A 111,211-nucleotide genomic window follows, 5' to 3' on the forward strand; every position below is an offset into this window, starting at 1 on the left:
TATATATATATATAATACATACACTTCCTAAAACAAAAGAATTGACAAATTAAATCAGTAAGAAAATTTATTAAGAGGCATCAAGGTTACCCTTCAGAAATGAGGGAGAAATAGTGTATTTCCTTGACTAACCAAAATTGTGGGAGCTCAGCACCACAGGACCAGCCCTGCAAGAAAATCTCAAGGAAGTCCTTCTTCTGGACTCGGAATAATTAGGATCACTACCTTGGCCACACAAAAAAGAGCAAAACTTGCCATTAAAACAAAAATGTCAATGAGAAAGAAAGAAGCTAAATAATACCACCTCAAATTTCCAACTAACACTAAAGAAGAGAAATAAAAAAAGAAGCAATGATAAAAAATACTTAAAATATCTAAACAAAAAGCAGTTAAATGATAGGAGTGAAACAATAACTGTCAATAACCGCCCTAAATGCAAATGAATTAAACTCCCCGTTCAAAAGACACAGACTGACTGATTCGATTAAAAAGGTAGACCCAAGAATATGCTGTCTTCAGGAGACCCAACTCACCTGTAAAAACACACCGAATAAAAGTGAAGGGATGGAAAATACATACAATGCAAATGGAAACCAAAAATGAGGTGGAGTAGCTATTCTTATATTGGATAAAATAGACCTTAAACCAAAAAACATAAAACATAAAAAGAGACAAAGAAGGCCACTGTATAATGATAAAGGGATCTATCCAGCTAGAATACATAACAATTATAAATACATATGCACCCAATACTGGAGCACCCATATATATAAAGCAAACACTCTTAAACCTAAAGAGAGAAATGGGACTTAAAACATTAACAGTGGGTGACCTGAACACCCCTCTCTCAGTATAGGACAGATCTTCCAGGCAACAAATCAACAAAGAGACACGGGGTTTAATCTACACCTTAGACTGATTGGACTTTGCAGATATATGCAGAACAACTAAAGAATATACTTTCCTCTCATCATCACATGGGACATTCTCCAGGATAAACACATATAAGGTCTCAAATCTAGTCTCAGCAAAGTTTAAAAAATTGAAATCATTCCAAGTATCTTTTCAGACAACTATGGACTAACTGGAATTTAATAACAGGAAAAATCCTGGAAGCTATATGAATGAATGGAAACTAAACAATAGGCTCTGAAAGATCTATGGGTCCAAGAAGAAATTAAATACAAAATCCAAAAATTTCTTGAAACTAATAAAAATAAAGACACATCAAACCAAACCTCGGGCATACTGCAAAAGCAGTACTAAGAGGGAAGTTTATTGCCAAAAATGCTCATATCAAAAGAATGGAAATACATCAAATAAATGACCTAACACTATGCCTCAAAGAGCTAGAAAAACAACCACAATCTAATTCTAAAGGTAGTACTTGGAAAGAAATAATTAAGATCAGAGCCGAAGTAAATGAAATAGAAACCACAGAAAATGATAAAAAAAAGATCAGTGAAACAAAAAGTTGGTTTTTTGAGAAGAAAAATAAAGTAGACAAACCATTAGCTAGGTTAACAAAAAAAAAGAAGAAGATAGACCCAAATAACAAATGCAACTGATACCAAAGAAATACAAAGAATCATTAGACAATATTATAAACAACTGTGTGACAACAAATATGAAAATCTGGCAGTTATGGATAAACTTCTGGATACACACAAACTACCCAGACTGATCCAAGAAGAGATAGAAAACCTGAAAAGACCAATAAGAAGCACCACGATTGAAGTGGTAATAATCAATCTTCCTACAAAGAAAAGACTAGGTCTGGATGGCTTTACAGCTGAATTCTATCAAATCTCTAAAGATGAATTAATACTAATTCTCTTCAAAGTATTCTAAAAAATTGAAGAAGACATTCTCCCCCAAAATTGAGAAGCCATTCTCCCAAACTCATTCTATGAGGCCTACATAACTCTGATACCAAAACCAGATAAAGACATAACAAAAAAAGAAAATTACAGGCCAATATCCTTGATGAATATAGATACAAAAATCATCAACAAAATATGAACAATCAGAATACAGCAACACATTGAAAAAATTATACACCATGATCAAGTGGGATTCATCCCAAGGATGCAAGGATGGTTCAATATACAAAAGTCAATAAATGTGATACATCGCATCAACAAAATCAAGGACAAACACCACATGATTATCTCAATAGATGCTGAAAAAGAATTTGATAAAATTCAACATCAAATTCATGATTAAAACTCTCAACAAATTAGGTATAGAAGGAAGGTATCTCAACACAATAAAAGCCATCCACAGTAAGCCCACGGCCAGTATCATTTTGAATTGGGAAACTGAAGGCTTTTCCCTTAAGTACAGGAAAAAGACAAGGATGCCCACTCTTACCATTTCTATGTAACATAATACTGGAGGTACTAGCCCGATCAATCAAGGAAGAGAAAGAAATAAAGGGCAACCAGATTGGAAAAGATGAGGCAAACAGTCCCTATTTGCAGATGTTGTGATACTATATATAGAAATAACTAAAGACTGTATCCAAAACTCCTAGAGCTGTTTAATAATTTCAGTACTGTTGCAGGATACAAAATAAATGCCCTCAAATCAGTTGCATTTATATTATCCAGTAATAAGCTAACAGAAAGAGAAATCAAGATAGTAAGCCCATTTACAACAGCCGCCAAAAAAAAGAAAATACCCAGGAATCAATTTAACCAAGGAGGTGAAAGGTCTCTACAGTGAGAACTACAAACCACTACTGAAAGTAGTTAAAGAAGATACAAAAAGATGGAAAGATATTTCATCATCTTGGATTGGAAGAATTAACATTGTGAAAATGTCTATACTCACTAAGGCTATTTATAGATTCAATGCGAACGCCATCAAAATACCAATGGCATTCACACAGAAATGGAGAAAACAATCTTAACATTCATAAGGAACAAAAAAAGACCCCAAAGAGCCAAAGCAACCCTGAACAACAATAAAAAAGCTGGAGGCATAGCACTACTTGACTTCAAATCATACTACAAAACTATAGTAACCAAAACAGCATGTCATTGGCATAAAAATTAACACTAGGACTCATGGAGCAAAATAGAGAGCCCAGAAAGCATTCCCTCAGGCTTACAGCCATCTGATTTTTTACAAGGCAACTAAAGCATACATTTGGGAAATGACTGCCTCTTCAATAAGTGGTGCTGGGAAAATTGGATATTCATATGCAGAAGAATTTTAACTTGACATGCGCTTCTCACAATATACTAAAATCAACTCAATATGGATTAAAGACCTATGTATAAGACCTGAAACTATAATATTACTAAGGGAAAGTGTACGTGAAACACATCAAGAACTAGGTCTGGGCACAGCCTTTATGAACAGGAGCCTGAAAGTATAAGCAACAAGAGAAAAAAATAAACAAATGGGAGTATATCAAACTAAAAAGCTTCTGCACAGCAGAGGAAACAATCAAAATTTTGTCAGTGAAATGACAATCTACAGAGTGGGAAAAACTTTTTGCTAACTGTGCATCCAACAGGGGATTAATATCCAGAATATAAAAGGAACTCAAGCAATTACACAGTAATAATAATAATAATAATAATAATAATAATAATAACCCATTTAAAAACTAAGCAAAGCAGCTATATAGACATTTTTCAAAGGAAGACATACAAATGGCCACCAAGTACATGAAGAAATGTTCAACATCACTAGTCATCAGGGAAATGCAAATTCAAAGCACATTGAGATATCACCTCACCCCAGTTAGACTTGCTATAATCAAAAAGACAGAGAATAACAAATGCTGGCAAGGATGTGGAGAGAAAGGAACTCTCCTACATGGTTAGTGGAACTGTAAATTAGTACAACCACTGTGGAAAACAGTATGGAGAATTCTCAAACAGCTACAGATAAATCTTCCATATAATCCAGCAATCCCACTTCTTGGTATATTCCCAAAGGAATAGATATCCTCATTTTGAAATGATACTGGCTCTCCCAAGTTCATCACAGCTCTGTTTACAACAGCCAAGATATGAAACCAACCTAAATGTCCATTGATGGATGACTGGATATGGAAACTGTGGTTACGTACACCATGGAATACTACTCTACCCTAAAAAATAATGAAATTCTGACATTCTCAGCAACAAGGATGAGCTTATAGAAACTTATGCTGAGTGAAATAAGCAAAGCACAGAGGAATATATACCACATGTAGTCACTCATAAGTGGGAGCTAAGAGAGAAAGAAGGTAGGAAAGACCATAGTAGTTCATTGGACTTATAGAGGGAGAAAGCATAACTAGGGATACAAAGTGGAATGGGGAAAGTGGGATAGAGAGGGTGGTCAGGGATAATTGGGTGGGGGACATGGGAAATAATCTCAACTTGTGGTAATTGGCATGCTGTCAGTATGGATATTGCCATCACGTCTTGGGCACAATGGTGACAGTCAGCTTTGTACGCCATGAATATTCATAAACAATATTTAAAAATAGGATACATATATATCAAATAAATTTTATTACCTAGACACATTGTGACAGAAAGAATTTGTAGCAATAATATAAATCAAATACACAAACACACTCACTGACGTTTTGGCAGAAAAAAGTTATTGACTTCAATATCACAAAGATAGGGATTATAAAAAATCAATAGTGTATCGTCTAACAGATTTTCAGTGAAAAATATAGGGATCAAAGAAATTACTTATCACTCATGCTGGCTTCCAGGTGTGAAAGCAAAAGATAGATTACTAGATGTTCAAAGACTCAGAAAAGTTTTTATCTGAGGGCTCATGTTGAAATATGTATTAAAGACTTATTCTATTTAGCTAATAAGTAAATTATACTAGCAATTCAAAGATGGAGAAATCATTCTGTAAAACATGCACTGATTCTCTTTTATCTAAATTGAATCTGCACCTCATGAATTACCAAGCAATCTTTGTAGTCACGTGTGTGCAGTCCAAGCTGACTTGAGCTGTGTGGTGCCTCCATGTTCTCCTCCGTCTCCTCTCCAGTATCATCACACAAAGTGTATCTCTGAGGGACTATTCCCTACTTACGACCTGTGTGAAATTTACTACCACCTTTGTTTATCAATTAAAACAATGACTGGTAATGTTCTATACTAATACTTAGTTATTACTAAATATGACATATTTGGCACACCATGCCAAAATACATACTAAATCAATTTATTTTTTACTACTTCAAAATACTTTCATAAAGAAACACAACGGTAAGTTTTATATCCAAGGATGCTGAATAACGAAGGTATACAACTTTAAAACACTTATTTAGTGACCTAAATTACTATCTTTATTTATATTTATATTTATATCTATATCTATATTTATATCTATATTTCTATTAGTATTTATATATAAATGACAAAGATTAATAAAAACACCCATTCTCATCTTACAACATCCAGCAAAATAAACTAATTAAAGAAACTCTAATTTTAAAAAAATATTTTTATAATTAATTATAAAATTATAATTTTATGCTGCATGAATTTGAGAAATATTAGTTTCACATACTTTTAATAATAATCCCAAGATTATTAGTTGTTATCAGTCATTATTTCAGATAAATCTGTACGTGGCTGGTTGGTGGTGCTGGTGGTAGTTGGGGGTGTGCAGCAGAGACCATGACGCAAAGACAACATTCAGTGCAAACAGACGCCTGGCAAACAACGGATTAAAGCACTTTTTACAAAAAGTTAATCTGCTTCATATAGTAATGGGTGAGGAATGCTAAGTGTAAACAAACCTGCATAATCTATTCTCCATTTAAGATCGGAATTTTCATCATATTCCTCTTACTCCATTAGGATTTATGTTCAAATTCTTCCGAATGGCAAATAAGTGCTGTTGAAGTTTCTGCTGGAAATTCCAGGTAAGAAATTTGAAAACCTGCGAGAGTCAATACATAACGTACACTTGGATTTATTTTATATTTTAATCTAAAAGAAAAACCAATCATTATAAGAGTGTGGGTTAACTTTTAGTTTGCTTCATTGCTTGCCCTTGAAAAAAGTTTTTAGTTCTATTTTAAAATAATTTAGGGTTTCTTTCTCTCCAGAGTCTATACTTCAGAATAATTTTTTTTTACAATCAATTTTATTTTAATATAATCTAAACACATACCCTTTTAAAAATACCAAGAGAAATTTAGGTTCAAGAGTTGATGCTATTGCATTTGGATAAAGTTGGCACATTCTTGCTACTAGCATAGCACAGAAATCACCACCAAGGAAACCTAATACATTCAAATAGATGTTGTGGTGTTTGGCTCACAGCTTGATAGCTCTCAGAATTAATCTGAAGTTGTCAATGTTTGTTACTAGAAGTAAAATTTCATCGGTTACCCTATAACTGTTAAGACTTCTCATGCATCTTATGTCTAAATTTTTAAGCAGACTGTCACCTCACCCATAAAGATTCACACAGAATAATTTTATAGACGCTGAGGGAACTGAATTATAGAGCAGCAAACTGAGAGCTCCGTCTAAGTGTGAGCTTACTGGCCTCTTTAAAATTTGATCTTATACCTGTAGTTCCTACTAGAGGAGCGTTAATGTGTTTCTTCATTAGGTGACACATAAAATAACAAATTTGAAGATTTATACTGATAGTAATGAAGTGTGCAAAGACAGGATGATTCTCAGGAGCGACCATTATGGTCTGTAGGATAACGTGTACTTAAGTGGATAAAAGATGTCATTCCTTGGTGGATATTTTATTTTCTTAATATTGTGTAATTCCTTTTTTAATATTTACATATTTTAAAATTATATAATTTAAACATATCAAATAAGTCTTCTGCAAAGTCAAATGTTTTTGGTAGGAAAAGGAAACAAAGTATCTAAAGAAAATCCTATTGTAAAAGGAATAAACAACTTTGTTAAAGTAGATAGCATGCTTGCTCACTTTGTGTGAAATTAAGCAAAGTATATTTTATTGTCATTGTTTATCATAAAGATATTTGAATATGCTAGATTTGTTTCAAACATTTCTGCTTTTTTCTGAACTCACTAGATTTCACATATACATTAATCATATATTTAGCGATAGCCTCAAAAATTTTTCGGAAAGAGCAGACTAACTTTTTAGTCATCTTAAGGTCAGAATTATTAAAGTCACAAGTTCAGACCCTCGTTTTTGGGCAAAAATTTATTTTACAACATCTTTCAGTCTTTATTGTCAATATGATTTATTCATTTCATTTTCTATTAAATTCAAAGACACAAATCAATCTAAAGTTTACCTTCAACAGTTTGAGGAATCTCTTAATACTGTTCACATTTCTGAAATGTTTCAAAAAAGATCAAAATTTATTTGTGGCATGACACTGTTCACCTTTGTGTACACTACTCATCCCATATGTCCAGGTACACCATACTTCTGAGATGTGTATCAAATATCAGATATCTCTCTTGAAACCTTTTATATCCTTTGCTTCCCCTAACAAGCTGAAAGAAATCTCTACTCTACAGTAGTACTCTGAAAACATCTTACCTGTGCCATTTTATTTGAAGGCACTTGCCACTTTCTCTGGGTAGGAAAAGGATTACATGAGAAAGACAATAAATTTGAAATGTCTTTTACTTCAGTAACTGTACTCATGGCTTAAACATAAATTTTTAATTTAACATATTTATCTTATATGTTAGATGTATTATTATATAATATTTTGTTCTATTTATTGTATAGGCATTCATTTTTTGTATATTAATGAATATGATTATGCTGTTATTTTATACTATTACTGTATACTCACAAAAAACTCTTAAGTTGTTTTTAATTTTGTTAAAGTTATGTATACACTTTTCTTATCTTCCACTGATAGACAATGAAATAAATGTAAGAAATATCTCTTTTTATCTTCCACCTCCTAGGAAGTGCTGTGCCTAGTAGGTACCCAATAAAAACATACTAGCTAAATAAAACACTACATTGTAATTGTCAACAACTGGATCTGATTCCATGATAGTAATTAAATGAATGAAATGATAACAGCAAATCATGACCAATTGTCCATCCTAGTGGATCATGACAACTATTTTAAAGTTTCCTGCCAAACTGGGAAGGCACCAGAAGGCACAAATTTTGCGCTCTCTCTGTAGAGAGCTTTGAATTAAAACCCATCCACAGGAATTTAAGACCACTCTGCTAAACTTTGAACAGTATTTTGTACAAGTAACTTTTTTAATGAAACTATTGATATACTATTGATTATATTTGGTAATAGGAGAGCTCAGAAGAGAAATTTTTAAGGCACTGCTAAAGGTATAGAATTTATAATTTTAAGAGCTTTATTAACAAAAAAACCCCTGTCATCTCTGCTTATTCACAGACACATGCATAGGCATGCACGATTTTCATACAGAACATCTGCTTGTATCACTTGATCCTGTATTACCTAATGTCTGCTGCACAATTTTATATTGTGTCAACCTGTTTTGGGCAGTCTGTGGTTTACGTCAGTCCCTTACAGTGGATAAGGGATAAGATGAACTCTACTGGGGTAATCTATCCTAGTGGTTAATATAGTAGGCTCTGGGGGGCAGAGATCCTTAAGATTGCCACCACAAGTTTCTTTATCATTTTGCTGTATGTACTTGGCAAGTTACTCAACTTCTTTATGCAGTGGTTCCTTCTTCTTTGATGTGGAAATAAATTGGAGTACCTACCTAAATGGATATTTTTAAAATGAGAAAAAAATGAGATCAACACATGTATAACTCTTTGCACGCCCCAGGACTTAATATATGCTATCAAACATCAAAGACTAAGTCTAGATGTAAAGTAGCTGTTATTCACACAGGATAGCTGGCTTTTGAGAAGCACATTTGGTAGAAGTAGGCTTGAATTAGCAGTTCTCTTCAAATAGCCCGTATTCACTAATAACATTATCCATAATCTCTTGTATATATTACTTATAAATATTTTCTTCATTTATTTGTAACATTTTTTCAGTGATTAACATTTTCTTAAACATATTATTAAAGTAGTAATAAATATTACACTTACTATATATGTTTGTACTTTACATGTTTATTACATGTTTATTATCACATGTTTATTATCACATGTTTATTATTACATGTTTATTACATGTTTATTTTATTACATGTTTATTGCATGTTTATTTTATTACATGTTTATTACATGTTTATTATTATGTTTATTACATGTTTATTATTACATTCTTTGTAATAATCTGATTTATAAATAGCTATTATAGTAGTTTAATTGTTGCTAATAGAATTATTTAAATATGTTCAATATTAAAAAAAAAACCCATAGAATTAGCATACTAACATTGCTGAGGGAGTTTTGGTCCTACATGAGATTTCAGTAACTAGGCCTGAGTGTAGAGTTGAGATATACAATGGCTTCAAGCAATTTAATGGTGAACAATTATGAGACACAGAGAAAGGATTGAAGGATCAAGTTCAAAGGGAGGATTAGAGAGCAGAAATCATAACCAAAAATAAAGCAACAGTTGGGGACATAAGACGCATTACACCTAAACCTACAATAACTGTAAAATATGGAGCTACTATGACTAATATCGTTTGGCAAAGAGAAGGCTCTTAAGGGTTTCAATGGTTTGCAACAAAACTGAGAAATATTTTTGCCTTTCCTTTTTGTTTAGACAGCAGAGAACTCTTTCACATCTCATCATCTTCTGCATCAAGCCACATCATGTTAGACAACATTCTCATATTGTCTCTTCAGATAAGCCTCCTAAGGACCACTCTTGGTGGGAATGTTCTAATTTGGCCAATGGAAGGTAGTCATTGGCTGAATATTAAGATAATTATTGATGAGCTCATTGAAAAAGAGCATAATGTGACTGTGCTAGTTGCATCTGGTGCACTTTTCATTACACCGACCTCTAACTCATCTCTGACATTTGAAATATATAAGGTGTCCTTTGGCAAAGAAATAATAGAAGGAGTGATCAGGAACTTTGTTTTGACATGGCTGGAAAATAGACCATCTCCTTCAACCATTTGGAGATTCTATCAGGAGATGGCCATAGTCATCAAGGACTTCCACATGGTGTCTAGAGAGATCTGTGATGGTGTTCTTGAAAACCAAAAGCTGATGGAAAAGTTGAAGAAAAGTAAGTTTGAGGTCCTGTTATCAGATCCAGTATTTCCTTGTGGTGATATAGTAGCTTTAAAACTGGGAATTCCATTCATGTACTCATTGAGGTTTTCTCCAGCCTCAACAGTGGAAAAGCACTGTAGTAAAGTACCATACCTTCCTTCCTACGTTCCTGCTATTTTGTCAGAACTCACCGATCAGATGACTTTCTCTGACAGAATCAGAAATTTCATCTCCTACCATCTGCAGGACTACATGTTTGAAACTCTTTGGAAATCATGGGATTCCTACTACAGTAAGGCTTTAGGTATGTAATAATGTGTGTTTTATTTGGATTTGAACAAACAGAACTTTTTGTCACCTCTTTAATTCCCTACATTTATTTTTTTTAGTTCTGTGTATTGATTGAGATACTATCTGCTACTATCACTTGATAGCAGGAAATAACATAAATAACATACTTCAAAACTAAAGTGTGCCAATTACTAATTTTATGAACTTGAAAATACCAACTAAGTTTTTTTATGCTTAAAACATAGTTATAAATGCTTTAGTTTTAAAATAGGACTGGATCTTATTTAGTTATTACATCACAAGTAGAAATTTCCGAGAAATTTCAGTGTTTTATGGAGAAAGCTGGAAGAGGTTAAACTTTCTGTAAGCCCATTATCACTACAGATATATGTGTGTGTATGTTTAAGAACATACATGTATATGAATAATCTCTGATCACTGCTTAATAAAGATTAATGCTAAGAAGTAAACAAAAATACTGTAAGGCATTATCACCTTTACTTGTAAGGCATGAATTTAAAAGAAAACACTGCCATTGTTCAGGAAAATTTATTGATGTTAAGCTTATTTGAACTGCTTATGGGTGATACAGTGTTTACTTGATGGATAGAAATATAACCAGTGTTTATTAGCATCAAAAAATCTATATTGGTCATGTTGATATGTTTATGCACATATTAGTCTAAAATTCAAGTTGGCTTTGTCCATTTCTCATGTTTCTAAATTTTATTTTTTATTCTTCTCTAATTGTAGACTTTCTACTGTTTACTAGATGTTCTCTTAGGAAGGGTACCATAAAGACTAAGATGAAGTCCCTGGCTTCGAGGATTTCACAGACAAGCAGAGACATCAGACATGAAAAGGAATATTTATAATGTGAATTATGTGAGTAAAGGAAATATGTACAAAGTTCAGATATAGTGTAGAGGAGAAAGGCACGTGTGATCGGGAGAAAGAGGCATTCTGCAAAACTTCAGAGTTGACGTGATGCATAAGCAAATTTTTAAACAGTGAATACAAGTTTTTCTGCAAAGTAAGTGTGGAAAAGGAAGCAGTGTGCCCAAAGATGAAGACTTGAAATAGTTCAGGTGTGCTGGATTTTACTGATGATTTAGTGTCCTGAAGGGTGAAGTGTAAGGTTGGGAGGCATGGAAAAGGACAACAAAAAACTGTGGTGATGTCAGGATTGGAAGAACGAATAAATTAATTCAGTATATATTTTCAAGGTCTCTTGTATCTTAGGCTAAGAACTTTGGTTTTTATCTAACAATCAATTGAGAACCATTTAAAGTGATATATTATGACTAGATTTCCATTTTATATAAGATAACTGGATGGACGTGGTGGTAGACTGGAGCCAGGTGATATTAGGCTACTCCATGACTCCAGGCAAACTGTTGTAAGAGCATGTACTAGGGAAGCAGCTAATAAATGGAGAAAAATAATGCAGTGTGAGAACACATAGAAACACAATTAGGAGAGCAGGCTCTTGATACACAATTTCTGCTTACCAGTTTGCAGCCATGGAAAAGTAATTCAATTTCCTTGTGCCTGCATTTCATTCATTCCATCTGTAATAGGGCTGTTAAGAGGACTAACTTAAGAAATGAAAGGATTATAGAAGAGTGTCTGGGAGATAGCAACCATTAAACTAGTGTTAGCTGTTTATCAGGCGAAATTAATAGAAGATGATGGCTGTTCGGTGAGGAGTGTTAAGAGGGATGAGGGTTTACTGATTTCGGTATATCATTAATGGCACAGTCACCTGATATAGTAAATATGGGAGAGAGAAAACTGGGACATGGGAATAATGCATTTAATTTTGAACATGTATGTGAAGTGTTTTTAGGAAGATTTGGTACAGAAGTCCAGTAAAATATAAGAGGGATTGTCATAGGTTAGAGATTTAAGTTTCATCCCCATAAGGTTGATATGTAAATAATTTTGTCTCTCTGAAAGTAACATCATTTCCTTGTCTTCTATTTTCCTATTACATGCAGGTTTCTTGCTAGGTTTCTGCTTTCATACATAACATTCTCGATACTTACAACAATCAAATGATTTAAAGTAAAGCTATGCACTTACATATTGTAAACATGATTATCCTCCCAGGTTTATTTCACAGCACATAGTTAAAGCTCATACTTTGTACTTAGTCATAGATGCTATGTATTCAATGTTTTACTTTGATTTCATGATAAACTCCACAAGTACAGACCTAAATCCAGAGATAATCAGATAGAGGTGAACTGTTTGTCATTCCTGGCAAGTTGTATTATTCCAATTGCTATTAAGGTTTGAGGCTTTAACCTTTCATCATTACTATCAACAAATTCATGTGTGCTTTCACTTATTTTAATAAAATACTAAAGTCAAGATTGAAAGAATATTCAAAGAATTGATTATTGTTGTACACATACTGAAGAGATCGCAATGTCTTCTAAGCAGTTTGTAAAGTCTAGAAATGATTACTAACTAATGACTGAAAATCCTAAATGCCATTAAAAATAATTTAAAGATGATAAAATGTAGTGTGCAAAATAGCGGGCTGAATGAATGCTGAAAAGAGAAAATTTGAGGTTCCTACGTAGTGATAACTACTGACAAATGGGCTTCTTTTCTATAAACCTGTCTTCTAAAATAATTGTAAAATTGATCTCTGTTAATCAAAATAAGTACAAGTAGGTTAGTGTGTGGATGAGGGTACGATATACTAAAGGTGGATACGTATGACAAAAAACTGGTGAGCCAATTGTAACTAACACTGATAGGGAACGTCATCATCTCTTCTGGGTATATTAACTAGATGGCTCAAAATTCAAAAACAGATGTTTATCTCCTGGGATATAAAGGAAGACCAACTCGTTCTGTGAGTCAGAAAAAACAAGCATGGTTACAAAGACTATAGATAAACCAGCAGACGTCCTGTGAAGACAGAAATGAAGAAAGAAGTGAACATCATATGGCTAAAACTGGATCTTAACAAAAATGAAGAGAAAGAAGAAGAAATGGAAATTTTGTGAAGCAATGAAACTGTCAAGATGGCAAAAACTCCTTCATGTTCTCATGAATGTAGTAAAAGTGACATCTGAATACATGCAGCATCACCATTAGAGTATGAGCAGAATGTACATGGAGAATTCCTTGGTCACAATATATATTAACATTTGTATCCCATCCCTTCCATTTTTATCAACTACTCATTTTCATCCTTGGAATTATAATTCTCATGATTATGATGCTCCTGATTCATATGTGTGAGGTTATCTGCCAATTTACCTTCCCAAGGTGTCAGTCTCAGAATTACATGCTCCAGTGTATTTTGCCTGTAAGTTAATACTCATAATAAAAGCACACTGTTCTAGTTTTAAGATATGATACTAATCTTTCTTAACAATTTGTTCATGGGAACATAACAGAGATTTATAAAGATGTTCTTACACTCCGATTTTGATATATCATATTTCTAATCAAATTACACTCTTCTGACTTGGAATGACTGTTTAAGTTTGTCTTTACAAAAACACAATATTCTTGTTGATTCCAGGGACATGAACACTCATATTCAAAAAACCAGGTAAGAAGGAAAAGTTCTGACATGATGGAGTAACTCGGTTTTTTGCAAGACGTTGTAGATATAGAAATATACATGAGAAAGATAAATGGTACTAAATTATAAAAATGACTCTTTTCCAATTTGTAATTTGAATTGATCTTCTATTTTTGCTCCAATCAAAGGCATTGTAACAAATCCATGTCCACTCAGGTTTCAAATTATTTACCTGAGTAAATAATAGAACAACTTTCCTGAAGATTACTTCTCTGCAATGGATTGCAATAAGAACCCCAGAGTGAGTCCTTAATCTCTGCTGATTGCTAGGAATTGGATATTACGATGTCGAAATTATTTATTTTATTTCAGATTATGGGTATTTGCAGACTCACGGATATCATAATGGCAATAGCAGTTAGCATTTATCAATCTCTTCCAATGCATTAGACAATGGGATAAGTTCTTTACATATATTCTGTCACTTAATCCTTGAAATAAATTTGTTGTAGCTCATTGCAAAGAAAAAGCTATTATCACGCGAGAATATTGAGGCTTGGGAATATCAAGCACGTTAAAATAAAATCATACAGCTACTAGTTTAAAAAAAGAGTATTTAAATAAAATCTTTCTCACAACAAGCTTCTATGTCGTATTTCCTACTTCTAGACATTTTTTTCTCTCCTTTTTAAATTGCCTGTGGAAATCTATCAATTATTCAGCATATTTTAGATTTACACTTTCTTGGGTATTTTTCTTCCTTCCAATGTATTTAGCTTTTGAAATCTGCAATTCTATTTGATGCCTATTTTTAACTTGCTGAAAGAAGTTTAATTGGGCCATGTAATTACTAGGTGATTTACTGTTCCTTAAGGCATAGGTCCCTACATGATTGTTGTCAGGTGGCTTGTCTGAGGACATCTTTCTCACTCTAAGAGAGCTTCATCAGCAATCTTTAACTGAAAGTAAGAAAAGGCTTCTGCAGATTTCAAATATGTGTGTTTAAAATTAAGCCAGGTAAATTTTATTTCTATTTTTATAATAACAACAAAAATGTAGCATTTTTATTACTGTAAAGATATTTATAATTCATTAACATTACATATTGTTACCAACAGGTTTCCCATTTAACCACTATAAAAATAAGCAGGCTTTCTTGTGAAAAATCTTTATGTATTAGATTTATATAAACTTATAATATGACATTATTGTATGTGAATGATTAGGTGAATAATCTCTGACAACTAAGGTCATCTATAATAACAATGTACGATCTTTCATATATATTATATTAAGTGGGAAAAACAGCAGATCCTCAAAAAGAATGACCTTAATATTCAGATCTTTGCATGAACTAGATACTCACTGAGCATGAGAAATTAATGTAAATAAAGTGCTAGAAATGAAATACCTTTGAGTGTGTATATGTCCATGGTGCTTAATTTCCAGTAGTAATTTTAAAGGAGAAAAAAATGTATTGGAGACCTTTCCTTTCTTTTTTCTCTTTCTTCCTAATCTTTTTTTTCTTCTTCCCTCTTTCCTTTACTTTCTTCCTCCATTTTCGAAAGTTTAAATTAATCTTTCAAAAACCCTCTCGTAGCATTCCCTTTTCCACAACAACTCATAAACCAGATGGCAGCCACAGGCATGACATCCAAGTTGAAATTGGCTGTGGGTCATTCAAAATTCCCAGGGATAGCTATCATTCTATCTGTTTTGCTGAAATTCATGAAAGGATTATTTGAATAAAAGGGAATGGAAGTTATCATTTTTATGAGAAGGATCTTGAGTTTTATATGTATTTCTTAAAGTAAATTAGTTGTGAACTTTGGTACTCAATATATTATTACTAACAGATCATGTGTGATGTGCCATAAGAGGCAGTGTGACTGACTCTTGCAGGGGAGCTCTCAGTGCTGGGGAATCCTGCACCAAAGCCCTGGTACCTCAGTCTGCCATCGTAGGAGGAAGGGAAGAGAGGAGATCAAGATGATGAGATCTGATTAATTTGAACATTTTAAAAGTAATATTCGTTCTCTGTGATATCATATACAGCTAACATGTACTGAGCACAGATGCTGTTCTGTATAATTTTACATGCATTATTTCACTCAGTCTTCACAGCTGTAGGAAGGAGGTGCCAATGTTCTCACCATTTTGAAAATGAGGAGGCTGAGTGACCCGCCAGAGGTTATGATCTAGAAAGTGGTGAATCATTTGATGTCAGACTTGAGCTAAAAAGAAAGCTCTAGGACATACTCAGTATCTATAGAACAAAACACAGGAAAAAATGAAAGTACTTCTTATTTCAAACTTTCAAAGAATTAATTAAATAACAATCAAGGAACTCAAACTAAACTGAAACACTTAATCAGGTGAAAATTTTAAGGTTAGTAAGAAGTTGCTCATTCATGTTTCTAAAACAGTATGAAGGCTTGTTTCCAGGCTTCTATGGCCTCTAGGATACAAAGAAAAGAGAATGAGCACAGTTAAATTCTAATATGAGAGAAAATAAAAAAAAGTCAGCACAGTTAAATCCTAGCCATCCAGTGCAAGGCTCAGGGAGCGCACAGGAAGAGGAGACCTTCAGTCAAGGGCATGACTATGGGGGAAATAAAAAATTAAGGAAGAGCTTTCATACAAAAATGTTCTTTTAAGGATTTTCAAATTAATAAAATTATACACACTTTATTGTTCTTCATTAAATTAGATAATTATTTTCTTGCCCCACAGAGATCATTTAATAATGGCAAAGTGACCCTTTGAAATTCCATTTTTAAAAAAATTTCAGGTAATCCAGGGGTGCCTACATGCATTTGAGATTATGAGATATATTTTGATAAGCTATTAATTAAGTTCTATCATAATGATCCTTAGTGAGTAATCTTTATTATATTTTACTTACATGGACTTCAATAATTGCATAAATTTAAATATTTTGTGGAGAAAGTTTTGTTTATATCTCATATGATGGTGTACTTTCTCTCTTTTTCTTTAGAAGTACATCACAGCAACAGATTTCTTTATAAATATTAAAAAATCTCTTAAGTAGGCCAATTTTAATGGCCATCAAGATTCTTCCCATTCTTCTCTGGCTGTTTTGTTTCAAAATCTAATTAACGAAAAGGTGCTGATATTATATCCAAATTGAGGCTGACTCCTGAGAGAACACAAATGCATTAATTCTGAAAGCATCACTTCTCTCTCCCCTCTTTCCCTTTCTCTGTCTTCTTTGTCCTTTTGTTACTCATGGCCCTGAAATTACACAATCCAAGGACAACCTAGTGTGAAGAGAAGGACCACCACTCAATTGCCATTCTTAATTTCTGGTTTCTATCCTTTAGCTCACTTTATTTTTTCTTGTTTTTCTTTTTAATAGCAGGTTCCAGTGATTTTTAAAATCACATCATTTTATAGTTGCTCTTGTTCAATTTGAGAGTCACTAAGAATTGCAACTGATAGCATTATGTCCATGTCTGGCCAGTTGTTCTGTCGCTAGCCCACTGATTTACTGATCAATCTTTTGGTAAATTCGTTAAGCCACCAACATCACTACACCCCTGCTCTGAATCAAGCAGTTTGTGACATAGTTCTGCAGATATTTTGCTAACCCACAAAGTATTATAACAAATCCGTGTCATTACCTCTCATGTACATTTGAGAAAACTGAGGCTGAGAGGGTCTAATTAATTCCCCAGGGTCACAAATCTTCAAAAAGAAGTTTTTGAATCTTGAGCCATTGAACTCCAGTGTCCACCTAACTGTATCTACTACATGGTTTTGAGTAAAATAGTCTGTGTTTCCATGTCCTGTCTCCTTGATTTGTGTATAAAAATGTTATATGGAAGAAAGTGAAAAATTCCTTGTAACAAGGGGATAGGAGACAATCATCAATTTGCTTTGTCCGAGAATAAAACTACCCTCTATGTGTAGTGATTTACCTAAAACATCTTGGAATGTTTGAGTAAACTTTCTCTAAATGAAGGATTAAAATTTTTATTTTTTAATTTTTCTTTTTAATATGAGCCATAGGGAAGTGGTAATAATGTTGGTCCAGCAATGGGTCAGATGTTATGACTATAGTCCCAAATATATTACTTTGTCATATGCTTTTGTATATGAAACTGATCTTTGGTTTTGTTATTCGTGAAATGGAGGAAATAACTTCTTCCAAACAAGATTGTGAAAAGGACTGAATAAGACAATGCATGGGAAAATAGCTTATAATGAAGACATCTGACTTGAAAGTGCTATAAGTTTTGACAAAGTGACTTTCATAGTAAAAGAATTTTATTTTTCTTTTAACCTTATTTTGGGAATGATATATTGAAGAGATTTTATAAATCATAGTTATTATCAAAGAGCATGGAGATTCTAGGCTTATAACTTCCCTGCTTCTTTTTCTTTACAATAGGACCAGATTTCATTTCTGTTGTTGCCATAATCATGTTAATGCATGGAAGAATTAGAATTATATTTTTTTCCTTTTTATCTACATGTGAATAAGTGTAAGCATCACATTAAATATTATTTTATGTGGAAAAAAAAATCTACCCAAATCAACTTTGAAGGTTTCTTTTCATCTTAAAGGGTCTACAGTAGAATGATTTCCTTAGAGGATATTACCATGCCTAAGAAGTTTGTCAAGCTTCTGATTGTTCATTTGGCTCTGACTGAAATTGTTCTAAGTGGGAATGTGCTAATTTGGCCTACAGATGGTAGCCATTGGTTAAATATTAAGATCATTCTAGAAGAGTTGATTCAAAGAAATCACAATGTGACAGTACTGGCTTCATCAGCAACTCTATTCATCAACTCCAATTTTGATTCTCCTGTGAATTTTGAAACGATACCTGTTTCCTACAAGAAGAGCAATATAGATTCCTTAATTGCACATATGATAATGCTGTGGATAGATCATAGACCAACTCCTCTCACACTATGGACTTTCTACAAAGAACTAGGAAAACTTCTAGATACTTTCTTTTGAATTAATATACAAATCTGCAATGGTGTATTAAACAACTCCAAGTTAATGGCAAAACTTCAGAAAGGAGATTTTGCTGTGTTGGTAGCAGACCCAGTAACAATCTGTGGTGATCTAGTTGCTCTGAAGTTAGGAATTCCATTTATATACACGTTGAGGTTCTCTCCAGCCTCAACAGTGGAGAGACACTGTGGGAAAATCCCAGCACCAGCTTCCTATGTTCCTGCAGCCTTGTCAGAGCTCACTGACCAGATGACCTTTGGTGAAAGGGTTAAAAATACAATATCTTATCCTCTGCAAGACTATATATTTCAGTCCTACTGGGGAGAATGGAATTCATACTACAGCAAAATTCTAGGTAAGTCTCTACAATTTTCTCTTATTAATGACTCCAGATACCTTATTTATTCTTATTCATACCTCTTCTTCAAAATGTTTCCACTGCATATGCCAAGCTGTAGTAAATGTACTTACTACATCTCTGTACAATCCCTTGGTTATTCTCTTTGGATAAATTCCTAAAAACTGAAATGGTGGTATGAATATGTATGCTATTGTCTCAATGCAAATAATCTCATGTCTATTTAGAAATAGCTTTTCAATATGTAAATCAATCTTCAAAAAAATGAAACTACCTTTACTAGAATAAATTATAACATTGCCCCCAAATACCCTGGCAAATATTTGAGATGATACATGATTTACTTTCCATCCTTTGTTCATCGTTTTTGTTTTTTTTTTCTTTTTTACACTTTGTTATGTTTTGTTTAAGAATTGCAATGCTATACTTGAAAAGATGTGCTTCCACGTTTGCTTTGACTGGGACATACATAGCCACGACTGGAATATGGTCTCTGGAGGTCCCCGTTCCTTTTTTCGAATATTTTCACTTCCACCTTTGAGGACTACTCTGGAAGTGGGGCCCCTAAAACCTGTAGGTTCTTATTGGGATTTCTAACCTTCAGAGAGGCCATCCATGGTCCTGAGGCAGCTGGTTCTGACAAGGAGCCCCACCATCCTAAACCACTGAACGGTGCCTGAGCTGGAAGCGTCCCCAGCTTTTTTCTTTTTCTTTTCTTTTTTTTTTTTTCGGTCTGGAGAAAACTTTAAAAACATTGAGTTAGGCTTTAGAAACCCTGAGTTTATACCCTACCCTCACTCTTTCTCTATCTTTAGGCTTCTCTGGGTGCTTGGGCTAGCACTGCCTCTCAACTTAATTTCTCTGTATCCTTTGGCAAGCCTCAAGTTTCCTTGCCTTGAAGAGTCCTATTGAGGATCAAACAAAATAATGCAAATTGTCAAGATTATTTCTGGTTGGTTGTTCTTATTAGTTCTCTTTCTGACTCTTGTGAGCCTGTCTTCCTTTACTTTTCTATTTTCTTCTTTCCCAAATGATTTTTCCTTCAGATCTGTCAGTAATACCCAGGGGCATTCATTCATAGCTGGAATTAACAGTTGGTGCTATGAATGATACTTTCTCACAGAAGTAGAGAGCAGAATGTTGTCCTTTTACAGGCATTTTGGCTTCCCTCCCTCCCTCTGTTCCTTCCTTCCTGCTTTCTTTGTGAAAACCAAGTATTTATTTAGCACCAACCCAATGCCTGCGACTTTTCTAGGTACTAGGAATATAACAATTAGTAAAACAGATAAAAATCTGTATTCCATTCCTATTCTAATAACAGGAGACAATGAATAAAGTAAGTACATAAAATATATAGGATGTTGGACTGTGATTTATGCTATATAGAAAAAGAAGAATAGATAGTTCTGATAAATAGAGTGGAGTTTCAAATTTAAATGGAGTAGCCAGGAAGTTCTCGAATGAAAGGGTGACATTTGAACAGAGACCTGAGTGAAGTGAGGGTGAGATGCAATAAGATTCATGGAGGAAAAGTGTTTCAGGAATAAGCAAGAAAAAAGGCAATCACCTATGGCAAGTTATAGGTACAGAAATACACTTACTCTAACTTGAACTTAATCTAACTTTTTACAAGTACAATTTGTATATGTACATTTTTCTTTTCGTGATGTTGAAAATGTCTTCATCCAATTTTCCATCCGTTAAACTTTAAAAATTCTTCACAGAGTTGGTCTAGAGGGAAGATATTGAAAATACCACACATATAAATAAGCCACATGCAAGGTAATAAAAATTGGCTTATGTCTTTGAAGATATGGTAATTTGAAAATTCGTAATAAAAATCTGTGTTTTTTACTTTTTTTAAAATAAAGAAAATATACTTTTTATATAATAAAGAATGTAATTGTCTTTATATAGTAGTATTTTTTAAAAATTTTTTTCTGGATTTCAAATTTTATGTGCCTCAGAAACACTTTTTGCTTTAAATTTAGATGTTATTCACATGAGTGTTTCTTAAGACATTTGAAATGTTCTCTGTAATAATTATCACTGTTTATATATGTACTACATATTGATTACTGCAAGTTCTGAATGAAATAACAGTCTTTATTCCTTAAATAAAGGCATTACAAACTGTAAGATGGTAAAGGATCTTGGAAAGCATATGAAGTTCTGGGTGCAGATTTTGCAGGCTGTGTGATCTCAGATAAGTAACTTACACTCATTAAGTCACTGTGTTTCCTCCTCTATAAAATGACGTTAATAATTTCAAAGTACTCTCTAGAAAAATTGTATGACACAATTTGTATAAGTATGCCATGTCAATTATAAAATAATTATACTTATATTTAATTACTCAGGAATTCTGAAAACTACTCAGGCACTCTGCAATGGCAAAGCCCTGATTACAATATCACGAGGCTCTATAAGTAGAAAATAGTCAGTAATTATCTACAAAAAATAAATGGTCTCTGGCATGTACTAAATTATCCTTCTCAATGGAAGGCATGAATAATTACATAATATGTAAAAAAGCCTTTGTAAAACAGAACGTTCCCAACCTCTCATCTTTACAGGATAAAACTCTAGTTTCAGAAATCCTACCTTTTGAGAAATTAAATAGATTATTTACTTAAATCCTTTATGCTTCTCATGTTACTAAATGTATTTGAACAACAAACAACTACCTTGAATATTTTATTTCAAATTCAATTATTCTGTCAAAAAAATTGGTAAAATCCAATTTGTCTTTTGTGTGCAAATACATTCTTAGAAAATTAGCAACACCTGGTTAGTGTAAATTGATACTGAAAGAAGGCAGATACCTAGTATTTTATATTATTATGTTTGAACACAGGAGATTTAATAACATTACATTTCTGTGGAGTTTCCATTTCAATGGTTCTTATTCACTTCTGTGTGGGAAAAAAAGACAAAAAATAACATGTCAAGCTGTGGTAAAGAAAAACCCCAAATTTCTTAAAGGAGATAGAAGTAAGTAGCAAGGACATATCTAACTGAACTTGTCAGAAAGCCAGTTTTCTATATCAGTGAGATATTAAATCTTACAGGACAAGTGAATAAAAATAATCACTATTTTAACATATGCTTCTAGCCTCTAATGGAACAGGAATATCAGGAAATAAGAAAATCATTACTACTCATATCCAGAAGTAAATCTATTAATGCATCTTGCTGATGCCAAGCGTTATGCATGACACCTTCAATTGCACTGAGCCTAGTCTATCCCGCAACTTCTGAGAGACCTGCTACACAGCGTATAGTGGTTCCCACATGTGTAGGACCAGCCTGTGCTGCAGCTATAGAAAGATTAGGGCCTTGAACACTGCAGTGAAAATGTTTAAAAAGGTAAGGGAACTGGATGGCTCCATTTTGCCTGTGTCTTTTGGGTTTGCAGTCTTTCTCCATCCTCCCCAGTGTAGTGCAGATCGGGAAAGTAGAAAGCCCAATACTAATCAATACACCACATGGCCAGTGTTGTAGTCTGCTTTTAACTGTTAGTACCATATTGGTCTGCTATCCTGCTGATAATGTTTTAAATGGATTCCTAGAACTAGCATTACCTTTTCCCAGCCCATGGAAACAAACAAACAAACAAACTTAACATTCCCCCTCTATCCAGCTTGTCTGAACTAAACTAGATTAACTAAACTAGATTTAATTTGTATTTTTTTTTAAAACTATGGTTCCATTTCTGGGCCCTGTGTTTTGTTTATTGGTTTTCTCTGTACCCCACCCCGATCCTAATTACTATTCCCAGCTTGCCACCCTTTCCCTGGGTGGGAAGAAATGAGAAAACTTCTGTAGTCAGTACTGTGGGATTTTTAAATTTTTTGTAACCTTTCTTTTGAAGGGAAACATAAATCATAAATTTTCATCTCAGTGAAGTTTCACAAAGTGAACCCCACCACCTAGCAAGAAGTACCCACATCAAGAAACAAAACCTTATTACAACCCATAGCTCCTCCTCTTTCTTTATTTCAGTCCCTATAACCCATGGGAAAATCACTTTCTTGACTTCTGGTACCATATTGTTTAAATGAATCACACATTACATACTTTTTTGTATTTTGTTTCTTTTGTTTAATATCCATGTTTTTGATATTTGTTCCCAGTTGTTGCATGTAGGTTTTTATTTATTAATTCTCATAGCTATACAGATTCTAGTGAATTAATGCATCCTATTTTATTTATCTTTCCTACTGTTGATAGATGTTTAGGCTGTCTCAATTCTGGCTATTTATTATAAGAACTGCTATGAACATTCTTGTACATGTCTTTTGGTGAACGTATGTATGGGAGTGGAATTGTTTGGTCAAAGACTATGCATGTGTTTAGCTTCAGTAGATACCACTACAATTCACTTTCTCAAGAGCTTGTACCAACCAATAATCCCATGTAACACATCAGTCTCTGGGATCGTTTTCTAACAAGGCCACTACCCAGACCTTTTCAGACACTTATCAGGCTAAATAACTCCTACCACTTAATTTTCATTTTTCATTATTTACCTTCATTTTTCTTTTGTTAGATTTTTAATGCATCCTCTAATCATTTTAAATGTAAATGTAACATGACTGATTATTCTGTCACCCATTTTCAGTTTGTTATCCATCAAGAATCTCTGGTTTAGTTTTCTTTTCAGTGATTTTGCAGCTCATGTTCTTGCTTATTGTACCATCTTTACTGTTAGTCTGTTAAACAGCTACTCTTACTAAACACTTGCTTGGTACCAACACCTTCGCTAGGTATAATGCAGATATTATTGCTAATCCACACACAAAAAAACTGGAATGATCATTATCTATCTTTTATACATGAGGCATCAGAAACTCAGAATGATTCAGTAATATTGATAAGCTTACAAAATATCTATTGAACAAAATAAGAAACTAAGTATATTTAATTTACTGCGGAAAGAAATATATAGGACCCAGAAATAAGCTACTCTATATCTCTAAGGATTTTGGTTAAAGAAGTGATAGATAGGAAAGAGAAAGAAACATTAGAAAACCAGCCATGTAATAATTTCCTTTATCAGGAAAAAAATAATTGTTGCCTCTCATTTGGAGTACTTCCCTCTATAAGCTGGTTTTCCTCATTCAACAACTTGAAAGTTTTGAAAAATTTGTGAAGTTCTCTAAGTTTTTCGAAGGCAAGTTCTTACTTATGAAAAGATCAGATATTCCTTTGAATTTGATTATTAAATATTTATTTGTTATTTTTGTCAAATGGGCTCAAATATCTTTAAGTATATTGTGTATTGTCTTCGCATATTCAGAGACCGATAATTTCTTTATTTTGATTGACTCTTGCAAATTAACCCCTAGATATATTTATCACCCTTTAGATATTTTAGAAAAGAGGACAGAAGTGGAAGATAAGTTAGTCGGCGGTTCTAGAAATGAACAGAATGATTACATTTGTAGTACATTCTTAGGCATTACATAGCTACTAAATCTTCCCCTTATATCAATATTGTGAAATTTCAGTTTGTATGAACAATATGAAAACTACATATTGGAGGTGATGAAGATACAGAAAAAACTCACTTTATTAAATATATGTCACATGTATTCAAGTTTATATGGCCCAATCAATCTAAACTGGGACAGAAGTGCTTTTTGTCCTCTTTAGCCTTTGTCCTTTTTAATTTAACATTTCATTACATTAAACATTTGGCACTATTTATTTTTACCAATAACTATCTGTAATTCCACACTTACAAAATTTCAATATTTTAGTTTACTCGGTTACTTGCTTCTGATATGATTTTGTTCAAGTGATTTAAATCTATTCTATATTAATTTATCATATGTACAATGATAGGTTTGGTTCAAGACTTATTTCAGAGTTACATTTCTACTCTATCACTAGTTAGAACTTATTCAGAACACTCATTTTTAAAGCTTTTTTATTTTTTATTTTTGGTAAGGGAATATTTTTTTCTCCATCAGTTTTATTAAGATACAATTAAGAAATAATAATTTCATATATTTACAGTGTACGGCATGATATTTTGATATACGTATAATTGTAAAGTAATTATCATATCCATCACCTCATACAGTTAGCATTTTTCATGATAATACATTTAATATCTATTTTCTTAGCAATTTCCATGTATATAATGAATTACTAACTGTAGCCACCAGTCTGTGCAATAAATTTCTATAACTTATTTATCCTGTCTTCTTGAAACTTTGAACCCTTTAACAAATGTGTGCCCACTTCCCCCTCATTTTTAATTTTTATTGGAAACAAAAATATAGCATATTTTTCTCAATAAACTTTATTTTCTTTGTAAAATTGATCAAGTATAGCAAATATGTCAAAATTTCATGTTCGTGACAATTTTGTCTGAGGATGAAATTTCATACATTTAATAATATGAAAAAGTTCTATTCATAAAGTACATAATATGTATTATTGCTTTTTACTAGACCTTATAATCATTTTAATATCCTTTGGTCATCACATGATAGAGAAAAAAAGCCACTTGGATATCATGAATTCATTATATTTACAGTAAGTTAAATATGTTTATTCAAATTCTTGGTGGCCAAATTTACTGTAGTATTATTTCTATACTACATGAAGTCTAAGTGTAATATGTTCTGTGGTTACTACTACAGGAATTATTTCTGAATATTACAGTATTTGGGTTACACTTGATAGTGGGATAACTATGAAAATACTGAAGAAGCACTGCTTCAATTCTTTCTCAATTCTTACCCTTTCTTCTAAAATACTGGTTCCTCTGATTATTGTAGAACTGAGATTTACAAAATTTGATGACAATATGAGAGATGGGTGGGATTGTGCCCCACACAAGGTCCTGCCTTTCCAAATTCATTTGACTTAATAACTACCATCATTTAATTTGTATTTTATTCTATGCATTTTATTTGTTCTTGGCAAGTCATACTTATTGATCTTCTAATTACAGTATTTTTCAACTAAATATGAAATTACCTTATAAATAGAAAGGAGCCACAAACATACAAAAGAAGAAAAAGTCAAGAAAAAATAAACTTACTTCAGGTAACTCCTTGAAAAGCAAGTCTGTGGAAATTGTCCATGTTTGAAATACATCATTAGATGACAAACAATTTGGTATCTATTTGCATAATTCCTCTTATACCATTACATGAGAATCTTTTTCCATCTTTCCCCATTCATCCACTTTATCCATTTCTTTATCAGCAGAACACTATAAAAAGGATGAATTAAGTAACTTGTGTCTGAGCTCGAGTCCTTATTCTTCTGCTCATCAATATTTGCCCATAAGAGGCATTGGGTTCTTGCTTATCATCTCAATAACTCTGACCCTGACCCTCACTATGGACTTAGCCAAGCCTCATTTTCTTCATCAATGGAATCGGTCGATTCTGATTGAAATCAAATGCCACACAACAAATTGTGAAGTACGAAACAAGTTGATTGATATCTTCAAACATTTTTTCCTCTACTTCTTTCACTCTGTTTTCCTCCTTTTTAAGTATTCTTAATGTCAGACTTGACATGGCTCAAAACATTGCCTAAGATGACATATACATGACTGTTTTCCAGACAGGTTGTCTTTCATTACTAGTTCACATCAGTGTACATTTTTTATGCCTTTTTTGTACACATACCCAGACATGCATAAAAACAGATAGGTGAATAATAACTAACTTAATAAATGAAAATATTGGGCTTCTTCAAGTTGAATGCTACTTAGTCTCAGAGTTGGAAAGCAAAGAAAGTGGATGGTTTTGGAAAAGATATGAGACATTCTGAAAACCTTGTTTAAATTCCACTTGCTAACTCTGTCATCTTGGGCCAAGATTAGCAACATACTTGAAGAAGACGAGTTTTCTTCTCTTTGAATTGGAAATTCCAGGGGGTGGCCAGTTAGCTCAGTTGGTTCAAGTATAGTGCTAATAACACCAGGGTTCAGGGTTTGATATCTGTTCCAGCCAGCCAAAAAATAAAAAGAAAGAAATGGGAATCCTAATATCCCGCTAATGTTCTTCTTAGAGTTAAATGATAGTATATGCATGAATATACTATGTCAACTCTAAGTGGTAAACATACATTAAATATTGTTTATGCAACATTACCCAATATGGTCATGTTTTTGGTAGCTAGTCATTAAGTAACATATAATAATTAAATAGCTTTTGAGCATACTAAATCTTTGCTGTAACATTTGCAGCAATCTATGTTTTAACAAAGGCTTTATTAAAGTAGGAGAATTACCAGCATCTGAGCTGCAGAAAAATTTCATCTGCTTTTAGAAATTCCACTCTCCAAAATAGAGCATCTTAAATCATTTAAGCACTTTATTTTAATAAATATCTCTAAACAACCAAAAGGATAAATCTTTATCCTTTTCTATCATACAAAGGTATAATGTCAAGAAGAATTTGAGGAAAACTCACTCAATATTTGTTTGCAAATATATTCAATTATATTTATAATATAAAATGCACTAATGACTACAAACTGAATTTGGAACAGAAAAAGAAACTATGTTTTATATGATTTTCTCTAAATAAAGGAGATTTATCATTAAGAATAATTGCCAGTATATATTTCATTAACTGTAGCTATGTGAGGGAATAAATGGACCAGAAAAAAACTGGAAAAGTTGAAGAACAGCAAGAGAAACATTTAATGTCTAAATAGATGAATACGATATATGGAGAGATAAAACAAAAAGAAAGCCTTACTTTTAAATATTTTTGTACAGAGAGAATGCAACCCAATCCTGATGTGTAGCCCAGTTGGTTGATGGTTTCCTGCTTTCACCCTGCTTCTTACAGCTCATTCATAGAAGTTATATCCTCCCCCCTTTCCTGTTCCTCCCAAGTTCTGCATAGATGTTCTGTGATAAATCTACCCTCACACTGTATCCTGATGGTTCCTGATGAAGCAAGTGCTTTAACTTTTCCGTGTATGAAACTGGCTTAGATTTACTGCACCTCTGGATTGGGAATCGATTTCTATCCCCTTTTCCTGGACCCTTTGGTTCATTTCTCTCATCCCCAAGTCTGCCCAACTCCTTCCCACTCTCTGCTTTGTGATCTGCTGTGTCCACTCTCTGAGTGTTCTCTCATCCAACCTGCCTGAGGATACTGCTGTGGCGCCCTTTTAACTTGGCACAATTTTTTTGTAAGTGAATATTTTGGGGCAAATACTGTCTGTGTTGTTACCGTGGGTATGTGTTCTTGAGTTTGTGGACTTTGCCTGACCTCGTACAGGACTACATCCTCAGGGAAGGGCATAGAAGTCTTGAATGTTCTTGGCCACTTCTGCTTGTTTACATTGCATAGAAAGTTAAAAATAATCTTAACTAGTTCCTGAGGAAGAAAATAGCAATTGCTATTTTTATTGAGACACAAGTAAATCAGAATATTAACTTAAGCTGATATTTTCATTAAGTCCCCATTTCAAGAATATATTATTTCTTTTTACTTAAAACATTTTTTTTGTATGTCTTCTAGGGTGCTAACCAGTGTCTCATATGGGTTTTGCCTATTTGTTGTTATATTTTTGCCTGCTGATTTAATTTTTTTAGCTGTTAACATTATATACGGGTTATATCTTCATTTTCTCTTCTTTTGGTCATTGTATACATATGAGAGGACTTTGAAGAGTTCATGAAAAGATTCATGTTATGTTTCAATTCCACTTTTCCATGAACTTTCAAAAGTATCCTCATGCATCCTAAATATCACTCAAATTTAATTTCTTATTCTGCCATTTGTCTATATTCTCTTGTGCTATGCAGTATTTTTTCAGGCCCACATTCATATGAACTGCTGTTAGAGATAGATTATAATGCCCTTTCTAATTCTTATGTCACTGGTCACCTTCTCTTGTCTAATTTTATTTCTTATCATTCTGAAGACATATTTAATAATAGTGAAGATAGTTGCCTTCGTCTCTTATTTTAAATTTAGCTAAAATTATTCCAAAATATTCATAAATTTACTTGCTCATTTATGACCCATGTTAAGAAAACAACAATGAATTCCTAATTATATAGTACTTTTGCTATAAATCAAAATTAAGCATCAAATTCTATCAACTGGTCTTTTTTCCACCTATGTCAATAATTACATGATTTTCTAATTAGCTTTAACAGATGAATTATATGAATAAATTTCCTATTATTGAATCATTCATGAGGTGATTTTATAATCATGTTTTTGTACATTGCTAATATTTTGCTAAATATATGAAGGAGTGGATAGAAAAAAAAATAAATCATATTCCATTTTTGTGCAATCTTTTAAGGTTTCTAAAGCCATACCATAGACATTTTATGAAAAGAATGTTAAAGTTTTTCTTCTTTTTTCACACTTGTAACACTTTAAAAGCTTTGTTATTACCTGATCTTTTCAGGTTTGGTATAATTTTCTACAAAATATTTTGGGCTGTAGAATTCATTGCAGGAAAGTCTTTCACAATTTTTATTCTTCCTAAAACTTAGAAACTTTCTCTTTCTACTTGTGTTAATTTTGGTTAATTTTATATAGAGTAGATAGATAGAAGATGGATCAATCATAAAATGTTATTCATCTTTAAGTTGTCAAATATATTTTCTTAGAATTTTGTGTAATAGCTTTATTTATGTGTTTTCTTTATATCTACTCTCTTTACATGGTTATTTTTGTAGTTGTTTATTACTGTGGATTTTTCTGCTTTCCCTGTATCTATGTCTATATGTAGACATTCCACACACTTACTCTGGCTTTGCTATTTATTTTGATTTGGGCAATGCGACTTTAGTGAATGTAATACATGTAACCTCTTTTAACTCTGGAAACCTATGTTGGTGATTAAAGATATATACTGGATGGTGAGAGACACATAGCCCCATGATATAAACCATAAAGATATGAGCTAGGCAACAGCAAAACATGCAAGTGGCCTCTAGGAAAAGCATAGCCTCCTGCTGACAAATATTCTCATGAATATGAGCAAGACCAGTGCAGAGAGCTCTGCCTAGCCTGAAAGAGAATCGTGAGTGGAATCATGAGTTAAATAGGAAGTTGTTTTAAAACAATAAGGATTTGGGTAGTTTTTCGTGCAGTAATGGAAAACTGATGAAAGGACTTGTAGCATTGAATTACTCAATTTGATAAATCCTGTTACTCTACTTTGCTTTCACTTCCTATAGATACTCTCTTTTCTACCCTTCAGTATCCAGTGGTGTGCTATAAGTCTGTAACAATCAGTTCTCCGTGCTAAAAGGAAAAAAAAAATTACAGAATTTGCCACCTTCACTTGTATAAACCCCCCCTCACGACTTACTAAAAGCTATTGAAATAGTTTGATCCATGTATTAAAGTTTAATAGTGCAACATTAGAATGATCCTATTTATAAATTAGAAAATAATTTCCCCAGTTTGGGACAAAATTTTACTAGACCTTTAAATGCAGGCACCTCAGTAACATGAAAAATTAATTTTGAGTTTTGTAAAATTACAAGTTATGCTTCCCTTATGATAGCAACTCAAATCATTTTGTAATTTGTTTATATTTGTATCAGAAATTTGCTCTAAATGTGATTGTCTTTGAATTTACAGATCAAATATTCATTCAAATAAGCAACAAGGTATATATGGTCCATTTCTTAAATCTCTTATGAAAACAAGGACAAAAATATAAATCAGATAGGTGAAAATTTTTAGGAATAAAGGAAAACCAATGACTATAATGTGGTATATTTTGGATTTATATTAATAGTGCAACTCACATGTTTTCTCATTAATAATATTATTTTAGAGTCTGTTTCCTGATATTTTGTCTCTTTTACCTATAAAAGTGCTAATTAAAAATAGTGCATAATGGTATACTTGTCTTGAATTAGAAATTGAATTTAACCAATCATCTGTTTTTCCCATCTGTTATCCCAGCCCCAGTGGAGTCTAGTAGCATGTCAATTCTCTTCAACCCCATCCCCAAATGTCCTGGGGCAGTGGTTACACTTATTTTCATTTCCAGGTCCTCAGTATCTGAAACCTTCAATATGGTCAGCAAGAGGATTAGTGGAAACCATCAATGTCCATATCCACACTCTTTCTTTCCCCTTGCTTGGCAGGTTGGGATACACAAAAATCTGACTATTTTGAGGTTATAGCCTCTCATCTTATAATCCTCTGCTTTTCCTAGGAAGCTTTTACTTATGCCTTATAACACATTCACGGTTTTAAAATAGGAATCTTATTTCCTCAAGCTCTCTCAACCAGTCCCCTCACACCATATCCTGAGCATCTTCTAACTGCTTGGTGCCATGATATGTGTGTTCAACATATATTGCCATAATCAATTAATTCTTTTAAACTACCCTACAAAACACATGAAATTATTCTTATTCACAGAATACTAAATAAATTTCTCCTTATTTCCTGTATATTCCTTTAAAATACTTTATAACTTTTTGACGCAACAAACACTTCCTTTTTTTTTTTTTTTTTTTGTCTTTTTCGTGACCGGCACTCAGCCAGTGAGTGCACCAGCTATTCCTATATAGGACCGCGGCGGGAACGTCGCCGCACTCCCAGCGCCGCACTCTCCCGAGTGCACCACGGGCTCAGCCCAAACACTTCTTTTTCTACAATGCCATATAGCCTCTCCAATTTTGCTTCACTCAGGACAATCTGGGACACGCATAGAGACAAAATTTTTCATTCAAAAAAATATTTTACTGAACCCTCCAAACTCAACTTTTTTTGCATTTTTCTAGATATTTACTAATGATCCTTCCAAATTCAGCCAGTTAAATACGTATCAACCTTTAACTTCCACTCAATTTCTTTTTTCTGTACTAAGCTTTATATTTTTCTTGTCTGTAAATTTTTGTTGATTTAACCATCATATCATTTTTCAAAATAGTTTTATTAATTCTGTTATATTTTGGAACATAGAAAAGTCCTTAACCTATTTCTCAGTATCAGTGTCTAGACTGTCAATTTGCGGACAGCCTACTTTCTTGTTGTGTAATCTTCAGTTTGGTATTAAAATCTATGATGACTTCAACTCTCCACTGATGCATTTTTCTAAGCATTTAGATTATTACTAATTTTCACAATATATCATCAAAATATTATCATTAACTCCATTTTTATGAGTGATGAGAGCTGGGAAAAACTTAGGAACTCTCTTATTGACAAACGTCATTTTGTGCAATATGTGAATGTAGATTTATTGACCTACAAAGTTCACCTATATAACTTCGCTAAAAACATGATAGTGATCTCTGTGGTTCTATGAATAACTCAAGCCCTAGCTCTCTGCTTTTAGAAAAAGAAGTCAATAGAAAGTCAAAAGAAAATAATTTGGTGTTCAGACAGGTAACACTAATTTACTTTTTCAGAATAAGAAAGTAGTGTGTTTACAAAAGGGAACAGTAAAGAAAGTTATGCCAATGTTCTCTGTATGAGAGAATTGAGGCATCTCCACCACTTAGTCATGTATTCTTTAATAAATACCACAGTGTAATAATTTTTGCATGTGTATATGCATATATAATATATACGTAATTGATATATAATGCAATTGTGTGTGTGCATGTCTGTGGAAGAATCAGTTCACAAGGAATTTCTCCAGCTATAGGATGGCACTGGTGGTTTTGTCTTCAGGATTTAATGCTATGTCACTAATAAAATAAACTATTTGAGATGTATAATTTGTATGTGTCCTTCACAACTTGCCTATAATCAATGGTTTTAGTTTTGTGACTAGTTTGTTGAAAATATGTCTCATTTTAATTTGCATTTCTCTGGGGTTTTCTTAAGAAGCTTATTTCATAATTTCCTGTTTATAACTCTTTTCTACTTTGAAGAGCATCAATATTCATACTGATTTGTAGGAGCTAAGAGTAGAACCTGTAAATATCATAAAATCTGCAAAACTCTAATAAGGTATTCACAAGTAGGAGAGGGCACAGTAACAGTTCAAGAAAACCATGCCTTGCAGTGCAGGAGAAATGACAAAGGATACTTTGGCATAGTCAGGATAAGACTATAACAAGGAAGAAGTGGAAATTGAAACTCACAGGGAGTGAAGATGACCTGCTGCATATCTGAAGAGAGGAAAATTGCCTAAGGGCCCTGCTCCATGTGGTCCACTGAACCCGCCTCACGAATATCAGTAGAAAAAAATATATACTGTGGCCAACTGCAGATGGAGCTACTGCTGTTCGTAAATTCTCTTTCAAACAAAGAGAAAAACAGATGTTTACAAGAATACAGTCTCTTGAAAGTTCTAACTCATTAGGCTGGATTCGAGCTATAATAATTTTAACATACAATCTTCAATATCTACATACGTTCACATTTAAATCTAAGAAATAAATTCAAATAAAATAATTTTCATGCTGTATTTTGGAATTTTTAGTATACTTGTATATTTAGTATTAAGGGAAAAATATTTTACATAAATTTCTATTGAAATCATAATATACATTTTGTTTTACTAAATTTTCCATAATGTTTTACTTATTATTCTCTGAATGTCTGATTCCAAAATTATCATTTTAGTGGTACATATAGTATATAGTATTCCAAAATTAATATGTTAGTATATGTACCATTAAAATATTAATTTTGTAATTAGACATTCATAGAATAATAAGTAAAATACTACGGAAAATTTAGTAAAACAAAATATATATGTAGAGCTAGGGCTAGGGCTCACAGACTCCTTGAGGCTGTTGTACGGAGTGGGTCACAAACCCTCCACACGCAGGTCCACAAGCTAGGCCATAGGAAAAGGTTCTGGGAGCTGTGGGTGAAGAATCAACAGGCTTTATTCAGCGCTAGGAGCAGCCACCCTAGTGGCTTCCCGGAGAGTCTCTTAAAGCTTCTTGCATCAGAGCCCTTAGTCCGTTTTACTGGAATCCATAACCCAAAACACCTCCAGCAGTGGCTGCAGCCCAGAGTAGAAGGGGTCAGAAGGGAAAGGTGGAAGCTCAACATTCCTGCTGGCCCCGCCCACACCAGATCCTTGGTAAGATTCTGAACATCTGAGGGGTGCTGGCCATTTTTCTATTATTTCCCAGCAGCCCCCCTCCCATTCCCTCTCCCCTCCCCTTTTCCACCTCTAGTTTTCTAAAAGTTCAGCATATTTCTGTGATCGTTTGTTTCTTTCTTTCTCTCTGTCTCTCTTTATTGTCCATTTGTTTTTTTTATGGATTCGGCTCCCAGTTATGAGTGAGAACATGTGGTATTTCCCTTCTGTACCTGGGTTGTTTCACTTAGTATAATTTTTTCAAGGCTCATGCATGTTGTCGCAAATGGTAGAATTTCATTCTTTTGTATGGCTGAGTAGTATTCCGTTGTGTATATAGACAAGATGTGGAGAAAGAGGAACCCTCCTGCACTGTTGATGGGACTGTAAATTAGTACACCCATTATGGAGAACAGTATGGAGGTGCCATTGGGATTTCGACATGGATTCGTTGAATTTTAGATCATTTTGGATCGTGTAAACATTTTAACATCTTAAAACAGATTAAAACTGAAACCTAAGACCTAAAACCATGAAAAACGTAAAAAGAAACATAGGAAAAATGCTTCTTGACATTGGCCTTAGCAATTACTTCTTAGATAAGATACCAAAAGCACATGCACCAAAAGTAAAAATAGACAAGTGGGATTATGTCAAACTAAAAACGTCTGCATAGCAAAGGAAACAATCAACAAAATGAAAAGGCAACCTATGGAATGGGAAAAATATTGCCAACCATATATCTGACAATGGGTTAATGTACCAAAATAAAAGCAACTCCTACAACTAAATAATATAATAATAATGATAACAACAATGACAACACAATTACAAAAATGGGCCAAGGCAATAACTAGACATTTCCCCAAAGAAAACATACAAATGGCCAAAGGTACATGAGAAGGTGCTCAACTAATCATCAGGGAAATGAAAATCAAAACCACAAAGAGCTCTCACCTCATATCTGTTAGGGTTGCTACTATCAAAAAAGCAAAGATAATGTGCAAAGGATGTAGAGTAAAAGGGACACTTATACATTGTTGGGGTGGTTGTTAATTGGTGCAGCCACTATGGAAAACCCTATGTAGGTTCCTCAGAAAATTAAAAATAAAACTACCTTTTTAGCCAGCAATCCCTCTTCTGGGTATGTATCCAAAGAATTTGAAAGTGAGGTCTTGAAAAGATAGGTTTACAATCATGTTCATTGCATCATTAGTCACAATAGGCAAGACATGAGAGTAACTTAAATGTCCATCCATGGGTGAATGTGTAAAGATGTGTGGTATATACTTAAATGGAATATTATTCAGACTTAAAAAAAAGGAAATCCTGGATTGCAACAACATGAATGAACCTGGAGGACATTATGCAAAGTGAAATAAGCCAGGCACAAAAGGAGAAATGCTGCATGATACCACTTATATAATAAATCTAAAATAGTCAAACTCATGGAAGCAGAGAGAGGAATGGTGTTTGCCAGGAGCTGAGGAAAAGGGAAAACAGGGAGAGATTAGTCAAAGGGCACAAAGTTTCAATTATAAAAGTTTGAGAAATCCCAGATGTCTACCAGACAGAATAGTGCCTGTAGTTAACAATCCTGTACTGTGCACTTAAAAATTTGCTGAAAGAGTAGATCTTATGTGAAGTGTTCTCATCACTTACACAAATAATAAAAATAACAGTAATAATAGGGCAGGAGAAAAGAGGTGATGGATAGATTTATGGCACAGATTGTGGTGATGGTTTCATGGGTGAATAGTTACCTTCAAGCTCATCAAGTTGTAAACATTAAATATGTGTAGCATTTTGTAAGCTCGTCATACCTCAAAAAGGTGGTTTTAAAAAATTGCAGGTTAGTTTTTCCAAACGCTTTTTTATCCATTAATAAAATTTTAGTGTCTTTTCTCTCCTTTTTCTTTTAACCTGCTAATATTATATATGCCATTTATAAATTTCTTATTAAGCCTTCCTTACACCCTTGAGTTAATTTCAATTTGGTACTATTTTAAGTTTTCTTGTTCATCATTGATTCCTTTTTGCTCATATTTTTTTAGAAATACTTACTTTTGTACTCATGAGTGATTATGGACCTTGAATTTGTTTCTCCTTTAGCCATTTCTGATAACGTTGTATTGGCCTTAAGAGTCTTTCTTTTTCCTTCCTTCCTTCCTTCATTCCTTTTGTAGCCTATGAATAAAAGAAAGGTTTAATGTTTTAAATTTTGCTAGAATATGTGTTTAAAATTATACGGGTCTACTAATATCTTTGGACAAATGTGTCTTCAACCACTGTCTTAATGCTGTTGAGAGACAAATTTAGAAGACAAATAATATGCTCTGGTTAGTAAATTTGTGTTTTACAGGTCTATGGGCATATTATTCTGAAACTATTTCGTGTGTTTACTAAAATTAATGAAGTAAGTAAACATGGAGTGTGACACAGTTTTCTCAGTGTTGAAGAAAGGATTTAGAAATAGAGAATAAATATGTTTGTCAGTATACACAAATATATTTCCTAACATTGTCCAATAAGAAGGCCTAGAACCCAAGAGTAATAAACACACCGAACATACACATCTTGAGTTTTATATATCATTTTCTTATTTATTAATTGGGAGGTTTGGGTGAAAGAACATAACCATAGGGCTTAGCTGTGCAGTCTGGTTGCATGAAAAAGGAGCAAGCTTGTATGTGGGGAAGAAGAGTTGAGCTAGGAGGCACCAAGTAGGCAAAAAGAAGAACTAGACTCAAAGACATGTTAGTTTACTCTACATGTCTCTTAAACATTCATCATACTTCCTTTCCAGAGTTATTTTCTGAGAATTTAATTCTAAATAAGAACTTCAGATTTTTCTTCTGGGTTGCTTTTCTTTCTATAGCTGTGTCTAACTACTCTTTAACCTATCCACTGATTTTTGAACTTCATTTGCTGAATTTTTTATTTCTAGAATCGTATTTGGTTCTTATGAAATTTTTATTAGTCTTTTTAATCTCTTGCTCTTTGTTCATATTTTCATGTTTCACTAATATACCTTTAAACATAGCACACTAAATCATTTTATATTTCATTTCAAGTAATGCTAATATTTGAAATCATCATGTTAATGTTTCTAGTCTCTGTTGCTTTTGCTAGTTCTCAGACATGAAATCATCTTCTGGTATCAAGAGGTTCTGATTTACCTTGAAATTTGACCTGTAGTCATTAAGAGTTACTTATAACCTTAGAATTTCATGTGTGGAAATATTTTAAAACTAGGGACAAAGTCTTTACAAAGAGGCTTTTCTAGCTTCTATTTGAATTGGACCTACACATGAGGGATGACTGTTCTAATTATTCTCAGGAAACATATTTTTCATCCACACTGTTCCAAGTGAAGACAGGCAGTCTTTGCTGTAAATGTCTGTGTTATAGAATTCATTTGCAGGAGGGAGGGTGGATCTTGGGATTCCGGGATAATGTAAATGTGCATGTGGAGTGTGTATGTGTATGGTGGGGGGATTTGGGCTAGCATTTAGGCTTTCCTGCTTTCCCACCTCTTTGTATCCTTCAAAGGAACAGCTCAAATTCTAGTAAAAGATTGTACTTCAGAATTCCTGTTTTTGCTTTGCTTTGGTAGTCTGCTGATTTTTATTTTCATGCTAAAGAAAAATGAGTTTTGAAAAAGTAATTTTATGCTTTATCAAGGATTTTAATTGTTTCAGTTTACCATAAGTGAAAATATGCCTATGCTTTTTAATTTATGAAAATAAATTCTACTACATAATCTGAACAAACTCTTCATTTTCTCAGATAATAAAATAATTTAGCAATATTTCCCTAAATAAACATATATTTCAAGACCAATTTCTGAGCTATGTTATGTAGCTTAGCTCTCTGTCTTTCTTTAAAGTGTTCTATAGCATATAGTGAAACTTATCACCTCACTTATCTACCTTATGTGTGTAGACAAATTTATTAATTGTTTTTCCTTTTCTTATCACTTTTAAGTTATTTATTCTGTATAAAAGAAATTTTATCCTCTAAGCTTATAACAAATTACCTCTATTTTCTTAGAGTACTTTTACGGCCCTGTTTGTTTGTTTGTTTGTTTGTTTGTTTGTTTGTTTGTTTGTTTTGGCCCTGCTATCTACCAGGTACCACCAGAAATTATGCAAAATCAATTATGCAGCATTCTTTCATGCCAGCTTTACCTTTGCATCTTCCAAACAAACCTACTGTGGATCTTCTTTTTAGAAAAACAGAAATAGTCTCAAGGACAAAGAGTTTGAAATGTCCATAATTGGTCTTTTTTCTCAAAATGTTGTGATTAAATGTAACCCTTAATGTAGTTTATGTCACACTTCATAGAACACATACACATCAATATTCTCTTTTTGTTTTAAATGTGACTTTTCAACCTGCTGAAATACCCATTCTTAAAGACTTAGCTAAAGCATTATGTTGTTGTTTCTTTTCTCCACCAAGCAACCTCCTTCATGGGCTTTGCCCCTCCTCAGTTAATTCCTCCCTTCCAAGACCCATCTTTCTTATGTTTGTAGAATAAATGTTGGTTAACAGATTTAACTTCTGCAATAATCTGCGAACTCATTTGAAATTGGAACTACATCACAGTTGTCTCTTTATACCCTGTGCGTAGTATAGAAACTGGCATATACCAAGTGCACAGGGTATGAAGGTATGAAATAACATACCAATGGATTCCAAGAGAAATTGGAATTGCATTGAAATATGGATGGATGCATGGACACAGAATCTATTATTTCTAAATTTTACCTCTCTTCTGAGATTGACATATTCACACTCCCAATAGATACCTTCACAGACACATCCAATTATTAATCCACACACTGCAGGTCCAAAAATTTCATCATAGCCACTTCTACTTTTGTGTTTTATGTCTTTGCTAGAGTCATTATCATACTCTGGCCCCTCAAAGTACAAACTGAGATTTCCTTTTTTTTAACTGCTGGTCACCTCTCACTTCTCATCAGTCATATGAACTCTCATTGTATGCTTTTTATCTATAAGCCAACATTGTATTCTCCTTGTCATATTCATCGAATTTTCCCAATATAAATTTAACTTATCTCACTATTTATGTTCTCTGTTCTCTACAAATTAAAGCCCATTTAGATGCCTGAGTAGTTTTATTAAAGGACACATATGATCTTCTCCTGAACTTGATTTGAGAACCTGAGTGAGCATCTTTTTTGGAGATTAAAATTGACCCAATAGCAGAGCATTCAAGGTCCTCGAAAGTCTCCTGTTTTAACCAATATTTTACTTTTCTACTCTGTTCCTGTGTCACCCTGAACTCCATACATAGCAAACTAACTATAACTGTGTGCTATAATTTTCGCATGATGATATTTTATCTTAAGTTTTTCCACTCATCTTGAGTAGACAACCTCTGCCGAATTGAAATGCCTGCTCAACTGAAATGCCTGCTCCATTACAGAAGCTTTTTCTAATTCCTTTCACATAGGAGTGACAGCATCTTCTTCTAGGGTCCTGAAGTAGTGTAACTTCTGTTAATAGTATATTCTGCCTTTTATTATATGACAAACGTGTCTTATCAACATACGAGTATGTAACCAGCCTTAGGCAAGACCTACATCTTTATGTTTCCACAAATGATCAATCTTCATGTTCCACAAGATATACCATACTATTTACTGGACTTTCTTAAATAAGTTCTTCTATTATATTTAAGAATTATCAATATAAAAATATAAAATTTTCTGTATTTTAATATATTTAAAAGAGTTCTTAGAATACTGGAATGAATTCCTCCCAAATATTTAAATAGTTCTTATCTCCTTTTGAACAAATTTTATATAGCACTGTGCCCAGCCAACAACAGTGACAAAGTTCTCTGCACATAAAGGTCAATTCCTATCACTGGAAATTAATATTTAACTTCTGTGTCTAAATTGCCACTCCAACTCTGTGCCCAGCACGCACTCTACCTCCGCCAAGCATATGTGAGGGAGCTGCTGTCATGGTGTCTGAGAAGTGGGCTTCTGCACTCCTGCTGCTGCAGCTCTGCTGTGCTGGCTGTGGACTCTGTGGGAAGGTCCTGGTGTGGCCCTCTGACATGAGCCACTGGTTTAATGTTGAGAACATTCTCAAGGAACTCACAGACAGAGGCCATGAGGTGACAGTGTTGACTCCTTCACCCACTTTCCTCATTGACCACAGCAAACCTCCTGCACTGAACTTCGAGGTGGTCTCTGTCACATACGATAAAAACAGCATTTTGAATGTATTGAATGAATTTTTAGAAGTAGCTGTTATTGTCATGCCAACATTATCACCCTGGGAATCAGCAATAAAACTTGAAGAATTCTTTCTTTGAATAACTGAAATTAATAGAATTCTCTGTGAGAATATTGTCTACAATCAGTCACTGATGAGGAAGCTCCAGGAAAGCAACTATGATGTAATGCTTATAGACCCTATGTTTGTTGGTGGAGAACTGGTGGCTGAATTTCTTGCAGTCCCTTTTGTGTACACACTAAGGATCTCTATTGGCAACACTATAGAGAAATACTGTGGGCAACTTCCAACTCCACCTCCCTATGTGCCTGTTGCCTTGGGGGAAATAGAAGACAGAATGACCTTCATGGGAAGAGTGAAAAATGTAATGCTCGACTTTTGTTTTTTTTTAAATTTCTGGCTCCAGCAATTTGACTTTCATTTTTGGGATCAGTTTTACAGTGGAGCATTAGGTAAGAGACTCTGATTTCCATACAATCTAGTTATCAAAAGACAGTTTTTTTAAAATTAGAGAAAAATGAAAGGAATACATTTTCAGAACTTCAATTTTCACATAAAACTCTACAAGTGATAGTAATGAACTATTTATCAATAACTAATTGGGGAGGCAAAATCAGAAATCTCTTGACATGATTACTCTTTCTATACAATTATCAAACTGTTTTGTAAGATACCTTGATAATTAATAGATTGTTATTAAAACAAACAAAATGACACACATAAATAATCGTCAAATCAATGGGAGATGTATTTTTTGTCAGACATAGGTTGTCTCAAATATATTCAGTATGCTGAGTTTTCATATTTGAGGAAGTTTAACCTATTACTGGGAAAGAGAGTATAATGTTTGTCATAAAAGTAAGAAAATTTCCTTCTTGCCTGATGCCAGTAATAAATTGAAATGTGAGCTATATTAACCATGGGATTATAATTCTTATATGATTTACTTTTCCTGGAGTTTACCCCACAGATTTTTGAGAATCAGATTATGACTCTCAATTTTGTACCATTCTCTTGTTGGACAAGGGTAACTGCCAATATTGCATTTCTGATAACTTTGAGATGAAATTTCACTGAGTCCTATGTGAATGTTTTCATTATGGCTGTCCATATAGGAAAGTTTCTTAGGATGTTTTATACTTTAGGGAGTGTTATACAGAAGCTGAAGAATTCAGTAGAAAGCTGAATAAGTGGTTTTTTAAAAATTTTTTTATTTTTAAGGTTTAAGAGAGTAGATTTTTTACTTTACTGATTATAATTATTCTACCTATTTTTTAATTCCTTGCTATTTCTGCTAATTTGTTCTTTTGCTTTTTTAATTGAATCATAATTGATTACACATATTTTTAGGATTCAGTGTTAACATATGTGGATCAGAATTACCGGGGCTTTCAAGATGGCGGTGGCTACGGCGGTTGGCGTGGAGTAGCTGAGGTGGAAAAGGCGGCCACTGGACCTCAGGCAGCCGGGAAACTTGTGGACCTTCCTCTCGCCATCTCTTAAGGGAGGACCGCTGCTGCTGGCCGGTCATGGGGGCTGACCGCCACTTTGCCCCTGGCAGGAGAGGCTGCTGCAATAACAGGCAACAGCTTTGAAGTGTGGAGCAGGAAAAGAACTGTTTCTTAGCTGCAAAAGCGAGTCTCTAAACAGGGAACACGGCGCCAGGGCTGCTGCAGATGCAGACAGGATACTGGAGTCCGGGGCCACGCTGAAGGCGGCCAGCTGCCCTATTCAGGATTCAAGGTTTCAGGCTGGCATTAAAGAAGATTCCTGGGGGCCAAGCCCGTGGCGCACTCGGGAGAGTGCGGAGCTGGGAGCGCGGTAACGGTTCCGCCGCGGGTTCGGATCCTATATAGGAATGGCCGGTGCACTCACTGGCTGAGTGCCGGTCATGAAAAAGACAAAAAAAAAAGAAGATTTCTGGGAGTGCCCGAGCCACGCCGCGACTGAACAGCCCGAGGCGGCAGCGGCCGAGAACGGGGAAGGCGACAAACCAGAGGCAGAGAGTGAGCGCCTGACCTGGCACAGCCCTGTGAGTGACCCCTGGCCCAGCCCTGCTCGGGGGGCTGACGCCCACCTGGCTTCCGCCTGCATCACCGGGTCACTCACCGCCACGGGGCTGCCTCCATTTTCCCAGGTGCTGGCAGCTCCAGCCAGGCTCGGCTCAGCTCCTCACTGAGCCTTCCCACTTGCTTGCCCCAGCACGGGGCTTCCCAGGGCCTGTGGGCCGGCCTCCCCTCCCACTCCCTCTGTGGTTCTCTGGCGGGGCTGGTGGCGTGGGGTGTCCCCGGCCAGTGTTGGGAGGGCAAGGAAGTACGGGCAGGATGACTGTCACTCCACCACACCCTGGACTCCGGCCCCTGGTAAACTTCCTGTAACTGGGAGGCAGATACCATCTCTGCGGCCACCAGCTTGGAAAAACGCCTAACCAATTTCTGGTTGGGTATAGTGTAGTAAGAGAGTTCCCATGTCCACTTGAACTTGCCGGAGAGCAGGCTGCAGGCAGGTGCTAGACTCGGTCCATGCCGGGGGGAAACAAAGGTGAACAAGTCCCGAGAAAGATCTACACAGTGCTACAAAGGCACACAGAGTGACCGGTCATCCGTGCCTACCAGAAACCTGGTAGACTTCCTGGGCGAGGCAGTGCCGAGCAGGGTCTTGAAGGCCCAGTTGATAGAGGAGGGTTGCAGAAGACGTGTCCCAGCCCAGCACTGTGCGCACAGAGTGGGGAGACATGCAGCCAGGGAGGTGGAGACTCAACAGAAACCACACACCCTGTGGGGTCTCCACTGCACAATCCAACAGCCTGGGCCAGAGCACACGGAACAGGGAGAAGTCCTGCACAGGAAGTGAAAGCTCAACAGAGATCACACGCCCTGTGGTACGTGATCCAGCAGCCCAGCAGAGTCCAAGCTGACCAGAAAGGTGGCTCCCCAGAGAGGCCCAAGACCCAAGGCAACCATAAACACAAGGCACTAGAGGTGAACTGAGCAGTCACGGAGGGAGCCATACGAAATTGGCAACAACAGCAACATCTTAGTTAGTCAATAGTCTCAACCTGGTGGACTGTGAAAGCCCCTGCCACAATGAATAAACATCAAAAAAAAGATACAAGAAATACAAAAAATTAAGAAAGTACACCACCAAAAGTTAATAAATCTCAAATTATAGATCTATAGAACAAGAAGCCCTTGAAATGACTGACAAGGAATTTCGAGTGATAATTCTAAGGAAACTGAATGAGATACAAGAAAACTCAGCTAGACATCATGATGAAATGAGGAAAAGTATACAGGATCTGAAAGAGGAAATGTACAAGGAAATCAATGTCCTGAAAAAAAATGTAGCAGAACTTGCTGAACTGAAGAAGTTATTCAGCAAAATAAAAAACACAATGGAGAGTTTAACCAGCAGGCTTGTCGAACTTGAAGAGAGAACCTCTGAACTTGAAGATGGGCTGTTTGAAATAACACAAGCAGACAAAAAGAAAGAAAAAAGAATCAAAGACATTGAAGAAAATCTGAGAGAGATATCAGACAACCTTAAGCGCTCAAGTATCCAAGTCATGGGTATTCCAGAAGGGGAGGAAAATGGAGATTCCATTGAAAACATATTCAACAAAGTAGTGGCAGAAAACTTCCCAGGTATAGGAAAAATCACAGATCTTCAGATCCAGGAAGCTCAACGATCTCCAAACGTATTCAACCCAAAAAGGCCTTCTCCAAGACATGTTATAGTCAAATTGGGAAAAACTCAGAGACAAAGAGAGAATCTTAAAAGCTGCAAGAGAGAAGCATCAAATCACCTATAAGGGAGCCCCAATCAGTCTCACATCAGACTTTTCATCACAAACCCTAAAAGCTAGAAAGGAATGGGATGATATTTTCAAAATACTAAAAGACAAAGATTGCCAGCCAAGAATACTCTACCCTGAAAGGCTATCCTTCCGAAATGAAGGGCAAATAGTATATTTCTCAGACAAACAAAAACTGCGGGCGTTCACTACCACATGACCACCCTTACAAGAAATCCTCAAGGGAGTACTGGGTTTGGTTCCTGAAAAATAACTACCACTGTCATAAATACCAAAGAAAAATCAAAACCCACTAGTACAATAAAAATGGCATTCATGAAGAGAAAACAAGCAAACAAAAACGCTGTCTACAACCTAAGGAACCAACAAACACAGAAACCAAACAGTAAATCAGAAAGCAAGGAACAAAAGACACCTAAGACAACTAAACAACTAATGAAATGCTAGGAATAAATCAACACCTTTCAATAACAACTCTTAATGTAAAAGGCTTAAATTCCCCAATCAAAAGACACAGACTGGCTGACTGGATCAAAAAGGAGGACCCAACTATATGCTGCCTACAAGAGACCCACCTCACCCATAAAGATTCACACAGACTAAGAGTGAAAGGATGGAAAAAGATTTACCATGCAAACAGAAAAGAAAAACGAGCTGGAGTAGCTATTCTTATATCTGACAAAATAGACTTTAAACTAAAAACCATCAAAAGAGACAATGAGGGACACTACTTAATGATAAAAGGACTGATCCATCAAGAAGACATAACAATCATAAATATGTACGCACCCAATGTTGGAGCAGCCAGATTTATAAAACAAACTCTATTAGACCTAAAGAAGGAAATAGACACTAATACCATAATAGCAGGGGACCTGAACACCCCACTGTCAATATTAGACAGATCATCTAGGCAAAGAATCAGTAGAGAAACACAAGATCTAAACAAGACTCTAGACCAATTGGAATTGGCAGATATCTACAGAACATTCCACCCAACAACCTCAGAATATATATTCATTCTTCTCATCAGCACATGGATCATTCTCCAGGACAGATCACATATTAGGTCACAAATCAAGTCTCAATAAATTCACAAAAATTGGAATTATCCCATGTATTTTCTCAGACCACAATGGATTAAAACTAGAAATTAATAACAAACGAAACTCCGGAAACTATACAAACACATGGAAATTAAACAGCATTCTACTTAATGACATATGGGTCCAAGAAGAAATCAAGCAGGAAATCAAAAAGTTTATTGAAACTAATGAAAACAATGATACATCATACCAAAACCTGTGGGATACTGCAAAAGCAGTATTGAGGGGGAAATTTATTGCATTAAATGCTCACTTCAGAAGAATGGAAAGATGGCAAGTGAACAACCTAACACTTCACCTTAAAGAACTAGAAAAACAAGAACAATCCAAACCTAAAGTTAGCAGACGGAAAGAAATCATTAAGATCAGAGCAGAACTGAATGAAATTGAAAACCAAAAAGAAATTCAAAAGATCAATGAATCAAAAAGTTGGTTTTTTGAAAAGATACATAAAATTGACAAACCATTAGCATGGCTAACAAAAAAAAAGAAGAGAGAAGACTCAAATAAAAAAATTAGAAATGAAAAAGGCGATATTACAACTGATTCATCTGAAATACAAGGAATCATTCGAGACTACTAAAAACAACTATACACCAACAAGTTTGAAAATCTGGAGGAAATGGATAAATTTCTGGACACACACAAGCTCCCAAAACTGAACCATGAAGACGTAGAAAATTTGAACAGGCCAATAACAATAAAGGAGATTGAAGCTGTTATCAGAAGGCTCCCAACAAAGAAAAGCCCAGGACCAGATGGATTCACAGCAGAATTTTACCAAACATTCAAAGAGGAATTGACACCGATTCTTTACAAACTATTCCAAAAGTTTGAAACGGATGCACATCTCCGAAACTCATTCTATGAAGCAAACATCATCCTGATACCAAAACCAGGTAAAGATATAACCAAAAAAGAAAACTACAGGCCAATATCCTTGATGAATGTAGATGCAAAAATCCTCACTAAAATACTAGCAAACAGAATACAGCAACACATACGTAAAATTATTCATCACGATCAAGTGGGATTCATCCCAGGGATGCAAGGTTGGTTCAACATACGCAAATCAATAAATGTGATACACCATATTAATAAACTCAAACACAAGGACCATATGATCATCTCTATAGATGCTGAAAAAGCATTTGATAAAGTTCAGCACTCATTCATGACAAGGACCCTCTATAAGTTAGGTATAGAGGGAAAGTATCTAAACATAATTAGAGCCATATATGACAAACCCACTGCCAATATCATCCTGAATGGGGAAAAGCTGAAAGCTTTTCCTTTAAGAACAGGAACTAGACAAGGATGCCCACTCTCACCACTCCTATTCAACATAGTGTTGGAAGTATTAGCCAGAGCAATCAGAGAAGAGAAGGAAATAAAGGGCATCCAGATTGGAAAAGATGAAGACAAACTGTCCCTGTTTGCAGATGACATGATCCTATATATCGAACAGCCTAAAACCTCTACAAAAAAACTCTTGGAATTGATAAATGATTTCAGCACAGTAGCAGGATACAAAATCAACACACGAACAGTAGTGAACATGCAGAATGAGAAATCAAGAAAGCCTGCCCATTTACAATAGCCACCATAAAAATAAAATACTTAGGAATTGAGTTAACCAAGGAGGTGAGAAATCTCTATAATGAGAACTACATACCACTGCTGAGAGAAATTAGAGAGGATACAAGAAGATGGAAAGATATCCCATGCTCTTGGATTGGAAGAATCAACATAGTGAAAATGTCCATACTACCCAAAGTGATATACAAATTCAATGCAATCCCCATCAAAATTCCAAAGACATTTTTCTCAGAAATGGAAAAAACTATCCAGACATTTATATGGAATAATAAAAGACCACGCATAGCCAAAGCAATGCTGAGCAAAAAAATAAAGCTGGAGGCATAACACTACCTGACTTTAAGCTATGGTACAAAGCTATAATAACCAAAACAGTATGGTACTGGCATAAAAACAGACACACTGACCAATGGAATAGAATAGAGAATCCAGAAATCAACCCACACACTTACTGCCAGCTGATCTTTGACAAAGGCACCAAGCCTATTCACTGGGGAAGGGGCTGCCTCTTCAGCAAATGGTGCTGGGAGAACTGGATATCCATATGCAGGAGAATGAAACTAGATCCATACCTCTCACCGTATACTAAAATCAACTCAAAATGGATTAAGGATTTAAATATACACCCTGAGACAATAAAACTTCTTAAAGAAAACATAGGAGAAACACTTCAGGAAATAGGACCAGGCACAGACTTCATGAATACGACCCCAAAAGCACGGGCAACCAAAGGAAAAATAAACAAATGGGATTATATCAAACTAAAAAGCTTCTGCACAGCAAAAGAAACAATTAACAGAGTTAAAAGACAACCAACAGAGTGGGAGAAAATATTTGCAATATATACATCTGACAAAGGATTAATATCCAGAATATATAAGGAACTCAAACAACTTTACAAGAAGAAAACAAGAAACCCAATTAAAAAATGGGCAAAAGAGCTAAGTAGGCATTTCTCTAAGGAAGATATACAAATGGCCAACAGACTTCTGAAAAAATGCTCAACATCACTCAGCATCCGGGAAATGCAAATCAAAACCACACTGAGATACCATCTAACCCCAGTTAGGATGGCTAAAATCCAAAAGACCCTGAACGATAAATGCTGGCGAGGTTGCAGAGAAAAAGGAACTCTCATACATTGTTGGTGGGACTGCAAAATGGTGCAGCCTCTATGGAAAATGGTATGGAGGTTCCTCAAACAATCGCAGATAGATCTACCGTACAACCCAGCTATCCCACTTTTGGGATTATACCCAGAGGAATGGAAATCATCAAGTCAAAGGTATACCTGTTCCCCAATGTTCATCGCAGCACTCTTTACAATAGCCAAGAGTTGGAACCAGCCCAAATGTCCATCATCAGATGAGTGGATACGGAAAATGTGGTACATCTACACAATGGAATACTACTCAGCTATAAAAACGAGTGAAATACTGCCATTTGCAACAACATGGATGGACCTTGAGAGAATTATATTAAGTGAAACAAGTCATGCACAGAAAGAGAAATACCACATGTTCTCACTTATTGGTGGGAGCTAAAAATTAATATATAAATTCACACACACACACACACACACACACACACACAAAAGAAAAAAACGGGGGGGGGGAGAAGATATAACAACCACAATTACTTGAAGTTGATAGGACAAGCAAACAGAAAGGACATTGTTGGGGGGAGGGGGGAGGGAGGAGGGAGGGAGGTTTTGGTGATGGGGAGCAATAATCAGCCACAATGTATATCGACAAAATAAAATTTTAAAATATAAATAAATAAAAAACGTTTATGGATCACATCAATATTACTAGCATGAATATTGTTGCAAATTCTACTTATTCTTTATGCCCCTCGACCAATCTCTCCCTATCTCCCTCTCTCTCTCTTCTCTCACCATTGATAACCCTAGATTTCTTCTCTCCTTCTGAAAGAGTAATGGTTTATCCATTGATTTCTTGCCTAGATGATCTGTCCAATGCTGAGAGGTGTGTTCATGTCCCTCAATATTATCAGAGAAGATGCTTCTTCTGTCACTCTGAAGTGGGCTTTGTGGAGAGAGATATCCTCTTCTTTTCTTTGGTCTCTGCTGGTGACTCTCCTTGTGTCAATGCACTCCAGTGGCTGGTGGACCATCTGCTTGGTGGCTGTGGCATCTAGCCAATTTCATAGCAGCCATGGTTATTTTGGTGGCTTTGGTGGGCCACCCACATTGAGGTGATGTATTTGGCATGCTCCTTGGTGCAGGCAGTGTGCCTGGTTGTGGGGGTGTCCAGTCCCTGTCTCTATGCCCTGGGCCCCTGGTGGGCCCCGAGTCACTGGTGGTGTGCCTGGGCTGGAACTCATTTTTTGTTCTTTGCTTACTTCTAAAACTGGGGAATTTCCTGTGGGGACCAGTACTTGAGCTGTGTGGCTGAGCTCAATTGCTGGTTGCTGCTATTTCCAAAGGCTTATTGTGCAGCCCAGGGTTTAATGGTTGACCTTATAGGTACTTCTTGCTCTCCAGAGACCCGGTGCACCTGGGTTGTGTAGAAACTCTGATCTGGGCCTGAGTTTTTTCATCTAACTGCACCCCATGCAATTCCGCATTCCTGACCAGTCTCTTCTGAATGGTCTGGCACTTATTGGGCTGGCAGATTGGCTGTCCTTGCTGTGTCCCAGTGTTTTCCCAGTGGGCCAGTCTCACCCACTGCCTGTGCTCCAAACACTTTCCATGGGATGGGCCCTGCACTTGCCCCTGCAGTGACTCACTGGCCTCTGAATGGCTCCCCTTTTTCAGCTGTTCTGGCTCCTCCTTCCTTCATGGGTCCCCGGGAACCCTATTAGTGATCTTTCTGTCCTGGAGGGCCACCAAGGCTCTCTTCTCCCCTGCTGCTACCAAGCAACTCCATCTGAAGGGCACAGCTGCGGCTTCTGCCTGCTCCTGTTCCATGCACTCAGCAGCTCCAGGCTTAAAATGGCTGCAACCTGAAATACTCTGAGTAGTTTTTTCATTCTCTCATCATGGTTTCTCCTGCTTTTATGCACTCTGTAGGTCTCTCCTCCACTTCCTCTGAGCTCCAGCGACTCCAGCTTGACTGTTGTTACATTTTTTTCTGTGGTTTTGCTTTGTAATTATATACAGCTTTCATCTGAATCTGAGAGTTGAAAGCAGCTTCCACTTGAACTATTTTTGAGAATCATAAGGGAACATGAACTAACACACAAAATATGACATTGTGTATTAAAAATATTAGTTAACTCCCTTGATTGTATTAATTTGCTAGGGATGCTATAACTAAATACCATAGACTGGGTGGCTTAAATAACAAAAATTTATTTTAGCACAATTCTGGAGGCCAGAAGTCCAAGATTAAGTGTTGCCAGGGCTGGTTTCTCTTGTAGCTTCTCTTCTGGGCTTGCAGATAGCCACCTTCTTGTGTCCTCACATTGGACTTTTCTCTGCACATGTGCATCCCTGGTTTCTCTTCCTCTTCTTGGAAGGACACCAGTCATATTGAGTTAGGCCCCCTCCCCGAACTCATTTATCCTTAATCACCTCTAAAGGCTAGCCTAACTCCAAATATAGTCAAGCATCAACATATGAATTTGGGCCGAACACAATTCAGGCCATAATACTAATTTTCTAATAGATATGTTGTTTCATAGAACTAATGTTAAGGAGCCCAGTTTAAAAATTCTTAGCTTTAGATGTGATTTTGAATTTACACTGCATTGATTTCACAGTAAATATTTTAACAACCCTTAAGCACTGTCTTACAGTGTGCTAGGCAGGAAGTGTGTTAGACTCTTTAGATTTAAGGTAAATATGACCAGGATCTTGGCTCTATTCTACCTTCAGAGACAAATGGAAGCGCTAGAACAATAAACATCTCATTGTGAAGCTTTGGTATAACAGGGTTATGAAAAAAGTCTTCTGGGAACACACAAGAGCAAGAGGAAACAGAAATGTTATAAGACAATAATGGGGAAAAAGTATTTTCCACTCCTCAGCATGTATACTGAGAGTGACCCTCATTTTCATACAGCCTGGTCTCTTTTCTGATAGCAAAGATTTGGAACTACTACTGCTTTTATGAAAAAATTTGAACATCTGTTCATTTTCTCCATAATTCATTCATTCTGGCTTAAGACCTGTCTTTTCATCCTAATCTCCCATTGTATGTCAGTGTTTAACACCATATGTTTGCTACCTCTTGTTTCCTAATTTTCACCTTTCTTCTCCTGCCTAATCTTGGTATTTTAACTAGACTGAGCTTAAATGTGATCCTGTCTATATAGAAGTTCACTGTTAATGTGTATAAGATCTAAGGGGATCTTTAATTCATAGGTAATGAGTGATGCTATAATACATCAAAATCAGAATGCAAAATAACTTGAGTAAACATTCTTTTTTCAAACTACTGTATAACTAAGTTAAGAAATAGATTTCTGTCAGTATCCTAGAAACACTCTTTTCCCAGTGGAAATTATAAGCCTGACTTTGGTTTCAACATTCTCTTGAAAATTTTATAGATCTACCACCTATGTGTTATTTCTCAATATTTTATTGTTTAGATATTGAATTGTATACAAATACATGGGAAGACTTGCTATTTAGGATCAGCACAAATTGGGGGATACAATCATGTATTTCATTTTTTTAAAAAGCTCTAAGGTTAGTATTCCATCATGTGCCTATGACACTCTGTCAATTGATAATTGGCTATTTACAGTTTTTTGTATAATTCTGTGAACATTCTGGTATATTGTTACTGTTCAATAAGAGCAATAGTATAAATAGGAGATAAATTATATATATTTCCTCTTACTAGGTAATTTCAGATTTGTCTCAAGAGAGATGATACAAATTTATACTTCTACCAGCAAGGTGTGATATTTCCCATTGTTCCAAAGACTTACTCAACTTATTGAATGACTTTTATTAACAGTTGTATTAAGATATAACTTATGTGCTATAAAATGCATACATTTTAAGTGTACAAATCAATGATTTTTAGCATAATTGCAAAGTTATACTATTACCATATTCTAATTTTATAACCCCTGAAAGAAATGATTGTTTTAAATTTTGTCAGTTGGATAGGTCTGAAATTATATACTAGGCTTGATTTGGATCTCCCTGATTATGACTGAGGTTGGTTGAAAAACTTGTCATATTATTGTGGGCTATTTCAATTTTTTAAGAAAATATCCTGACTTTTGTCCATTTTTTCTAATTTGTTTTTGTTTTTTTTTAATTAATGAATTAAGAAAACCCCATACACCTTCTAGATAAGCCTTTATCAGTTTAAAGATATTTTCCCACAGTTTTCTTATTCTCTTTTAATACCATATAATGATTTTTAGTTTTTAAATTTAATGGAGGTGGATAAATTAACCATTTCTTTTGCAATTTTTTTATTATGTCCTAGAGGAAATCCTTTCCTGCCATGAAATAAAAAAAAAAAAGCAATAAAACAAAAAAACAAATCATTGTTTTACATTATCTTTTATAGATTCTATGGATTTGCTTCTGCTTTGAAGATTTTAATCTATTTAAAATTATATTTTGTGGTGTTTTGTAGGGTGAGCTCAATTTCTTTCTTTTAACTTTTCTTCCATTATCTTTCTTCTTTTTTCCTTCTTTCCTGACTCACTCACTCTCAACCTTTCTCTTTCTTTTCTTTCTTCCTCCTTTTGCACAGGGATAAGTAGTTGTCCCATCCCTGTATATGAAGCCTCCCTCTTTTTCCAACATGTCTGCAATTCTTGCTTTGTTATTCAGAGAAAATATGTGTAGAACCTGCCAACTTCATATCATCCATCATCATTTTTCTGGTCCAAGTTATCATTTCTCACCTAGAGTGAAACAATTGACTCTGCAAAATAAGTTACATTTAAAAACAAATAGCAAAATACCGTATTATAAATGTGCAAAATATATTTCTCTCTAATGTAACTATCCACAGGAAGAAATTAAGACCTGATCACTAAATCATCCAGGTATTAAGATACTGTCTTATTGCCCTTGCATCCCTTATGATGCTGCTCTAGCACATATAGTTGAGCAAGGTTACCTGAATACTGGCTTGAGGGAAGTTGAAGAAGAAATGGAAAATACACATTTTATTTTGTTTTTACTGATCCAAAAATTGTACATGTAAATTTTCTCATACGCCATCAGAACGAACTTAGTACCTCGGAAGCCTAGAAAAGTTGTCTGTAGATATCAACCTACTTAACAAGACTTACCTGTAAGAGACTGGTAACTGCCACCCACTAAATTCCACTCCCATCTACCCCACCTTCAGTGAAACATTTGCCCATAAATTCAAGCTACTCCAAGAATTTTTTGAATTAAAAGCCATTTCATTATACTCATCATGCAGCTTAAAAATACTAAGTTCAATTAATAAAAATATTTATTTGGCAGCTCTAATTTATAATCTATTTGCTGATTATACTCATACATATTTTATATAATTATCCACTGCATAATTTAAAGAAAATAATTAAAGGTTAATTCTAATCAGTATTTTTATTTCATAATTCCTCAGTATAATATTTAAAAGTCTGATGAACTTATTTACCAACTTTTGTTTACATTTGTTCAATTTCATTCTCTTTAATTTTCATCAGCTTTGTATTTGTTACTGTGTATCATTGCTTTATATGTAGAATTTTAGTGAATGCTTTCAGCCTGGTCATTCTTCAAATGTGAACTAAAATTCACACACATCAAATTAACCTAGGGAATTAGTAATCAATGTAAGAGGTAGCACTTGTGGAATAAGGTAAGTAGAGAACATAAACATATTGATGTGGAAGATGTGAGGTGGGGGGTCTCATCCAGTTTCTGGTATTCAACCTGAGTGTCCTTGAGCAATGCTTCTTAGTTACCAAATTAAGGCACTGGGCTATTGATCTTCATACATATATTTAAAAACTGCTAAGTGATGACTCTAAAAAGAAGCTATCCTTTTAATGTAAGCATTTATCACAATAGATTTCCCTCGTAGAACTGCTTTTGCAGCATCCCTCAGGTTTTGGTATGATGTGTCTTTATATTCATTAGTTTTGAGAAATTTTTTGATTTCCTTTTCATTTTTTTCTTAAACTCGTGTGTTATTCACAAGCATGTTGCTTAATTTCCATGTGTTTGCATAGTTCCCACTTCCAGAGTTTCACTTGCTATCATTTTCTAGTTTAAATCTGTTGTGGTCTGAGAAGATACTTGAAATGATTCAATTTTTAAAAATTTGTTGAGGCTTGCTTTGTGACCTAACTTGTTGTCTATCCTGCAGAATGTTCATGTACTGATGAGAAGAATGAATATTCTATGGTTGTTGGGTAAAATGTTCTGTAGATTCAGTTGTTCAACCAAGTCCAGTTGTTCTAAAGTGTAGTTTAAATTCTTGGCTTCTCTGTTGATTTGTTGCCTACATGATATGTCCATTGCAGAGAGAGGGGTGTTCAGGTCCCTAACTATTATCATATTTGGGTCTATCTCTTTTCTTGGGTCTAATAGAGTTTGCTTTATATATCTGGGTGCACCAACGTTGGGCACTTATATAATTTTTATGTCTTTCTGCTGTATAAATCCATTTATCATAATGTAGTGGCTTTCTTTATTCTTTTTCAAGTTTTTGGATTAAAGTCTATTTTATCCAATATAAGAATAGGTACTCCTGCACATTTTTGACTTCAGTTTGTGTAGTATATCTTTTTCTAACCCTCACTCAGTCTGTGTGTGTCTTTACAGTTGAGGTGAGTCTGTTGTACACAGTATACAGTTGCATCTAGTTTTTTAATCCAATCAGCCAGTCTGTGTCTTTTGAGTGGGGAATTTAATCCATTACATTTGAGGTTTTGCTGAAAGTAAATCCATTTACAATTAGGGTTTTATATTGTTTACTTCTGGCATATTATTGATTTTCATTTGGATGTTTTAAATAGTTTCTGTTTCTTTCTTTCCCTTTTATTGTTTGTAAATTTTCACCTTTATATCCTGGATAGTTTTGCTCAGTTTATTGTGTCATTTAACTGCATCTTCTTGATCTCATCAAGTTTCCTAAATAATTTTACTCAGAATTCCTTTTAAGTCATTTAAAGTGTATCTTGCTCTATGGGTTCTGGTACTTGAGAGTTATTGTATTACCTTGGTGGAATCTTTTTTTTTTTTTTTTTTTTGTATCAAAAGAATAGAGTGCAAGGGATGCAAAGATTCTTCAACATATGCAAGTCAATAAATGTGATACTCCACATCTACAAAATCAAAGACAAAACCAATATGATTATCTCAATAGATGCAGAAAAAGCATTTGACAAAATTCAGCATCCTTTCATAATAAAGACTTCAGCAAAGTAAGTATGGAAGGAAAGTATCTCGACACAATAAAAGCTGTATATGGCAGACCCACTGCCATTATCATCCTGATAGTAAGAGTGAATAAGATGGGGATGCCCACTCTCACCACTCCTTTTTATCGTAGTATGGAAGTACTATCCAGAGCAATCAAGCAATAGAAAGAAATGAAGGGCATCCAGATAAGAAAAGACAAAGTCAAATTATTCTTCTTTGTAGATAACTTATTCCTATATAGAAAAAAGCCTGAAAACTCTACAAAAAACTTCTTGGAGTTGATAAATGGTTTCAGTAAAGTTGTGGGACACAAACTCAACACAGGAAAATAAGTAGCATTTTCATACTCCAACAATGAGCTAGCACAAAAAGAAATCAAGAAAGCTAGCCCATTTACAATAGTCACCAAAAAATAAATGACCTAGGTATATATTTAACCATGAAGGTGAAAGAGCTCTACAAAGAGAAATACAAATCATGTAAAAGAAATTAAAGAGGAAACAAAAGGATGGAAAGACATTCCATGCTGTTGTATTGGAGAGTTAATATTGTGAAGATATCCTTACTACCCAAAGCAATCTACAGATTCAATGCAATCCCTCTCAAAATACCAGTGACATTCTTAATGGAAATAGAAAAAAAAAAAAACAATGCTAACATTCACCTGGAATGACAAAAGACCCCAAAAAGCCAAAGTAATCTTGTGTAAAAAAAAAATAAATAAATAAAGCTGTAGGCTTAACACTACTTAACTTCAAATTATACTACACAACTGTAGAAACAAAAACAGCATGGTGCTAGATAAAAACAGACACTCAGACCAATGCAACACACTAGAGAACCCAGAAATCAGACCCCAAATTTATACCAACTGATCTTTGACAAGGCACCAAGAATATACATTGGGGAAAAGATGACCTCTTCAGTAAATGGTGCTGGGGAAACTGGACATCCATATGTAGAAGAATGAAGCTAGATCTTTACCTCTCGCCATATACCAAAATCAACTCAAAATGGATTAAAGACTTAAGTATAAAACATGACACTATAAAACTTCCAAAAAAAACTGTAGGGGAAACACTCAGGATGTAGGAATGGGCAAAAACTATGAATATGACCCCAAAAGTCAGGCGACAAAAGGAAATATAAACAAATGGGATTATATCAAACTAAATAGCTTCTGCACAGCAAAAGAAACAGTTAACAGAGTGAATAAGCAACCTACAGAGTGGGAGAAAATATTTGCAAAGAATTCATTCTACAAAGATTAATATTCAGAACATACAGGATCCCAAAGAAATACACAGTGGAAAAACAGCCCAATTAAAAATTGGGCAAAGTAGTTGAGTAGACATTTCTCAAAGGAAGATATACAAATGTCCAACAGACACATGAAAATATTCTCAACATCACTCACCATCAGGGAAATGAAAATCAAAGCCACTTTCAGATATCATCTCACTACAGTTAGACTGGCTGTTATCAAAAAGACAAAAAATAACTAAAGCTGATGAAGATGTGGAGAAAGGGACTCTTCCTACACTATTGGTGGGACTGTAAATTGATGCAGCTATTAAAGGAAACTGTATGGAGGAGGTTCCTCAAACACATACAGATAGAACACATACAGATATGAACACATACAGATAGAACACATACAAATATGATCCAGAAATTCCACTGCTGGAATACATCCAAAGGAATGGAAATTATCATGTCAAAGGGATGCCTGCACCCCGTGTTTATCACAGCTCTATTTGCAATAGCCATGAGTTGAAACTGACCTAAGTGTCCATTGATGGACAACTGGATAAGGAAAACGTGCTATATATACATAATGGAATACTACTCTCCCATAGAAAAGAATGAAATACTGCCATTCACAGCAACATAGATGAACTTAGAGAAAATCAGGTTAAGTGAAATAAGTCAGGCAAAGAAAGAGAAATACCATGTCTTCACTATGAAATAAACAAATAAATAAAATGAAAGAAAGCTACAACAATCACAATAATATGCTGAGCTTTCCAAAGGTAAGAACAGAATTGAGGTTACCAGAGGTGGGAAATGGTGGTGATGGTGGTGTGTGTGTGTATGGGGGTGGGGTAATAAAGGAATTGATAAAGGGATACAAAAAATAATTGCATTGTATAATGTCGAATATAGTATTTATCCTGATTTGAGCATAACATATTGCACTTAGGTATTGATAATTTAACTCATCAAAAACATTGAACACCATGAACAAGTGGGATTCCACACAGATATGTACAATCAGCTATGTTACAATACATACATAAATAAATAAATAAAGTTAAAAAAATAAAGTAAAAACAGGCTATTCATGCAGGGGTATATGTTATCACCAATGTAGATTAGAATTCTTAATAGGAAAGGATTCTTATCAGAGTTTTTATTTCCTTAGCTGCAGAACATGTTTTCTAAGTGTATAAGTGATAGACTTGTTCATTTGCAAATAAATACTTGTTCTTCTCAACCAAACTCCTAAAATTAACTTAGGATCTGTCTCTTTCAAAAAACATTATTTAAAGGTAATGCTAAAATAAGTGTGTGATATTGTTGATACATACATGTGCATCTCACACTCCAAATAAGGGTATAAATTACTCAGGGAATTTGTACTGAGAAAATAATGGCAAAACAATTTTAAGAGATAGATTTTATGCAGAAAAGAAAGATGGATTGAGCTTGGTAAGGTTCTTCAGCAATCTGTGTGAATCAGAGACTGTAACAAGACAGAGATATATTCTTGACTTGAAACTGGAAAACTATTGAGAGGTGACTGTTTGCTGATATGGTGGGGCTAATCTATCATTTGCTATTTAACTGGAGAGAAAAAAATTAGTATTAAATTCTTCAGAAGTTTGAGCTGTAGTTAAATTCCTGGTTGTTTACACTTACATATAACTTTTCTTTTATTGTCCCCAAATCCTCTCTCCCTCCCTCATTTCCCACATCCCATTCTTCTTTCTTTTCTTTCCTTCCTTCCTACGTTCCTTTTTTCTTCCTTCATTATTCCTTTAACTTCCTCTTTCTTTTAACATATAGTCATGATAAATATTCTGAAAGACCTAAATTATTTTTTCCTTCATAGCTTATCAGGAAATTAGTGATACATTTGTTTTTTGTTTTTGTTTTTGTTTTTGTTTCTCAGCAAACATGTACGCCAATTCCCTTCACCCAAATTTCTTCATTTTCTTTAGGAAGATCCACTACATTATGTGACACTATGGGGAAAGCAGAAATTTGGCTAATTCGAACATACTGGGATTTTGAATTTCCTTGTCCATAGTTACCTAATTTTGAATTTGTTGGAGGACTGCACTGTAAACCTGTCATAAAAAAAAGAGACTCAAATGTTGTATTGGTTCTTTATGAACTTGATGTCAGATTTTTTTTTTTTTGAAGTGAAAAAGAAAATTGTATACCATATTCCAAAGTCTTCAAAGAAGAGATATGGAGTACCAGAAATGTTGCACATAAAAAGTATAGAGAAGCAAAAGAGAGTAATAGAAAAACATGGTAAGAATGTTATATTTAACTCCTCAATAGTGAGGAGAGAGACAATCATTAATTTGGTTTGTATACAGATGAGCATAATTTCCTTAGAAGGTTGCAGGTTAAATGGTATTTCCGGGAGAGTTCTTAATTTCTATTTAAGGTAAGAGGTATATTTCAGTTAAAGTTTTTATTTCTGGATTCTGAATATGCTTTTCTTACCAGTCAATTTACAGCTTCAGGCAAGCTTTACTGAGTGATGTTATTACAAGAGAAAATGTACCAATACGTAAATAAAATTACAGAAAGAAATTTAACATATCCATGACTCACTAGATAATGTTCGATGCCACACTTGTATTTCACCGCCCAATTCCACTTTTCACACACATATATAATTTCATAAAAGCATTCAAACATGTTTTTCAAGAGTGGGGAATTATTCAATTTCACACTTATCTCTTGATGTAGATTTTGGGCAACATAAATACCACTCACATGTTATATGTCTGATGAAAGAATTATGCCAATCAGTGGATACACAGAATGAAAATGCAATGGAAGACTGTCAAATCAATAATCCAAAGTGCATATATGTGTGTGCATGTGTATGTGTGTGTTTTATTTTATTCAGTCGACATCTATCCAGTAGGTAGGTCAAAATGATGAAACACCGATTCCTGTGACTTCGGAGAGATTCTTCTGACATTAACGAAGCTGAAAATAACAGTCTATTTTTATTTAAGACATATTCTTACCATAACAAATTTACTAGCCATTGTGGAGAAATATAGTAATTCCAAGGCAACTACAAATAATTGCACAGGAAATGCACTGCACATCTCCAGAAAGCATCCTTCACATACGTTATTATGTGAAAGGCCTCAATTCCAGCATGTTCAGTGCCCAATTTGTAAAATTGTAAGTGATAACCCAGTGTATTAGTCCATTTCTGTTGCTTATAACAAAATATCTAGAACTGGGTAATTTGTAAGAAAATGGCATTTATGACTTACTTTTTCAGAGTCTTGGAAGTTCAAAATCCAGGGAACACATCTGGTGAGGGACTTCTTTGTTGGTGGCTTTATATCAATGCAGGGATCTCACATGGCAGAAAATAGCAGAGCCAGAGAAAGAGACAGCTCTTCATGGGCTCTCCTTTAAAGCCGTCAGAACCATGCCATTACCACCATTAAACCATCAGCTTAATCATCTCTTCAAGGCCCCACCTTTCAATTACCATAATAGGATTTCCCACTCAACAGTTATAGTGGAGATTAAGTTTGGGGGAGACACTCAATCCAAGGCACCCAGAAAATTTTATTTGCAGAGGAATTTATGTTTTACTTCTGCTCTGGTGCTCAAATTAAGGCCATACAGATAGTGGAACACTCATGTGGGAGTTTATACATCAGGAAGGCAGAGAAGCACAGTCTCATAAATGTCATTATGAATATAGCAGGAGATTTACTTCTAAAACATGTTATTATATATCACGTTTCTAACAAATTTCCCTTTAGCCCTATTAATTAGGGAAGGCATAAACTTGAGAAAATGAATCTAAATGCTTGTCTAACAGAAACAGATGGATCAATTTACTAATAATTTATTGGATGTAACTGGCATGCTAATAATTTTTAAAGCCTAGCTCTGGACCCTTTCTTGGGTTATTTTCACAAGTTTGCAAAACACTCTGCTGTTTTGTAAAATTAAGCCTTCAGAGTGACAATTCTATCTGCCATGAGAAGTGCTGTGCTGTATTGCCCATTCATTTCCATGATGGTTTGGTTCCATGTTTGTACTTGTAATCACTGATTATATATTTAAGTCATAACTTTCAGAAATATGTTTTCTCTTATAGAGACCAGATGGCTCTACATGTGAGAAGACAGACCAGTTTAACAATGTCTCTGACACTTCTCATGACTTTTTCTATTTAGAAGTGTAGGTGAACTTTATTTTCCTGTGATGCTGCACCTTTGTGACAGAGAGAATATTTCATCTGCAGGAAATGGAAGACTTTGTCCAGAGCTCAGGTGAAGATGGTGTGGTGTTTTCTCTGGGGTCTATGGTCAAAAACCTCACAGAAGAAAAGGCTAATCTCATTGCTTCAGCCCTTGCCCAGATTCCACAGAAGGTCAGTACAACCTCCGATCTTGGTGGGCAGCTGTTCCACAGTGGGGAAGGAGTATGCCTATTGGTGTCTTTCCAGATGAACATTGAAACTCATTATACCATAAGCATAACTGTCACCAGCTTTAAATATAAAATTGTAAAATATGAAAACGGTGCATTTAGGCACATTTGGTCATTTGAATGCTGTGCCTTGGCATTACCATAGAAACAAATGTTTTTTTGTAGTCATGTATTTTTAATATAATAGAGATGAAAATGCTATACCCACACTAACCTTTTAGTATTTGAGATGTTTTGGCCTGCACTGTCCACTCTCAAAAATTCTGAGATGTCTGAGCTTCAAGGTCCAGGAAGAGAAAACATTTACACAGAGCAGAGAGAAATCATGCTAAAAAATATACTCCAAATGTCTTGGCTTTATTAAAGTGTTGTTGGTTTAAGAATAGAAGCCTAGAATCACTTAGTCTTTCTAAATGAAATATTTTGCAATTAGAAACAATTGAAATTCTAATATTACTGTTAAAACAATATGCATTTTCTAGTTGGTGACATTCAATTAACAACTTTTTTTATCACTAAAATTCTATATTTTAACTCTTTATATACTTCTTTTAATGAAATATCCTGGGATTATTTATATTTATATATTGATTAAAGTACATAAAACTCTATAAAGGTAAATATACTAATTGGATATGTTAAAAACTTGGATTTTTATTTTAAGCTTGTCTGTTAAAAAGTTTGCCAACTCTTAGTATTTAATCTAAAATTTTTCTTACCCCCCCAAAAAAATGTAAAAAATGGTTAAAATATTAAAATACTTCAGGGAAAAATAGAATGTAGGCATACCCCTTACCTAATCTTCCCTCAAAAAAATAAAAGAAAAGAAGAAAGGAAGCAGGAAAGGAGCAAAGGAATAAAAGAGAGAGGAAAAGTAAGAAAGAAATTAGGAAGGAAAGAAGGAAGTAGCAGTGGGAATAAATAGATAACCATTCATCCAAAAACCAGACCACAAAATCTAAAGCTAATTATCTTTTTGAAAAACACTACATTTGAAACATGACAGCTAGGATGTCTGAATAACATTACATAAGTAAATTTATGTAATATTCACGTGTGCCTTAAAGAGTTTTAATTTCTATATTCTCATTGATAAAACTAGTCCTATATTTCTTCTATTTCTTATAGTCTCACTCCTAAAATATTTTCACTGATAAATATCAAAATAATAATACTATATATTTTTATTTTTAAAAAATATTAATTAATTTTTAATCGACATATATTGATTGTAGATATTTATGAGTTTCAATACATCTATACAATGTATGATGATTAAATCAGGATAATTAGCATATCTGTCACTGCAAAAATTTATAATTTCTTTTCCATGAGAACGTTTGAGCTCCTCTCTTCTAGCCAACTGGGAACAACTTATTTTTAATTATAGATGCCTAGACCTGCTATAGACAACTGCAGCTTATCTGTCCTATTTAGATGAGATTTAGTATCTGTTAACCAACCCCTCCCTATTCCTATCCCTCCTTCCCAGCCTCTAGTAACCACAATTCTACTCTCTACTCCTATAAACTCAACTTTTCTTTCTTTTGCTCCCACATGTGCGTGAGATCATGTGGTATTTATCTTTCTGTGCCTAACTTATTTCACTTAACATAATGCCTTTCAGGCTCATCCATGTTGCCACAAATGACAGAATTCTATTCTATTTTATAGCTGAGTAGTATTCTATTGTCTATATATACCACATTTTCTTTATTCATTCATCTGTTGATGGACACCATATCTTAGCTGTTGTGAATAGTGTTGCAATAAACATATCCCTTCAGTGTTCTAATATCCTTTCCTGTGGATAAATACCCAGCAGTGGTGTTGAAGGATCATATCATAGTTCTGTTGTTTGTTTTTTAAGAAACATTCATACAGTTTTCTATAATTAGGTTACTAAATTACATTCCTAACAACAGTGTAAAGCAGTTCCCTTTTCTCCACATCCTCACCAGCATTAGTTATTTTTTGTCTGTTGATAATAGCCATTCTAACTGGAGTTAGATGATGTCCTGCTGTGGTTTTGATTTGCAATTCCCTGATAATGGGTGATATTGAACTTTTTTTTTTTTCATATAACCTGTTGTCCACTTGTATGTCTTCTTTTGATAAATGTCTATTAAGGTCATTAGCCCATTTTTAAATAGGACTTATTTTATTCTATTTTATTTTATTGCTGTTGAGTTGTTTAAATTCCTCATATATTCTAGATATTAATCTCTTGTCAGATGAATAGTTTACAACCATTTTTTCTCATTCGGCCAGTTGTCACTTTGCTGGGTGATTATTTTCCTTTGCTGTGGAGAAGCTTTGATTTTGATGTATCCTATTTATCTATGTTTGGTTTTGTTGCCTATACTTTACAAGGCTTCTCCATAAAACGTTTGCCCAGACCAGTGTCTTGGAGTGTTTTACCTACGTTTACATCTAGTTTTATAGTTTGAGGTCTTACATTTAAGTCTTTAATCCATTTTGAGTTGATTTTGCTATATGGTGGATAGATATATGTCTAGTTTCTCTTCTGGGTATGGATATCCAGTTCTCCCAGCACCATTTATGAAAGAGGTTATCTTTTCCCTGATATACATTCTTGGCATCTTTGTCAAAAACCAGTTGGCTAGAGATACCTGGATTTATTTCTTGGTTCTCTATTCTGTTCCATTGGTCCATGTGTCTGTTTTGATGTCAATACCATGCTGTTTTGATTACCATAATTTGTAGTATATTTTGAAGTCAGGTAGTGTAATGCCTCCAGCTTTGTTCATTTTGATGAGGATTGGTTTGGTTATTTAGGATCTTTTGTGGTTTCTTATGAATTAATACTTTTTTTCTTCTATTTCTGTGAAGAATGTCTTTGCTGCTCTGTGAAGGATTGTATTGAATCTGTAGATTGCTTAGAGTATTGTGGTCATTTTGACAGTATTAAAATTTCCAATCTATGAAACATGGATATCTTTCCTTTTTGCGTGTGTCTTCTTTAATTTCTTTTGTCAATGCTTTGTAGTTTTTATTGCAGAGATTGTTCATCTCATTGGTTAAATTTATTCCTAGGTATTTTAACTTTCTTGAAGGTGTTGTAAATGGGATTGCTTTTGTGATTTTTTTCCCACCTATTCATTATTAGTGTATAGAAACACTACCAATTTTTACTAATTGAATTTTTATCCTGGAACTTTACTGAGTTCATTAAAGTTCTAAGAGTTTTTTGGTGGAGTCTTTAGGTTTTTCTCATATAAGATCATGTCATCTGCAAATAGGAAAAATTTGACTTTCTCTCTTTTCATTTGTATGCCCTTTCTTTCTTTCTCTTGCCTAATTTCCCTGGCTAGAATTTCCAGCACTATAATAAATAGGAGTGGGCATCACTTTCAAGTTCTCATTCTCAGAGGAAAAGCTTTCAACTTTTCCCCTTTCAGTATGGTGTTAGCTGTGGATTTGGCATATATGGCCTCTATTATGTTGAGATACATTTCTTCTATATCTAATTTGTCGAGATTTTTTCATTCTGAAGCAATGTCGAATTTTATCAAATGCTTTTTCTGCATCTACTGAGATAATCATATGGTGTTTTGTCTTTCATTTTGTGGATGGAATGTATTACCATGACAAGAATGTTCAATGATGAACTGTCCTTGCATCCCTGGGATAAATCCCACTTGATCATGGTCTTTAATCTTTTTGATGTGCTGTTGACCTTGTAATAGACTATTAGTGCAAACCTTTCAAAGAGGTATGTGTAAACAGTTTTATCTCAGTGTTGGCAAGCTACCCCTGTGTACCCCCTATCAAGTATTACCTAAGGTAGGGTGGCTATGTGACTTCCATTTAATTCTACAGCCTTAAGATACCCTCATTGTGTGTCTTTACCTGCAAAATTAAAGCCTGATCTTCACAGGCTTTATGGAAATATGAAGGAAAAAAAACATACATATTAGGAGCAAATACTCGGTTCTATGTTTGGATACCCCAGAATGATATTCTTGGTAAGACTTTGGGGGGATAAAAGCAGTACGGTTGGATGACAGACAAGTTTTGTGAGTATTTAATAGCCAATAAATTCAACAAATATTTAATAACTTAAAAGTTTCACATTTAACTTCCAGTTTTAAGGCAGATATATTTAAATAATTGTCCATTAATTTTTTTGGACTCATGCTTCCTCTGGTTCACAAAACAGCATCTCCAGTTAAGACTTTCATCACACTTTAAGTTTCAGTCTCAGTTCAGATATTGCCTCCCCAATAATGTGTTCCCAGAAAATGCAGAGGTAGTTCATACCTCCTTTTCATGGGATCACAGTTTTATTAGATAGTGGTTTCCTCATGTGATCAGCTTTGCAGAAGATGCTGCTTTCTTCAGTGAGTTATATCTTAACTCTTTTCTCCTTTGTCTCTGAAATTTTGCTAATGTGTTATAATGAAATCTACACCCAATTGTCACTCTGTCTCCAAACTAGGTCATCCGAAAACTAAAGCTTTTATCACTCATTTTAGAACTAATGGGATCTATGAAGCTATTTATCATGGGGTCCCTATGGTGGGAATTCCCATGTTTGCTGATCAGCTTGATAACATCGCTCATATGAAGGCCAAAGGAGCAGCTGTGGAGTTGAACATGAACACAATGACAAGGGAAGATTTGTTCAATGCCTTGAGAGCAGTCATTAATGAACCTTCGTAAGTACTACTGCTTCTAAAGGCTTACCTACCATTGATTATGTTCTCCATCATAACAGGAAATGTTCAGTGTTTCATACCTTTGTAATTGGTTTATTATCAAATAACAACCATAATATGACCAACATGAAACCATTTATTCCATTTCTCAAACTGATGAAATGATTAGCTGAAGTTGCAAAAAAATTAGACTAAGACTTTAAATATTCTATCAATATATTTTCAGAATAATTAACATTATGATTATATAAATTCTAACATTCTTTCTAAATAATTTCCTTAATTTTATAAATAGATAAATTTGCAAATATTATAAACCATTCAGTAGGTACAAAATGGAAGTGATAATGGGCCCAATATCAAACATTCAGGAATAAATATTAATGTTGAATGTATGCCATACATTAGTAAATGTATGCAAATATACAGGAAAGATGTTGGGTAGTGAATAATTTTATAAATATTGATTGGTACTATGGGTGAATTTTTCAATACAATTTTAAATATAATGTCATCTGATTTAATTAAAAGATAAACTGTAATTCATCTATATACTATATTGAACTTTAGATATATATCCTCATGTTTTCATTTTTGCTCCGAAAGATCTCACCAAGTATAAGAATTAATACATTTTACATATAAAATGTATAACTTACATACAATTTACATTAATTTAGTTTTCTTGATATATTTAAAGGGAATGATTGTTCACCATTGAATCAGAGATTCTTTATTAAAAAATATTTTGGATTTATTTCTTGGCTTCTCCTACTGAATTTTCTTTCAGTAAAACTCTTGGATAATGAATTCACTGAGAATATGTTTAGTAATATTTGCTCATTGCTTTGCTATGAGAATGACTCCTAATATACTTAGCTCTCATTTTGTTTCCTTCAGGCCTATGAAAATATTGCTCATAGTCTTCTAGCTTTAAATGCTGCTGTAGGATTTCTGAGTCCTATTGCATCAGTTTTTTCTTTTTAAAAATTTTCTTTTCAGACTAGAAAAAAAATTCACTGTTCTTTTTTAAAATTTAGATACTTGGTTATCAAGTATTCTTATAAATTATTTTATACATTTTCCATCAATTGTACTGTGTCCTTACAATACTGTTAATCTAGAATTTAAAAAAAAGTAATAAGTTATTCAGTTTTTCTTTTCAGAGATTAATTTTTTGTTTTTTATTTATTAGAATGCTTATTAGTTCCATTTTATATCTCTACTTCGGGGACATTAGTTGTCAGTGCTCCCTATGTTCAAATACTTTTGATTTGTTCTTTTTCTGTATTATTTTCTAATTGTTCCAATCAATTTTTATTATTCATTCATTGACATTGCCTCAAATTAGCAAATTCACTTTTTCACCATGAGCATAGTTTGCTGTTTCTAATTTCTTTATTAATTATTTAAGTTGTTATTTTTAACAATTTATTTAAACTGCTTACCAATCTTTTTTTTTAAATTGCTCTATTTTTATTTATTTTTAAAAAATTTTTATATTTCATTTTATTATTTTTTTTTAAATTTTATTTTGTCGATATACATTGTGGCTGATTATTGTTGCCCATCACCAAAACCTCCCTCCCTCCTCCCTCCCCCCTCCCCACACCAACGTCCCCTCTGTTTGCTTGTCATATGAACTTCAAGTAATTGTGGTTGTTATATTTTCTTCCTCCCCACCCCCGGTTTTGTGTGTGTGTGTGTGTGTGTGTGTGTGTGTGTGTGTGTGAATTTATATATTAATTTTTAGCTCCCACCAATAAGTGAGAACATGTGGTATTTCTCTTTCTGTGCATAACTTGTTTCACTTAATATAATTCTCTCAAGGTCCATCCATGTTGTTGCAAATGGCAGTATTTCACTCGTTTTTATAGCTGAGTAGTATTCCATTGTGTAGATGTACCACATTTTCCGTATCCACTCATCTGATGATGGACATTTGGGCTGGTTCCAACTCTTGGCTATTGTAAAGAATGCTGCGATGAACATTGTGGAACAGGTATACCTTCGACTTGGTGATTTCCATTCCTCTGGGTATATTCCCAGCAGTGGGATAGCTGGGTCGTATGGTAGATCTATCTGCAATTGTTTGAGGAACCTGCATACCATTTTCCATAGAGGCTGCACCATTTTGCAGTCCCACCAACAATGTATGAGAGTTCCTTTTTCTCCGCAACCTCGCCAGCATTTATCGTTCAGAGTCTTTTGGATTTTAGCCATCCTAACTGGGGTTAGATGGTATCTCAATGTGGTTTTGATTTGCATTTCCCGGATGCTGAGTGATGTTGAGCATTTTTTCAGAAGTCTGTTGGCCATTTGTATATCTTCCTTAGAGAAATGCCTACTTAGCTCTTTTGCCCATTTTTTAATTGGGTTGCTTGTTTTCTTCTTGTAAAGTTGTTTGAGTTCCTTATATATTCTGGATATTAATCCTTTGTCAGATATATATATTGCAAATATTTTCTCCCACTCTGTTGGTTGTCTTTTAACTCTGTTAATTGTTTCTTTTGCTGTGCAGAAGCTTTTTAGTTTGATATAATCCCATTTGTTTATTTTTCCTTTGGTTGCCCGTGCTTTTGGGGTCATGTTCATGAAGTCTGTGTCCAGTCCTATTTCCTGAAGTGTTTCTCCTATGTTTTCTTTAAGAAGTTTTATTGTTTTAGGGTGTATATTTAAATCCTTAATCCATTTTGAGTTGATTTTAGTATATGGTGAGAGGTATGGGTCTAGTTTCATTTTCCTGCAGATGGATATCCAGTTATCCCAGCACCATTTGCTGAAGAGGCAGTCCCTTCCCCAGTGAATAGGCTTGGTGCCTTTGTCAAAGATCAGATGGCAGTAAGTGAGTGGGTTGATTTCTGGATTCTGGATTCTATTCCATTGGTCAGTGTGTCTGTTTTTATGCCAGTACCATACTGTTTTGGTTATTATTGCTTTGTAGTATAGCTTAAAGTCAGGTAGTGTTATGCCTCCAGCTTTATTTTTTTTGCTCAGCATTGCTTTGGCTATGCGTGGTATTTTATTATTCCATATAAATGTCTGGATAGTTTTTTCCATTTCTGAGAAAAATGTCTTTGGAATTTTGATGGGGATTGCACTGAATTTGTATATCACTTTGGGTAGTATGGACATTTTCACTATGTTGATTCTTCCAATCCAAGAGCATGGGATATCTTTCCATCTTCTTGTATCCTCTCTAATTTCTCTCAGCAGTGTAGTGTAGGTTTCTAGTTCTCATTATAGAGATTTTTCACATCCTTGGTTAACTAAACTGTTTACCAATCTTCTTTGTCACTCCTCTTTCTTTATAATCTGTTTTATTATCTTTTATACATTACCCTCATTTACTTATTATATTTCAAATCTTCTCTTCTTTGGTCATTGATCTTGCCTGATTGCATTCTTGGTCTTTATTTATTTGGGGTTTTTGTTGTTGTTGTTGTTGTTGTTGTTGTTTGCCGTCACATTATGTGTAAGTGGTTTCCATGCCATGTTTTTCCTCTTGCTCTCTCAGTATTTTCTCAGAATTTATATAGCTGCTTTATACTTAAACTTGTTTTTATATTATATCAGATTCAATTATTTTTATGTAAAGCCAAACTTGAAGGCTGGATTTCAGTAAGTAGAGGAGAAAGTAAACTTAGGAGGAATTTGTTGCAACTATTTTTTTTTAATGGAACTAGTCTGCTTGAAGCCATCTGTTCAAAGTTATGCCAGAGTTTCTAGACAAAAGGGGCAGTGTATTTATTTCCAAATGTGAAGACAATAAACACTTGGCTTAGATACGTACTAAACAGTCAACCCTGGTTGTCTATTTTCACTTCCCATCCACATTCTGATTAATTGACTTTTATTAATATATACACATATAAGTCCTCATTTTCAGCATATTACAAAAATCATAATTCAGGAACTGGGTAGGGGGTTAAGAGCTTTAGTAAGGTTCAGTATCACCTTTTGTTTTTCATAAATGTAGACCTTAATGTTTAACCGATTAGACTATTAGCAGGTTGTTAGTTGCTGATAATTATGTTCATTTTATTAAATATCACAGTAGGTAAGTTCTTTGATTCTATTTAACTCTCATACATAGAATGTTTATTAAATTTTATTATTGATTTAAAAACTATTAATGCAAACAGACAAGTATCCAAGTAAATACCTAAATATTATTCAATTTAAAATGCCTTCACATTAACTCTAAACCTAATATTACCCATGAAATTATCTGGGAAGACAAGAATGTAGTGTAGAGTATATATATGAGTGTATTTGTACTCTATTCTCTTATCCTTTAAAACCATTAAGAAACACAATATATCACATTTGAATATATAAATCATAGTTATTTAAGATTATTCTGAATAACAAATCAGTTATAAATCATTAGTGTATAATGAAATATGAAATAATGAATTTATAAGCATGGTCTTGATTATCCTACTTCATTATAGGAAAGCATACTTTATTTTTATTTGGATTCACTTGTACAAATTTATCTACCAAATATATGTGTATTTCAAATTTTAAATCTCTGTATAAATAGAGAAAACTAGAACAAAAATATGACTTAGAGAAAAAGGCTTTTATCACCACTTCATTTTGCCTAAAGTGTATCAGCATGGACCATGTAAAATTGCTGTTTTGACCCTACCTATGGTTCAATCCAGTTGGAAGACAATATAACTGTTCTTCTTCACTACACACACAAAAAAGAACACATGTAAGTAATCTCCTGCTGCTAGATGGAGCGTACCATGTTGAGGTGTGAATAATGATTACATCCTTCCCTCCCCAGTCCTCACAATGTTTTTCCTGCACCAGGATATCTCTTTATAAACTGCTACCCTCTGTTATCTCCATTAACCCAGACTGAAACTTTTACTCACGACACAAGGAAACTTCAAATGAAGACATAACGTGCCTCTTAAGTACATAGGCCTCCATCTAGTGTTGTCTGAGAAACCATGAGAGATGTCAACTCTGTAACTGTTGCTGTTGTGATGCCAAATTGATTAGGGACTCTAATTTCAGGGAGGTATTCCTATTAGCTTAAAATCCATGTACTTTGATGTGCCACTTCTTAAGTTACACACATATTTTCATTCAATCTTGATATTGCCAATAGAGACAGTCATTTTAAGCACAGACATACAAATGTTTGCACGGGAATACTTAAAACAGTGTCAAGTTCACACAGTATCAAAATTATGTCTTGGAAAAATTATGCCATACATTCACAACTGGCTTATTCTGTTTTTCCTATACCTGCATTTATCCACATTGTGTTCAGAATATATTTCTTCCACACTCTTATATCTTATACAACTAGCAAACTTTATGCAAGAATTAAACTTTTCCTCAACATATCTATGGGCTTTAACTTGAATAACAAATAATGTATATCAAACACTTACCTTTCATAAAAATGAAAACTAAATCTCTCTAATTTTCCTTATAGTTATAAAGAGAATGCTATGAGATTATCAAGAATTCATCATGATCAGCCCATGAAGCCTCTAGATCGAGCAGTCTTCTGGATTGAGTTTGTCATGCGCAACAAAGGAGCTAAACACCTTCGGGTTGCAGCCCACGACCTCAACTGGGTCCAGTACCACTCTTTGGATGTGATTGGGTTCCTGCTAGCCTGTGTGGCAACCGCTGTGTTCCTAGTCACAAAATGTTGTTTGTTTTCTTATAAAAAATTTTGTAAAACTGGAAAGAAGAAAAAGAGGGAATAGATCAAAAAACAAAATAAAATAAAGAGGGAGTAAGTCTTTCTATGTCTGGCAAAGTCTTGAATGGAACTATCTTGTTAATTCCCTCAACAAGGAGATTAACAAAAACACATTTCCACCCTGCTTTCAAATTTTCCATTCCTGTTCCTTAGCCTAGAGATAAAACCTAAACTTCAACATGATCATTAGCTAGTGAATGTGACCTTTCTTTGTCTTTTCCCAGGTGGCTTTACCCTCCTCCTTTCACTTTCCTGACACAGGGACACTACTAATTTAAAACATATTCTATTCATAGTACCAACATTTAAAATTTTTTAACCTTAAATGATATGCTGACTAACAATATGCTGAATCCTGGGGAATGCAAAAAGTGTCAATGGAATTTGATGGATGTAGGGAACTCAAAAGAGTCAAGTGCAAGTTCTCATAGACCACACAAATCAGGGAACCACCACAGTAGATTAGCATGTATAAGAGTAATGATTTCTTTTTAATAAAAATAAATTCTCTGGCTTAATGAGCAAAGAATAGTTATGATTTGTAATAATGCATATGGTAAAAGTATTGATTTGATCATGACATGTTGTACACAGGTGACGGTAGGCAATGCTGTACCCCCAAAATATGCAAAATCAATTATGCTTCAATAATAAATAAATAAATAAGCAAACAAACAAACACTTCTGTTTGCCCAGTGTTATGGGAATCAGAGCATGAATATATAACTGTGGGGGTCCATCAGAGTAGGAAATGTCAATAAAATTTCCATTGAGCACATCCTGATAATCGTGGTCTACTTTCTTGCCTTTTTCCAACAAATATTCTCGTGTGTCCTATAATGGAAGGTATAGTGCACTGTCTTGAAAAAAATAACAGATTGGTTGTGTCATTTTTTTCTCAAGGAGAAAGTCAGCCTTATGTCAAAGGTGAACAGATCATTATTAGAGGAAATAACATTAAGAAATATAGAAAAAAATAGAATTTTATGAAAATTTTAATTGACAGTATAATTGATAACTTTAAATGCTATTTTTGAAAATCACTAATGCTCATAATCTATAATCACTATTTATAATCAAAAGTTTAACTTTCTGCCAAAAAATAGAACAGCAGGCCTGATTTGACAGACTTGCCCTGACTGACCCAGACATGGAACTGTTCTCACATAGGAGCAGTTATGTTGAAGAAGGACAAAAAAGAGCTGGATATGCAGTGACAACTCACAAGGAGGTTATAGAGGCAAAATCCCTGCCTCAGGGCTGGTCAGAGCAGCAGGCAGAACTGTGGGCACTTACTCAGGCATTCAGACTCTCCTAAGGACAGCAGGTCAACACTTACACTGACTCTAAATATGCCTTTGCAACCTTGCATGTGCATGGCAAGGCAATTGGAGAGCCTACCCAAATGGCTGTTATACATTGTAAAGGACAAGATCAATAAAGGAAACCAGCTGGCCAATCAGATGGCCAAGAAATCAGCTGCCCAAATAGAGCTTACTAAAGGCCAAAAAAAAAAAGGACTGCCAAAAGTCATATGGAAGGACTCCAGCCAGCCCATGGAGTCCAGCCAGTCAGGACAATGCCTTTCAAGCACATAGTAATGAACTTTACTGAAGTAAAATCCTACAGAGACTATAAATACTTGCTGTTGATGATATGTACTTTCACTGAATGGACTGAGACATTGCCCATATGGTCTGAACAAGCCCAAGAGGTCACAAAGACCCTTCTAAGAGAAATGGTCCCAAGATACGGGCTCCCTCTGACTATGGGGTTGGACAGTGGGCCAGCATTTGTCACAGAGGTTATTCAAGGACTGGCCAAAATGCTGGGAATAAGATGGAAGCATACAGCATATAGGCCTCAGAGTTCACGAAAAATAGAGCACATGAACTGAACACTAAAGACCACATTACCTAAGCTCTACCAAGAGACAGGGGCCTAGATATGCTTCCCTTAGTTCTGTCGTGGGTCCAATGTCTGACAGGACCAACAGGATATTCCCCTTTTGAGATTATATATGGAAGATCACACCCACTTATAGCTAGATTACAGGGGGACTCTCGCCTACTGGGGGAGGTAGAGATGTCACATTACTTGCAGCCCCTGGCTAGGACTTTCAAATATTCAAGACAATTTTAGAAAGAGCTCCGATCCGTTTAGGAAGTTGGGCTCATCAGTTTAAACCCGGTGACACAGTGTGGGTATAAGATTGGAAAAAGGCTCCTTTAAAACCAACCTGGATGGGGACACACATAATTGTACTAACCACCCCTACTGCAGTTAAAGTTGCAGGCCTGAATCCCTGGATCCACCATACATGGGTGAAACAGGCACCCTCCCTAGATGACACCACCTCATGGTCCATGAAGGCTAATCCCTCTGAATCTCTCAGGGTCCTGCTCCGGAAGCATTCTGCAAACTGTCACCACCCTGCATTGGTCACACTGGAAGCTGACCAATCTATGCACAGCTGAAGCCTGAGAATTCAGCAAGCCCTCTGTAGGCTGGCTGATCCTGTGCATGGCTCAAGCTTGAAGATTTTCTCACCATGGGACATAACAAGTGCACTATTTTATTTTTATGAAATGATAAGCATATCATTTGCCTTCACTTTTTGTTATATTGCTTGCTTTTCTTTTTGCCATAGGATTGAAAGCAGTAGCCCCAAAAGATTGGAATAGGATAAAGAAGTTCTTATTAACACTCCTTTATCTCCTGACAATAGGGTGTTTCTTAGGCATCTCATGATGGCAATGCACATTCATGCCACCACAGAAACTTTGGTCAAACGGAAACAGCCTGCTAGCTTTAACAGACTACACTTCCCTGAAACCTCTATTAAAAAGCAATATTGAATAAGGTTATGCTCACTCAAAAGTTGAGAAAGAGTATAAAAGGGGGGAAATGTTGGAAAATGTAAAAGTAACTTTCTCATAAACCTGTTTTGTCCTTGGAACTGTATTTACCTACTCCACTAGTTTGAAATAATTTTCTCACAGGCCTGCTTTGTTTTTGAAGTAATATCTTGTCTTTGAAACTATGTTTGCTTGCTCTGGCTATAAATCACTGCTTTCTCTTTTGGCTTTTGTAACAAGAGCTTGTCTGCACAACCGCATATGCTAGCTAAACTGCTGAGAAAAGAAAAAAAAATGTGTAAAGAGCCCTGTAACAGTCCACCTATAAAAAGCCTTGTCAGATCTAGGTTTGGGAATCCGCTTTTCAGGGCATTAGCACATTTGATCCCACTAGTGTATTAAGAATTACAAATACTTATAGGAAATAGAAGTAAGAAGAAATAAAATAAATAAACAAGTACAGTTTGGGTCTAGAGAGACAGATCTCGTTAAAGATGTAAAAAAATAGGAAATACAGCAGTACATAGAATACAAAATTTTAAAAGAGCAAAAAGCATTTTGGAATCAGTTAACCAATGTTGGCAGTGATAGGTGGCATGAGAAATCCACACAATCATGGTGAATGATACCATTTACTTTCATGACTATGATCATATTGTCAGCACCCCTACAACATTCTGGTTTCATTCACTTTTCACTATTCTAGATTATTTCTTACTTCTGCTGTCCTCAAACCTCTAAAATTATCTACCATTTCATGACAAAGCCAATTTGAAATGAATTTCCACAAACTCCTCTCAAGCAACCTATGCACATCTGGTCCCTTATACTCTGATCCACCTTTGTCCATGAATGAACTATCCCTGTTGTCATACAAGGGCAAACTTTCCAGAATTGCACTAGATCCCATGACCACTTACTCTCTTGCCTCTTCATAAATATCACTCCACTAACATTCCTCTCTTTCTTGCATGATCATCCCCTCAGCTTGTAAATGTTACTTTTCTTCTGTGTTAAAGACAAAATACAAAAATCTCTTTTCACCACATTTGCCTCCAGCAACCACTCCATTTCTCTACTCCCTTTCCAGCAAACTGTTGGAAATTGTTGATTATATTCACTATCTCCAGAGTCTTTCCTCACTGCATTCATTCCACTGAGGCTTTCACCTTTACCACCACATCACACTGGTCTTGCCAAGTTCACCAAAAGCTTTCACATTGCTGGGAAAGTCTTAATTGCCTTATGATCAGCATTTGACAAAGTTAATCATTTTCTTCTTTGAAAATGTCATCTGACTTTTGGGACAATACTCCCCATTGATTTTCCTCTAAATGCACTAGCTGCTCCCTCCGCATAATCTTCACCTTGACAACTTCTAAATATTGAAGTCTTCCAGGACCCAGTTTTTGGATTGCTTCTCCATGTACACTTCCTCCGTAGATGATCTCATTCTATATCACTGCTTTAAAAATCATCTGTAAGCTGATGACTTCGGAGTTTATATTTCTATTCTGAACTATTTCTCTGAACTCAAAATTTATATCTCCAAAACTATACTCAGCATGTCCACCATGTCTAATAAGCATTTCAAATTTAATGTGTCCCAAGTTAAACTCTCTATTTTAACCTCCCAAATCTGCTTCCACTCCATTGCAGTAAATGTCCACACAATCATGCCAGTTATTCAAGTAAAACAAGCTTAGAATCATCTCCTCTTTCTCTGGAATTTGCAGCACTACCTTCAAACAATATCCAAAATCTTACCTACTATTACATCTTCCACAAATACCTTTTCCAAGCTTTTACTACCAAATTCTTTGATTACTGCAAACATTTCCTAAATGTTCTCTCTGCTTTAAGCCTTGCCCTCTACAGTCTACTCTCAGTTCAATAACCAGAAAACTCACTTAAAGGCATAAATTATATATTACCCCCTGCTTAAAAAACTCCTGCAGCACTCCATTCACTTGAAAGAAAAGCCAATATTTGCAATGGCCTACAAGGTACTATATAATCTTGGTTCCTTTTTTTTTTTTTATTTACCTCCATGACCTCCTTGAGTCTCATTTTCCCTTTGTCTGACCCCTTACTGTTCTTGAATACATTTTAAGCATGAACCTGCCTCAGGGCTGGAGTGCTTCCCTGTACTTGTGCCACTCTTCACTTAAATATCCAGATGACTCACTCCTTAAGTCATTTCAAAGGTCATATTTTTAAAGGACTTCCATGACACCCTATAAAACTTAATAGCCCACTACCAAATTCATTTCCCCTTGTCCATCTTTTATTTTTTCCAAATCGCTTACCTTCATCTAACACATTAAATACTTATTTCATTAATCCCCTTCTATGATGAAAATTTTTTGTTTGTGAGAGATGCTAAAGCTTTCATTGGTAAAGAGATATCAATCACTTATGTTAGCTGAAAGTACGGATGTTTAATTATTTTTGTAGTTCCACAGTATTCTTATATTTCTCTGAGCTTAGACATGATTACAAAGTGATCCAATTTTTGCCTCACTAATCCATTCACAGAGTGAATGTGTCTGATATTGGTCTTCTATGAATCTTTTATAATAAATAGGAAACATGGCCAAGGTGACAGTGCCAGAGCTGCTACATGACAGCTGTCAGGGCTACCGTTCTCTTAATTTAATTTGCATTATGTGATATCATTTTTATAAAAACATGTCATAGACAGAAACAACATCAGCAAATAAGAAATGTATTGTATATATGTGTGTTTATAAATATGCACATGTACATGTACATACACACCACATATTAGAGTGTGTGTGGGTATACATACATACATACATATATATATACACATATATGTGTGTGTACAAGTGTGAAAAGTAGGGAAGAAAAATATGTAAGACAGTATTAACATTAGGCAGAGGGATGGAGGAATGGAAAAACCTTGACAAACGGAGAAGAAAAACTTATCAAATCTGAATGAGAATGCTAGTAAAATATGAAAACAAAAAAAAAAGAAAAAATTATAGGCCTAAGAAACAACGTAATTATATTCTGTGACCAGAAGTCCCCAAGTTTTCAAACAAAGCCCAAGAGATAGAGGAGGGGTGGAAAATGAGACGAAAAATCATATTAACACTGTCATTGTATGAAAGAGGCAGTTATGAATAAAAAGTAAAATTGTACTAAAGATTTCCTCTCATGGAGGGAAATAATTTATTTGATGTGTGGAATTTTATATATCTGATTAATGTGAATAAAACATTTGCATAATGTATTCATATAAGTAGAAATATATATTGAAACACACTAAACCCCACAGATATGTACAAGTAAATTTTAAAATAAAAAATGCATTAAAAAAAAAGAAAGAAATATAAAGCAATGGAATTTACAAATGACCTGGAGGAACAAAACGAATTAGAACAATAATAATAATTTTTAAAAACTAAGCATATGAATTAAAATAATTGTTAGAACACTGAGCAAGCTAAAAAGGAAGAAGAGCAGTCTGGGCAGAAAGAAAAAAAGAGAAAGAAAGGAGAGAGAGAAAGAGAGAGAAAGATAGTTTTAAAAACAGGTAAAACAAGCATTTTTAATGACAGAAAATAGATAATCATATTGAAGTTATAAACAAGAAACTTTGAGCTAAAATTATTTTGTGAAATATACAAAAATAGAAATAAGGATATTAAAGATCTAATAATTTATTAATGTGCTTCACACAATTCAATGATATAAAACTTTCTTACAAAGAATACACAATCCTTCCATTCAGCATTTACCAAACTAATCTTCCAATAATTCTGAAATAAAATAAAATGAAAATATATTCCAAATTAAGAAATAGTACAGACTATATTTCTCTGATTGAGTGCAACAATACTAAACATGAATTATTAAAAGTGGAAGCAAAATCACCTTCACTTTGAAATTTATCAAATGAAGAAATGATCTGTCTTCTAACATCTATTTTTGGGATATGCAAATCTTGTAATACTAATGTTAAAATATCATTTTTTTACAAGTATTCCCCCCAGATTTCATGCCTTGATGCAATGTTGTTTTTCTGAACTATATAAGAAGATGGACTCAACAGTTGTTATGTTCAATAGCCATGAGTATTTGCATAGGAAAATATAAGATTTAGGTAGAAAATGACCTAGTAAATACACAACTTAATAAAGAGAAATTTTCAATTTTCTCTGAAATAAACTGTAAATTTACCTTCCAAATGTGAAGTTTCTCTATTCTTATAGATATGATTCCTACCTGAAACAATTAATTTGAATATTTTAAGGCTTCTTTTCATTAGAACTGCTGGCGATAATCATTAACCTGATTTTCACATAACATCAGAACACATCATGCTTCTGCAATTGAAGCCCTGAATAGAAGGACTGTTTACCTAAGTGATACTATTTTTAGCTGAACGATGGTGAAAGTCCTCAGGAACACAAGGAACTCAAGAGTTTGAAACCTGCAGTTTAACATTTGCTGGAAAGCTACTGGCCTATTCATTCCAATGAGTTCAGGAAAGAAATGAAGCCAGAAAACGGATCCTTTAATCTTCTGGCTGGGTAATGCGACAGTTTATTAAGGGGGATAAGAAATGGAAAACTGCGAGCAATACATTCCTTCATGGAGCTGGGATTGTCCTGTTACAGCAGAAATCAAAAGCTAATGACACCTTGGAATTTCTCAGACCAGGATTTTTTTGTTGTTATTTTGAATAGTAGTTTCCAAGTCTCATTTTCCCCTGAAAATTGCTTTTTGTATAGATGCCATCTCTAATTCACGGCAGTGGATTAGAGAAATATCCACAGAAATTTCTGGCTGTGCTTTTGTCACTATCATTTTGGAGTCAAAATATAGTTTCAAGGGAATTATGTAATTGCCAGGAAATTCTCAACTTCTCTGATCTTGATTTCTTCATGTATAAAATAAATACGGTCACATAAATTTTGATCAACCTTAATGCTATAACCACATCATGAAGCTAAGCAGTATTTACCTCTCAAGTTAAAGATGGCAGCATCGGCCTCCCCACAATGAAATGCCACAACTAGACACCTCAACATGACTCGCCATTATTACCTTCATAATCTTGACACTCTTCAACGTACTTCAGCTGAAATTCTCAAAATTTACCTACCCCTCTGACCCTACTGAAAAAAACCATTAAGATATCAAACCACATAAACCCCTGAGAATAAAAATGAACGAAAATCTATTTGCCTGTTTCATCGCCCCTACACTAATAGGAGCGCCTTATGTAATCCTCATTATCCTCTGCCCAACATAGTATATCCCTCCTCCTCTTGCCTCTTCAACAACCGCTTAACCTCCCTACAAAAATGTTAATCCAATTCATGCTAAAACAACTAATAACAATCCACAACACCAAAGGATGGGAATGGTCCTTGATGTTAATTTCACTAATCCTATTTATTGGCTCAACAAACCTACTAGGCCTACAATGCCTCTCATTTACACCAACCACCCAACTATCTCCAAACCTAGGCATGGCAATCCCCCTATGAGCTGGAATGGTAATTACAGGTATCTGCCACAAAACAAAAGCATCCCTAGCCCACTTCCTACCGCAAGGAAAACCCACCCCTCTCAACCCAATACTTGTAATCATCGAAACCATTAGCCTCTTCATCCAACATGCAGCCCTGGCCGTAGGATTAATAGCCAACATCAAGCCAGCCACCTGCTCAGGCACCTTATCAGAAGTGCCACGTTAGCACTAGCAACCTTAAGTCCCCTAGCAGCCTTAACCACCTCCATCATCTTCATCCTACTCACTGCCCTTGAACTTGCCATGGCCCTGATCCAAGCCTACATATTCACCCTCCTAGTGAGCCTCTACCTACACAACAGCACCTAATGACTAACCAAACCCATGCCTCCCACATAGTAAACCCTAGTCCCTGACCACTCACAGGAGCCCTATCCTCCCTACTCATAGCATCTGGTCTGGCAATATGATTCCACTTTAACTCTAACACCCTACTAATTCTAGGCCTACTCACCAGCCTGTTAATCATATATCAAGGATGACGAGATGTAGTGCGAGAGAGCACCTTTCAAGGCCACCATACAACCGTTGTTCAAATGGGCCTGCGATATGGAATAGTCCTATTTATTGTATCTGCAGTCTTCTTTGTCAGAATCTTCTGAGCCTTTTACTCCTCAATCCTAGCCCCAACTCCTCAACTAGGAGGATGCTGACCACCTACAGGCATCAACCCCCTCAGTTCTGTGGAAGTCCCAGTACTCAACACATCAGTCCTCTTAGCCTCTGGGGTATCCATCACATGAGATCACCACAGCCTCATACAGGGAAACCACAGACATTTATTCCAAGCCCTCTTCATCACAATCTCTCTAGGCATTTACTTTACACTTCTCCAGGACTTAGAATACTTTGAAGCATCCTTCACTATTTCCAACAGTGTATACAGATCAACATCCTTTATGGCAACAGGCTTCCATGGTCTACATGTAATTACTGGCTCCACCTTTCTCACAGTCTGCTTTTTACGCCAACTAAAATTTTACTTCACATCCAACCACCACTTTGGCTGTGAACCCGCAGCCTGATACTGACACTTTGTAGATGTCTGACTATTCTTATACATCTCCACTTACTGATGAGGGTCCTATTCGTTCAGTATCAGCTACTACGATTGACTTCCAATCAATTAGCTCTGGTCACAACCCAGAAAAGAATAATCAAATTAATATTAACTCTCTCAACCAACATAGCGTTAGTACTTCTGCTCATTACCATCACCTTATTACTCCCACAACTAAACATCTATGCACAAAAGTCGAGCTCTTATGAATGTGGGTTTGACCCAATAGGATCTGCACGCCTACCATTCTCCATAAAATTTTTCCTGGGAGCCATAACATTACTACTATTTGACCTAGAAATTGCCCTCCTACTACCTCTCCCTTGAGCCACCCAAATAAACAGCCTCAAACTGATAATTATAATAGCATTTATCCTAATCCTCGTTCTAGCACTAGGTCTAGCCTACAAATGAACCCAAAAAGGCCTAGAATGAGCTGAATATAGTAGTTGGTTTAATTAAAACAACTGGTTTTGACCCATTAAATTGCAATATTCTGCAACTACTAAAATGCCCTCAGTCTACATAAACAATATCCTAGCACACACCACATCCTTCGTAGGACTACTAATATACTGATCCCACCTCATATCCTTTCTCCTATGCCTAGAGTCATGATACTATCCCTATTCATCCTAAGCACCCTCCTGTCTCTAAACCTACACTTCACCCTGTCCCACACCCTCCCCACCTTCCTTATAGTCTTTGCAGCCTGCAAAGCCACTGTAGGCTTGGCACTTCTAATAATGGTCTCTAACACTTACAGCCTATAGACTATGTACAAAACCTCAACCTCCTACAATGCTAAAACTCATTACTCCCACAATTATACTCATTCCCACTACATGATATTCTAACAATAGCATAAACTGAATTAACTCGACGATCCACAGCCTATTAATTAGCCTCACCACCTTTTTCTTCTTAAATCACAATAACGAGAACAGCACAACCACATCATTAAACTTCTACTCAGACCCCCTCACAATCCCCTTCTAATATTAACAACCTGACTCCTCCCCCTATTAATTATGGCAAGCCAACATCACCTCTCCTAAGAAACGTCCACACGAAAAAAACTATATATCCTTATACCAATCTCACTACAAATTTTCCTAATCATAACATTCACCACCATAGAACTAATCATATTTTATATCCTATTTGAAGCAACACTGATCCCAACCCTAATTATTATCACCTGATGAGGCAACCAACTAGAACTAATGCAGGACTTTATTTTCTATTCTACACCCTCCTTGGCTCTGTACCACTACTCATCACACTAATCTATGTCCATAATTCCATCGGTCCATTAAAACTATTATTAATTCAACACTGAACTTGAGTACCCCTACCCCACGATCCAACACCCTTCTATGAACAGCATGCATGATGGCATTTATGGTAAAATACCACTCTACAGACTCCAACTATGACTGCCAAAAGCATATGTAGAAGCTCCTATCACTGGATCTACAGTCCTTGCAGCAATTCTACTAAAGTTAGGAGGGTATGGAATAATACGAATCACCACCACCCTAAGCCCCCTAATAAACTTTATGATCTAGCCCTTTCTTATACTCTCCCTATGAGGAATAATCATGACAAGCTCCATCTGTCTACAACAGACAGACCTAAAATCCCTCATCGCCTACTCATCCGTTAGCCACATAGCCCTAGTAATAGTAGCTATCCTAATCCAAAAACCCTGAGGATTCACAGGAGCCACAGACTCACATCATCCCTACTCTTCTGCCTTGCAAACTCCAACTACGAACGTATCCACAGCTGAACTATAATCCTGGTCCACGGACTACAAATACTCCTTCCCCCAATAACAGCGTGGTGATGACTAGCCTCCCTACAAACTTAGCCCTGCCGCCAACCATCAGTCTAATTGGAGAGTTATTTGTAATGATAACATCATTCTCATGATCGAGCATCACAATCATTCTCATGTGATTCAACATACTAATTACAGCCCTATATACCCTATTCATACTAGTCACAATAAAACAAGGAGCCTTCACACACCACATCAATAACATCAAACCATCCGTCACATGAGAAAACTCTCTAATTCTCATACACATCATTCCATTCCTCCTCCTATCCCTCAACCCCAAAACAATCTTAGGCCCCTCCTACTGTAAATGTAGTTTAAACAAAACATTAGGTTGTGAACCTAGCAATAAAAGCTCAAAACTTCTTATCTACCAAGAAAGACTGCAAGAACTGCTAACTCCTGCCACCATACTTAAAACTATGGCTTTCTTACTTTTTTTTTTTTTTTTTTTTTGTCTTTTTCGTGACCGGCACTCAGCCAGTGAGTGCACCGGCCTTTCCTATATAGGATCCGAATCCGCGCAGGAGCATCGCGGCGCTCCCAGAGCCGCACTCTCCCGAGTGCGCCACGGGCTCGGCCCGTGGCTTTCTTACTTTTAAAGGATAGAAGTGATCCATTGGCCTTAGGAACCAAAAAATTGGTGCAACTCCAAATAAAAGTAATAAGCCTACTTTCCTCCTTGACAGCAGTTTAACTTATTATCCTTATCACCCCTATTATCCTTACCCTCATCAACACATACAAAGATAACACCTGCCCCTACTACATGAAGACCTCAATCCAATTCACCTTCCTAACCAGCCTTAAACACGCCCTCATATTTATCCACTCTGGACAAGACGTAATCATCTCTAACTGACATTAAGTCACCATCCAAACACTCAAACTATCCCTCAGCTTCAAATTAGACTATTTCTCAATGATCTTCACCCCAGTAGCCCTCTTCATCACATGGTCCATCGTGGAATTCTCACTATGATATATACAATCAGACCCCAACAGTAACAAATTCTTCAAATACCTACTCACCTTCCTCATCACAATACTAATCCTGGTCTCTGCCAACAATCTATTCCAACTCTTCACTGGATGAGAAGGAGTTGGCATCATATCCTTTCTCCTTATTGGATGATGATACGATCCAACAGACACAAACAGGGCAGCCCTATAAGCAATCCTCTACAACTGCATTGGAGATATCGGCTTCATCCTGGCCATAGCATGATTACTCATGCATTCAGACACATGAGACCTTCAACAACTACTTATCCTTAACATGAATCCAAATCTTCTCCCACTAGCAGGCCTCCTCCTCGCTGCAACAGGCAAGTACACTCATTTTGGCCTGCACCATGACTGCCCTCCACAGTAGAAGGCCCCACACCTGTCTCATCCGTACTTCACTCCAGCGCAATAGTCATAGCGGGAATCTTCCTACAAACACAATTTTACCCACTAATAGAAAATAACGAAACAGCCCAAATACTAGCACTATGCCTGGGTGACTTCACCACACTATTCACAGCCATCTGTGCCTTAACACAAAATGACATCAAAAAAATCATTGCATTTTTCACCTCGAGCCAACTGGGCCTAATAATAGTAACAATTGGCATCAGGCAACCACACCTAGCATTCCTCCATATCTGCACACACTAATTTTTCAAAGCTATGCTATTTTTATACTCTGGCTCCATCATCCACGATCTAAACAATGAACAGGATATCTGAAAAATAGGAGGCCTGCACAAGACCATACCCCTTACACCAGCTTCCCTTGCCATCAGAAGCCTTGAACTCATGGGCATACCATTCCTAACAGGTTTCTACTCCAAAGCCCTAATTATTGAAACCACAAATATGTCGTATATCAACACCTGAGCCCTCACAATCACACTCATTGCCACCACCCTCACAGCCACCTATAGCACCCAAATTATCTTCTTTGCACTGCTAGAACAACCCCACTTCCTAACTCCAGTAAACATCAATGAGAACAACCCCAACCTTACCAACTCAATCAAATGCCTAACAATTGGCAGCATTTTTGCTGGCTTCGTTATCTCTAAGAGCATCACCCCCATAAGCACCCCTCAAATAACCATACCCCTCCACCTCAAACTCTCCGCCCTCCTCATTACCATCCTAGGCTTCACTGTAGCACTAGAACTATGCCTAAACTCACTAAACCTAAGCCCCAAACTTCCCTTGAACATACACAGATTCTCTACTCTTCTACGATTCTTCCCAACCACCACACATTGCATAATACCCTACCTACACCTAACCATAAGCCAAAACATAACCTCCCTAACATTAGACTTGACCTGACTAGAAAAAGCAATGCCAAAAGGCATCACCCACATCCAAATACTAGCTGCAACAGCCACTTATAACCAAAAAGGACTAATCTAACTTTACTTCCTCTGTCTCCTCATTACAACCCTAACAGCAACACTACTAGTTATTTAACTGCCCCAAGTAATCTCAATAACAGTAACAACACTCAGAAACAAATACCACCCAGCCATGACCACCAGCCAACACCCATAACTGTATAATGCAGCCACACCCATGGAATCCTCATGAAAATAACCTGTCCCCTCCTGTTCAAAAATTACCCAAGCACCCATACTCTTAAAACTAATAACAACCTCCACCTCATCATAGTCTACCATCCATAAAACCATGAACAATTCTATCACCAATCACAACAACAAAGCTCCCAAAACCACAATATTTGAACCTCAAGCCTCAGGGTACTCCTCAGTAGCCATAGCAGTAGTGTACCCAAATACTATCATCATACCCCCCCAAATAAACTAAAAATACCATCAACCCTAAGACCCCCCCAAACTAACCACAATACCACAACCAATTCCCCACTAACAAGCAACCCCAACCCACCATAAATAGCTGAAGGTTTTGAAGAAAACCCTACAAAACCAACAACAAAAACAACATTCAACAAGAATACAACATATGTCATAAATCTTACATGGACTGCAACCATGACCAGTGACATAAGAGCCTAATGACCAATGTCCAAAAATCCCACCTCCACTGAGCATAAGGGATCATATGTGCATAGACTACTTGACAGCAGTTTGTAGAAATTCATTTTGAATTGGCTTTGTCATGAAATGGTAGATAATTTTAGAGGATTGAGGACAGCAGAAATACGAAATAATCTAGAATAGCAAAAAAGGGAATGAAACCAGAGTGTTGTAGTGGTGCTGACAATACGATCATAGTCATGAAAGTAAATGGTACCATTCAACATGATTGTGTGGATTTCTCGTGCCACTTATCACTGCCAACAATGGTTAACTGATTCCAAAATGCTTTTGCTCTTTTACAATTTTGTAGTCTATGCACTGCTATATTTCCTGTTTTCTTACATGTTTAACAACATCTGTCTCTCCAGACCCAAACTATAGTTGTTTATTTATTTCTCCTTAGTTCTATTTCTTATAAGTATTTATGATTATGTAGTACTTTGTGAACGAGCTATCTGATTTAAGGTATTTAATTATTTAGTCTCCCCATTTATAAAATGGAGTGAATAATGGTACCTATTTACATGTTTTAAGATTAAATAAAATGATGCAAGTTCAGCCCAGTGCTTGGCACATGTAAATTAATCAATGCTAGCTACTGTTATATTTATGTTTTTAAAAGTTTAATTGACAGAATGTAATTATACATACTTATGGGGTACAACCTGATGTTTTGGTATAATAATAAGGTTAGGGTAGTTAATGTACCAATTACTTTAGGCATTTATCATTTCTTTGTGGTGAAATATTCAAAAGCCTCTCCTCCAACTACTATGTAATACACAAAATTTAACTGTAAATCATAGTCACTCTACTGTGCAATAGAACACCAGAACGTGTTCCTCTTATCTAACCATAGGTTCATACTGTTGTAGAAAAACAGACCAGGCAAGAAGCGACTGAACACTTGGGTGTTTGGAGAGCCAGTCGTTTACTACACAGTGTGCTCAGATGGGCTAGAGCCCTGAAAAGCTCATCTCTGAACCTAAATCTGACAGAGCTTTTTATACGTGGACTGTTCCAGGGCTCTTTACACATTTTTTTCTTTTCTTAGCAGTTTAGCTAGCATAGGAAATTGTGCAGATAAGCTCTTGTGACAAAAGCCAAAAGAGAAAGCAGTGATTTACAGCCAGAGCAAGCAAACATAGTTTCAAGGACAAGGTATTACTTCTAAAACCAAGCAGGCCTGTGATAAAATTATTTCAAACTAATGGAGTAGGCAAGTACATTTTCAAGGACAAAACAGGTTCATGAGAAAGTTACTTTTACATTTTCCAAAATTTTCACCCTTTTATGCTCTTTCTAAACTATTGAGTGAGTATAACTTTATTCAATATTGCCTTTCAGGGTCTACAAAAGGTTTTAGGGAAGTGCAGTCTGTTAAAACTACCAGACTACTGGCTGTTTTCTTTCAATGAAAGTTTCTGTGGTGGCATGAATGTGCATTGCCATCATGAATGCCTAAGAAACACCCTATTGTCAGGAGATAAAGGAGTATTAATAAGAACTTCTTTACCCTATTCCAATCTTTTGGGGCTACTGCTTTCAATCCTATGGCAAAAAGAAAGGCAAGCAATATAACAAAAAGCAAAGGCAAGGGGTGACATATGCTTATCATTTCATAAAAATAAAATAGTGCACTTGTTATGTCCCATGGTGAGAAAATCTTCAAGCTTGAGCCATGCACAGGATCAGCCAGCCTACAGAGGGCTTGCTGAATTCTCAGGCTTCAGCTGTGCATAGATTGGTCAGCTTCCAGTGTGACCAATGCAGAGTGGTGACAGTTCGCAGAATGCCTCCGGAGTTGGACCCTGAGTGGTTCAGAGGGATTAGCCTTCATGGACCACGAGGTGGTGTCATCTAGGGAGGGTGCCTGTTTCACCCATGTATGGTGGATCCAGGGATTCAGGCCTGCAACTTTAACTGCAGTAGGGGTGGTTAGTACAATTATGTGTGTCCCCATCCAGGTTTGTTTTAAAGGAGCCTTTTCCAATCTTATACCCATACTGTGTCACTGGGTTTAAACTGATGAGCCCAACTTCCTAAACGGATCGGAGCTCGTTCTAAAATTGTCTTGGTTATTTGTTTGAAAGTGCTAGCCAGGGACTGCAAGTATTGTGACATCTTCACCTCCCCCTGTTGGTGAGGGTCCCCCTGTAATCTAGCTAAAAGTGGGGATGGTCTTCCATACGTAATCTCAAAAGGGGAATATCCTGTTGGTCCTGTCAGACAATGGACCCACAGCAAAACCAAAGGAAGCATATCCAGGCTCCTGTCTCTTGGCAGAATTTAGCTAATGTGATATTTAGGGTCCAGTTCATGTGCTCTATTTTCCCTGAACTCTGTGGCCTATATGCTGTATGGAGCTTCCATCTTATTCCCAGCATTTTGGCCAGTCCTTGAAGAACCTCTGTGACAAATGCTAGCCCATTGTCCAACCCCATAGTCAGAAGGAGCCCATATCTTGGGATGACTTCTCTTAGAAGGGTCTTCGTGACATCTCAGGCTTATTCAGACCTTGTGGGCAATGTCTCAGTCCATTCAGTGAAAGTACATATCATCAACAGCAAGTATTTATAGTCTCTGTAGGATTTTACTTCAGTAAAGTTCATTACTAAGTCTTTGAAAGGCATTGTCCTGACTGGCTGGACTCCATGGGCTGGCTGGAATCATTGCATATGACTTTTTGCAGTCCTTTTTTATTTATTTATTTATTTATTTTTGCCTTTAGTAGGCTCTATTTGGGCAGCTGTTTTCTTGGTCATCTGATTGGCCAGCTGGTTTCCTTTATTGATCTTTTCCTTTACAGTGTATAACAGCCATTTGGGTAGGCTCTCCAATTGCCTTGAGGAGCTGAAGAATTTCTCCCTTGTCATTAGTAGGCCCCTTTCTTTGTATTGGGCCTCATGGACATGCAAGGTTGCAAACACATATTTAGAGTCAGTGTAAGCGTTGACTTGCAGTCCTTTTGAGAGTCTGAATGCCTGAGTAAGTGCCCACAGTTCTGCCTGTTGCTCTGACCAGCCCTGAGGCAGGGATTTTGCCTCTATAGCCTCTTTGTGAGTTGTCACTGCATATCCAGCTCTTCATTGTCCTTCTTCAACATAACTGCTCCTGCGTGTGAACAGTTCCATGTCTGGGTCAGTCAAGGGCAAATCTGTCAAATTGGGCCTGCTGGAATATACTTCATCTATCAGTTCTTCATAATTGTGGTCTGGGGAGCCGGACTCAGCAGGTTGGAGCGTTGCTAGATTCAATGTCTATGATATTTCAAAGCCTACAGGGGGTTTTCACAGAGGAGTCCTTGACAGTGAATCATCCTGGAGTTAGCCAGTGGTATCCCAAACTGTTCATTAGGGCGGTCAGCACATGTGGGACCTTTACATGGACATTTGGTCCCAGAGTGAGTTGGTCTGCCTCTTGGATTAAGGTGATGGTGGCTGCCAGGGCCTACAGGCAAGATGGCCAGCCCATTGTCACTGTATCCAACTGTTTGGACAAGTATGCCATTGGCCTTTGCCAAGGTACTATGCTCTGGGTGAGGACCCCCCACAGCCATATGATCCCTCTCATGAACAAAGAGGTCGAAGTCTCAAGTTATATCTGGAATTCTAAGGATAGGAGCCTGGGTCAACAGAGTTTTACCATTTAAAACTGCCTGCTCTTGCTTTGAGCCCCACACTAGAGGCTCCTTCTCAGCTCCTTCAATTACTTTATATAAGGGCTTAGGCTTTTCTGAGAAACCTGTTATCCAGATGAGATAGAAGCCAGCAGCCCCAAGGAACTCTGAATTTTGTCTTGGTGTCTGGTCAGGGTATGGCACAGACAGCTCACTTTCCTTCTATTCCCAATGAATGGCATTCTTCAGATGTGATACCCCTCATATTTGACCTTCTGTTCGTATATCTGTGCCTTTTTTCTTGACACCTTGTACCCCGATTTAGAAAGCAGACTTAGTAGGGCTTTTGTTCCCTCCTGGAAATTTTTCTGTGTGTGACTTGCCAGGAAGATGTTATCAACATATTGAAGCAGGATGCAATCCAACCTCTCTCCTGGAAAGACAGCTTAGTCCAAAGTCAGTGCTTCTCCAAAGAGTGTAGGCAAATTTTTGAATCCTTGTGGCAACCTAGTCAAAGTTAGTTGAGTTTTTCTTCCAGTTTGGGAATTTTCCCATTCACAGGCAAACAGCAGCTGACCTCTGGGTGTTAGTCAGAGGCAAAAGAAGAGAGCCTTTACAGAGAGCAGAGCAGACTCAGGAGTGTGTAAGGATTGGGCACCGTGGAGTGAAGGATGACTGCTGCCTTGTTCTCAGGTCACAGGTCCTGGACTAGATGATACCCCTTTCCAGTAGGCTTCTTGACTGGCAGGAGCAGCATATTCCAAGATGATTGGCACTCCATCAACTTTCTTGCTGCTTGTAAGCAGTGGGTGTGTTCCTGGATTCCATTGAGCTTCCCACAGGATTGGGCATTGTTTTGCCCTGACTGGTGTAAGCCCTGGGTTTAGCTCTATAATTATCAGGGCATAGTTCTTTGCCATACTTGGGGGACCCAATTCTGCCCAGACTGAGGGAAAGTCTCTAAAGAAACAGGATCTCAAGACATCTGGTGATCCTGTGTTTGAGTCTTCTTCAGTCTTGGTGTATAGGCACCATTCTTCTTCCCTGCCGGCCGTTACAGCCACCCATTACTTAGAGTTAAATGAGTCATTTCCCCAAGTGTGAAGGTTATTTGTGCCCCTAGGTTTTTTTTCTGCAATCCTTTCCTGGTAGAGGCATCAGGTAAATACAGGATTTCATGGGTCACCCTGTGACCCCTGAGGTGGCAAGTTCAGCCTAGCAGAAGAGCTGGTCTGCTTGTGTCCCTGTGGTGCCAATAACGATGGCCTTTCAACCTGAGAATGGAGCCATTGGGCTGGTGACTACGAGAATGTATTGCTCCAGTATCCACCATGAAAGTCATAGGTTGGCCCCCTACCATCATGTTGACCATGGGCTCCTGGGGGCCCAGGAACAGGGAGCCCAGTCTTTCCTAATCTAAATCTATCCTTTCAGGGCCAATGAGGTTCTGGAACTCCTGGCTCAGGGTTTTGGGCTCATATTTTTCTTTCCAGGGTGTGCCTTTTCTTGGGGCATTAGTAGGGGGTGTTCCCCACTTTTAGGGCACTCATTTCTTTTTCCACTGGCCAAACTCTTTGCAAAAAGCATGCTGGTTAGACTGTAGGGGTGCCCATCCTCCTTCTCAGTAGGGTTCTTCTTTTTTCTTTGATGTGGAGTTTCAGTTCAGATTGAGTGCTGCTGCCAAGAGTGTCGCCCTCTGTCTTAGGCATTTATCTGCCTCCTTCTGGGCCTCCCAGTCTCAACTGATGAATACCTTGTTGGCCACCTCTAGGAGCTGTGTGGTATTCATCCCAGCATAACCTTCCAGCTTTTGTAGCTTGTGGTGGATGCCAGCACAGGACTGGATCATAAAGGCTGCATTGACCATCCATTGATTCTCAGCTGCTTGAGGGTCAAATGGTTTGTAGATTTGGAAGGCCTTACATAACCTTTCATAAAACTCTGCAGGTGGCTTATCATATTTCTGGGTCATGATGGTCATTTTGGACATATTAGTGGGTTTTCTAACACCTGCTTTCAGCCCTTGGAGAAGAGCCTCTCTGTATTGGCAGAGTTGGTTGCTCCCTTCTTCTTCATTGAAGTCCCAGTTTGGTGCTGTATCTGGAGTAGCATCTCCTTCCCAGGTCTCAGGATCCATGGAGGCTGCAGGTGCCTGCTGTTGCAACCATTGCCTAGTGCTGTTCAGGATATGTTGCCGTTCCTCAGTGCTGAAGAGGGTAAGGAGCAAATGCCGACTGTTTTTCCAGGTGAGTTGATGGGTAAGGAAAATCAACTCCAAGAAACTGATTAGAGCCTGTGGATTTTCTGAATATGATGCAGTATGGTGCTTCCAATTCAAGAGGTCTGCGGTTGTAAAGGGCTTCCTGGCTGTACACTGCCATCTGGATTGATCTGCTGTGGGCCTTGGGTCTCCTGCAGGGGCATCTGGAGGGCTGGAACTTGTTGAGCAGACCAGAGTTGTTTCCCCACTGGTTCAGGACTTCCAGGACTTTTAGGGCTCTCTGGCAATGACAGTGGCAGGGTCAAGGGAGACTGTCTGGCACTGGGTGCCTGAGGCCAAGCATCCCTGAGGAAGTGCGGTACAATGGAGGCAAGAACTCTTCATCTGGGTCCCCTTAATATATAGGACTTTTTATTTCTTTTTGATTGTGCTTTGACTTCCACACTGTTTGTACAACAGGGAGCTTACTCTTTCCCTTATGAACATAGAACTGGAACTAGGGTGGCAGAGTCATGGCTATAGTCAGCCAGGAGTCTAAGTACGGAAACTAATCTCAGTGTCCTGGCTCCCCTGAAATGACCTCATAAACTGCTCAAACCTTTGGAAGTTCCAGTGTCCCTACTGGAGGCCATCCAACACTAAAGATGGTCCATTTTAATTCACATAGGGTCCAGAGTTTCCCAGGGGTAATTTTATTTCCATGCTTCCCAGAGAAGCCCTTTTGAAAATTTTTAACCTACAGTTGAGGATGGTAGGTTTTGAGGCATTTGTCTCCATATTTAATTCTATCTTCCATTTTTGCCTCAGGCATTATGCCCTAAATAAACAAATGGGATTATATCAAACTAAAAATTTTCTGCACAGCAAAAGAAACAATTAACAGAGTTAAAAGACAAGCAACAGAGTGGGAGAAAATATTTGCAAAATATACATCTGACAAAGGATTAATATCCAGAATATATAAGGAACTCAAACAACTTTACAAGAAAAAACAAGCAACCCATTTAAAAAATGGGCAAAAGAGCCAAATAGGCATTTCTCAAAGGAAGATATACGAATGGCCAACAGACATATGAAAAAATGCTCAACATCACTCAGCATACGGGAAATGCAAATCAAAACCACACTGAGATACCATCTCACCCCAGTTAGGATGGCTAATATCCAAAAGACTATGAACGATAAATGCTGGCGAGGTTGCAGAGGAAAAGGAACTCTCATACATTGTTGGTGGGACTGCAAAATGGTGCAGCTTCTATGGAAAATGGTATGGAGGTTTCTCAAACAATTGCAGATAGATCTACCATATGACACAGATATCCCACTGCTGGGAATATACCCAGAGGAATGGAACTCATCAAGTTGAAGGTATACTTGTTCCCCAATGTCCATCGCAGAACATTTTACAATAGCTAAGAGTTGGAACCAGCCCAAATGTCCATCATTGGATGAGTGGATACAGAAAATGTGGTATATCTACTCAGTGGAATACTACTCAGCTATAAGAAAGAATGAAATACTGCCATTTGCAATGACATGGATGGACCTAGAGAGAATTATATTAAGTGAAACAAGTCAGACTCAGAAAGAGAAATATCACATGTTCTCACTTATTTGTGGGAGCTAAAAATAAATAAATAAATACACAAAAAACTGGGTGGGGGAGAAGACATAACACTTACAATTCCTTGAAATTGATATGATGAACATACACAAAGGACATTGTTTGGAGGGAGAGGGGAGAGGTAGGAGGGAGGGAGGTTTCGGTAATGGGCCATAACAATCAGCCACATTGTATATTGACAAACAAGATAAAATAAAATAATAAAATAAAATAAAATAAAATAAATAATAAAAAAGTCCAATATACTACTTTATTATGTAATTTCAAAAATAATTCTGCTAGGGCTGGTCAGTTAACTCAGTTGGTTAGAGCATGGTGGTGTTATAACACCAGCATCAAGGGTTTGAATCTCCTTACTGGCCAGCCACCAGTAAGTAAGTAAGTAAGTAAGTAAATAAATAAATAAATAAATAAATAAATAAATGAATAAATAAATAAATAAATGATTAAATAAATAAATGGATGATTAAATAATTAAATAATTATATAATAAAATAATTAAATGTAAATAATAGCCATTACTATTCGTTACATTCTTTTTATGTACTGTATGTGAGATTTTGCATATCATATTATTAACATTTCATTTTATTCTCTTCATAATGCTATGAAATATTTTTTAGCAATGTGTGAATAGAATCTGGCATGCTAAGTAACTAGCCAATGTCATACAGCTAGTAATTAGGAGCATCTAAATACTAACCAGAGTTTTTTATTTTTTTAATTTTTTTATTTTTGTATTGAAAGACTAAGCCCATTTCTACTTTTATAGCTTGATGTTTTCCAATTTGTTACTTGTTTTATATGTGTTGTTTGATGATAACAGGAAAAACTTTAGATGGCTTAACAAAATAGTTGATTTCAGCTTCAAAAAAAAGATTGAATCTAATACCAAATTATGCAAACAGATAACATTACTTAGAGTGCAACCATGTAACTTAGAGAAGAATCTAGATGAGATTTTTCTGGACTAGCAAAAAAACTAAAATGCTTTTAGTGACCTAGGCTTGTTAAATAAATGTGTAAAGTAGCCAAGAGAGGGTAATGGGGCTTGTGTTAAACTGGAGACTGTATATGTCTGCAACTAAAGATATTCATATATTTTTAAAAGGAAAGGTCAAACAAACAAAAACCTCAGCATCAATAACAACACTGAAAATTCTGTTGACCAAAAAAAATATTTCAAAAGCCAAATTCCAGATTTGAAATTCTAGTTAGCCACTTTATTGCAGGTAATAATCAATACTGCATTTTCGAAAGTGACTTATTGTATTAGAGATTCAAAAATGAGTAGAATAAATACTTTTATATATTTTGTACATAAATTCCTCAAAGTAGAGATAGAAACATGAATTTGTTTAAAATAATTTCTTTTTTCCTATAAACTCTGTCAGCTACTTTGCAAGGCATGAAGATGGCATTCAAAAGTGATAAGCCCTTGTATATTCTGGATATTAATCCTTTGTCAGATGTATATTTTGCAAATATTTACTTTACAGCAAAAAAACAAATAACTTAATTAAAAAATGGGCAAAGGAGCTGAATATGCATTTCTCAAAGGAAGATATGCGAATGGCCAGCAGACACATCAAAAAATGCTCAACCTCACTCACCATCCGGGAAATGCAAATCAAAACCACACTGAGATACCATCTCACTCCAGGTAGGATGGCTAACATCCAAAAGACTGAGAATGATAAGTGCTGGAGAAGTTGTGGAGAAAAAGGAACTCTCATCCACTGCTGGTGGGGCTGCAAAATGGTGCAGCCTTTATGGAAAATGATACAGAGGTTCCTCAAACAATTGCAGATAGATCTACCATATGACCCAGCAATTCCACTGCTGAGTATATACCCAGAGGAATGAAATCATTACGCCAAAGGGATACCTGTACTCCAATGTTTATTGCAGCTCTATATACAATAGCCAAGAACTGGAACCAGCCCAAGTGTCCATCATCTGATGAGTGGATAAGGAAACTGTGGTACATCTACACAATGGAATATTACTCTGCTATAAAAAGCAATGAAATACTACCATTTGCAATAACATGGATGGACTTAGAGAAAATTACATTAAATGAAACAAGTCTGGCACAGAAAGAGAAATACCACATGTTCTCACTTATTTGTGGGAGCTAAAAATAAATAAATAAACACACAAACAAAGAAACGGGGGGGGGGGAGAAGGCAGAATAACCACAAAAATTCCTTGAACTATTTATGTCTAGTGAACAGATACAATGTGGGGGGGAGAGGAGGGAATGGAGAGGAATGGGTAAAGGGGCACGAAAAAAAAATAAATTTTAAAAATTAAGGAAAAAATAATAACAAAAATAAGCCATGTAAATTATCAAAGGAAAAATAATGTAATGAAGACTAAAAGTATAGATTATACACATCTGAGGCCACAGCAACATAAAGGTAAAGACAGTATTATACACACATTATGAAAACACTGTTTTTCTGTTTTCATTTCATGTATTCTGCAAGAATTCCATTTGCCCTTAAATTCCTCCAGAATTTTTCTGGAAATAATCAGGGGTTGTCTCAGGTGTGCTTTGTGGTTGAGCTCCAGGCTCTCATGGTAGCCTCTCATTTCCTCTTTGCTGTTTCAGCTAACAGAGGTATTGTCTTTTCTGCTGCTAGTGACAAAGTGGCAAATATTTGCTGTATCTTTCTAAAAATGACAACTCCTAAAATTATCAATACCTGCCAGTCTCTGTGTTCAGCATTCTGATGAGTGAAACCAAGGTGTTTTTTCAATTTAATCTGTCCTTTCTTTGGGAAACGCTGAGTGATAGGAATAGCGAAAATCTGAACGATGGTTTTCACGTAGCACTAAGTATGATTTCAACCTTTAGTTGATGGCCCATTGTTTATGAAACAAACTTTGTGCTATGACTCTGTTCTTCTCCTGAAAAAGCTGTATCGACCTGCACATTCAAAGGCATGCTTAAATCACTACTTCCATTATAGACTTAACTAGACAACATAGTGATTAGTCTAAATTCACTGTCTACCACCTGTTGGAATTCTCCTTTAGTAGATTCTTCAAGGGCTATTGCTCAGTGCCATCTTTTCTTAAAACTCCTACCAACAAATTCAAAAAATGTAGAATTTATTTTCCAACTTGGAAGTTATAAGCCTACCCATTTGTTATCCTCATCAATGCAAAATTTAAAACTCTTTTTACCCCAAGATTTAATTAAGGAAAAAACAAAACAAAACTAACAATCATCTTGCATTCTGGAATCAATAATGTATATAAGTAATACCCATATCACCAATTCATATTTGTGTAGAGCTTTACAGTTTTCATGAATATATGTGCCAACTATTTACTTAATACTTAGTTTGTGACTTTACTGTGCTAGAAACTGGGAAGAAATGGAAATAGATATACTGCCATTTAGGCACAATTAAATGAAATTAAATTAAAGGTATCAATGCATAATCCAGGGTGGTGATAAATACAAGAGTTAATAAATGTGCTTTGTGTTTAAACAGAGAAATGTAATAGCACATCATAAACACAAAAAACACATTATATACACAGACACATATATGTACATGTTTGTCTAAGTGCGTATATACAATAGATTTCATGACTTAAAACTAATTTTACCATTTATTTCCTTCTATGTGTCCAGAACTCTGTGTATGTGTGTGTGACATTTAACATAATAAAGATAAGGCTGATAAATCAATGGGAAAGAAGTATTTAATCAACAAAATGGTAATGAGACCATTAGTTAGCTATCTTTGTTGCCCTGAAAAATTTCTTGGATTAGAAATGTAACCACAAGTTCTAAGTAGAGAAAGAAGGCTATGGGGGGTGTAGGGATTATAGTTTAATCTTGTAGCTGGAACAATTTAGAAATAAAATGTAATTATGGAAACCGGATCTTAAGGTCTCTGAATGAATACCAATAAAGAGAACCCCTCCTCTCCATCCAACTTCTGGATAAATTTGAGAAAGAACATAAAAGTTAAATATGGGAGCCAAAATGACTTTATTACTGAATGAAGCCAAGTCAGAGGACACAATTTTATGTTTGTTATACAGATGGGCTTGTTAATACTGTCCTCACAATTAGGCAGACTTAATTGCAAGTAATCTTGTGCTGGGGCAAATCCATAGGTCTATAAGGGGAGTCAACACTTGCAGGAACAGAGCAGAATTTCTTGACCAGAATAACTGTTAGGAAATAGAACAGTGCAGTTGAATTGAGCTTGCCCAATTATTTTCCCCAAATTCACCAATGACATATATGACTTAACCTCACCAGTGTTCATCAGTAGAGGAAAGAGACTTGGAGTTAACTACAAAAGTTTCTTTCACAGAAAGAAACATGAAGAGTGAAAGGAAATATTCCCCACTAACACACTCTCGGTATTTGTTCTCTTTATTGATTGAACTTAATGATCAAACTATGATCAACTAGGGATAGTTCCCTTTGAGGAAAGAGATAGCAATTTAATCAGGATTGTTCTGCTACCAACTTTGCAAAGTCACTTTTGGATGAAAACTTCTGCTTCTGGTATCTATTACTTAGTATTCCTCAAGATGGTAGCAGAAACTCACTGTTATCTGTGGAAAGGAGAAATTATTCCTAATTTTAACTTCTCCAGGATGCCAATTAGTTCATATCAGTTGTCCAGGTACCAGGTGAATCATTCAGGGTTCTCCAGAGAAACATAATAAATAGAATATATGTGCATAAGTATATATGTATATGTATACACATGCATACATATACACACATATACTTAAACACACACACACACATATTATATATACACACACATACATAATATGTGTGTGTATATATATGTAAAGAAATTTGAAGAAATTTTCCCACCTGATTGTGGGGACTGGCAGGTCTGAAATCCATAGGGTAGGCCTGCAGATTAGAAACTCAGGCAAGTTTTGATGTTCCAGCCTTTGGTGTGAAAACTGTAGGGAACCAGCCTGGATATTCAGGCAGGATTTCTATGTCATAGTCTTGAGGCAGAATTCCTTCTTGGGGAAGCCTACTGTTTTTATTCTTAAGGCCTTCAACTGATTAGATGTAATGTGCCCTATCTGCATTATGAAGGGTAATCTCCTTTAATTAAGGTCAATTGATTCTATATTTGAAACACTTCAACAAAATACTTTTGGAAAAACACCTAGACTAGTGTTTCACCAAACATCTGGGCACCATAGCCTAGCCAAATTGACACATAAAAAAAGCTTCACAAAATGACCTGTAAACTTAAATTCAGTTGTGAACAACTTCCCAGCAAGATGTTGGTTTTTGACTCAAGATGTGCTATATTCAAGAGCGGGAAATAAACAGAGGAATCTATCTAAGCTTCTTCTAATTAAATAAATCAATAGCCAACCTAAGATAATGTTATGGGAGGTGGTATCTCTTGAGTCTGTGTTCAGGACCTCATGGGTCCAAAGTTAGTCTTTCAATAGCTCCCTCCAAGGCACTGAACACAGAATAAAATTTAGGGTGGTAGTTCTACTGCTGTTTAGATCCTACTAGAACCTAATTTCTGTAACATTCAGTAAACTCAACTACTTTTATTTTATTTTTTTTACATTTATATACATTTATTCCAGTTCTTGTCATTTTAGGAACAGTTGTTTTCAAAATAAGAGATCATCTTATCAGCAGAGAGTAAAGAACATTGCTGGTAAAATGGAACTTAAGCTGCTACATTTGTGTAGTGGATTGAATTATGTCCCCTCAAAATTCACTGAAGTGAATTGTGTCCTCCAACTTATATGTATTAAAAACTTGGCTCCTACTGTGACTGTCAGGAGAGTGGAAAATCCTGTTACGGTGATTGAAAGGTGGAGCCTTGAAGAGGCGATTGGATTATGGGAACATGCCATACTGAATGGATTGAAAATGGTGGCCAGGGCATGGTTCTGAGAGCTTTAAAAAGAATAGAGAGGAGAATTTGTCTCTCTTTTTGCTCTTTCTCACTTTCTCTGCTTCCACCATCTTGCAATGTGAGACCACTTGGTCACTGTCACCACCCCCAAGGCTCTCACCAGATGTATCTCCTGGACTCTGGTCTTCTCAGCCTCTGAAACTGTAAGCAATAAATTTTGTTGTCTTATAAATCACCCCATTCCAGGTACTTTGCTATAAGCAACAGAAACCGACTAATACAGATACAGATGTCAAAACTAGACCAATATAATTCTTATTAAAGTACCAACATCAAAAATATATTCCCATATAGTAAAGCTTAAGGAACAGAAAATTGATATATCTAAATTTCTTTTGTACCCTAAATTTTTAGTCTTGGTGTCCTACATTCCATCTGAAAAAAAAATTTTATTAATAACAAAATAGATAAACTTATAAATTCACAACATATCTAGAACAATTATACTAATTATTAAGCTTTATTATTAGTTACCAGAACATAATCCAATTCTGGCTGACTTAAGCTGAAAATAGTTTTATTAAAAGCCTAGTCTTCTCACAATCACGTGATGTGGGAATAGGTAGTGGGATGGTGATGGAGAGTCAGAGAAAAATGCCCTCGAGCACTCCATGGAGTGACTGCTGCCAGCACCAAGTACTGGCATTGAATGTGTCTATTTGGTTAAGGTAAATACGAAATAAGCAAACAAACAAACAAATAAATGTAAATGCTTGAACTAAAGAGTTTACTTCTTCACATATCATTCAGAGCAGAACTTTTGCCTATGCAGTTAAACCACATGATATTTTCCCACAGGTTATTGAGGCTCACTCACTCTGTTCCATTTAACAGCCTATGCATCAGTTTGGATATCTTTAGACTTGAATTCAACTTAACTGATTCTTTATTCTGCCATGTCCAATCTACCTTTAAGTGCATCCAATGCACTTTTTAAATGTATGTATTGAATTTTTCAGTTCTAGGATTTTCATTTGTCTCTTTTTTGGTTTAAAACCTCTCCTAGAATGTCATATCTCTTCTCCAAGTGTTCTCTTCTTACTCTGTAAATTCTTTTATATATTTATTATGGTTATTTCTAAGCCCTTGTGTACTAACTAGAACTGAGATTATACCAAGGCAAGTGAGATGCCTAGTGCACAAAGTTTCAGGCGGCTTGCATTCTCAAGTTTGTACGAGTGCCAAACCTGCACTTACACAACCATGAGAGTGATTGCCACTTTAAATTTTGTGCTTTAAGCATATCATTTGCCTTACCTTAATCATGAGCCTATTGCTAATTTCAACATGAGTAATTTGTGGGGCTGTTTATATTGACTGATTTTCCTCTTGATCCTGGAGCATCTTTTCATAATTCTTCCATCTGGAGTTTTGGGTGGTCCTAGTTGATCCACTTCTTCAGGGGCAGCTTCTCCCCTTCAGTTCAATCCTCACCAAATAATGAGTCTTAGACACTATCTGATGCTCAGGCAGTTTATTCTGACAGCACTCTCGCAAGACTGATAGCAGGAGTAGGCAAGTGGGCTTGATATAGATATAGATAGGGGGTCAAATGACCAACTTACTAGGAAGATTTTTGTCCGCAGACCATTTTCAAAGTTTGGAGAATCCTTCTCCTTTTTTTATACCTGTATCCAGTCTTAGTCAATTACCAGGTATTTCTTTCATAAAAGAAGGTTAAGCTATTCTTGTAAGAGCAAGCTTTATTTTAACGTTTCTGAATGTTATATCTGTGGCCTTCTCTCCTGAAAATCCCCAGGTCAGGGTTCGGAAATTCCTGGGCCAGGTTGTTTCAACTGCTAAGTGATACATAGTTTTGGCCCTGCGATATGTTTAAGTGGGCCTTATGGCTATTATTAATCGTATAGCCATAATATGTCTTCTTATAGTATCCAGTACAGAGACTCTGTTCTGTTAATGTCTGCAAAGGTTTGAGCTTTCAAATAGCAGGAAGCTAAGTTGCTTGCTGTTCCCCTTTATCATGTGGAGCTTTGACTGTAGATTTCATTATGGGCCAGTTTCAATTTTATCTTTAATTTTATGATACCCCTTAGTACTGAAACCTTTTTTTTCACTCCTAAGAAAACTTCTTTTTGTCATTTTGTCATTTTATTTACTGTTTTCATCTGGGTTTCTTGGAGTCTTGCCATAATGAGATTTCCTGCTTTCAAAGGTTGATTTGCTATAAATAAAATGTCAGTAAATAGTAAAGGAATAAAATTGTACAGAATATACTCTCTGATCACAGAGAAATTAATTTAGAAATCTAACAAAACCCTTCAGGGGACTTTTTTTTTTTTTTTTTTTTTTGTCCATTATACCTCAATTAAGAAAGAAAAAGAAAGTAACCCCTTGCAAAAAAAAAAAAAGAAAGAAAACAAAAATTACAACATACTAGAGCAAGAGAGGGGCAGTCCTTGACTGACAAAACTCAGTTCAGCAAGGAGAAAGTGTGACATTCCAGTACTCCGGCGAAGAGAGTTGTGAAAGTAGCCTCTATGCCCAGATGAATCTGTGAAAAGAGATTATGAGGTCCACAAGGAGGCGGGGTCGCACAATGTTTTAGGCCATGTTCAGGTATTAGACTACCTTGTGCCAAATCCCGTCTCTGCTACCTTTTAACTGAAATGAAATGACAGCTAAACCTAGATGGAGACCAATACCTAACCCAAAGGAATAAATTCCTGATGGAATCAGGTAAGTCAGATAAGTTTAATAAGGTAAGCTTTCTGGACAGAGTTTTGGGATGAGTTGTGCCTCTTTCAGAGGAGTCACATCTTACTCCTCATCCTCACTGACTTCCTTGGGCCAGGTGCTGGTATGTAGCTGAGCCTCCCTTCAAGAAAAGGAAAAGAAGGGAATCTTTATTGAACTATTCCCATCAGTAAGATTCTGCTAGGCTTATACTATATCATTTAATCCTCACCACAATACTATGATGTGACCTATCCTTGATAGAGGTATTATTTGTCCTGGTTTTCATGCAGTTGAGGAAAGTGAGACTCGAAGACAGTAATAACTTGCAAAAGATGAAAGAACTAGTGTGCGGTAGAGATGGGATGCAAAGCTTGGTATATCTGACATTAAATCCTGTGTTTTTTCTCCACACTATGCCACCTCCCTCTGCCATTTTATTTTACCAAATGACACACCTGCAACCCTGGAAACCTGCAGGGACACAGTAAGGATCCCTGACCTTCAGGGACATAGCAAGTCTTCCTATTTACAGCATTGGCCTCCTCTCCAAGGTTGAAAGAATGTAATTGGCCAAGAGCCATGAAGAGACAAGTGGCCAAGGGGAGAGGAGAGGTTTATACAGGATGATTAATAAATAAGGAGAGAGGCTATGTAGGTTCTTGGTCCAATTTGGTGTCCTCAAAAGATGGTGATACCTTGGCTAAGATTTTCACTAACAAATATAGGAAAACTGCTTGGGGCTCATGCAGGGAAATTAAAATTTGGTTCCTGCAGCTATTTGCTTGTGCAGTTACATCATGAGCTGAGGGAGAGAGGCTGAATTCTTCTTTGTTTCAGTTCTTTCCAACTGGCCTCTGGGAAACTTGTCCCCAAAGGTGAAAAGAATTGCTAACTGAACTTACTAAGATCCTTACAATGAGTTTAGACAATAACCACCAAACCAAGGTGAGCAAGCAAAGGTGGGTGAGTGTCATGAAATGGACAGAGGGTTTAGGAAGGCCCAGGAAGTGAAGCCTGGAGCCCTGCTCTCTGATTCCTCTTTTTTAAAAAAAATTGACCAACAAAAATTGTATATATTCAAGGTGTACGACATGATGATTTGATATAGATATACACTGTGTAGTGATCACCACAGCATGTCTGCTTCCTGCTCCCACTGCTGGTGTAAACAGCACTGTCTCTAGTATCAGTGGAGCTGAGTTTAACCCTAGCTGTGTCAGGTACTCTCCGTAATTCTGTGAAAGTCACTTAATCTTGCTGAACCTCAGTGTTCTCATCTTCCAAAGGGGAGGATAATGTAAAAAATTAAAATAAAATAAAATACATTTTGAACTGAATGACAAAACATGTCATTTCAAAAGTTGAGGGTGCAGACAAAAAGTTTTCAAGTGAATTACATTTAAATGCTTATTATCAAATTAAAAAGCCGGAAATTAATAATCAAAGCTTCCATCTCAAGAAACTTGAAAAGAACAGAAAAACAAACCTAAATGAGAAAGAAAATAAAGATAGGAGAATTCAATGAAATACCATGTAAAGTCAAAAAAGGGCAATGGTTATTTTTTTTTTTTTAAGTAATGAAATTGACAACCACTTGGCAAGGCATATTAAAAAAAGAGAGAATTTATATATTAATTTTTAGCTCCCACCAATAAGTGAGAACATGTAGTATTTCTCTTTCTGTGCCTGACTTGTTTCACTTAATATAATTCTCTCAAGGTCCATCCATGTTGTTGCAAATGGCAGTATTTCATTCACACACACACACACACACACACACACACACACACACACACACACACACACACACACACACACACAAACCGGGGGGGGGGGGAGAAGATATAACAAGTACAATTATTTGAAGTTGATAAGACAAGCAAACAGAAAGGACATTGTTGGGGGGGAGGGGGGGAGGGAGGAGGGAGGGAGGTTTTGGTGATGGGGAGTAATAATCAGCCACAATGTATATTGACAAAATAAAATAAAATTTAAAAAAAAAAAAAAAAGAGAGAGAGAGAGAAGGAATAATCATCAATATTAGGAATGAAAAAGAGGACATTGCTAATATTCCTATAGATAACATAAAAATCAAAGAATGAAAGAATAAATTGAAAGAATAAAATGAAATGGAAAAATTTCTCAAAAAGCACAACTTACTAGAACTAATAAAATAAATAGAAAATGAGAATTTTTTATATATATTGAAGAACTAAATCCATTATTAAAAACTTTTGCACAAAGAAAATCCCAGGCTTAGACGGATTCACCAAAAGCTTAAGGAAGATATAGTATCAATCTTGTCTGAAATCTTGGCAGAATAGAGCAGAGGAAATGCTTTCCAACTCTCTTCAATTTATGAGGCCAGCATAAATTGATGTAAAATCTGACAAGAGCAATATAAAAAAGAATGATAATAGATTAGTCTTCCTCATGAATATAAATAAAAATATCCTGAAGATTTGCAAATCGAATGCAGAAATGCAGAAAAAGGATAATTCATAACCAGATGGACTTATTCCAAGAATGCAATATTGGCTTTATGTTTTTTTTTTAAGTTAATGTAATTCACCTTCTTTACACAATAAGGAGGAAAAATAAAATAATCTCAATATAGGCAGAAATGGTACAAATTCTAGCAAACCAAAAATTGAACAAAACTTTAACATATTAAAGGTTTTCTACTTAAAAACAACAAAAAAAATAGATTTAATGCTAAAATGCTGAAGGCTTTTCCTCCTGAGACTAAGCAAAAGACCTACATGCTCAATTCACTATTTTTATTCAATATTGTATCAGATATCTAACAGCGCATTAAGAAATAAAGAGAAAATATAAAGTTTATAAATGAAAAATTAAAAACTATTATTCATCAATGACAGGAGAGTGTATGTAAAAAGACAGAATCTGCACAAATTATTAAAATTAACAAATGAATTTAGTAAGTTTTCTGTATAAAAGATTAAAATCAAAACTCAATTGCATTTCTACATACCAGCAACAAAAAAATGTGAAATAAAATGTAAAAATATTATTTAAAATGTTCAATATAGATCAAATATGGAGGAATAAATATAACAACATTGGATAAGATTTCTAAACTGAAAACAAAACAATATTATTATGGTAAATTAAAGCGGTCCCAAATATGTGTGTTTGTTGTCACTTCACAAATTGATCAACAAATTAAATGCAATTCTATACAGAACATAGCTAGGTTTTTGAAAATGAGAATTGACAAATCGATTCTAAAAAGTATATAAATATTGGCAAAAGGCCAATGATTAACAAGGCAATCTTGAAAGAAAGTGAAACTGGATGAGTTCTACTACCAGACATTTGGTTGTATTATTAAGCTATATTTATAAAAGGAATATGGTGCTGGCAGAAGAATAAAAAAAAATAGAGCAATGAAATAAAATAGAAAATCCAGAAACAGACCCACATATATAATGACAACCTATTAATAATAAATGTTGCTGCAGAGAGGAAAGGATGGTCTCTTTAGTAAATTGTGCTGAGTCAGCTAGATACATCTAAGGAGGAAAAACCTTATCTGGAGTCCTAACATGTAAATATTAATTCCAGATGTATTTTAGATTTACATGTGAAAGGTGAACAATAAATCCTTTAGAATAAAATAGAACATGTTAATCACCTCGTAGCAAGGAAATATTTCTTGCATAGGATAGAAAATGCTTATTATCCAGGAAAAAAATAAGTAAATTGGACCATACTAAGACTAAAAATATCGAAAAACATTGTTAAGTGACCAAAACCCAAGTCGCAGAAAGTATTCTAAATGTATATAATAAACAAAGGAGGTGGGAAGATTTATCTGGATACTTATGACTTGTGCACTATTCTGTGCATATGTCATAATTTAAAAAAAAATAGAGTAAAACAGCTATGGCCATAGGAAATTCAGATATTAGAACAGAAATTTTGAACCCTTCAGTACTATGCCTTGACAGCTGGGATGCTTGAATAGATTTTACTTTATATCTGTTTATTTTATTATATATTCCTGCCTTTTTCCAGATTATTTTTCCCGCATTTTGGCTTTGCTGCAGAGGCTCAGAATGCTTCAAGCCTAAGACCCGAAAGTCAGATGGTAAGAATAATTCAGGCAAAACAATGGGGGGGGGTATAGTTTTCACAAATACTAATCTATTCAGAAGTGTAGCTTTCATACAGTGGAAGAAATATCTACCCAGGAAATAAACAAAAATGTTCTCAATGAAACCCAATCTGAAATCCAATCTATACTAGTTGTTTAAGCTAATGAATAGTTCACATAGAAAGCCAACTGTACGAGCAAAGTTCCCCATTTCTTTTATTTTGCAGAACAGTGTATATTTAGCTAAAAGCCCAGTGTTGAGCTGTGTGATTCACTAGACTTCCTTTTCTTAAAAAAATAAAAATATTAAACCATTGGTTTTATGTTTTATTTACTTTTTTTCCTTACATTTGTAAATAGAATTCAATCAGTACAAAAGGGAGGCCTTGATAGCTGCTGTCATCTATCTATCTATCTATCTATCTATCTATCTATCTATCTATCTATCTATCTATCTATCTATCTGTCTGGCAGTTATTTGGAAAACAAGAGTAGTTCATAGTCATCATTTGGAAATAGCAATAGCTAATATAGCCACTGAGTCAACTATGTTGTTTGTATAAAAATGCATAATCTGGGTCCCCATTCCAGACTTTCTATACCAGGATCTCTACAGAAAACCACAAGAATCTTTCTTTAAAAATGCTTCTGATATGCCTAGCAATTTTGGTCTTCCTGCTAATAGGACTAGAGGAAGGATGGGGATATAGGATGCAAGTTGTGAGGAAATATTTTGTTCTCTTTCCTCCTTTGTTCCTCATATTCAAAGTTGTGTGAGAAGTTTCTCCATTAGATTTACGACAGCCTGTTTTCTTCCTTCCTGAACAGGACAGAACAGAGCAGAGTACAGTCAGTGCCCATCTTATGAATAGGCTGCACTTCCAGAACTATCTTATTAGTCATTTGTTGGGACTTTGAATTTTAACAGACACATTTTTTTCTAATTACCAAATTTGAAAATCAACATTTGAAACTCAAATTAACCTAGAAGAGTTTGAACTATGCCATAGTTATTTAACATTATAAACAAGTGTCAATTAAGACATAGTTTATAGAGGGGAAACGTTCACAAATCTAAGCTTCACAGGTTCTCTGGCAAGTATCCCTGCAACACTAGGGCTCCAAGAATTAATAGAGCTTGGAACCTTTACGTTGTCAGCTTGGGTACCACTATCTAATTATTTCTATAGCAATGTTTTAACAGGCAATCTAATATCTCATATCCAATAAGGACCTTATTTATAGTTAATTCTCCATAGTGTCATGCAATGATTAAGAATGAGATTTTGCAGTCAAACAAACTTAGATTTGAATACCAGTTCTAAGTCTCAGTTTGCTCACTTTAAAATGGGTATACTAACACTTCTAAAAGACTGTCTGACATCTAAAAACTTATCAATAAAAGTGAGAATAAACCATAAAATATAATTATATATTATCCCACACATATTAATGTTTAATTTTAAATTGACATATATGCTATTTTATTACTACATTCTAAAGTTATTAAGAAAAGTATTTATTCTAGCAAACTAATGAGAAGGCTGTGGTCAACAAGAGGTATGACCATTTCTCTTAGGTAAGATTATAAACAAAATAAGAGAGAGGTCCCATTTGTCCTTAACCATTTCCCAAATCCTGTCCATTAACTCATGATTATCATAGGGCCAAGAAAATTTACAGTTAAGACTTTCAAAGACATTTAAATTCACTTTCTATGTATTCACTGAAATTTTCTGAAAAATGTTGAAGTATGACATTTCCCAGTCACTACCAAGATAATTACAAAGCATTATTACTAGATTATATACGAATATTTATATATATATATATATATCATTCAAATGCTAAAGTTAAGAAAGACTTCCCCACATAATCAAATTCCCATTGAGAAATTTTAATCCACCTGTGTGACAGTATCTAACTTACCTTTACCTTTTTTCAAAGGTTAATATTAAATGAGCACATTGAGTTATGCTAGGCATCTTTCTAATTGTTTTATGTGTTATTTCATTTCATCCTTGCAAGAACTACCCGTTGTGTGCATTTTACAGATGAGGAATGGAAGCACAGAAAAGTTAAGTTGCTTGCTCAAGTTCCTATGGTTAAGAAGTGGCAGAGACCAGATTCCAAAAAGGTTCTATTACTCCAGAATCTGTGCTCTTCTCCTCTGCTCTATATTGCTTATGCTTCAGTGTTGCCTCCAATCCCCTTCTGATTTAGTCCCCTTTCCATGCACAAAAATGAATATGCAGAGTTACTAATTCATGAGACAGAATGTGTTAATTTGGGGGTTTTACTTTCTACAAAGATGTTCAAGTCCTTATGTTTTGAGGATGGAAAATGAAAATAGCTACAAAAAGCAGAAGATGTTGAAATATAAACCAGTTAAAAGTCTTGACATCATGTACAAAAAGCCACCACCAAGTAATCATTGATATAGCTCCCCACAACCACATTTGACTAGCAAAACAAACAAAATAATTACTCTACTATAGATAAATACAATAAATTATATTGTATTCATTGCATGGCAGCTAAGAAAGATTACTTTGCTGCTGAAAGTAAAGTCTCAATAATGCGGAAATTTTACATATATATAACAGTTCCAATGATCATAAATGATAAATGAGCCATTTGTTCAGACCTCATATTAAAAACAACCTACACGTAGGTCTGTTGATGTCCATCAGCATTTTTCTGTTTTCCTCTGGTCTTTCCCAGTTGTCTGAAGATCTCTGTGCAAAATAATTGTTTTCCCACAGTCTGTTAGTATCAAACACTTTGAGGAGATTATACTACCTTCTTTTCTGTACATGGAAAGGATTACAAATTATGGAGGACAGTACCATGATAAATGGTGAAATGGGGCAGAGTACTCTACACTTAAAAGACCCCCAAAATGTAATTTTATCAGATGAAACATAGGGTCAGTGGGAAAAGGAAGTGAAAGGTATGGATATGAATGAGTTGAGAACAGAACACATGGGAGCAGGGTGAAGTGAGAGGGCATAGCTGATACTTTTCTTTGAATATGTGAGTGTCTGTCTATGCTGTGCTGAAAATATTTTTTTAAGCCATAATTTGGCTTCTTGGAAAACAGCCTTAAATTGATTAGTGATACTTTCCATGAATGAGAGAATAATCACATTATTGTCTGATATTTGCTATCACTGTCCTTACGTCAGGGTACGTCAGATAGAAAAAAAAAATTATAATGCGATTATTACAGTTTTTTTTTAAATTAGACCAATGATGGTTGAATAGGAGAAATAATGATAAAATCATTCTTTTGAGAAAATTAATTTGGTTGAAGTTTTCTGAATGATTTTAAAGGATATCAAGTACTTTTCAATTCCAGTAGGAGTGCTACTGTGTGGTGTTAAACGTGAACTGATGAGTTAGGATGGTGGCATTTGGATCACAGAATAAAGAATGGATAAGAGACAACAACCTGCACAAGGATTAAAGAAAAATCTCAGTTCTATTTTTTTTTCCCTCCACCCTGCAATAGTTGCACAGAAAAATACCTTGGGCACAATTAGAACTTACAAATTCATTGTCAAATAAAGTCCACTTGCAGAAACTTATTTCTACAAAAAAGAAAAAACTAGAGTGGAAATTATTTTATCCTGCTATTAAAGGATATTATTTTATCCTGCTAGTGCAGTTAGTGCAGCCAATCTATTACACAGATTAAAGGCTAATTCAGAAGTACTTTTTTTTCTAATAACAGATCATAGTTTCAGAAGTCTATATGTATTCAGGTCACATTAGTTTATTATTAATACAAATAATAAAGTAAATAAATACATGATTGGCTAAATTTACTTTCTTATTAACAAGAGCCTGCTAGAAAGCAAGAAGTAGTTCACAATATCCCTAGGTATTCAAGATTAACTCCTACAAAATATGTTTTCCCAAATAATCTATAATACATATTATAAATTATAATACACATTAAAAAATACAGATTATTATAATATATTATAATGCATATTATAGAAGTAACTATCTTCAGAATCACAGGTGTATCACTTCTGTAGGGCTTGCAATTGGCACTAGAGCAACCCTCTGCAAAGGCTGGAAAGAAGAGAAGTTACAGGCTTAAAGGGCTTTTCCAGTTTTTTGAGGCTGACAGCAGAGATTCACCTGGGAAGGCAAAACATAGTAACCCATAGCTATCTCAGTTATGGGCCAGGGGGGTCTATTATGTGTCAGAAAATAACTCCCTTCCCTTACCCCTAAGAACAAGTGAGGGCTCAGGGCATTCTAACCCAGCTTCAGTCTGGGAACTGCGGCTTGGCATGTAATTAATTTGGCATGTGCTGCTATGACCTGCAGGCAAAGATCTTGCTACACATGGAGATATAAATTAGTACATCTAAGCCAAAGCTGAAGTTTGAAAAACAAATGTTCCAAGGAAACATCTGTCAGAGAGTCCAGGCAAATAAACATACTCGAGTATAAGTGTGGGATAGTAAGTAGAAGGGACATTGGGTCAGGAGGGCAGAGTGGAGATTCAGCCTTAGGCATCAGATTGGGAAATTTTCAGCAGCAGCTATGATCTTATCTGATGTATTGAAGGTGCTATTAAGGGATCCAAATCTGTTCAGACATAAGACGAAGTAACTGAAGTTCTCAGATGGTGAGTACAACACATCAGTAGGGGATTTCTCAGAACTTCAGAAGTGTCTGTTGGGACAGGAGGACTCTGCATGAGAAGCAGGTCCTAGCCTTCAGGGCAAACTCTCAAAGCAGAGCTCCAGTTCCCAAGGAGGAATCCTACAGAGACTGATGTAGGTCTTTGCTTTCTTGGAGACTTGGAAATTAGACATGGTATAGCAACAACGTTTGCAAAATGTGAACCACATGATCTGAAATATGAACTGTGCTATCCAAATAGAGGTGCTACAGGAAGATGAGCTATGACTCAGGGAACAACTTGAAACCCAGTA

The 111,211-nt window shown here is 35.6% G+C and overlaps 1 protein-coding gene across 1 annotated transcript; it reads left to right on the top strand.

Moving 5' to 3' along the window:
- Window positions 1-9,717: 9,717 nt before the first annotated feature.
- Window positions 9,718-71,627, top strand: LOC134386073 (UDP-glucuronosyltransferase 2A2-like). The gene is given in 7 exon segments (XM_063108026.1): window positions 9,718-10,432; window positions 18,685-19,314; window positions 58,711-58,841; window positions 60,996-61,142; window positions 65,103-65,190; window positions 65,664-65,883; window positions 71,348-71,627. Coding segments are annotated over 7 exon segments (2,211 nt in total).
- The last annotated feature ends 39,584 nt before the right edge of the window (window positions 71,628-111,211 follow it).

The sequence above is a fragment of the Cynocephalus volans genome, chromosome 9 (assembly GCF_027409185.1).
Source record: "Cynocephalus volans isolate mCynVol1 chromosome 9, mCynVol1.pri, whole genome shotgun sequence".
NCBI lineage: Eukaryota > Metazoa > Chordata > Mammalia > Dermoptera > Cynocephalidae > Cynocephalus > Cynocephalus volans.